We start from the raw sequence: 144179 nt of genomic DNA, 5'->3' as shown, positions 1-144179 counted from the left end.
CAACAAAGTGCTCCTCACTATCACTGCTATGATCTAACAATTATCTACTCCCCTTTCCCGCTACTTTGGGGATAATACTATTTCAGTCCCCAATCCTGGCTGGGTATGGACAGCCCAAAAGGCTTATACCAAAAGTAGGATAATTTCTATACCTTCCCACGTTAAGAGGGAGAGAACAAGAGCCTAGGATATGCTGTAGGGAAAATGAACTAGGGAAAACCTGGCACAATAACATAATAATCCTCTAATCTACATTTATACAGGGCTAACTAGATAAAGTCCTCTTCCACCAAACCGAGAATGGCTTTTGCTGGACACAAACGACTTACTACAAATAGGCGAATAAGCTCTTAGCTCAAATATTATAGAACAGACAGAAAATTAATCATGTTCATGTTATTCAGAATAGGCCTGGTCAGTCCACTTCTTGCCCTTCCCATATATCTTGCCTTTCATGACTTCTATAAAAGCCTCTGCACTAAAGCCCCTTCACTCTCACTCCAACACATATAAAATTTTCACCAGAAGCCAAAAGTGGACACTGAGGAAGTTGAGGCTGATGTTAAAGACTTTAAATTAGCATTACTCCTTCATGTATCCAGCACACCATCAGTGCCGGATTGCTTTCTCTACCAATCACTGAGGTGTCATTTAAAAAAAAATCATTTTTTTATGTAACTCGAGCTTAAAATCATGTGTACATTTTACAAGCAATATAGATATATAATGTGGTTAACATAATGAATTAAAAGAAAATAAATTAGGTCATTGTGCCTTAGTAAAACAGATTGTATAACTGAGGCTAATGAGACTAAATGGTGACATAATGAACTTGAAGATAGTTCACACCGCCTCCGTGTAGATAGTGCCACACACTCCCCCTTGTAGAAACTGCCACATACACCACCCTCAGTAGATATGATTCCTGCAGTACGTCCCACTTACTGGCAGCTGTGACTGCAGGACTGTATCTACTTTTCGCCATCTCCCTCACAGACGTCGACACACACTGCTGTAGTGCTCTCCTGTGTCCTGTAGGGTTCGCGGCACGCTCATTCCCGGCCTTAAAAGCCCAGCGCACGCACTTGTCTAAAGTTTCCCAATCAATCCAGTAACACCCTGGACTTTAAAAAGAGCTCTGCCCTTCCTCTCTTTGCCTGAGCGTTGTTTGTATTCCTGTGTTCGTCTATGCAAATGGTCCCTTAGTTGTATCTTGCTCCTGGTGTTCCCGTATCCTGTTGCTGTGTTTGAGCCTAAGCCTATTGTGGGAGTCGTGTGTGCCTCATCTGCCACGACTGTTGGCATCTGCCAAGTCTGGTGTCATCTGCCACATCCAGTGTCATCTGCTACGCCAAGCATCATCTGTGCCTGCTGGGCTACGTGTCTGCTACTCCGTGTACCTGCCTGATCTTCTACCCAGGTACCCGTATCCGAGAGACTTTTATTGACTGTTGTTTGGCCAGCTGCTTCTCCGATACAGCGGAGCGGCCTAGTGGGTCCACATACCCCACAGCCGTGACCGTAAGCTCAGCCCAAGACTACGTCGGCTTTTCAAGCGATGCAGGCAGACATGCGTGACCTCCAGGCATGGCAGGATCAGCTCCTACAGGCAGTGAACTCCATCGTGCATCGTTTGGATCCTACTGCAATCACCACGGTTGCTCCTCCTGTCACTGCTGAGTCCACAACCTCTGTGCCGCTACCACCTCGCTACGACGGGGATGCGAAGACCTGCAGAGGTTTTATTAACCAATGCCAAATCCACAGGCTGCACGCAAGGTTGTTCCCTCCGATGAGACCAATTTCCCTTCTTACTGGTAAGGCACTGGCATGGGCTTATCCTATCTGGGAACGTGAGGGTCCAGAGATTTCCAATTTGCAGATGTTCTTACAGACTTTCCATACAGTTTTCGAGGAACCTGGTTGGTCATCTTCTGCAGCTGCATCAATTCTGACCCTCCGTCAAGGTGAAACCACGGTTGGAGAATATGCTATCCAGTTCCGCACCCTGGCAGTGCAACTTGCCTGGAACAATGAGGTCTTAGTTGCTACCTTCTGGAAGGAACTGTCTCTACAAATTAAAGATGAGCTTGCCGCTCGTGACCTCCCATCCTCCCTGCATTCCCTCATTCTGTTGGCGACCCAGATCGACATGAGAATCCAGGAATGGGCCTAGGAGACTCGCCTTGACAGAAAGTACCCTAAACTGGCATCCACCCAAGTTCCAGCAACCTCTGCTGCCCTCTTTTGTTGTCCCGCCAGAGGAACCCATGCAAGTGGACCGACTCAAATTGTCCTTCCAGGAAAAACAGCGTAGATGCACTTCTGGACTGTGTTTGTATTGCGGCCTCAGAGGTCAGTTTGTGCGTTAATGTCCACAAAGCCGGGAAACTCCAGCGCCTAGGGTTGTTTGTTCGGCATCCTCCATGCGGAATAGATTGTCTTCTTCGTCCTGCCTAAAGCTTTCAATCCTACTTTTCTGTGCCTGCCTTCGCATCGTTTACATGCTCCAGATCACGACTAGAACTCCGGAGTGGTCCTACAATGGGGCCCCAAGTGTCTCCACCTCTGCCTACCACAGATTCGTCCAATCCAGTCTCCTTAGCCACAGTCGCTCCCTGGACTACCCACACACTATGCCGGCTTTGCGGACGTCTTCAGTAAAAAGGAACCAGAGGTCCTTCCTCCTCATCATCCCTACGATTGCCCTATAGAACTTCTCTCAGACACCTCACCTCCTCGTGGACAGGTATATCCTCCTTTCCAGAGACCCAGGCCATGTCGGAGAACCAGGGTTTTTCGTGATAAAAAAAGATACATCTCTTCGACCCTGTATTGATTACCGTGGTCTTAACCAAATCACGGTTAAGAACATGTATATGTTGCCGGTAATCTCAGAGCTCTTTGATCGCATTCGTGGAGCCAAGCTGGACTTATGTGGGGCTTACAACTCAATCCGAATCAATCAAGGTGACAAGTGGAAGACCACATTCAACACTCAAGACGGACACGAGTATCTTGTGATGCACTTTAGCCTGTTTAACACTCCAGCGGTGTTTCAGGAATTTGTGAATGACATCATCCAGGACCTCCTGTATGTCTGCGTGGTGGTGTATTTGGATGACATCCTGATTTACTCACCAACGCATCGGAAGCATGTTCGTCAAGTCTTGCGACTAAAGGAGAATCACCTGTATGCTAAACTAGAAAAGTGCATATTTGAGAAGAATTTTCTGCTTTTCCTGGGCTACATTGTCTCCGATCGTGGACTCAAGATGGATCCCGAGAAGGTGAAGTCCGTCTTAGAGTGGCTACTTCCTCAGGGCCTTCAGGCCATACAGCGATTTCTGGGATACGCAGATTTATACCGGCAGTTTATCCCAAACTTCTCGTCGCTGACTGCTCCCAATTTCTACCCTTACTAAGAAGGGGATGAACGACAAAGTGTGCACCCTGGAGGCAGAGTCTGCATTTATCAGCCTCAAGAGTGCCTTCACTCCAGCCTCGATTCTTCATCATGTCATATCTCGACAGTTCTCTTCAGAGATTGACGCTTCTTCTGTTGGTACATGTGAACTTCTATTTCAGAGAAACTCCAAGGTTAAGTCAGTGGTGTGTGGCTACTACTCGAGACTATTCTCTCCTGCAGAGCGCAATTACTCCATTGGGGATCGGGAGTTACTGGCCATCAAGTTGGCCTTAGAGGAATGGAGACATTTGCTGGGGGGCGCCATACATCCTATGGTCATCTTTACGGACCACAAGAATCTTACTTATCTCCAGTCTGCTCAACGATTAAATCCTCGTCAAGCCAGGTGGTCGCTGTTCTTCGTCCGATTACAGTTTGTGCTTTACTTGCGTCCCGCAGACAAGAATGTGAGTGCCAATGCCCTGTCTTGGTCGTTTGAGATGGAGGACTCTGAAGAGACTCCTCAATGCATTATAGATTCTTCCAGAGTTATTTCCATCAATCCTCTTTAAATTAGAGACATTCCCCCTGGGAAGACCTTTGTTCATCTTGCAGGTAGGAAAAATATTCTCCGCTGGGGACACAGTTCCAAACTGGCTGGGCACTCTGGCATCCGTAAAACCCGGGACCTAATTGTACGCCAATACTGATGGCCCACGCTGCCTAATGATGTTGCAGACTTTGTCTCCTCCTGTACTATCTATGCCTCTAATAAATCTGCTAATCCCAGACCTGCTGGTCTGCTCCAACCCCTGCCAGTGCCTGATGTCCCCTGGCAACATATTGCAATGAATTTTATTACTGACCTTCCTCCTTCAGCTGGATGCACTAATGTCTAAGTGGTGTTTTCTAAGATGGCACATTTCATCCCACTAACCGATCTTCACTCAGCTCCTCGTCTAGCTAGTCTCTTCATACAACATATCTACCGTCTGCTCCGATTGCCTCTCTATATCGTGTCTGATCGGGGGGTACAATTCACTTCGAAATTCTGGAGAGCCCTCTGTAAACTCCTTAATGTAAAATTGGACTTTTCCTCTGCCTATCATCCTCAGTCTAACGGACAAGTCTAGAGAATTAACCAAATATTGAAAAATTACCTTCGGCATTTAATTTCTGTTAGCATGACAACTGGCTTCAGCTCCTTCTTTGGGCCGAGTTCTCCTACAACAACCACACAAGTGAATCTACTGCCCTACTCCATTCTTCATTGTTTACAAACAACATCCACGTGTTCCTCTTCCAGTTCTTGCTACATCTCAAGTACCCGCAGCTAACTCTGCATTTGGAGACTTCTTTCTCATCTGGCAGCAGGCCAGGTCCTCTGTCCTACCGGCGGTCGACCGCATGAAGAGGAATTCTGATAGGAGAAGAAGAGAAGAAGAAGAGTTACCCCCTGGAACCAAAGTCTGGCTGTCTTCTAAAAACATCCGCTCAAAAATTTCTTCTTACAAATTTGCTCCCAGGTTCCTCAGACCTTTTGAAGTCTTGCAACAAATAAACCCTGTGTCCTATAAACTTCGGCTGCCTCCGACCCTCAGAATCCCCAACTCATTTCATGTGTCCCTCCTGAAACCTGTGGTTTACCGTTACAGTAAATCTCCTCATTCTGCAGTTTCTCCCAGTGGTTCTTCTGATATCTTTGAGGTGCGAGAGATTCTGGACTATAAGAGGGTAGCAAGAAAGACTTTCTATATAAAAAATTTGGAGCTAAAGCTACGTCTTATTGAAGAAAAATTATTTTTTATTTTTATTTTCACTGCCCTATTCTTTTTTTTTTTTTTTTTTTTTCTTTATCAACAATTTTTATGACAATATAAACCAGCAAATAAGACATCATACGAAACGGCAAAACTTTGCACGCAGTGCAATAAATTCAAGGTATACAAATTTACAAATACATAAAATCAAATCTCCCAAACATCAAAAAGAAAGAAAATACGAAAAGAGGATAATAACATCCAATGGCAAATAACAGCACAATATCCATATTCAAATGCAACAGTACTGCAATATGCAGGGAGACCAGTCCCAAAAAACAAGTAAGAATGACAATTTTTAAGTGTTAATTCCAACACAAAATGACACAAACACAAGACAACAGAAGGAAGCACAAACAAAAGCATAGAGAATTGGCAATAAGAACATTCAAAAGAGGCCATCCAGCCAGAGAGGTAAATCAGCACCACCCCGAAACACCGACCAGACTGACCAATTTTGAACAAAGATGTCAGATTTACCCCGATCAGCAGACATCAACTCCTCCATCTTCATAATCCCGTTCATTTCAGTAACCCATTCCTGCAAAGAAGGTACATGTATGGACTTCCAGTGACGTGGTATGATAGTGCGAGCTGCAGTCAAAAAATGCCGAAAGATACCTTTTTGGAGGTGTGGGAGTGAGCCAGGAACCATGGAAAGCAAGCCAATAGAATTAGATGTAGGAACTTCAGTGTCAAACAGCTTGTTTCCGAGGTCAACATTTTTTCCCCAAAAGGGACGGAACTTAGGGCAATGACACCAAATATGCAACATCGTTTCAGGAGCCTCCCCACACCTCCAACAATCAGCAGACACATCAGGAAATATCCTATTCAGGAAGGAAGGACAACGGTACCATCTGGTAAGGATTTTATAATTTTTTTCCTGAGCAAAACAAGAAGTTGTCAATTTGTGAGCTAAGAAAAAGGAAGTCCCCCAATCCTCAGAGTGTCGAACCCCCATTTCCTCATCCCATGCTGTAGTGAACACCAATTGAGAAAAAGAATAGCTAGGGCGGAGAATCCCATGCAGATAGGACAGCATGTGAGAAGGAGCAGAAGTCAAGGACAGATAAAGTTCTAAAGGAGTCTTATCCTGAAGCAACACCAAACAATCACCCATGAAAGAGAGATATGAACGCAGCTGGAAATAAGACCACCATATTGATCATCTCCCCGGGCAGGCCTCAGAGACAGCAGCAAGTGACTAAATAGCACCATCGGACGTAAGGGTCTGAGCTAGGTATCCGCCGTCCTGTCTCCCCCAACACAGGAATGTGTCCACACCCACCGCTGGAGGGAAGGAAAGGTTATCAAAAAGTGGAGTCAAAGGACCCGGACGGTGAGCAAGGTCCAGGGTACCAATGATCCGCTCCCAGACGACAAGAAACTGACGTATGAGGAAAGGCAGAGAAGATGTTAGTCGCTGGGAGACAGTCAACGAAGGCAGAGAAGACAATGCAAGAGAGGACATAACTTTCTCAATTTGCACCCATTGCTCACCTGCAGCCGAGCGGAAGCAATCCACCAACCTCATGAGGATCGCAGCTTGATGGTAACGTTTAAAGTCCGGTAAGCCCGCGCCCCCTCCACCTTGGGCCTACTGAGGACAGAAAATCTAATCCAAGGCTTAGAAGAGCCCCATACAAATTTGGTTATGGCCCCATGCAAGGTCTTGAAGAAGGACGCAGGAACCCCAATAGGGACAGTCTGAAATATATACAGAAATTTAGGCAAGATATCCATTTTAACAGTGTTAATACGCCCGAACCACAACATGCGCCCACCCCCATATGCCTCCAACTCTCGCAAGGTACGCTGTAAGATAGGTGTGTAGTTCATAGTAAACAATATGATGTTAAAAGAAGGGTCTTGTTAGTATTATCCCGGGCTTCTCTACCCCGCACAAACTTCACCTGATCATCCGTGACCAAGTCCGGCAATAACGGAGAGAGGCGAGAAGCAATCAATTTTGCAAAGATTTTCACATCTACATTAATCAATGAAATGAGCCTAAAATTTGCACACGTCGTAGGGTCCTTACCCGGTTTTGCCAGAAGGATAATATGAGCCTCAAGAGACTGAGGCGCAAAGGGACAAGAGGAAGACAGAGAGTTAAGGACTTTTGTCAAAAAGGGAGCGAGTTGATCCTTAAACGTCTTATAAAATCTATTGTTAAACCCATCAGGTCTGGACTTTTGCCCAAAGGAGAGTCCCCAATCGCCCGCAACACTTCCGAGTCCAAAATATCTTCCTCAAGTCCCAAGGCGTCCCCAGCCTCCAAAGACGGCAAGGCCGTGCCCTGTACATAATGATAAATTTTTTCACGCAACGCATCAGTATGCATATTATGAAAATTACCTTTGAGGTTATACAAAGTAGAGTAATAATGTCTGAAACATTCAGTGATACCGACAGGGTCATGAACCTCGTCGCCAGTGGGAGACGCAATTTTAGGAATATATGATGCTTGCGTTCGGGGATGTAAAATCCTTGCCAAGGACCTGCGACATTTATCTGCAAATTCGTATGAGTGTTTGCGCATCCGATTCCCGAAATCTAGCATGCGATTGGTCTAGCAGAGAACGCAAGGATTCTCGCGTTGTAGTAAGCTCAGAAAAAACCTGTGAAGAAGGAGCTTCGCTTATGACTGGACTCCAACTCCCGTATCCGCGCAAGGAGCCGTGCAATAGCTACCCCTTTTTCCCTTTTCAAGCGAGCCCCATGCTGAATTAGGACACCTCTAACCACGCACTTCAATGCCTCCCACTGTAATGGTGGCCTTGGTGAGGAAATCCAAGGCCACCACATAAAGTGGTACACATGTCAGATTTGAAAAATAAGGCTCTGCCAGGAAGGTCAAAAGTGGCTGCAGCGGGAAGCGGTTAATAAATAGTGGTGAACCATACAAAGTTAACAAAATATTTCCATACTAGTTGTTATAGTGATGTGATTATTATCCCAAAACAATTACCTGACACGAGTTACTCTCAACCAATTAAATTAAACATAATAATATTCCTAAAACATTCATTATATCTATACAAGATCAAATCATGGATTCAGGCTGCTGGATGGATCCTCCTTTAATCACACAATTTCATTCGGTTTCCCTAATGTATTATAAGTTATAAATGTGCATCCTGTTCCATACACTATTAGTATAGAAAAGTTTAATTAAAAAGTAGAATTCACGTAAATATATTCATAAGTAAGATGCAAAGCTTAGAGATTTGTTCAGACACTTTGGTGACATTGTATCTAATGTTACAATCCACTTTAATTCTCTCCGTGGGAGGTGTCTAAATATGTCACCTCCTCTTTTTCCCTTGTATAACTTATCAATACCTTTTACTTTCAAAAGTCTCCAATTGCTATTGTGGTAATCCCTAAATTGTCTCTCTAGAAACTTGCTACTTGTATCCTGTTGCTGTGTTTGTTCCTGAGCCTAAGCCTATTGTGGGAGTTGTGTGTGCCTCATCTGCCACGTCTGTTTCCATCTGCCACGTCTGGTGTTATCTACGACGTCCAGTGTCATCTCCTACGCCAAGCATCGTCTGTGCCTGCTTCACCACATGTCGGCTACTCCGAATACCTGCCTGATCTTCTACCCATGTACCCATATCCGAGAGACGGTTATTGACTGTTGTTTGGCCAGCTGCTTCTCCGGCTATGGCGAAATGACCTAGTGGATGCACATACCCCACAGCCGTGACAGTATATAGTTCCAAACACATAAACTGTAGACCCTTGGTAGCTGGCGGGCACAATATAATAACTAACAACTAAATGCCAACAGGCAAGATCGCCCTATTTTCCAACTACCAGTAAAGTTATAAATCTTTATTATGCTATATTTAGCAAACAGACAGGCCAAACAAATATGATTAAAATGATCAATGCTTGGAACTGGCCAGAGAACGTATGTGATTACGTCACAATGCACGTGTAGAGGACACCTATTAACCAAGGCGTCCAAGCTAAGCACAGAGACTGCTAGTTGTAGCAGCAACTTCATAGATAGACTACCAGTGTACCCAGTAACCAAGCATGTATTAAAATTAGAAGAGCCCCCCCCCCCCCGACATGTTTCGCTACAGATGTAGCGTCCTCAGGGGTTATCGGGGCTAATGACGGCGCGCCGGAAAATTCTCTGTTAAGGAAGTTTCCAATGACGTGCTGGGAGGTGTGTAACTATACTAGACCAATCGGATCAGGCTAGGCAGGACCAGCCCTCTTCCATTGAAATTGACAGAAAAGCCCACAAATGAGATGACAGCGAGGTCAGCCTATCAGAGGAGAAGGTACGTGCATGCGCATATGTACTTTTAAGAACATAGAAAGTAAATCCATGGTCTCATAAGAGCCGCCGGAATGGTAAGTAATGCGCATGCTCGGGCACTTAGTTTAAATAAGGACAACCATGTCAGAATTTTTACGTAAATACACTGGCTTATCAGAACTGCAAGGCATGGAAGTACTGCGCATGCTCGAGGACTTAATCAAACACAAGACCAACATGTGGGAGTATTTTAAACCGAGCAAAGAAAGAACCAAGGAGTCTTTGAGTCAAAAAATACATGTAGTCTTTTTATTCAACAATATTACACTATTTATACAAAATGAATTTTTAAAAATGAATCACAAATAAAAGCATGGCCACCACATGAGTTAAATGTAGGTCAGAATATAATCATGTGAATAGGTATATACCTCAAGACAAAGATGTAAAGTAACATGAGGTAAGATGTACAAGCTACAGGTAAATGGTTAAACTGCTTGCAGAGTGGGTGCAAGGGATGTAACTCACAATTATGCAAAGTACAATAGAGACAGGACTATTACACCAAATCATGTAATGTCCACAACGACTAATGCATGTATGAATACTGGGAGAATGCCCATGTGCGTATTAGAGCCCCGGACGAAGGCGGAAGCCGAAACACGTTGGGGCCGGCCGCCATTTGGAGTCTCAGCTACATGGGTTAGTACTCTGCTAGTACTTCGTTTTTTACTATTTGCTGCTGGTTGCTGTCTGGGCTCTAATACGCACATGGGCATTCTCCCAGTATTCATACATGCATTAGTCGTTGTGGACATTACATGATTTGGTGTAAGGGTATGTTCACACGCTGAGAGGCAGTTACGTGTGAAAAGACAGACTGTTAACAGCTGCCTCGTTTCACACGTAAAAGCTCCTCCTCGTAATTTACGAGGCGTCTGAGACGCTCGTAAACCTTGAGCCGTGCTTCATTGATTTCAATGAAGAACGGCTCAAATTACGTGGCAAAGAAGTGCCCTGCACTTCTTTGCCGAGGCAGTATATTTACGCGTCGTCGTTTGACAGCTGTCAAACGACGACGCGTAAATTACAGGTCGTCTGCACAGTACGTCGGCAAACCCATTCAAATGAATGGGCAGATGTTTGCCGACGTATTGCAGACCTATTTTCAGACGTAAAACGAGGCATTATACGCCTCGTATACGTCTGAAATTTGGCCGTGTGAACATACCCTAATAGTCCTGACTCTATTGTACTTTGCATAATTGTGAGTTACATCCCTTGCACCCACTCTGCAAGCAGTTTAACCATTTACCTGTAGCTTGTACATCTTACCTCATGTTACTTTACATCTTTGTCTTGAGGTATATACCTATTCACATGATTATATTCTGACCTACATTTGACTCATGTGGTGGCCATGCTTTTATTTGTGATTCATTTTTAAAAATTCATTTTGTATAAATAGTGTAATATTGTTGAATAAAAAGACTACATGTATTTTTTGACTCAAAGACTCCTTGGTTCTTTCTTTGCTCGGTTTAATATATTTTGGGAGTACAGTCGCAAGTTATAAGGGAGTATACATAATATTTGCCAGATGATGCAGCATGCATGCCCTGTATATAGGATTTATGTGGGAGTATTTGTTTGTGTGTGTCCGTAGTAACTTCCCTGGTCCACATAACAGTGGAACCGAAGGAACATTTGTTAAAAACCGAAAGAAGGGAGGCACCAGGCATATACACGGACTTGGTCTAGATTGTGACAAGGATGTCAAAGTTTGTAATGTAATGACCTACCCAGTTCATATAACAATGGAAGAAGGGATACATTGCGATATAACAAATAATCCCAAGGTTAACCCCTTAATGACCGGGCCTGAAAAGACGTTAATGACCAGCTAAATTTTTCTGTTTTTGCCTCTCTGCGTTTCAGCAGCCATAACTTTTTTATTTTTTCACTGACGTGGCTGTATGAGGCCTTGTTTTATGCGAGAGAAATAGTATTTTTTTTTTCCCCACAGTTTGGGGGTAAAAAAAAAATTTTTTACGGCGTGAATATAGGAAAAAGCGATTGTCGGAAAAGTTTTTTTTGTTTATTTTTTATCCCGTTCACGTTTCACGCTAAATATCCCATTAGATTAATTCTTCAGGTTATTACGGTCGTGTAGATACCTAATATGTGTAGGTATTTTGTTTTTATTTAGTGTAGGGGCAATAAAGTGTATTTAATGCAAAATAAAGACTCTTTTTGGGACTTTTTTTATTTATTTATTTGTTTTGTTACTTTTTTTTTTTAATCCCATCAAGGGATAACTTTATTTGTAACTTTATTTTTTACTTGTAATGTATTAGCATACTTCTGTATGCTAATACATTACACTGTGTCACTATGACACAGGCTGCTGAACAGACAGCCCTGGGGTCCTTTGTAGGTCCCCAGGTCTGACTGCAGAGGGATTTCCCAGTGTTTGATCACATCACTGGAATCCCGGTGATGCAATCAAAGAGGGGAATTCCCTTTGATCATGCCGCGGTCACGGACCGCGGTAATCAAAGGGTTAAACAGCTGGGGTCCGAATGTTTGCCGACTCCAGCTGTGTTCAGGAGGCTGCTCTAAGATCAAGAGCTGTTAGTTACAGCTCCTGCTTAGAGGATGAGCGCTCACACGAGCGCTCATCAGCTTCATCTGCAGTGACGCCAAAAGACGTCTCTGTAGATTAAGCACCTGCACCGCCTGACGTCAAAAGACAGTGGGCGGTCGGGAAGGTGTTAAACAGTACGCCTTAATAATAAACAAAAATAACAAAATAATAAATGTGAAATAAAATAAGCAAGAAAGAGAGAGAGAGAATGGGGCCATCACATATAAGTGATTGGCTTGTTCTGTAAGCCTTACTAGCCATAGTATTTCTAGTAATAGATACAAACTGTAAACGAAGTGCAAGTCATTGATCAATCCGAACAAACATAAAGGCTGTACAATACAGTAACAGTTTAGAGTAAAATATCTAAAGAAAAACTGCAAAAGTAAATCCCTCATTCAAACCCAAGGGGTTCAGAGAGCACAAGCGATGAATCCATCGTGCTTCTTCCTGCAGGAGTTTGCAGTCCAAATTTCCATCCCTAGGGCCCAATTTAACCTGGGCAACACCCCAAAACTGAAGTAAATTGGTGTTGCCTCCATGTAATTGATGCATATGTCTGGACAGACTTGTGTCTTCTTTATTATTAATCGTACTAAGGTGCTTGGAAATTCGCCTCGTTAATTCTTGAGTAGTCTTGCCCTCATAAAGTTTCGGACATGGGCATTTGGCTACATATATCACCCCACTGCTATGACAATTAATAAATTGCTTGATCACATAGGATTTACCGTCAGGTGGATTGGTAAAAATCTTGGTCATAGGCATAAGGGGGCAGAAGGAGCATCGACCACATGGGTGGGAACCTTTAACTGAGGATTTTAGCCAGGTCTGCTGTGAAGCACTTTGTGTGGAATAGTGGCTATGCACCAAAAATTTGCGCAGATTTTTCCCTATAAATTAGCATAAGTGGGTGCCCATGGCAGTGCCCTTTAATTTATGATAGTACTTCCTATCAAAAATGAAGAAATTATGTGTTAACAAAAAACGTAAAAGTGGCAAAACAAATTCATTGTGTAGTTGAAATTGAGTGGCTTTGGCACTCAGAAAATATTAGACCGCAGTGAGACCTAAATCGTGCTGAATATTAGTGTATAACGATTCCACGTCTATACTTGCCAGCATTGCAGTTTAAGTAACATTGATCTCTTGGATCCTGGCGACAGTGTCCCTAGTATCTTAGTATTAGAAAAGAGGGTAATGAGGAGACAAAAGTTGAAAGTATTTTGTCTACATATAGACTGATCCCCTGTGTGAGGTTATCGTTTCCCGATACAATGGGCCTGCCAGGGGGGGGGGGGCGAGAGGCCTTGTGAATCTTTGGTAAGGCATAAAACGTTGCTAAAGTGGGATTAGGGTTAAATAGACGTTTGAATTCGTCCATGGTGATTAAACTTTTTGTTTTAGCCTCTGTAAGGAGAAGATGTAATTCCATCAGCAAACGATGAGTGGGATTATTTTCTAATATGACATAAGTAGTAGTGTCGTCTAGTAGTCTATGGACTATGTGAGCATAATCAACTCGGTCTATAACCACTATATTACCTCCTTTATCAGAAGGTTTCAAAACCAATTCATCGTTTTTACATAAGTCATCCATTGCCAATCTCTCATTAGTACTAAGGTTACCAAAAACCTTTGACTTATTATTTCTTCATTTCCTCAGATCAGTACATACCATCTTAACAAAAATGTCAATATGACTATATTGGGAAAAAGGAGGAGTAAGCTTAGAATTGGGTCGTAGAGACAAAAAAGGACTGGTAGCAGTGGCAACTCCAAATTCGTTTTCATCAAGCAAAGTTTCAAGGTCCCTAAGGGTATTTGATTCCTCACGACTAAGATGGGTCCCATCATAAGTGATATTTTTGAAATGCTTATGTAAAGCCAATTTTCTGGCGAAAAGATTGATGTCCTTTGACCAGATGAAATCATCAAAGGCAGGCGCGGGAGTATACGACAGGCCCTTACGTAGTAAAGCTTCTTGATAGCGATTCAAATGATGTAAGGACAGATTGAAAATCTGCATCTCATCATCTCTAGGGTCTTGCAGCATAGATGGTGTTATTGTTTCGAGTTGGGTGGTCCTAAAAAAGGAAATGTGGTGAGAAGGGTCATTGATGTATTGATAATGCTTGATGAGCCCATATTGTTCCCTCCATTTGTTAGACCTATACCGGTAGGTGGTATACCCAAAAAGCCTGGTAGGGGTGAGGCAGCAGAAATAGAAGACATAGATTTGGAGCTGGAACTGGTAGGGAGACATGTCCCAGTACGATTAGGATAACCTGCTGTTGTTGGTTTAGACGATGTAGGGGTTCTCTTAGAGGAGTTAAATCTATTACTTCTGATTTTACGTTTAGTACCTAGCCTTAAATTCTCATTAGATGGTCTACAATCGTCCGTGCCAGAGGCATCAGATTCTGATAAATCAGTAAAGATGGTTGTATGTTTAGAAGTTGAATATGGACGTGTCCTATATGTATACGCTTGTCCCGTATCAAAGCCCTTCGATCACGAATATATTTACGATGTTTTCGCTCTTTTATTTCTCCCTTTAGTTTCTCAATATTTTTTGGTAATTTACTTTCAGATGTACTAAACTCAGGAAGAGAATTAAACGTTTGTATGTCTGCAATTTCTTTTTCTAATTGGACAGTAGTTATGTTATGATCCCGTTTTTCAAATTCCAAGAGGTTATTGAGCATACGTGTCCCCGCAGACCTGCTGTAACTTCTCCTTCTCCTGGCAGGCTGTCAGTAGAGGGAGAACAGTAATAGTAATAATAAAACAAGAAAGGAACAGGCCCTGCAATGCAACGGGCCGTTCTGTGTAGTAACTTACGCTGGAGCCCTGAGAGGAAGATGCTGCATGAGCAGGAAACAAGTGCCATGTGGAGGGAGCCGCCCACCAGACAGGTCCTTCTAACCAGGGGAGGGAGAACTGAGGAAGAAGAGCTGGGGAGGAGCAGTGACACACAGCTCTCCTCCCCTCCTGCCTGCAACTTTTAACAGGCAGCTGATGAATATTTTGCTCAGGGCAGGTAAGAAACTGTAACGTTATGTTTGGGGGAAGGGGGATTCTTTAGAAATAGTTTTTGTAGGCGACGGGGGACTTAGTTGTAAATGCTATATGTGGGGTAGGGGACTTGTGTAAAACGTTTTTGTGGGGGAGGGGAGACTTAGCTGTAAATACGATGTATGGGGGAAGGGATTTGTGTAAAAGTTTTTTGTGGTGGAGGGGGGACTTAGCTGTAAATTATATATGTGGGGGAGTGGATTTGCTTAAAGAGGCTCTGTCACCAGATTGTGCAACCCCTATCTACTATTGCAGCAGATAGGCGCTGCAATGTAGATTACAGTAACGTTTTTATTTTTTAAAAACGAGCATTTTTGGCCAAGTTATGACCATTTTCGTATTTATGCAAATGAGGCTTGCAAAAGTACAACTGGGCGTGTTGAAAAGTAAAAGTACAACTGGGCGTGTATTATGTGCATACATCGGGGCGTGTTTACTACTTTTACTAGCTGGGCGTTGTGTATAGAAGTGTCATCCACTTCTCTTCACAACGCCCAGCTTCTGGCAGTGCAGCACTGTGACGTCACTCACAGGTCCTGCATCGTGTCGGCACCAGAGGCTTCAGATGATTCTGCAGCAGCATCGGTGTTTGCAGGTAAGTCGATGTAGCTACTTACCTGCAAATGCTGATGCTGCTGCAGAATCAAGTGTAGCCTCTGGTGCCGACACGATGCAGGACCTGTGAGTGACGTCACAGTGCTGCTCTGCCAGAAGCTGGGCGTTCTGAAGAGAAGTGGATGACACTTCTAAACACAACGCCCAGCTAGTAATAGTAGTAAACACGCCCCGATGTACGCACATAATACACGCCCAGTTGTACTTTTACTTTTCAACACGCCCAGTTGTACTTTTGCAAGCCTCATTTGCATAAATACGAAAATGGTCATAACTTGGCCAAAAATGCTCGTTTTTTAAAAATAAAAACGTTACTGTAATCTACATTGCAGCGCCTATCTGCTGCAATAGCAGATAGGGGCTGCAAAATCTGGTGACAGAGCCTCTTTAAACCATTTTTGTGGGGGAGGGTGGGACTTGGCTGTGAATTCTATGTGTGGGGCAAGAGATTCATTATACATTTTTTTGGGGAGAGAGGGAACTCAACTGTTAGGCTGAGTTCACACGGGGATGATATGCTTCGTAAAATCACTCAGCATATCCGCCCTGTGCTCCGCATGGAATTCCGGGCGAAAATCCACACCAAAGTGTGGTGCAGTTTTTCGCCCGGAATGTCCGCTGTGGAAACTGCAGCATTCAGCCGGCCTGCCAGCAGGCCGACCTCCTGGGATGACGTTTCATCCCAGGAGACCGCCTGCATCCTGCTATTGGCTGCAGTGGCCGTCACATGAGTTGAAGCATCATCACAGGAGGTCAGCCTGCAGGAAGAAACACACAGTTCTGGGTGAGTATAAGATTATTTTTTTTTGAGTTGCAGTTTTTACAGCAGAATTACTGCAAACCCGCCTCAAAAAGAGCAACAACTGCTATGTGTTGCGAGTTTTACCTCCTCATTGAATTCAATGGGGAAAACCGGCAACAAATAAGCAGCAATTGCGCAAATACAATTTACATGCTGCGGTATAAAACTCTGCACCGCAGGTCTATTTCTGAGCGTTTGTCCGCTCAGTGTTTACGCAGCGTGTGAATGAGATTTGTTTTATCTCATCCACTTTGCTGGTACTGTATTGCCTGCAGATTTTTTGCAACGAATTCCATTGCGTAAAATCCGCAGTATTTACGCAACATGTGAACTGACCCTAAATGCTATGTGTGGGGTGAGGAGATTCTGTTTAAAGGCTATGTACACCTTTGAAAATCTTTTTTCTTTTTATTTTTAAATAAAAATGTCTCTCAGTGCGTTTGGTGCAACTTTGAAAATTACATTTTTTCAAAATCTGTTTTTACTTTTTTTTAATACAGTTGCTTTGTATCCTGTATACAGAGAAGCTGTAGCGTGCATTGAGACCTGAATCCGTCAGATCAGTGGGACTAACAGGTTCAGTGACAGCGGTCGGATCAAGATGTTATCGATCACATCTTTGTACACAACTTAGATGTGATTGGTAAGGCCGGGAACCCACATAGTGTAAACGCTGCGGAATTTCCGTAATGGAATTCTGTGCGGAAATTCCGCAGCATTTACAGTAGCAGCATGTGGATGAGATTTTGTAAATCTCATGCCGACGCTGCGGAAAAAAAAACGCAGCGCAAATTTTAATGACTTGACCTGTGGTGCAGAATTTAATTCCGCAGCATGCTGCGTTTTGTTGATTTTCTGTTGCGGTTTTCCCCATTGAATTCAATGGTGATGGGAAACCCGCATTTGAAAGCCCAGTGTTGCAACGTTTGTGGCGTAATCTCAGCATTTACGCCGCAAAAATTACAACTCCGAAAAAAAAAAAAGATCATACTTACCCAGAATTATCTAGAACTCTCCCCTTCTTCCGGCCTCCTGGGATGATGTTGCATCCCATGTGACCGCTGCAGCCTGTGATTGTCACATGAAAACCTACAATAGTATTCCAAAAAAAGAACGATAGCACACCTGAGTAATAGTACAAATATAACTTTAATAGAAAAATAGTCAAAGAACATAAAATCACCAATACAGTTAAAAGATGGGAGAGCAAAATACAAGACACATAAATAGGTGCCTATACAATATCCAGTACAAAATAGATATGTGCCTGAGCCACAATGTACAAGGGCAATGGATAATACTGTCACGAGGGGTTCGTGGACCCACTGGGCCGTACCGCCTTGGCGGTATGGCAGCTGGCCAACAGGACGCAGGTCAGAGTCTATAGTTCGTATAGGGTACCTGTGGCAGCTCGGACAGTAGCAAGGCAGGCTAGGCAGGAACTTGGCAGCAGGTGGACGTCAGGTGTGGAGTAGCAGGTCAGGCGTAGAATACAGCACAGCACAGCTACAGCAAGCACGGCACTAGATCAGGATACAGGAACAGGAAACACTGGGAGCAGGAAACACTAGGGGGCCATTTGCAAGACAGACTAGGAATACAACAACAAAGCTTAGGCATAGAACTAGGGGGCTGGACCCCTCTTATAGTCCAGACTACTCACGGGTCAAATTTCAGGAACGAGGTCCGGTGCGCATGCTGCACCTTTAAGAGCGGGCACGAGCGTGCGTGCGCACCCTACGGGATCCGGCATTGGTGAGTAGACGCGTGCGCTGGCTTCTCCTGAGGAGGAGGCTGGGGCCAGCGCTTGCCGACTCGTGGCTGCGGCTCTCAAGGGAAAAACGGAGCTGACAGCCCGCAGCCACGGACATGACAAATACCAGTTATAACATAGCCATACCCAAGTTTGAGCATATATCAAAAAGTGGAACATAGCACTATTGCATACCAACAAATGACAGAGAGCATATAACTAGGTATAGCTGAAGGGGAAATAAGCCCACTATATGATAGATAGAGATACCCTAGATGAAAAAATCTAATCAAAGATAATACAGTCTGAGACACAAAAGGTAAGGTATATAACTAGGTATAGCACGTGGGGAGATAGCCCCACTATATGTAGGATGGTGTCTAATCAGAGATAATACAGTCTGAAATGTCAAAGACTCAGACATAGATGATATACAAGACATGTGAATGACTGAACAATGAAAACATACTCTTAGTCATGATGGATGCAAAGAAATGCGAGATAAGGCTGTACAGGATAGGAACACCCCAGGAGATGCCTCGACGCGTGTTTCGCATACGGCTTTGTCTTTACGGCTTATTCTGTTCTTACATGTGAGGGGCCTTTCTTGCTTGTGATTGGTTTGCACGTGCATCGCCCCATTGTAAACGATTGGCTGACCTCAAGCATACTGCTTTTTTGAAAGATATTATTGTAGTTGAATTTTTATCAATAAAGCAGAGAAGCATATTTTTGGGTATACAAAGCATTGTCCCTTTGTGCCTTACTTCTCTTCGATATATCGATATAACATATGGATTTGGATCTGGATAAGTGTACTGGAGGATGTCATTTGATACACCCATCTAATACCTGCAGTCTAATATATTTTGGCCAGGTTTGCGTCAACATCTTATTATACAAATTTCTTTATCTAGTATGTAAAGAAAGAGCCTTTATATTACAGAATACAGACTTCATATTTCCCTTTTCTTTTAGGATGATTACAACCATTTCCTGGCTGTTGCGGTTACACCAAAGCAGGGATCATGAACGCCACTGGGACACAGATAATTCAATATCACATTTTCCTCTATGATATTCTCAATATGTCAGTGTCAAGAACTGTGGGGATGTGGACCCACTAGGCCGCACCGCCGTAGCGGGGTAGCAGCTGGACAAACAACAGTGTACCAAGTCAATATAAAGTCCGAGCACCAGGGTACCTGTAATAGTCCAGAAAGTAGCAACGGCTTAGGCACAAATGGGACCTTGGTGGCAGGTGATGCAAAACGTGGCAGATGACCATTTGCAAGACTAACAGAGGAAAGCAAACAACGCTCAGGCAAGGAGTAAAAGGGCAGAGCCCTTCTTATAGTCCAGGGTGATCATGGGCTAATTACTGATGATTTACATGTGCATGGACTGGCCCTTTAAGGCCGGGCGCGAGTGTGCACGCTGACCCTACAGGACACAGAAGAGCGAAGCGGAAGTGAGCAAGTCCATAGCTGCAGCCGTCGAGGGGTGAGTAATTCCGATGGTCCGCGGCCGTGGATGTCACAGTCAGCAACTGTAAGTGTGTAAATGTGTGAGTGCTTATCTCAATTCCTTCCAGTAGATTTAAATTCCTTCTTATAAATATACACTACCGATCAAAAGTTTAGGGTCACTTAGAAATTTCCTTATTTTTGAAAGAAAAGCACAGTTTTTTAAGATAACATTAAATTAATCAGAAATACACTCTATACATTGCTAATGTGCTAAATGACTATTGTAGCTGCAAACGTCTGGTTTTTAATGCAATATCTACATAGGTGTATAGAGGCCCATTTCCAGCAACCATCACTCCAGTGTTCTAATGGTACATTGTGTTTGCTGACTGTGTTAGAAGGCTAATGGATGATTAGAAAACACTTGAAAACACTTCTGCAATTACGTTAGCACCGCTCTAAACAGTTTTGCTGTTTAGAGGAGCTATAAAGCTGAGATAGTTGAGAATCTGGAGCATTACATCTGTGGGTTCGATTAAACTCTCCAAATGGCTAGAAAAAGAGAGCTTTCATGTGAAACTCGACAGTCTATTCTTGTTCTTAGAAATGAAGGCTATTCCATGCGAGAAATTGCCAAGAAACTGAAGATTTCCTACAACGGTGTGTACTACTCCCTTCAGAGGACAGCACAAACAGGCTCTAACCAGAGTAGAAAGAGAAGTGGGAGGCCCCGCTGCACAACTGAGCAACAAGACAAGTACATTAGAGTCTCTAGTTTGAGAAATAGACGCCTCACAGATCCTCAACTGGCAGCTTCATTAAATAGTACCCGCAAAACGCCAGTGTCAACGTCTACAGTGAAGAGGCGACTCCAGGATGCTGGCCTTCAGGGCAGAATGGCAAAGAAAAAGCCATATCTGAGACTGGCTAATAAAAGGAAAAGATTAATATGGGCAAAAGCACACAGACATTGGACAGAGGAAGATTGGAAAAAAGTGTTATGGACAGACGAATCGAAGTTTGAGGTGTTTGGATCACACAGAAGAACATTTGTGAGACGCAGAACAACTGAAAAGATGCTGGAAGAGTGCCTGACGCCATCTGTCAAGCATGGTGGAGGTAATGTGATGGTCTGGGGTTACTTTGGTGCTGGTGAAGTGGGAGATTTGTACAAGGTAAAAGGGATTTTGAATAAGGAAGGCTATCACTCCATTTTACCACGCCGTGCCATACCATGTGGACAGCGCTTGATTGGAGCCAATTTCATCCTACAACAGGACAATGACCCAAAGCACACCTCCAAATAATGCAAGAACTATTTAGGGAAGAAGCAGGCAGCTGGTATTCTATCTGTAATGGAGTGGCCAGCCCAGTCACCAGATCTCAACCCCATAGAGCTATTGAGAGAGCAGCTTGACCGTATGGTATGCAAGAAGTGCCCATCAAGCCAATCCAACTTGTGGGAGGGCCTTCTGGAAGCATGGGGTGAAATTTCTCCCGATTACCTCAGCAAATTAACAGCTAGAATGCCAAAAGTCTGCAATGCTGTAATTGCTGCAAATGGAGCATTCTTTGACGAAAGCACTTTTTTCACCCAAACTATTGGAGTTGCTGCTGATTTTTTGATTTCTGTGTATCTGGGACTTGGTCTGTCCTTCAGAGCTTGCACCCACACGCTGCCGGTGTTGCTAGAGATTGTATGTATGTATATATATATATATATATATATATATATATATATATATATATATATATATATATATATACTGTAGATATATATGTATATATGTATATAGTCCAAAAACAGATGAACACAGCACTCCAACGTACCTATATATTATGCTCGCTATCGGGGGATGAATCAGTTCCTCAGCTTGTATATATACCATAGAACAAAATAACAGCCCCAGGACTTCAGAGTAGATGAAATAGGGTGGATTTATTCACCTCAAGTGAGCGACGTTTCGGTTCGTCACAGAACCTTGAGAAAGGATCTGTGACGAAACCGAAACGTCGCTCACTTGAGATTAATAAATCCACCCTATTTCATCTACTCTGAAGTCCTGGTGCCGTTATTTTGTTCTATGGTATATACACATATATACAGGGTGATTAAAAAAGGGTGGTGCAAAATTATAGCCTCTGTATTCATAACCACGAGAACATGACACAAATGATTTCCACTGGTGACACGGCAGATGTCTAGGCAGTAGTCCAGTTCTGTCCAGACGTGTGCCAGCATATCTTCGGATATATGGACTGTTTCAGTGATGCGTTGTCTCAGCTCGTTTAGATCCTGTGGCTGGGTGGGGGGCAGATACATTGAGTCCTTGATGTAGCCCCAGAGAAAGAAGTCATAGGGTGTTAGGTCTGGTGATCGTGGAGACAAGCGCAACATTGGTGAATCGTTTCCGGCGCGGCCGATCCAAAGTTCCGGTAGAGTTTTATTAAGGTAAATGTATATGTGGAGGTGCACCATCCTGCTGATAAACTAGGTTTGGCAGATCTTCCTCTATCTGTGGCATAAGCCATTCTTTTAACATGTACAGGTAGGAGTGGCCAGTGACAGTAAAAAAGGAAGGGACAGTAGACTTTGCGCCTGCTGATTGCACAGAACACTTTTACTTTAGGTGAGTATAAGGGCACATGGTTTTTCAGAGCTCCAAATTCTAATATTGTGGCGATTGACCTTCCCACTGAGGTAAAAGGCAGCCTCATCGCTGAAGACCAGCCTGTCAGCGAATTCGTCCTCTTATAATTGGCCCTGCAAGTCAATCCAAAAGTCACGGCGTTTCGGTTTATCGTCTGGTTTCATCTCCGTACACGGCTCGAATCCTGTTCACAGTCTTTGGGTGGCCTGGACTTTTCCCTTGACATAAACACCCAGTGGTTTTGAATTGTTTCACCCAACATGAAATGCAGTTTCTATGCGGAGCACACTTACCAGATTCAAATTTGGCTCTTGAAAATAAAAGCTATGCTGTGATTGGTTGCTATGGGCAACTAAGCCAGTTTTGCTTTGATTTTCAGTCACTGGCCATTTACCACTGATGTTACTTTAAGGTATACCTGTAAAGATGTAAAACATTTTTATATGTGTGTGTTCCGTGTAAGTGGACTGTGTAAGTGGAAATTGCCAATTCTGGCAGAAGACATTCTGTGGTAGCCATATGGGGTGTCTTGTTATTTGTGCATAAAACCCACACCATTCTCTAGAATCTAAAGACGAGTCTCATTGTTTACATTCCCTCCATATTAGTGTTATTTGCTGCTCTAAGATTCCTGATACAGTTCCATCTGATATAATTTTGGTGGAATAAAGATCAAAAGTTATTATTTTTTCATTGCTTTCTGCTTGAAAGGTGCTGATCAAATACCTCAGCCCCACTAATTTTAAATATTATATATATACATATATACTAGTCCTCCTCAATGAATTAGAATATCATCAAAACATTTATTTCAGTAATTCAATTCATTAAATGAAACATATTCTATAGATTCATTACACACAGTGTGATCTATTTCCAGCATTTTTTTTTATTTTAATGTTAATGGTTATGACTAACAGTTAATGAAAACCCAAAGTTTAGCGTCTCAGAAAATTAGACTATTATATAAACCCAATTTCAAAAATGATTTATAATACCCAAATGTTGGCCTACTGAAAAGTATGTACAATATACGCACTCAATACTTGGTAGGGCCTCCTTTTACATGAATTACTGCACCAATGCGGCGTGGCATAGAGGCGATCAGCCTGTGGCACTGCTGAGGTGTTATGGATGCCCAGGTTGCACTGATAGTGGCCTTCAGATCGTCTGCATTGTTGGGTCTGGTGTCTCATCTTCCTCTTGACAATACCTCATAGATTCTCTATGGGGTTTAGGTCAGGCGAGTTTGCTGGCCAATCAAGCACAGTACTGTGATACAGGCTCGACAACGATAATCTTTATTAAACGATACGACCAGCAGATGATTGAGCGTTTGCTCGTTCATCTGCTGATCGTTCCCCTGTTTACACAGGGAAATTATCGGCAACGAGCATTATATTAACGCTCATCTGCCCGTTAATCGTCCTGTGTAAAACCCCCTTTAGGGACAACTCTGTGAATGTCCTTAAAGGTAATGTGTTGCCAGAAAAACATGTTTGTTTTTTTAAATTAAACATTTAGTGTGTGGGTGATTAAACATTGTTCAAATTTTTTTTTTTTTTTTCACGAGTCAGGAAACATTATAAATTAATTCTAATTTATAATATTACCCATTTTTGGTCACTAGATGGAGCTATTCCCAAAATTGCAGCATTGCAAAATTGGGTAAAAAGCCCTCGCTCTAGTGAGCTCTCAGCATCCTCCCCTCCTTTATCCTGGCTAGTGCCGGGATAAACGAGGGGTTTGAACGGTGTAACCTCCTACACTGTGTCGCCATTTTTTGAGCTAACACACAGTGTAGTAGGTTTACATACAGTAGTAAACACACACAAACACGAACATACATTGAAATCTCTTACCTGCTCCTGCCGCCGCGGCTCCCTCCGGCCCGTCCGCTCCGTCTGCTGCCGCTGGTCCAAGTGCACAAATCCAGAAGCCGCGACCGGAAGTAGTAATATTACTGTCCGGCCGCGACTTCCGGTCCACAGGAAAATGGCGCCGGACGGCGCCAATTTCGAATTGGACTGTGTGGGAGCGGCGCATGCGCAGTTCCCACACAGACGCCGTACACTGAAGTCAATGGGACGGGAGCCGTTCGCAGTCCCTATGGGACTGTGGCTGCCGTATTCCATGTCTGTATGTGTCGTTAATCGACACATACAGAAATGGAACAAAAAATGGCAGCCCCCATAGGGAAGAAAAAGTGTAAAAATAAGAAAAAGTAAAACACAAACACACAAATAAATATAAACGTTTTTAATAAAGCACTAACATCTTTAACATATAAAAAAATAATTTGTGATGACACTGTTCCTTTAAGTGCCCCAGCCAGAGCCCTGACTTGAACCCAATCGAACATCTCTGGAGAGACCTGAAAATGTCTGTCCACCAACGGTCCCCATCCAACATGACGGAGCTTGAGAGGATCTGGAGAGAAGAATGGCAGAAAATCCCCAAATACAGGAGTGCAAACCTTGTGGCATCATACCCAAGAAGACTGGAGGCTGTTATCACTGCCAAAGGTGTTTCAACTAAGTACTGAGTAAAGGGTCTGAATACTTATGTCAATTTTAGTTTTTCCTATAAATTAGCAAAGATTACTAACATTCTGTTTTCACTTTGTTATTATGGGGTATTGAGTGCAGAACGATGGGGAAAAACGTGATTTATTTTTTATTTTAGCACAAAGCCTCAACATAACATAATCTAAAAAAATTTGAGGGTGAAGGCGATTTGTTCAAATCTGACATGTGTTACTTTATGTAGTAATAACTTGGGAATGCTTTTACCTATCCAAGTGATTCTGGGATTGTTTTCTCATGACATATTGTACTTTATGTTAGTAAAAAAATTTGAACGATAAATTTTATATTTATGTGTGAAAAACACCAACATTTTCAAAAATTTCCATTTTTCTAAAATTAAATGTATCTGCTTGTAAGACAGACAGTAATACCACACAAAATAGTTACTATTTCATATATCCCATGTGTGTACTTTATGTTTGCATCATTTTTTGAACATTCTTTTATTTTTCCAGGACGTTATAAGGCTTAGAACTTTAGCAGCAATTTCTCATATTTTAAAGAAAATTTCAAAAGCCCATTTTTTCAGGGACCAGTTCAGTTCTGAAGTGGCTTTGAGGGCCTTACATATTAGAAAGTCCCCATAAATCAACATTTTGACAACTGCACCCCTCAAAGTATCCAAAACAGCATTCAGAAAGTGTTTTAACCCCATAGGCGTTTCTCAGGAATTAAAGCAAAGTAGAGGTGAAATTTACAAAATTCATTTTTTTTTTGCAAACAAATCATTTGTAATACAGTTTTTTTCTGTAACACAAAAGGTTTTACACGAGAAATGAAACGTAATATATATTGCCAAGATTGTGCAGTTTTTAGAAATATCCCACATGTGGCCCTAGTGTGTTAATAGACTGAAACACAGGCCTCAGAAGCAAAGGAGCACCTAGTGGATTTTGGTGTCTCCTTTTTTTAAAATATATTTTAGGCACCATGTCAGGTTTAAAGAGGTCTTGTGGTGCCAAAACGGTAAAAAAGAAAAAAAAAGTGACCCCATTTTGGAATCTACACCCCTCAATGAATTTATCTAGGGGTTTAGTTAGCATTTTGACCCCACTGTTTTTTTGCTAAATGTATTTGAATTAGTCTGTGAAGATGAAAATCTACTTTTATTCTGAACAAACATTTTTAATTTTTACAAGGAATAAAGGAGAAATAACACCCCAGCATTTGTAAAGTAATTTCTCCCGATTACGGCAATACCCCATATGTGGTAATAAACTGCTGTTTGGACCCACAGCAGGGCTCAGAAGAGCAGCGTCATATGGATTTTGGATCCCATATGGATTTTGGATCCCAATGTGTTGCGAGTTTTTTTCTTTTTTTTTTAATTGAACAGTTAGTGTAAAAATGATTAAAGGAACAGTGTCATCAGAAATAATTTTTTTATATGTTAAAGATGTTAGTGCTTTATTAAAAACTTTTATATTTATTTGTGTGTTTGTGTTTTACTTTTTCTTATTTTTACACTTTTTCTTCCCTATGGGGGCTGCCATTTTTTGTTCCATTTCTGTGTGTGTCGATTAACGACACATACAGACATGGAATACGGCAGCCACAGTCCCATAGGGACTGCGAACGGCTCCCGTCCCATTGACTGCAGTGTACGGCGTCTGTGTGGGAACTGCGCATGCGCCGCTCCCACACAGTCCTATTCGAAATTGGCGCCGTCCGGCGCCATTTTCCTGTGGACCGGAAGTCGCGGCCGGACAGTAATATTACTACTTCCGGTCGCGGCTTCCGGATTTCTGCACTTGCACCAGCGGCAGCAAACGGAGCGGACGGGCCGGAGGGAGCCGCGGCGGCAGGAGCAGGTAAGAGATTTCAATGTATGTTCGTGTTTGTGTGTGTTTACTACTGTATGTAAACCTACTACACTGTGGGTTACCTTAAAAAATGGCGACACACAGTGTAGGAGGTTACACCGTTCAAACCACTCGTTTATCCCGGCACTAGCCAGGATAAAGGAGGGGGGGATGCTGAGAGCTCACTAGAGCGAGGGCTTTTAACCCAATGTTGCAATGCTGCAATTTTGGGAACAGCTCCATCTAGTGACCAAAAATGGGTAGTATTATAAATTAGAAATAATTTATAATATTTCCTGGACTCGTGCAAAAAAAAAAAAAAAATTTGAACAATGTTTAACCACCCACACACTAAATGTTTAATTTTTTTTAAAAAAACATGTTTTTCTGGCAACACATTCCCTTTAAACATTGTTCTAATTTTTTACTTTTTTTCACTAGTCAGGAAACATTATAAATTAGATTCTAATTTATAACACTTCCCAGTGCTGGTCACTAGATGGAACAATTCCCAAAATTGCAGCATTGCATTGCTTTATGCTGCAAATTTTGGGAAAACTCACTCGCTCTAGTGAGCTCTCAGAATCCCCCCCTCCTTTATCCTGGCTAGTGCCGGGAGAAACGAGGGGATTGAACGGTCAAACCTCCTACACTGTGTGTCGCCATTTTTTGAGCTAACACACAGTGTAGTAGGTTAACATACACTAGTAAACACACAGTAAAACACGAACATACATAGAAATAACTTACCTGCTCCAGTCGCCGCCGCTCCCTCCGGTCCGTCCGCTCCGTCTGCTACCGCCGCTCCAAGTGCACAAGTACGGAAGCCGCGACCGGAAGTAGTAATCTTACTGTCCGGCCGCGACTTCCGGTCTACAGGAAAATGGCGCCGGACGGCGCACAGTTCAACTTGGACTGTGTGGGAGCGGCGCATGCGCCGTTCCCACACAGACGGCGTACAGCATAGTGAATGGAACGGGCCCCGTTCGCATTCACTATGGGACTGTAGCTGCCATATTCCATGTCTGTATGTGTCGTTAATCGACACATACAGAAATGGAAAAAAAATGGCAGCCCCCATAGGGAAGAAAAAGTTCAAAAATAAAAAAAAGTAAAACACAAACACACAAATAAATATAAAAGTTTTTAATAAAACACAAAAATCTAACTGATGTAAAAAAATTTTTTTTCGTGACACTGTTCCTTTAAAGAGGCTCTGTCACCACATTATAAGTGGCCAATCTTGTACATAATATGATCGGCGCTGTAATGTAGTTTACAGCAGTGTTTTTTATGTAGAAAAACGATCATTTTTGACGGAGTTATGACGGATTTTAGCTTTATGCTAATGAGTTTCTTAATGGACAACTGGGCGTGTTTTACTTTTTGACCAAGTGGGCGTTGTGGAGAGAAGTGTATGACGCTGACCAATCAGTGACCAATCATACACTTCTCTCCATTCATTTACACAGCACATAGCGATATAGCTATATCCCTATTTGCGGCCACATAAACACACTATAACGTTACTGAAGTGTCCTGACAATGAATATACATTACCTCCAGCCAGGACGTGATGTGTATTCAGAATTCTGATATTTCTGTAGCGTCTGTGTGATATTTACAGCAAGGCAAGCGTAATCTCGTTTTAAATGGCGAGATTACGCTTGACTTGCTGTAAATATCACACAGACGCTACAGAAGTGTCAGGATTGTGAATAGACATCATGTCCTGGCTGGAGGTAATGTATATTCACTGTCAGGACACTGGAGTAACGTTATAGTGTGTTTATGTGGCTGCACATAGCGATATAGCTATATCGCTATGTGCTGTGTAAATGAATGGGGAGAAGTGTATGACGCTGATTAGTCAGCGTCATACACTTCTCTCCACAACGCCCACTTGGTCAAAAAGTAAAACACGCCCAGTTGTCCATTAAGAAACTCATTAGCATAAATCTAATATAGGTCATAACTCAAAAATGATCGTTTTTCTAAATAAAAAACACTGCTCTAATCTACATTACAGCGCCGATCACATCATGTACAATATAGGGAATTTATAATCTGGGGACAGAGCCTCTTTAACGGGGTATAGTGAGCATTTTTAATTTTCACAAAGAATAAAGGAGGAAAAAGCACCCCAACATTTGTAAAGCAATTTCTCCCGAGTACGGCTATACCCCACTTGTGGTCATAAATGTTTTTTATTAGAAATTAATTAACCCTCTCTGGACTGATCCATTTTTTGCTTTTTTATTTTTATTTTACACTCCCCTTCTTCCAAGAGCCATAACTTGTTTACTTTTCCGCCAATAGAGTCGTGTGAGGGTTTATTTCTTGCGGGAGGAGTTGTATTTTCTATTGACAAAATTTAAAGTACCATTTAATGTACTGGGAAACTGAAATAAAAGTCTTTGCAGGCTGAAACTGGAAAAAACTGCGATTCCTCCATTGTTTTTTGAGTTTCGTTTTTACGGCTTTCACCGTGCGGTAAAAACGACAACTTAATTTTTTCTGAGACTTAATACGATTAAGGTGATATGAAATTTATACGTTTTTTAAAATATTTTACTACTTTTACATAGTAAAAACTATTTGTTTAAAAAAAACAAACGTTTTGTTTTACCATATTCAGAGAGGCATAACCTTTTTTTATTTTTTGGTCGATCAAGAGGTGTGAGGGCTTATTTTTTGCGGGATAAGCTGTAGTTTTTATTGGTACCATTTTTTGGTACATACAACTTTTTGAGCAATTTTTAGTAAGATTTTTTTTAGAGCTAAGGTGACAAAAAAACAGCGATTTTGGCATTTTAAATTCTTTATTATCTACGGTGTTCACCGTGCGAGTTAAATAATGGTATATTGTAATAGATCGGACTTTTATGGACGCAGTGATACCACTTTTGTGTATTTTTTTTATATTTTACAAAGTGAAAAAATGGGAAAAGGGTTTTCTTTTAGACTTTATATATTTATTGAATTTTTTCACTAATAACTTTATTTAATTATTTTTTTTTACACATTTTATTAGTCCCCCTAGGGGACTTGAACCAGCGGTCATTAGATCGCTTGTACAATACACTGCAATACTAATGTATTGCAGTATATTGTCATTTTTACAGGCTCCTGTAACAGTGCGGTCGCTGTTCCTGTCCGTTAATACACAGCTGACACCCGCAACGTATGGCACGCGCTCAGCGCGTGAGCTCGCCCCATACATCCCCCCACACACCACGACATGCTAATAAGTCATGGTGCACGAAGGGGTTAATGCGCAACAGGTGGTGCGGAGTGAAAATTAAAATTTTTCACTCATGCCATTTTAGTGCACAATATGTTGTGCCCAGTTTGTGCCACTGAAGACAAATACCTCATAAAATATTAATCGGGTTCTCCCGGGTATGGCGATGCCAGATCTGTGGATGTAAACGGCTGTTTGAGCACACTGTAGGGCTCATAAGAGAGGGAGCGCCATTTGGCTTTTGGAGCGCAGATTTTGCTTGGTAGTAGTTCTGTTTGGGGTTTTGCTGGTATTTTAGTTTATAATGGGCCATATGTAATCTGTGCGGAGTACATTAGGGCATAATAAGATGGTATAATAATGGGGTTAATAAATAATAATCCGCAGATATGTGGCCAGTGACGCACTGATAAATGGTCCCTAATCTTATCTGCTTTTGAAACACTGCACATTTTAACAAACCGAACAATACCCCAATATATACTAGTGGTCCTAGTGACTAGATAACAAGCCCAGAAAAAGAAACAAGTCACGACCAGATAATTGGAAAAATACAAACAGTCTTTATTGAAGTTGATTTAGACACAGAGACAACATATAAACAATTAAATATATTAAAATACCATAAACCCTCGAACAGGAATGGAATCCGGACAAAAAAGCAGAGCGACCCCCAGATAGTAAAATATGGTCGCAATCTGTTACAGGAGAATATTGTTCCCATCCAGACACTCTGTCTTATGACCACATAAAATATACCTGGTAAATAGATATAGTATATACTGATATTATTCAGTGGTGTTCACCCTTTGAGGTGGCAGTATGCTCAGAAGCCATTTGGTCATAGATTCTTATCTACTGCCTTATTAGCATTACAATGGACCTCAGTACAGGAAGGAGCCATTGTAAACTGGATGTAGAGACAGCTGAGCATACTGGGAATAGATTTACCTATACTGTACAGATGCACATTGGAAGGTGTATGGGTGGTCATAAGGCGGAGTCAATGGAATGGGTGGGTTCAACCCAGGGATAGGAACATATAGGTCATGGGAAGCTGTTGGTGCTGGCTCTTTCCTGCCAGCCCTGGACGCTCAGCACTTAACATCAGGAGCAAGCTAAGTTATATTATATGTGTGCTTTCTGTGTATGTATATAAGTATAATTATGTTACAGCAGACTTTATATGTGTACATAGAGATATTCTAGGAATCTTATGTGGATTATAGATGAGTAGATATATATATGCTGTTTATGCATGAGTCTCTATATGTACATGTACTAATGGTCAGGCGCTGTATGTGGCTTTGGTTATAGTTGTAGTACCAGGAGACCGTATAAGGTTGGTACCTGGATTTATATTATATATACATACACATTACTAGTCACATGTGCAAAGTGTCCAGGGAAGGTAGGAACAGAGGCAGTTGTGTGTGGTTGTGTTGTCTATGTAATGTATTGTATCTTGATGTAGTGTATATTGGTTTGTCACGTCTATGTTATGAGTAAAGTATTTTTATATATTTAAATATCTGCGAGGGTTGTATGTTACTCCTGTGGTGTGTGAAGGACTGGAGTGTGTGCACATTGTGAACAATACAAAGTAAGCGGACTATATAGGAAACAGAGGTAACGGACTAGGAACGGAGAAAAGGGAGATAATACAGATAGTCATTAGCCCCCTTTAACACAATCAACTCCTATATACAGCTAAAGTGCATAAGTATGAACTGTTTAAGCAAGTGCTAGGCATAATACATTTGCACAGATGGACACGTATGCATAGTGTAAATAGTAAAAAATCTAGAATGCAGTCCTAAGTACATATAGCACACTGAGCAATATACCTACACCTACATAGTAAAAGATGAATAGGAGATCCGGACCAGGAAGGGGGACCTCTGCTTGACGCGACGCGCGTTTCGCTAGTGCTCAGGGGTTGAAGCACCAGCGAAACGCGCGTCGGGTCAAGCAGAGGTCCCCCTTCCTGGTCCGGATCTCCTATTCATCTTTTACTATGTAGGTGTAGGTATATTGCTCAGTGTGCTATATGTACTTAGGACTGCATTCTAGATTTTTTACTATTTACACTATGCATACGTGTCCATCTGTGCAAATGTATTTTTTTGTCCGGATTCCATTCCTGTTCGAGGGTTTATGGTATTTTAATATATTTAATTGTTTATATGTTGTCTCTGTGTCTAAATCAACTTCAATAAAGACTGTTTGTATTTTTCCAATTATCTGGTCGTGACTTGTTTCTTTTTCTGTGCTTGTTACACTGCACATTTTGCATCGCCATATTTTGAGAGCCAGAATTTTTTTATTTTTTCACCACCAGAGCTGTATGAGGGCTTATTTGTTGTGGGACAATCTGTTGTTTTTATTGGTAACATTTTGGGGTACATGCGGGTTTTTTTTATCACTTTTTATTTAATTTTCTGGCAAGCAAGGTGACCAAAAACCAGCAATTCTGACAATGGTTTTTATTCTTTTTTTTTACAGCGTTCATCCTGTGCTATAAATGACAATTTTAGTTTATGCTGCAGGTCGAAACGATTACGGCAATACCATATGTATATAGTTTTTTTTACGTTTTGCAGCGTTTGCGCAATAAAATCACTTTTTTATAAAATAATTTATCACCATATTCTGAGAGCCATAACTTTTTTCTTTTTCAGTCAAAAAAGCTGTGTAAGGGCTTGTTTTTTGCTGGACGCGTTGTAGTTTTTATTGGTACTATTTTGATGTACATGCGACTTTTTGATCACTTTTTATTGTATATTTTGGGAGGGATGGTGACCAAAAAATAGCAATTCTGGCATTGTTTTTTACTTATTTTTTTTTGCGATGTTCACCGTGCAGTAAAAATAATATAGTTTCATAGTTGGGGTCGTTACGAACGCGGTGATACCAAAGATGTGTACTTTTTTAACGTGTTAATTTTTTTTCCTATAAGAAAAGGCTTATTATAGGAAAAAAGCAGTTCTTGTTTATGTCACTTATAAATTTTATTTTTAACCCCTTCCCCCTGCTTGCATTCTGGGCCCTAATGTCCAAGCCATTTTTTACATTTTTCCATTGTCACATTCGAAGAGCTGTAACTTTTTTATTTTTGCCTCGGCATAGCTGTATAAGGTCTTGTTTTTTTGCGGGACGACTTGCAGTTTTTATTGGTACCATTTGAGAGTAGATGCGACTTTTTGATCACTTTTTATCACATTTTTTTTAAGTCAGGATTAACAGAAAACAGCAATTTTTCCATTGTTTTTTATTTTATTTTTTACGGCGTTCACAGTGCGGGTTAAATAATGTAACAGCTTTATAGTCGGGGTCGTTACGGACGCGGCGATACCAAATATGTGTAACTTTTTTGCTTTATTGTAGTTTTTTTTAATAGTAAAGCATTTTGTAAGGGGAAAAAGTGGGTTTTTCATTTTTTTTGTTTAACTTTTTTTTTTTTATTAACTTTATTAAACTTTTTTACTAGTCCCACTAGGGGACTTCACTATCCTCTGATCGCTATTATAATACACTGCAATACTTTTGTATTGCAGTGTATTACTGCCTGTCCGTTTAAAACGGACAGGCATCTGCTAGGTCATGCCTGCGGCATGATCTAGCAGGCATTCGCTCCAGGCAGACCTGGGGGTCTTTATTAGAACCCCGGCTGCCATAGAAGACACAGACACTCGGCGATTTTATCGCCGGGTGTCAGTGAGATGAGAGGGAGCTCCCTCCCTCTCTCCAAAACCATTCAGATGCGGTGCTCGCTATTGTGCACCGCATCTGAAGGGTTAAACGGGTGAGATCGATACTAATATCGATCTCACCCGGCAGAGCAGGGACGCCCCCAGCCCTCAGCTGCCTCTGGCAGCTGAGAGCAGGGAGATTTCACGGCTCCCTGCTCTGTTTACTTTATTCTACAGCAGCGACGTAGAATAGCGGCGCTCTAGAATAAAGCCCACTAATGACCGCCGTAAAAAGGCGTATCGGCGGTCATTAAGGGGTTAAACTTTTATAAAATATTTTGATTATGTTTTTTTTACATTTTTTTCTACTTGTCCCACTAGGGAACATTTAGATTTGCAGCTCTGATCGCTGCTAGAATACATTACATTACTTACGTAATGTAATGTGTTCTAACGGTCATTGTGACGTGACAGTCACTCTGACAGAAAGCCTAACGTGACAGTCCGGAAGCCATTGTCTGGCGACCGGTTGCCATGGGTACCATCGCCAGCCCCCGTGATTTCATGTGGGGGCTGGCGATCTGCGCTAAACTTCTTCGAACGCCGCAATCAAACGCCGCATCTGAGGGTTTAACGGCCGATGCCCTGCACAGGTTAACTGTCAAAGTACAGACGTAACTGCACTTCAAGATGCGCGAAGTTACTGCTCACCTTGACGTGCAGTTACGTCAAGGTGTAGGAAGGGGTTAAGTCCCTTAATAGGACTAATGAAAAAAGTTGAAAACAGGTAAATAAAGTATTTTTATTTTTTTTAACATTCTTTATTTGTTTCTTTTCCCATCAGAAAAAGTGTTTTACATCAAAACAGAAAATATACGCATCCATCATACATATTCGCCAAGTGAAAACAAAAAGAAAACAAAAGCGAAATAAAAATGAAATAAAAATATTATGCATATAACACTTCCAAGCACAATGCACCACAATCTTCTGTTCCAGCAGAAGAGAAGGTAATATGGTGGACAGAATACATGGATATCAGGAATACATAGCAATACACCTTAAGTAATACTGACAGTGCATCCAGGACAGTGGGCACCACGACAAACGGCATCAGAACCACTTACACCTCATAAAGAGTTGATTCCACACTTTGCATCGGAGAGAGGGTAAAAGGACTAGGCAGAACCAGAGAACCCGCACACCAGCTACCAGGACAGACCAAGCCAATTCCCCCCTATCCTACATACCCCATGGGACCTATGCATAAAGTAAATAATCATCCAACTCACAGACCTCCCTCCATCCCTGCCAGACCAATCCCCCCGACCCTGTATTCCCGTGATGGGCCTGTGTTGCCTCCTCCATTCTCTGCAGATGCAGCATCTCCTGGAACCATTCAGTAATGGTTGGCACGCTACTGGTCTTCCATAACCGTGGAATAACCGTGCATGCTGCGATCAACAGGAAACGAATCAGGGTTTTCGTGTATCTTTTAAATCACAAAATTTTTATTTTGAAGAATTGCATAATCAGAACAGTATTCACATAACCAATAAGCGAGTATAACACAGAAAACAGAAGTGCCAGTGACATAACACGTGCTGATATTTGCCATCATACAGATCATCATCATCAATACATTGACATTGACATATTGGCTGCAAATTGTGCAGGTTGGAGCACTTGTATATCTTGACCGGGAGTAGTCCAAACCAATCAAAGACGCCCACCTAGCCTAAAACAAGTACTACCAGTCTTCCCCCTCTTCTCGCAATTGAAGGAGAGGGTACCACCCAAGCAAATACCTCCTACTCCCTATAATGCGAACTCTGGACCCAGTAGGACCAAGAATTCTTAATTTTGGCAGATTGGAGATGCTGAGCCGCGATCAGTCTTTCATACATACAGATCGAGTTGACCAAATTAATAATTTCTTGAACATGAGGTTGAGCATTAGACTTCCAATGTCTCATTATTATTAGTTTGGTAGCCATAAAGATATGTGCAATGATCGTCCGAGCGGTGCCCGGGAAATCCCCTATGCCTACTAACAATAATGCCAATTCCGGTGTAAGGGGAAAACTCAGTTTTGTAACCGATTGGGCTACATGATGGGCCGCTAGCCATAGTGGTTTAATTGTTGGACACGTCCACAAGATGTGCATGAGAGTTCCTGGATCTCCACAACTCCTCCAGCAGAAAACAGAGGTTGCTGGGAACATTAAATGAAGTCTGGAGGGAGTGAAGTGGTTTACGTGTATCTTTTGACCGCTCCGGGGAGCATGGAAAGTAGCAACACCTCCGGGGTATTGGGAAGCACCTGACCTGTGATTTTCTGTATCAGGTCCACTACGGTAGACCAGAATGTGTTGATTAACGGGCACCCCCACCAGATGTGTAACATAGTTCCACCAGCCCTGCTACAACGCAAACATTCATCAGGTACCATCGGATAAAAGGAGAGAAGCAATGCTGGAACCCTATACCACAGCGACAATATCTTATAATTAGTTTCCAGGGCCTTACACGAGATCGAGAATCTATGGCACAGGGCAAAGGCTTTCGACCATTCAGCCGGCGACGGAGGCGAAGTAAGCTCCCTCTACCACCCCTTCACAAAGGAAGGCGGAACATCATTACTTAAGTCCTGTAAAAAATTATAAATGAGGGAGATAGTTCTCACTGGAGGAGAAGAAGTGACACATAACTGCTACAGCGGTGTCAGATCCCTATGCAAAGACAGCCCCGTCTTATTAGCAGTGTAGAAATGTTGCATCCGCCCAACCGGTGATCTATCCAGCTCCGGGACAAGCGCCTCAAAAGGCTTCAAACCCCGACTCGTCAGTACATGGTGAAAAGTCAGAGGCGAAGGTCTGGATGTACAGGCCAAGAAGGTGGGCTGTATCCCAGGGGGAAAATTCACATTATGGGATATCGCCACCATCGGACCATCGGTAGGTATCACTATCGCCAGAGCTTGGAAACGTTTATATGTGAGTACCACTTGTCCCGCAACCAAAGGGAGCAGAGCGTTCTCCCACCCCTTAAAGTACCGCAACCGGAGCCACGGAAGTGCAGTAAGAGGAACCGGCGCCAAAAAGTCCTCCAATCTCACCCATAACTTAGAGATCGCATGGTGGAACCAGTCCAATACTCGAACACTCACCGCCGCAAAGTAATAGGCCAGACAGTCAGGCAATCCCAGTCCCCCACTACACTTTCTCTTGAAAAGGGTAGCCTTCGCGATCCTCGGCGGTCTACCTCACAAAATAAACCTGGCCAGTGCTTTATTTAACTGAAGAAAAAAAACCCTGGGCAGTACACACGGAACCATCTGAAAGAGATATATCAAACGAGGCAGGATATTCATGTTTACCGCACTTATTCTGCCCAGCCAAGAAAAATCCTTGGCTTCCCACTTAGCCAAGTCAGCTCTAAGAGTTTGGAGAATAGGCAGGAAATTAAGAGAGTAGGAATCTGCAAGAGCCACAGGTATCCGCACCACTAAATATTTTGGCGAGCCCGACTTCCATGAGAAAGAATAATTACTACGCACCTGATGAGCTTCCGACACCGGCAAGGAAATATTCATGGCCTCGCTCTTAGATATATTCATCTTATAATTACTAAAATAGCTATACGTCCGGATAGATTTCATCAGAGGCGGCAATGATAGGTGTGGTTGTGTAATATAGAATAATAAGTCATCAGCGAATACAGATACCTTAAAATGCATATCACCAACCTGAACACCCCTTATGTCATTATTATTCCTCACCGCTACCAAAAGATGTTCCATCATCACCACTGCAAATAGCAGGGGTGAAAGTGGGCAGCCCTTTCTAGTACCATTCCCGATCCTAAATGGAGCAGAAAGAGAACCATTAACCCTAATTCTCGCCTGGGGATGATTATAAAGGGACAATATACGCGTCAACATTAACCGACCCACTCCCATCTGACTTAGAGCCGCCTCCAGAAACCCCCAATCCACCCGATCAAAGGCCTTCTCAGCATCCAGCAACAAAAGCATACATGGAATGCTACTCTTCGTCACGTGATGAATCAGGGAGAAGGTCTTAAGCGTATTATCTCTGGCTTGGCGCCTTGGGACAAACCCCACTTGATCCGGGTGAATCAGGGACCCCAGGAACCGGCCAGTCTATTCGCTATCAACTTCGCATACATCTTAGCGTCCATGTGGATGAGAGAGATTCGCCTATAGCTCGCACACTGTTGCGGATCCTTACCCTCTTTTGGTATGACCGTCATATGCAGTAGCGGATCCCCATATGGGCGTTTCGGGCGGTCGCCCGGGGCCCAAGGCTTGCAGGGGGCCCATAGCTTCCCACACCGCACACAAGTGAACCAAAACTCTCCAGGGCTGCTGCCGGCCGCATTCTAGTGATCATCGGTCCCACGTGCTGATGAAGAGGCGGGGGGAATGTGCAGGGGGAGTCAATTGCGGCCAGGGAACAGGGGCACAGCACATCAGCTGTAGAGAGCAGACTGTCAGAGATTGTGATGGGCAGGTGCTGGAGTCTCCCTGGCAGTCTGCTCCTCTGTGCTGCTGTGCTGTGCACTCTCCCTCCTGTCTAAACCTCCAGCAGCTGCCTGATAACGGCAAAACTGAAACTAGAGGGTGAAGGACCTGTGGTGACGTCACAGTCACATGATTAAGGTCCTGGAGGCTGCCAGAGACAAGCACCGCAGAGGAAGAGGCTGGTAAGTAAGTAAGTGTGTGTGTGTGTGTGTGTGTGTGTGTGTGTGTGTGTGTGTTAGTTAATGTAAGTCTATATAGTGTGTGCTGTGTATATAGTGTCTATAATGTAAGTCTATGTAGTGTGTGTGTGTGTGTCATAATGTAAGTCTATATAGTGTGTGCTGTGTATATAGTGTCTATAATGTAAGTCTATGTAGTGTGTGTGTGTGTGTATGTGTCATAATGTAAGTCTATATAGTGTGTGCTGTGTATATAGTGTCTATAATGTAAGTCTATGTAGTGTGTGTGTGTGTGTGTGTGTTAGTTAATGTAAGTCTATATAGTGTGTGCTGTGTATATAGTGTCTATAATGTAAGTCTATGTAGTGTGTGTGTGTGTGTGTGTGTGTGTCATAATGTAAGTCTATATAGTGTGTGCTGTGTTTATAGTGTCTATAATGTAAGTCTATGTAGTGTGTGTGTGTTTATAGTGTCTATAATGTAAGTCTATGTAGTGTGTGTGTGTTTATGTGTGTATGTCATAATGTAAGTCTATATAGTGTGTGCTGTGTATATAGTGTGTGCTGTGTATATAGTGTGTGCTGTGTTTATAGTGTCTATAATGTAAGTCTATATAGTGTGTGTGGTTTGAATATATAGTGTGCGGTGTTAGTGTGAATTGTATATGGGGTGTTTAATGTCACATTTTTTGTGTGCAAAATAATTTCCCACCCATAGAGCCCTCTGCAGTAAGTCAGATGCTCAGAACCCCCCCCCCCCCCCCTGCAGTATAATCTCCCCCATGGAGCCCTCAGTAGTTATAGTTATTATACTGCAGGGGGGGGGGGGGGGTCAGAGCGTTTGATTGACTGTTCAGGGTTCTATAGGGGAATAACTCCTTCCCCCCCCCCAAGAGCCATAAGGGCGGATTTACACGAACGTGTAATACGTCCGTGCAACGCGCGTGCTTTTCACGCGCGTCGCACGGACCTATACAAGTCTATGGGGCAGTGCAGACTGTCAGTGATTTTTGCGCAGCATGTGTCCGCTGTGTAAAACTGACGACATGTCCTATATTTCTGCGTTTTTTGCGCATCACGCACCCATTGAAGTTAATGGGTGCGTGAAAATCACGCATGCCACACGGAGGCACCTCCGTGGGACGTGCGTGATTTGCTCAACAGCAGTATAACTATGATTGCAAACAGAAAAGCACCACGTGCTACAAACATACAAACAGAGTGTCATAATGATAGCGGCTGCGCGAAAGGCACGCAGCCGCGCATCATATGGTGATGACACATGGAGCTGTTAAGTGCCTTTTGCGCGCGCAAAACGCCGCATTTTTTTGCGTGTGCAAAGCGCACACGCTTGTGTAAATCCGCCCTAAGTGTCAGACACTTAGACCCTCCCATAGGGCACTCAGCAGTCAGTCAGATGCACTGGGGAGGGGTGTCTGACTGCTTAAAGGGTAACTAACGAAAAATTTTACAAAAATTACATGTCATAGTGACATGTCAAATGTTCTAATCGGTGGGGGTCCGGGCACTGAGACCCCACCAATCGCTGAAACAAAGTTGCAGAAGCGCTCAGGTGAGTGCTTTGCCACTTTGTTTCTGATCGTCTTTCCTCTGATAGCCGAGCATGCGGTGTATGGGCACAACAGAAAGTCTATGAGTCCGTACACCGCGCAGAGAAAAGACAGTCAGAAATGAAGTGGAACAGCGCTCACCCGGGCACTCCTGCTGCTTTGTTTTAGTGATCGGTGGTGGTCTCAATGCTGGGACCCCCATCAATCAAAACTTCTGACATATCACTCTCACTATGACACGCCAAATGTTTTTTAAAAGTTTAGTTACCTCTTGGGGACTGAATTTATTGGTTTGAGTTAATGTATGGGCCTGGGTCTTAATTTGCTTAGGGGTCTGGGGTATAAGACAATTTATGGTGTTTATTTCTGAATTTTGATGTTGCTATAGATGCTGAAAATGGCTACAGAATCGAGGGGAAAAGATGTCTCATCAGGAAACTCTGCAGTCATCAGGAGAAGTCGCCATAACGGTCTGTGTCAGATGGAGAAGAAAAGAGAACGACCCATCAGTGAAGACATCACCTGTGAGTCATTGCATTTATAGATCTGTCACCTCTCCTGACATCTCTGTTATCGGAAATCCTTGTATTCCACATAAAGTCTTTGTGTACCCAGGACTAATAGACAAATGCGTGTTACCATTCCCCTTGTCAGGAGGATGTGTCCCTACACAGTGTGATACTGTCAGCGATGGTTGGAGACTGTCAGTGTGTAGGGACACAGCCCTTTGACAAGGGGAATCGTAGCACTCATTTGTCAATGCTCACACAGAAAGGTGGTGTTTAATATAGACATGACGTGGCAGGGCGGTGGTGGAGAAGGGGGCCCAAGCTTGTGGAACAGCCCAGGGCCCATGGTTTACTTAATCCGCCACTGGTCATATGTGCCTACAAAAATGAATCAGGAAACCTCACCTGGTCCGATATGGAATTAAACGACTCCAGCAACGACGGTACCAACTCCTCTGCTAGTGACTTGTAAAAACCCGCCGTGTACCCATCTGGCCCCGAGCTCTTCCCGGCTGGTAAAGTTTTAATAACCTGCATTAACTCCTCTCTAGTGAATGGTAAATCCAGGCCCAGAGCCTCATCTTGAGACAACCGAGGCAACGCCGTGTCCCTAATATATAGAGGGAAGTGTTTAGTGAGGAACATTACCCAGAGTAGGAGAAGGCAGGTTATAAAGCGTGGAATAGTACTCACAGAAGGCCGAAATCCTCCGTCTTAAACGCCAACTCCCCCGCCACAGTTCGTACAGAGGGTATAAAGGAAGTCGCCCCCCGCTCCTGCATTGCCCTCGCCAATGCCCTCCCCGCCTTATTACCCCACTCATAATAATAGCGGGAACAAACTTGACGGAGCCGAGCACTATTCCTATCCAGCAGAAGTTGAATATCATTGCGTGTCCTAGTCAGTTCCCAAAGTGTACGTTCTTGCAACGTCTGCTTATGCTGGGTGCTTGATGAGGACCCCTCTAAGCACACATTTGAGAGCCTCCCACTTCACCGCTGGAGCAGTTTCATCCCTAGCGTGATCCTCCCGAAAATTCTCCACTGTTTTTTTCAGCTCTATCAAACACAATGAATCCTTCAGCAAAGACTCGTTCAGTCGCCAGGTAAATTCTCTGCGACGCTGCGGTGAAAAGCACAGTACACAAGACACCGGAGCATGGTCAGAGAGAAGCATACTGCCTATGGAAGCCTCCTCCACAAAAGATAATAGACTTTGGTGAACCATGATGTAGTCTATCCTGCTGTAGGAAGTATTGGCAAATGAATAGAAGGTGAAATCTCTATCGTCCGGATGAGTCAACTGCCACGCATCACAAAGTTGCAGATATCTGAGCCTCTTCCTCAATTTATTCAACTTATTGTACGCCAGGGAAGTCCGCCCAGAGGACGTATCAATCAAAGGATTAATGGCCAAATTAAAATCCCCACATAGTATAGGCGCGCCCGACGAAAAAGAGCCCAACTCGTCTAACATTTTCAGGTAAAAAGGAACTTGCTTAGTGTTAGGAGCATAAATATTGGCTACCGTGACTGTGCAATCCCCTACCTCACATTTCGGAAAAATAAACTGTGCCTCAGAGTCCAGATATGTATCTACCACCCTACCGTGAAAAGATTTATGCAGGAATATAGACACCCCTCTAGTCTTACCATGCGGGTTACTGCAATGATAGCCTACCGGATAATATTTATTTTGAATTATCGGAACCTGATCCGCCCGGAAATGGGTTTCCTGAACACAAAGTACCTGGATCCTCTGTTTGTGCGAAGCATACAAGATCTGAGACCTCTTCTCCGGAACATTAAATCCCTTCACATTCAGGGATGAGATGGTAAAATCAGCCATTATCCATGAACTCAAAGAGATCCATGATGCCACTAATCACAAAATGCTTTTGTTCCTTAGCCGATGCCGCCGTGCCCACCATCCCTTCAATTACATTGAGTACATTCCAAACACTCCATGTGTACATTGCATGTCTATAAAATAGCATAAAGAGCATAAAAGGAAAAATGAAAAAAAATGAAAAAGTAAACAGATGACAAGTAAAACATCCTGTCAAGACAAATACACTATGTTGTGCCTCTAAGCACCTGTATCACTGGAAAGAACCAGTCTAGTCTCAGCGATAGTCCTATGTGGGGATCACAGAAGACTACCTTCAAACAATACACCGCTACCTATAACAGAAAGTACACTACCGTTCAAAAGTTTAGGGTCACTTAGAAATGTCCTTATTTTTGAAAGAGAAACACAGTTTTTTTCAATGAAGATAACATTAAATTAATCAGAAATACACTCTATACATTGTTAATGTGCTAAATGACTATTCTAGCTGCAAACGTCTGGTTTTTAATGCAATATCTACATAGGTGTATAGAGGCCCATTTCCAGCAACCATCACTCCAGTGTTCTAATGGTACATTGTGTTTGCTAACTGTGTTAGAAGGCTAATGGATGATTAGAAAACACTTGAAAACCCTTGTGCAATTATGTTAGCACCGCTGTAAACAGTTTTGCTGTTTAGAGGAGCTATAAAACTGACCTTCCTTTGAGCTAGTTGAGAATCTGGAGCATTACATTTGTGGGTTCGATTAAACTCTCAAAATGGTTAGAAAAAGAGAGCTTTCATGTGAAACTCGACAGTCTATTCTTGTTCTTAGAAATGAAGGCTATTCCATGCGAGAAATTGCCAAGAAACTGAAGATTTCCAACACGGTGTGTACTACTCCCGTCAGAGGACAGCACAAACAGGCTCTAACCAGAGTAGAAAGAGAAGTGGGAGGCCCCGCTGCACAACTGAGCAACAAGACAAGTACATTAGAGTCTCTAGTTTGAGAAATAGACGCCTCACAGGTCCTCAACTGGCAGCTTCATTAAATAGTACCCGCAAAACGCCAGTGTCAATGTCTACAGTGAAGAGGCGACTCTGGGATGCTGGCCTTCAGGGCAGAGTGGCAAAGAAAAAGCCATATCTGAGACTGGCTAATAAAAGGAAAAGATTAATATGGGCAAAAGCACACAGACATTGGACAGAGGAAGATTGGAAAAAAGTGTTATGGACAGATGAATCGAAGTTTGAGGTGTTTGGATCACACAGAAGAACATTTGTGAGATGCAGAACAACTGAAAAGATGCTGGAAGAGTGCCTGACACCATCTGTCAAGCATGGTGGAGGTAATGTGATGGTCTGGGGTTGCTTTGGTGCTGGTAAAGTGGGAAATTTGTACAAGGTAAAAGAGATTTTGAATAAGGAAGGCTATCACTCCATTTTGCAATACCATGCCATACCCTGTGGACAGCGCTTGATTGGAGCCAATTTCATCCTACAACAGGACAATGACCCAAAGCACACCTCCAAATTATGCAAGAACTATTTAGGGAAGAAGCAGGCAGCTGGTATTCTATCTGTAATGGAGTGGCCAGCACAGTCACCAGATCTCAACCCCATAGAGCTGTTGTGGGAGCAGCTTGACCGTATGGTACGCAAGAAGTGCCCATCAAGCCAATCCAACTTGTGGGAGGGGCTTCTGGAAGCATGGGGTGAAATTTCTCCCGATTACCTCAGCAAATTAACAGCTAGAATGCCAAAGGTCTGCAATGCTGTAATTGCTGTAAATGGAGCATTCTTTGATGAAAGCAAAGTTTGAAGGAGAAAATTATTATTTCAAATAGAAATCATTATTTCTAACCTTGTCAATGTCTTGACTATATTTTCTAGTCATTTTGCAACTCATTTGATAAATATAAGTGTGAGTTTTCATAGAAAACACAAAATTGTCTGGGTGACCCCAAACTTTTGAACGGTAGTGTATGTGTGTCGGACTAAACTCCTCAGCCTCTATTATCACCTTCTTCTGAACCAGCTACTTTAACCCCTTCCCTCTTTGGCCACTTTTGACCTTCCTGACAGAGCCTCATTTTTCAAATCTGACATGTTTCACTTTATGTGGTAATAACTCCGGAATGCTTTTACCTATCCAAGTGATTCTGAGATTGTTTTCTCGTGACACATTGGACTTTATGTTACTGGCAAAATTTGCCCGATACATTCAGTATTTAATTGTGAAAAACACAAAAATTTAGCGAAAAATTGCAAAAATTTGCATTTTTCTCAGTTTAAATGTATCTGTTTGTAAGACAGGCAGTAATACCACAAAAAAATGTTGCTAATTAACATCCCACCATAGGTCTACTTTAGATTGGCATCGTTTTTTGAACATCATTTTATTTTTCTAGGACGTTACAAGGCTTAGAACTTTAGGAGCAATTTCTCACATTTTCAAGAAAATTTCAAAATGCTATTTTTACAGGGGCCAGTTCAGTTGTGAAGTGGCTTTGAGGTCCTTAGATATTAGAAACCCCCAATAAGTCACCCCATTTTAAAAACTGCACCCCTCAAAGTATTCAAAACAGCATTTAGAAAGTTTCTTAACCCTTTAGACATTGCGCAGGAATTAAGGCAAAGTAGAGGTGAAATTTACAAAGTTCATTATTTTTTTCCAGAAATTCATTTTGAATCCATTTTTTTTGTACCACATAATGTTTAACCCAAGAAATGCAACTCAATATTTATTGCCCAGGTTCTGCAGTTTTAGGAAATATCCTACATGTGGCTCTAGTGTGCTACTGGACTGAAGCACCGGCCTCAGAAGCAAAGGAGCACCTGGTGGATTTTGGGTCTCCTTTTTATTAGAATATATTTTAGGCACCATGTCAGCTTTGAACAGGTCTTGTGGAACTAAAACAATGGAAACCCCCCAAAAGTGACCCCATTTGGGAAACTACACCCCTCGAGAAATTTATCTAGGGGTGTAGCAAGCATTTTGACCGGCCAGTTTTTTTGCAAAAATTTTTGGAACTAGGCCATGAAAATGAAAATCTACATTTTTTTCAAATAAAATGTAGGTTTAGCTAATTTTTTTTCATTTCCAAAAGAACTAAAGTAGAAAAAGCACCACAACATTTGTAGAGCAATTTCTCCCGAGTAAAACAATACCCCACATGTGGTAATAAACGGTTATTTGGACACACAGCAGGGCTTAGAATGGAAAGAGCGCCATTTGGCTCTTGGAGCTCAAATTTAGCAGGAATGGTTTGCGGAGGCCATGTCGCATTTGCAAAGCCCCCTAGGGGACAAAACAGTGGAAACTCCCAACAAGTGACCCCATTTTGGAAACTATACCCCTCGAGGAATTTATCTAGGGGTGTAGCAAGCATTTTGACCGGCCATTTTTTTTGCAAAAATTTTTGGAACTAGGCCATGAAAATGAAAATCTACATTTTTTCAAATAAAATGTAGGTTTAGCTAATTTTTTTTCATTTCCACAAGGACTAAAGGAGAAAAAGCACCATAAAATTTGTAAAGAAATTTCTCCCGAGTAAAACAATACCCCACATGTGGTAATAAACGGTTGTTTAGAGACACGGCGTGGCTTAGAAGGGAAAGAGCGCCATTTGGCTCTTGGAGCTCAAATTTAGCAGGAATGGTTTGCGGAGGCCATGTCACATTTGCAAAGCCCCTAAGGTGACAAAACAGTGGAAACCCCAAACAAGTGACCCCATTTTGGAAATTATACCCCTTGAGGAAATTATCTAGGGGTATAGTGAGCATTTTGACCCCACAGGTTTTTTTGCAGAAATTTTTGGACGTAGGCTGTGAAAATGAAAATCTACATTTTTTTAAATAAAATGTAGGTTTAGCTAATATTTTTTCATTTCCACAAGGACGAAAGGAGAAAAAGCACCATAAAATTTGTAAAGAAATTTCTCCCGAGTAAAACAATACCCCACATGTGGTAATAAACGGCTGTTTGGACACACGGCGAGGCTGAGAAGGGAAAGAGCGCCATTTGGCTCTTGGAACTCAAATTTAGCAGGAATGGTTTGCGGAGGCCACGTCGCATTTGCAAAGCTCCTGAGGGGACAAAACAGTGGAAACCCCCAACAAGTGACCCCATTTTGGAAACTACACCCCATGAGGAAATTATCTAGGAGTACAGTGAGCAGTTTGACCCCACAGGTGTTTTACAGAACTTATTGAAGTAGGTCGTAAAAATGAAAATCTACATTTTTTCAAATAAAATGTAGGTTTAGGTATTTTTTTTTCATTTCCACAAGGACTGAAGGAGAAAAAGCACCATAAAATTAGTAAAGCAACTTCTCCCGAGTAAAACAATACCCCACATGTGGTCATAAACGGCTGTTTGAACACACGGTAGGGCTCAGAATGGAACTAGCACCATTTGTATTTTGGATAGTGTCTGGGCGCCATGTCACATTTGCTGAGCCCCTGTAGTACTAGTACAGTGGAAACACCCCAAAATTGACTCCATTTGGGAAACTGCACCCCCTGAGGAATCATCTAGGGGTATAGTGAAAATTTTGATCCCAAAGGTTTTTTACTGAATTAATTAGAATTAAGCTATGAAAATGAAAAAAAAATTTTTTTTCCAACAAGATGTCGTTTTAGATCAATATTTTTCATTTTTACAAGGAATAGAGAAGAAAAAGCACCCCAACATTTGTAAAGTAATTTCTCCCGAGTACGGTAACACCCCATATGTGGTTATAATAGGCTGTTTACGTATATGGGAGAATTCAGAAGAAAAGGAGCGGTATTTATCTTTTGGAGCGTAGATTTTTCTGGAATGGTTTGCGGACGCCATGTTGCATTTGCAAAACCCCTGATGTACCAAACAAAAGTGACCCTGTTTTAGAAACTACACCCCTAAAGGCATTTATCAAGGGGTGTAGTGAGAATTTAGACATCACAGGTGTTTTTCAGAAATGAATACGCCGTGGATGGTGCAAAGTGAAAATTGCAATTTCTCCACTGATCTGCCTATTTACCGCACAATATGTTGTGCCCCTAGAGAATCTTACCCCATAAATTGTTAAGCGGGTTCTCCCAGGTATGGTAATGCCTTACTTGTGGCCATAAATTGCTGTTTGGGCACGCTGTAGGGCTAAGAAGGAATAGACCGCCATTTTGAGCATGGATTTTGCTTGGTAGTAGTTCTGTTTGGGGTTTTGCTGGGGGGTTTTGCTGTTTATAATGTGGTGGCATATAGAATCTGTGCGGAGTACATCAGGGTATATGTAATCTGTGCGGAGTACATCAGGGCATAATAAGAGGGTATAATAATGGGGTAAATAATACAATTATCCATAGGTGTGTGTTACGATGTGAAGCGATCCGTTATGCGCAGGCCGGTGTCACACTGATAAACGGTTTTCTTTCTTATCCCCCTTTTGTAACGCTCTGCACCTTTTGGGGACTTTTTCTCCTTCGTAGTTTGGGAAATATTGCTGGGAAAGTTTTGCGCTGGTATAATACGGGCACCCTCGCTTCCAGCGGATGTGCTGTGTCCATTCCCTTTCCTAGTTCCTAAATACTAGGGCCCTGAAACTGAAGGAATGCTCCCCTCCGGCCTGCGCATTGAGATGTTTTTCATCACCGCATTACTAGTGCCATAATTTTTTTATTTTTCAGTAGATTGAGCGGTGTGCGGCTTGTTTTTTGCGAGACGGGCTGTAGATTTTATTGGTACCATTTTGGAACACATACGACTTTTTGATCACTTTTTATTTCATTTTTTGGTAAAGGAAATTACCAAAAACAAGCAATTCTGGAATCGTTTTTTATGGTTTTTTTTTATCGGCATCCACAGTGCGCCCTAAATTACATGTTAGCTTTATTCTGCGGGTCGATACGATTACGGCGATACCAAATTTATATATTTTTTTTTATGTATTGCAGCTTTTGCACAATAAAATCACTATTTTTATAAAATCATTTGTTTTCTGTGTCGCCATATTCTAAAACCCATAACTTTTTTATTTTTATTTTTACGTGCACAAAGCGGTGTCAGGGATTATTTTTTGCGGGACGGATTGCCGTTTTTATTAGTACTATTTTGGAGTAAATGTGACTTTTTGATCACTTTTTATAGCATTTTTTGGAAGGAGATGTGACCTAAAAACAAATATTCTGGCGTTGTTTTTCATGTTTTTTTTTTACCGCGTTCACCGTGCGGGATAAATGACATAATAGTTTTGTAGTTTGGGTCGTTACGGACGCGGCGATACCAATTATGTATCGTTTTTTTAATTTTTACGGTTTTTCCCATAATAAAAGACTTACTATGGGAAAAAAGTCAGTTTAGCTTTATTTTTATTTGAAATGTGTGTGTTTTTATTGTTTTACGACATTTTTATTAACTTTTTTTTACTTTTCTGACTTGTCCCACTAGGGGACATGAGGGCCTGATGCCCCGATCGCTACTCTAATACACTGCACTACATACGAAGTGCAGTGTATTAGCGCTGTCAGTTATTCACTGAAAGCAAGCCTATGATGACACGCCGCAGGCGGGTCCTCATCGGCTCCCGTACAAGGCAGACTCGGACGCCATTTTCTGGTGTCCGATTGCCACAGCAACCCAGCGATTGCATCACTGGGTTGCCGATCGGGTGAAAACCTAATCTATTGAGCGCAGCATCTGAGGGGTTAATCTGCCGGATCGGAGAGTAGCTCCGGTCCTGGCAGTTACAGGAGGGTGCCAGCTGTATAATACAGCTGTCACCCCGCGGTGATGGTGCCGGCTCTGCTTCTGAGCCCGCACAATCACTGCGCCGTACATGTACAGCGCTTTGCGGGAAGCACCTCCCAACAGCGCCGTACATGTACGGCGCATGTCGGGAAGGGGTTAAGGGAAAACAGGCTGTCATTTCAGCCGTAAAAGCCAGCTAGCGTGTGAACATACCCTTACAGTACGGGACAGTTGTCCTGCAGTGAGGCAGGGACTCCTAGCGTCGTACATAACTATGATGCTAGGAGCCCGGCTCCCTGCAGTGTGTTCGGTCCGGGACTTGCGGCCGAAATACGTTCCGTCCTTTACGGACCAAACATGCTCGTGTGAATCCAGCCTAAGGCATCATTTACACGTGCGTGATATACGTGCGTGCGACGCGCGTGCTTTTCACGCGTGTCGTACGCACCTATATTAGTCTATGGGGGCATGCAGACAGTCCGTGAGTTTTGCTCAGCGTGAGTGCGCTGAAAAAAACTCACGACATGTCCTATCTTTGTGCGCTGTTCGCGCATCACGCACCCATTGAAGTCAATGGGTGCCTGAAAACCACACGCACCACACGGAAGCACTTCCGTGCGAACTGCGTGAATCGCGCAACAGCTGTCAAAAGGATGAATGTAAACAGAAAAGCACCAAGTGCTTTTCTGTTTACAAACATCCAAACGGAGTGTCATAATGATGGTGGCTGCGCGAAAATCACGCAGCCGCGCATCATACACTGATGACACACGCAGCTGTTAAGTGCCTTTTGCGCACGCCAAACGCCGCGTTTTTTGCGTGCGCAAAACGCCGCGTTTTTTGCGTGCGCAAAACGCACACGCTCGTGTAAATGAGGCCTAAGTGTGCATGTTTATTTGGGATTGGGCATGTTGAACACGCCTGGTCCTTCTTTCTACACTGACATCTACCAAAATCAGCGGGTATGGCCAGGTTTAGTCTATGAGCCTATCTTCAGCCTAATCAGAAGAACCGACCACAGCCTCGTTCTGGCTCCCATAGGAATGCATTGAGAGTTGCCTGAGTTCCGGTTTAATCAAAAGCACAGCGGTACCAGAAAGGTCGGAGGGAAGATCACGTGAGCGGCGCTGGTTCCGAAAACGACTAGATGCACGGATCGGTGAGTATTTCTACACACAGCACCCCACTGAAACAACAATGTACAAATGGAGGGGGAAATAAAATAAAAAAAAGTGGAGTGATCTTTTAAGCTACGCAAACCTCACATTTGAACATACTGTTGGTGGCCAATCCTACAAAACGACACCCCCTTTACCCATGTCAACCTGCCTGATATCTTTTTTTTAAAAGAGTCAACCCTAACTGGTGATGTCATGGATGTCATAGTTACTACGTACAACACTTCACTTCAGCAGTCTGTGATCAGTCCCTGTGGTCCGGTTACACGTCTTCATTATGGACAGTAAGGGTATGTTCACACGGCAGCATCCGTTACGGCTGAAATTACGGAGCTCTTTTCAGGAGAAAACAGCTCCGGAATTTCAGCCGTCATGGCATGTTGAGGCGCTTTTCGCTGCGTCCAATACGGACGTAATTGGAGCTGTTTTTCCATGGAGTCCATGGAAAACGGCTCCATTTACGTCTGAAGAAGTGACAGGCACATCTTTGACGCGGGCGTCTTTTTTACGTGCCGCCTTTTGACAGCGGCGCGTAAAACAAATGAATGGGCAGACGTTTGCCAACGCTTATGAGCCGCATTTTCGGACGTAATTCGGAGCTAAAACGCCCGAATTACGTCCGTAAATAGTGTGTGTGAACCCAGCCTGAGGGCAGATACAGACGGACGTTGCGTTTTTGCGCGCGCAAACAACGCCGCGTTTTGCGCGCGCAAAAACCATTTGACAGCTGCGTGTGTCATCCGTGTATGATGCGCGGCTGCGTGATTTTCGCGCAGCCGCCATCATAGAGATGAGGCTAGTCGACGCCCGTCACTGTCCAAGGTGCTGAAAGAGCTAACTCTTTCAGCACCCTCGACAGTGAATGCCGAACACAATATCGAAAAACCTGTTGAAAAAAAAGAAAAAGTTCGTACTTACCGAGAACTTCCCGGCCGTTGCCTTGGTGACGCGTCCTTGGTGACGCGCCTCTCGACATCGGGCCCCACCTCCTTGGATGACGCGCCAGTCCATGTGACCGCTGCAGCCTGTTCTTGGCCTGTGATTGGCTGGAGCTGTCACTTGGACTGAATTGTCATCCCGGGAGGTCAGACTGGAGGAAGAAGCCGGGAGTTATCGGTAAGTCAGAACTTCGTTTTTTTTTACAGGTTCATGTATATTGGGATCGGAAGTCACTGTCCATGGTGCTGAAACAGTTTAACTCTTTCAGCACCATGGACAGTGACTATCTCCCGACGTCGCGTACCGATAATTTTTTTGCCGGGTTCGGCCAAAACGAGTTCGGCCGAACCCGGTGAAGTTCGGTTCGCTTGTCCGGCTTCGCTCATCGCAAAGACACTCCGTTTGGATGTTCGGAAACAGAAAAGCACGTGGTGCTTTTCTGTTTACATTCATCCTTTTGACAGCTGGTGCGCTGTTTCAGTCGGTTCGCACGGAAGTGCTTCCGTCCAACCTGCGTGGTTTTCACGCACCCATTGACTTCAATGGGTGCATGATGCGCGAAATACGCGGAGTTATTGAACCTGTCGCGCTTTTTGCGCAGCAGACAAACGCTGCGCAAAAAGCACGGACTGTCTGTATTGCCCCATAGACTTGTATTGGTCCATGCGTGTCGCGTGAAAACCACGCGGCCCGCACGGACCGAATACACGCTCGTGTGAATCCCCCATGAGGCTATGTTCACACAGGGTGGATACGGTGTATAAAAGAACACAGCGTATCTGCCCTGTGTGCTGCAGGGAATTCCGGCGGAAAAACTGCACCAAATTGTGGTGCAGTTTTTTGGCTAGAATGTCCGCTGCGAAAAACTATACAGGAAAAAATATATATACTTACCATGGCGACGCGTCCCTCCGACGTCCTGATTTTCTGCAGCCCTAGAATGACGTTTCATGTTTCTGTGATTGGCTGCAGCGGTCACATGGGATGAAACGTCATCCCAGGAGGCCGGCCTGGACGAAGAAACACAGAATTCTGTGTAAGTATGATTATTATTTTTTTCCGAGTTGGGTTTTTTGCGGCGGAATCTCTGGTTTTCTGCTGCGAAAGTCGCAACATTTGCTATTCGTTGTGGGTTTTACCTCTTTATTGATTTCAATGGGGAAAGCACACAACAAATAAGCAGCGATTATGCAAATATAATTGACATGCTGCGGATTAAAAAACACTGAACCGCTGGTCAATTTATGAGCGTTTGTTGCTGCTACTGTATTAGGTCTCATCCACACGTTGCCGAATTGCTGCATATTTTCCTCCTCGAATTGCAGAACACAGTAGCAGCAAAGTGGGTGAGATTTAACAAATCTCATCCACACGCTGCGTAAAAATTCCGAGCAGAAATTCCCCTGCGGTGCGTATTTTTCGTGCCGCCACATGTTCATTCGTGCTGCGGAAAGTGGACTGAATTGCTGCGTTATTCAGAGGAGATATCAACGTCTCACAGCATTGAAAAAACGAAACACCATTTTCTGCAGTAAAATCCGCAGGAGATGGTGCCGTTTTTCGGCAGCAGAATGTCTGCTAGTTTTAACGGAAACGCTGCAGAAATGGTCTATGCTGGTACTGTATTACACTGCGGTCTTGTCGCACGCAAATACGTGCAGGAAAAACCGCACATAATACGCATGGTGTGCATTGTGTCATCCTGTACAGCAGTAAACAAATGGTGGCAGTAGCAGAATCCCTACAGTAAATATATTGGAAGTTATTTCCTTTCTCCTTTTGGGGCCATAGACCTTTATTTCTATTTCGAGGAAAGAGATTGCACTGTCCACAGAACTAAAGGACAGCAACAGATGCGGAGAAGTCTGTGAGGAATATGTGCCGGCGGGAGCGAGCACCGGGACGTCACCGTACACCCATAGGCTGATTTACAAGCCGAGGACTTCGGAATGGTTGCCCTGGAAATAAGAGCCGGGTAGGCGGGACACTAGTAAGGGCCGCCCCTTGACGCCATCTTATGGTGGAAGAGGCGGCTCTGGGACAGGAGTGGTGAGAAGTGATGCCCTGCAAAGTGAAAGGGGAGTTTGGCTTTGTAGTCAGAAAATACGAGAAGAATATTATATGGGCGCAGGCGGCAGTATAAGTTTTACTCAGCGCAAATGACTTGTTTTTAATAGGAAAGCTGAGCAGGCGAGCTTCGCTGTGACAGCGGCAGACATTCCATGCGTGTAGTGAGTGATGTTCCGCCTGTGCGCGCGATACGGAATGACTTACGTACCTGGTCTATCACTGTCTATGAAAATGGCAATAGAGCAATTTATGGACGAGCAATATTTCACTATTGGAACTCCGTTTGCTACATCTTCTCACCTGAGGGAGTTTGCGCACTCTAGTGGGCAGTAGCGGTTATTGCAGGCTCTGAGTTATTTACCTTGGGCAGTTATATAAAGCGTACATGGGCTGGAGTCATTCAAGCATTGGCAACCCGAGAGTTTATCTTCTGTATGTTTGTAGCTCTGCATTTATCTGTCTGGGAAATCACGTGTTTTGTATTGTCTGTAAGCAGCATTTGCTGGCTGGGGAGAGACCGACTAGTAGTGAAAGTTCGCTTTCCCGTTCCCTCCCAAAATGTAAAGATTGCCATTTAACAGTAAATCGTAAGCGGACAGAATGTGGTAAATCTGGTTGTTTTACTTGCATAGCTAGTTGCATTTTTCTTTTTTGCTGCGGTGGTTATTTTCGCACAACAGAAAGTGCAGCCATATTGGTTGTGACTTTTGCTTTTCCGTAATTATTTATCAACTGCCGTTTTGTATATGTAAATAAATATATACATACATACAGGGCCACCATCAGACATTTCTTGGCCCCAATGGTGGGAGTGGGGCCAGGGCGGATACACACCCTGACAGGGGCTTTGTGGCTGGGATACGGGTAAGGTGGGCAGGGGCTCTGCGGTAGACAGTAGGCATAAAAAAATGAAATCCTTGCACTGCAGTTGCTGCTTTTACACAGATGCAATTCTGGCCGCTGCTTCTGTCTCCTGCAGACGCTACAATCTTCCAGTGGCGTTTCGGGAAGAAGTCTCCGCCTCCTCCTCACACCTGTCGCCTGCGTAGACACCAGATACCAAATTAATCCATACCCCCAACCAGACCCTCAAATTAATTTAGACTCTCAGCCAGATTGCTAAACTAATTCAGACCCCCAAATTAATTTAATCTCCCGACCAACACTTTGAATAATTTCGACCTTTCTACCAGATCCCCTAAATTAATTTACACCCCAAATTAATTTGGTCTCTCAATCAGACCTCTAAATTAATTCAGACCCCAGACCACATACCACACCCCTAAATTAATATACATCTTCGATCAGACCGCAAAATTAATTCAGACTCCCGACCGGACGCCTAAATAATTTTGCCATTCTGACAGACTCCTAAATTTATTTACACCCCCAAATTAATTTAGTCTCTTGAACAGACCCCTAAATTAATTCAGACTTCCGACTGGACAACTAAATTAATTCAGACCCCTGGTCCCTGATGAGACCCTAAACTAATTCAGACCCCAGACCCCTAAATTTATTTAGACCCCTACATGAATTCAGAATTGTAACCTGACTCCTAAATTCAGACCCCTAATTTAATTTACACCCCAATCAGACCCCTAAATACATTTGCACTCCATACCCCCCAAAAAAAGTTCAGACACCTATGCACTTATCGCTCTTTGGTTTATATATATATATATATATATATATATATATTAGTCTCCGTTTATTAGGATTAAGTAAGAAGGGACAGCTGCCAGAGGGGGAAGGCGACTGATTTAGCTCAGGACCCCTCCCCCAGCAACACCATGCAGGATCTAATACAAGAAAAAGATGATGAAAATAATAAAATAAGTATAACTTTACAACGCCTATTGACAGAATTTCAGGACTTTTTGCGTTAAAATGTTTCATGGGATAACCCCATAAAAAGACAGTTTGGTAATTTCCTTGGTGTAAGGCTGTGTTCACATCAGCGTTGCCCTTCCGTTGAGGGGTTCCGTCTGAGGTTTCCGTCGGGTTAACCCCCAACGGAAAGGCAAACGGAAACCTTAGCTTCCGTTTGCATCACCATTGTTCTCAATGGTGACGGAAGCTAAGGTTTCAGTTTGCCTTTCCGTTGGGGGGTTAACCCGACGGAAACCTCAGACGGAACCCCTCAACGGAGAGGCAACGCTGATGTGAACAGGCCCTAAGGGTGCGTTCACATATATCAGTTGCATCAGCATCAGTTTTTTTGTCCCAAGTGATAATAACTGATGCAAAAACTCATGTAAAAATGTATCATTTGCCATCAGGCTTTTTCACAATTTTTACTACAAAACCATTAGTTGTCACCAGTTTTTACCATCCGTTTTTAACATCGGTTTTTACCACAGTGGTCCACCAAAAAGGAAGTCTATGGTCTTAAAATGACCCAATTTTATCAGTGGTGCATAGTTTGTGATAGATTGGATACATGATAGCTAAGACACATGTTGTGTACCATGTCGGGGCTCTTCTCTGCTCCGGCTGTCATATTCAGCGCAGCGCCAAGGCTGGTGCCGAGAAGGAGAGCCCAGAAGGCAGCTGCTGTCCACTCACCTCAGATCAGATCTTCTAAGCAGCCTTGTGAACCTGCAAAGGTGCCAAACACTACCCCTAACTTCAGGGAGTAGAGAGTTTTTGGCGCCTACATAGCTTTATGCCATTAGGGGCTCCTCCTGGAGGGAGTCCCCGGCCACAGCGTCGGCAATGTTCTAGCCGGGGATTCCACTGCTAGAGGGAACTACAGTGGCGCTATATACAGGGGGGGGGGTGGTGCCATCTACATGGGCGCATGGGTGGCACTAAATTCCACTCCTCCCCGGCCATAGCATCAGCAATGCCCTGGCCGGGGATTCCCATGCCGGGTGCTGCCGGATGGTGGATGCGGCAGCACTCAGCATTTATCCGGCTACAATGTATTAAGATAGGATATGGTGCTGGACATCCTTGGGAGTTGGTCCCCAAAACACTGCAGGTAACGTTTTTGGATCCGGCTCCTGCACAGGTTCGGCGCCATACTGTGCCACAACTTATGCCCCATGTGCCAGAACAGATCCCATAGAAAGCTATGTGGTCCGTTCTAGCATCTGTTTCCCTCCGGCTTTTCTGCAACATGCCAGAGGGAAACTGAAAGGGACAACGGACATGTGAACGGCCCCTTACAGAGATATTTGCATTTTTCTGTTTTGTTTTATAACGGACATTTTTGCAACAGTGGAAACAGGAAGTGCAGCCATATTGGCTTTCACTTTTGTGTTCGCTTCTCAGAAACTAGTGCTAAAGCTTTCACTTTGTTAATGATTGAATGTTGACCAAATGACATATGGTCCCCAGTTTATGAGAAGCTAGTTTATAAGGGACAAGCAATATGGAAGAACTCCCTGTTGTCCCTGGCAATAACACTAATATGTTATCCTGCAGCTGACCTCATAGAGATCACTGGTGTTTGTGTACCAGGGGGTTAGCAACATGCTATAGTGATATAGTTGTATAACGGATATGTCTTTCTTCAGGTGGTAAAGGGAGATGTCTCAGGGATCTGCTTCCGACTTTGACCTGATGAATGCTCTGGACTGGAGCAACGGCATTGCAACCCTTCCTGGAAGTCAAATAAAGGTCCGAAACCAATTATATCTTCTTTGGTCAATGAACCATCTATCTAATATCCCTTTCCTCAGCCTCTTGTATTTCTAACACATCTGATAAATTGTTGTGTTTCTCATCTTCTAGTTTCGGCTTAGTGAGTTTGGTACTCTGGAGATTATTACTGATTCTAACAAGACTTTGGACCCTTCCTTTATCATCCAAGATACAGCGAAATCTGTTAAGCGAGCCAACTGTGTTATCCCTAAACAAGGTATAGGATGGTCATGTTCATTTGTGAATGTAGCTTCATAGACGATTTATAATGAACCATTGACTCTTTTCTTTGATTTCCCCAGAGATTAAAAAAAGTGAAGAAATATCTGACAACATGGAGAAAAAGGAAATCCTAGATGATGAGTAAGTGTGTGGAGGCAGCTCTCTCACTACATGACCTTTATCATTCTCTAGGTTGCATGATTTTCTGCAACATTCATGTTCACATTCAGAGGCTACACACCCGTACATACCTAGTTCTGATCGCAGCTGAGAAGTGGATACGATTGTATCCAATCTAGGCAATGATCTGTGAGCTAAACAGCTTAACCGGTTAAAGAGGCTCTGTCACCACATTATAAGTGCCCTAACCCTACATAAGGAGATGGGCGCTATAATGCAGGTGACAGTAATGCTTTTTATTAATTTAGTGCTTTATATTATTTTCACCACTTTATTAGCGATTTTAGATTTATGCTAATGAGTTGCTCAATGGACAACTGGGCGTATTTTTACTTTAGACCAAGTGGGCGTTGTACAGAGGAGTGTATGATGCTGACCAATCAGTGACCAATCAGCGTCATGCACTCCTCTCCATTCATTTACACAGCACATAGGGATCCTTTTAGATCAGTATGTGCTGTCTTAGGCCTCGTTTACACGAGCGTGTTGTTCGTCCGTGCGACGCGCGTGATTTTCGCGGGTGTCGTACAGACCTATAATAGTCTATGGGGCCGTGCAGACAGTCCGCGAATTTTTAGCAACGTGAGTCCGTTGCAAAAAACTCACGACCTGTTCTATATTTGTGCGCTGTTCGCGCATCACGCACCCATTGAAGTCAATGGGTGCGTGAAAACCACGCATGTCACACGGAAGCACTTCCGTGCGAACAGCGTGATTCGCGCAACAGCAGTGAAAAGTATGAATGAAAACAGAAAAGCACCACGTGCTTTTCTGTTTACAAACATCCAAATGGAGTGTCATAATGATGGCGGCTGTGTGAAAATCACGCAGCCGCGCATCATACGGGGCTGACACACGGAGCTGTTAAGTGCCTTTTGCGCACGCAAAACGCCGTGTTTTTTGCGTGCGCAAAACGCACACGCTCGTGTAAACGAGGCCTTCTACTAACACATTAACGATACTGAAGTGTTTAGACAGTGAAGAGACATTACACGGGATGTCTATTCACAATCCCTGCACTTCGCTACTGTTTCTGTGGTAGTTACAGTAGAGCAAGCGTTATGTCGTTGTAACCTGTCATATACAGCATGATCTCGCGAGATTACGCTTGCTCTGCTGTAACTACCACAGAAACGTTAGCGAAGTGCAGGGATTGTGAACAGACATCCCGTGGAATGTCTATTCACTGTCTAAACACTTCAGTATTGTTAATGTGTTAGTATAAGACAGCACATAAGGATCTAAAAGGATCCCAATGTGCTGAGGAAATGAATGGAGAGAAGTGCATGAGGCTGATTGGTCAGCGTCATACACTCCTCTGTACAACGCCCACTTGGTCTAAAGTAAAACACACCCACTTGGGCATTAAGCAGCTCATTAGCATAAATCTAAAATCACTAATAAAGTGGTGAAAATAGATCGTTTTTTAAAAAATAAAAAGCACTGCTGTCACCTACATTATAGCGCCGATCTCCTTATTAAGGACTAGGCTGTTTTACATCTAAATGACCAGAGCAAATTTCACAATTTTGCTATGCGCTTTAGATGACTATAACGCTGGGTTCACACGACCTATTTTCAGACGTATACGAGGCGTATTATGCCTCGTTTTATGTCTGAAAATAAGGCTACAATACGTCGGCAAACATCTGCCCATTCATTTGAATGGGTTTGCCGATGTACTGTGCCGACGACCTGTAATTTAGGCGTCGTCGTTTGACAGCTGTCAAACGACGACGCGTAAAAATACAGCTTCGGCAAAAGAAGAGCAGGGCACTCCTTTGGACGTTTTTGGAGCCGTTTTCTCATAGACTCCAATGAAAACAGCTCCAAAAACGGACGTAGAAAACGGCGCGAAAAACGTGAGTTGCTCAAAAAACGTCTGAAAATCAGGGGCTGTTTTCCCTTGAAAACAGCTCCTTTTTTTCAGACGTTTTTGGTCACTACGTGTGCACATACCCTAACTCTGCAGGTAAATAAAGTTCATCTTTGAATTTTACACTCTTTTTAAAGGACAGATAGGGCTTTGTTTTAGTGGCATTTGTCAGTATATATCATTTTTATTTTTTCTCTAAAGTGGGCAAACTTGGAAAAAAATTCAAGAATTTAGCAATTGCGTCAGTTTATGCTAGCATTTTTCACACACGGTATGGACCACGGCCAAAATTCATCTCCTTTCACTTTCTTCCACTTCTCCCGTGCATGGGGATACCAAATATGTGTGCCTTATTCACTGTGCGGGCATGTGCCAGGGCTTGGCATAAAAGGAGGCTTTTTGGCCTTTTCGGTCCAGGAATTCTGCACTTGACTTTATAGCCGCATACGGTTTTCTGGGGGGCCTAATGCTGCTGAAACATTAGAAACACCCCATAAATGACTTCATTCACACAAGTAGACCCCACAAGGTTTCCTTCAAGGGGTTTATCATATTTTTAGCAAGTCCAGTTTTCTTCTGAAAGTTTCTTGAATAAGATGGAACAAAATAAAATTAGCATTTTTTAGCAAATGCGTAAGTTTATGCTAGTATTTTTCACACACAGTATAGACCACGGACAAAATTAATCTCCTTTCACATTCTGCCACTTCTCCTGTGCATGGGGATACCAAATATGTGGGCCTTATTGTCACATAGAGATGTAGGAGGAATTACCGCCCAATATCCTTGTTGAACGTGAATCTTAAGCTCTTCGCGAAGATTCTGTCCCAACGACTGTCTCCGTTACTACATAATGTAATTCATAAGGACCAGGTGGGTTTCATGCCCTCACGGGAGGCGCGGGACAATACCACAAGAGCAATTAATTTGATGTATCGAGCGACCACCTCTGGGCTTCCCACTTGCTTTCTGTCGACGGATGCGGAAAAGGCCTTCGACAGAGTCAACTGGGAATTTATGCGGGCAACTTTGCGCCATATAGGGCTGGGGGCACATATGCTGAACTGGATCTCGGGTCTATACTCCTCCCCATCAGCACAGGTAAAGGTCAATGGCCACCTCTCCACTACATTCGCAATATCTAATGGTACGCGGCAGGGCTGCCCCTTATCCCCACTGATTTTTGTTTTATGCCTGGAGCCCTTTTTGTGCCACATCCGCTCCAATCCAGATATTGCGGGGGTAGAATTGGGAGGCAGGTCCCACAAGGTAGCCGCTTATGCGGATGACCTTCTTTTCTTTATCACAGCCCCCAGGATTTCCTTGCCTAACCTGATGCCGGAGTTGGGTGAATACTCGACACTGTCCAGTTTTAAAATCAATTATTCAAAGTCGGAGGCGCTTAACATATCATTGACACAAACTCTGGTGGCCGACCTGGCGGAGTCGTTCTCCTTCAAGTGGGCTAGAGATTCGCTCAAGTATCTGGGAGTCAGGCTCCCGAGTGTGCTGTCTCGCCTCTATGAGGTGAACTTCCCACCCCTCCTTCAAAGGGTAAAGAGGGACTTGGACTCGTGGACATCGGGTACTTTTACCTGGTTCGGGAGATGTGCTATATTTAAAATGAACATTTTACCGCGGATCCTGTACGTCTTACAGGCTCTGCCGATACACATCCCGCGCCCCTTCTTTCAGTCCCTGCTGTCTATGCTTCATAAGTTCATTTGGGCGGGGAAACCTGCTCGTATTGCCAGATCCATGCTCTTTCGTGCGAAGTGTGAGGGCGGTGTGGGCCTTCCGGATTTCGTGTCCTATCATCAGGCCTCCCACTTGGTACGAATTCTGGACTGGTTCAGACATGCGGAGACTAAAGGGTGGGTGTCCATGGAACAGGTCTTTATGGAAGTTCCGTTACAGGCCCTGCCGTGGTTAGGCACACATGTCCCTCGGACAGCACGGACGCACCCGACAATAGGGCCCACTCTGGCGGTTGCGGCGCAGATTTTTACTCGTAAGGAAGTCTCCCCCTCTCCATCCCCGATGTTTCCGGTTTTGGGTAATCCTGCATTTCCCCCGGGGCAGGAGGGAGGCCCTTTTCAGCACTGGTTGAAGGCAGGGAGAGGACGTGCGGCCCATTTTTTGCAGGATGAGGTGTGGATGAGTGGTACCCAGCTGTCGTCCTTGTCGGATCCGATCCCTTTTTCTGTATGGCAGGTCGCCCAATTGAGACACTTCCTCGTGTCCTTAGCGGAGCCAGCGGCATACGCGCGAGATCACTCCCCCTTTGAGGTATTATGTACGGGCACAATCCGACACGCGTTATCTAGGCTCTATGCTCTCCTGATCTCTCCTTCCGATCTACCCACGCCTCCATACTTGCTTAGTTGGGAGAGGGACTTAGGCCTCACATTCACCCCTGAGCATAAGGAACACATGTTCCACACGACACATAAGTCCTCTATGGCTAGTAGATTTCAAGAAGCAGGGTATAAGATTCTGTCTCGATGGTATAGGGTGCCTTCCAGATTGCATGCGATGTTCCCGGCGGTTTCGCCGTTGTGTTGGAGATGTGGTGACCATGTGGGTACTCTCTTACATATTTTTTGGGATTGCTCCAAGCTGACGGACTTTTGGTCGGAGGTGTGGCGCATTTCCTCAAAATTTACAGATTTCCTACTACCAAGAATACCCGGTCTCTTCCTGCTTCATCTGCGTGAGATGCCTCTATCGGTCTATCGACGGTCAGTGGTGCGCCATCTGGTGAATGCGGCCAGAGCGTGTATCCCTGCGTTATGGAGACAATCGTGCCCCCCGACGGTGGGCATGTGGCTTGGTAAAATTCAGGAGATTATGAGAATGGAGGATCTCACGGCATCAATGAGAGGATCCCATGCCGCCTTTCTCAAGACGTGGCGTGAATGGATTCGCTTTCAGTCCTCAGAGGAATACAAGACCGTCATGGTGTCTTGAGTCAATTCAATGGGTCCTAGTGGTCAGGTTGGTTCCCTCCCCCCCCTTCTTTCCTTTCCTTTTTCTGCCCTCTTTTCTCTTTAGTTGCACTGCAACGTTGCTCTACTCCACCTATAGGAATATATGCATGGCTGCGGGTCCAGGATGCATACCAGAGCGCCTTATTTTTCATGTTGTTAGCGGTTGGAGCTATACTTATCTGTGAATAGAGTGCCTATATACTGTTATATGTTGGCCTGCGAGCCGATATAGGTGCAGCCCTGCGCTGAGCCATGCTGTACTGCTCTTTTGAAAACGAAAATAAAAGAATTAAAAAAAAAAGAGATGTAGGAGGGCGGACGATAGAAGAAGCTTATTTCACAAATCGCCTTTTTTCAAAGCTGGTTTTACAAAACTCAATAGAGTTTCTATAACACTTCCAAAATATCTGCCCTTGAAGCCGAGATCCCAAAATATTCATCTAGGGGTATAATGGGAATTTATTTTTTCGGTTTCCTAAAATAATAAATTGCAGGTTTATGCGCATGGAGCTCTCCAGCAGATGAACTTTAGAGAATATGCAAACATGACATCCACCCCCCACCCACCCATTCCCTCCCTCACCCTTGGAGTAAAATCAGGGGAAAAATAAAAAAGTAATGTAGGGAAAATATATTTTCAACTTATTAACTAAAATCTAATAATTCAGAACAGTTGTATCTTTTTAAAACATGGCTCAATGCACAGGCCTGGTTGTGAGGGACATGAGGGACAGAAATATCGGGAATCTTTGCGGTGCCCGTCTTTTCTACAGACGCTGCACTTTTTCTGGGGGTTGCTTCTGGTTGGTGTTGGGGGTATCCGACTGATGAAGTGTCTTTCAGTCAGTCGCTTGACATCCTCAGACTGCGGCCATTCTCTGGTGTCCTGAACGTCAAAAATGAGGCCTTCAATAACTTTCTCCTGGAAATCCAGGTATGTGTCTCTGCCTCGGTTTTTTTTATAGAGCACAAATGAATTGTGGATTGCCACCTGTAACAGATAAATGGACGCTTTTTTGTACCAGGTTTTTGTTTTGCGTTTTACTAAATACGGCTGTAAAACCTGGTCGCTTAAATCCACCCCCCCATGTACTTGTTATATTCGGACACACTCACTGGTTTGTGCTTGTCCGATGTTGCCCCCCTTTCCCTCACTGCCACTGTTCCTGCGGTATGAATCGTGCTTAGCACATACACGTCTTTGCGATCCCTGAACTTGACCGCCAGCAATTCCTCGGATGCATAAGCACAGGAGTCCCCCTTTACCATGCGCTTCCCCACTAATTGCTGCGGAAAACCAATTCGGTTTTTGCGCATTGTACCACATGCCCCAGTCCTTGCAGCATGCAAATGCCTAAACAGGGGCACACTCGAATAAAAATTATCACAGTACAGGTGGTACCCCTTCTGAAGCAGAGGCTGCATTATCTCCCACACGATCTTACTGCTGGTGGAAAGATCAGGGGGCATCCAGGAACATTTATTGAGCGGTCCCGCCCTTCATAAATCCTGAAGGCGGTGGTATATCCTGACCCGCTTTCACACAATTTGTGGAAGGTAGATATTGGCGAAGGTAGATATTGGCGAAAGCTAAGTCTTCCATGGAAGTTGAGGAGGGATTCGTCCACACTTACATTATGCTCAGGGGTGTAGATTTGCAGAAATAAATTATTTAGGGAATTTATTAACGGTCTTATTTTGAACAACCGATCACGGTTTGCATCGGTACTTGGGGGGGCCTGTGCGTTGTCATTGAAGTGGAGGAACCTCATTATTGTCTCATAACGAGACCTGGGCATTACTGCAGAATACACTGGGGTGGCTTGGGCGGGTCTTGTTGACCAGTAAGACCTAATGGAGGGCTTTTTGAAAATACCCATATTTAGGGTGAGCCCCAAATTTTTTTTTAATTTCTGCAAATTGGTGGGCGTCCAATCTCTGGCATAGGTGGGAGAAGGTTTCTGCCTTATATACTGAGCGGCATATAAATTAGTTTCGTGGACAATGATATTTAGGAGGTCGTCAGTAATAAATAAATAGAAGTAATCCATTTGGATAAAATTTGTATTGTCTACAGTAATGCCAGGAGTGGCAGTAAATCCGTGGGTTCTAGGCCCAAAAGATGAAGCAAGTGCCCATACAAGAGCCTGAACTGGAGGGACCAGGCTGTCCCATGCTACAGCGCTACTAGGCCCTGCGCTTTCATTGTCTGCAGTTTCAACTGCTTCAGGGACAACGTCCCCTGAACGTGAACCTGAAGTGGCGCTATCATCGTCACTGCCCACTGCCCAAAACAGGTTCTATCTATGACACCATCTCTGATGCGGTCTCAGACTCTGACCACAGCATGGTGTATGCCTCCTCGGCGCTAAAAAAACTTCATAATGTGCCATAATGTCACTAACACTAACTAAACAAACAATTGTTTTAATTTATTTTTTTATAAACAAACACAAACTTAGTTAGTAATATATATATATATCTACACTACCGCTAACAAAAAAATAAACCTCTATTGCTATATATATTATATATATATATATATATTCCCTACCTGCCTATTCTAATATTATAAAAGATAGAAAGGTAGATAGAAAAAAAGAAAGATGGATAGATTGTATAGATAGATAGAAATCTATCTTTACAGAGAATATTTTACAACACTTTTTTTTCACAGTATTCTTCTGGCAGCAATTCTCTCGAGTCTCTTCTTCTCCTCACACTGAAACAATGTATGAGGAGAAGAAAAGAGGCAGGAGATCTGCTGCCAGAAATGTCAAAATAAAACAAATGTGATCGCTGTGGTTTTCACAGCGATCACATGTTCAGGGACCTTCAGATTGGTCCCTGATACTCTGCCCAGTGCCCAGAGCTGTTAGTAACAGTGTGGGCACAGGGCACACTATATTTTGCATTGAAATGCATGTGATCGCTGTGATTGGTTGTCACAGCGATCACATGTTCAGCGACCAAAAGATTGGCCCCTGACACTCTGCCCAGTGCCCATGGCTGTTCGCAACAACCAGGGCACAGGGCTGTGCACGCACTCTCTGAAGTGCCGCCGTAATTAGTCTATACGGCGGACTTCAGAGACCCTGACCACTGGCCGTAAAAACACAGGCAGCGGTCAGGAACCTGTTAAATCCAGACTGATGCATTGTAGCAAACTATCAATGAGATTTGTGTAGCTAATATTCCTCTTTTTTTTTCTCAAGAAACACATGAGCTGAGGGACTGCACCATTAGCCGTTAATTTATGTGTGTCTAAAAGGGGTTCATAACCATCAATCCACTGCAGCTTTGCGCTGATTTTTTTTTATTGTTCATTTGCCTCCTAAATGCGAAATTAACTTTTTATATGGTATTCATTAAAAATGTCCTACCATTTTGCTGCTGTCGTATGTATCTAACTCCTCTACATAGCTGGCTGTTCTACTGATTATTTCATAGACTTGACAGCACACTGCTTTTAGCTGTATCGGCTCTCTGCTCTCCCCTTCCTTCCCTGTGTTAGATAGCAGCAGGGAGGGGAGGAGGTTGTACTGCATGCAGATCATAGTGTCGCATCCAGCATGTATTACTGGGAGGGACACGGCCACATGAGAAAAGTCTAAAACTAGGAGCAGGTTTTAAACTAAATATTAGGGGGTCTGAAAATTAATTAATAAAGAATTGAAGATTGCAGCCTGAACGGAGACAAATGGAAACCATTAGCAACAGAAGCATTACCATTGAAATCAATAGTAATGCAAACGGAAGCTATGGTTTCCATTTGCCTCCGACGGAAATCTCAGACGGAACCCATCAACGGAAAGCGAACGCTGATGTGAACACAAACACACCCTTAGTTATATTCACTGGGCACAAAAAGTTTGAGACCACTAGTGAAAAACCTTCTATTTTTCATTATTTCAAATTTAATCCATAATTTTATTATTTCCTCTTAAATGACCGCATGCACTGAGCTGACATGGACTTCACATGTTTGTGCAAAACCTGATGATCCAGTCATGCTGCAATTGCGGTAGTGGTTTTAGAAAGCCACAATTGTAGTAAAACTCGCTTTTATATACATGCTGTTTACTTGCAGAGCAGTCAGGCTCTCTATCATTCCCTGTTTGAATATAATATTTATTTATATAGCGCCAACATATTTCACAGTTCTTTACAATTGGGAAGTACTTGACAAGTAAAATGACAAATAATCAAAACAAATCAACAAACACGGAGACAAAGTAAGACCGGACCCTGCCCATAAGCTTACACAATCGAAACACTTTTAGACTTTTACAACCTTCGACCTAAGAAAATCTGATCCTTTTTGTTCAAAGACATTAACATGGTCAATGTCTCAAATTTGCATAAATTTGAATTCTGATCTTCTGTATAACTTTATTGTACTAAAAAAAATAAATTTCTCTTCACTTCCAGAATCTCACTGTGGTCTGAGACTTTTAGAGCCCACTGCATACTTCTAGAAACGATAAGTGACAGTCAATACCGTCACCATTACAGGTCCCATGGGGTTGTTACTCAACTTCCCAAGGGGTTGTCTAGCTCAGAGAGCTCATTTTCATATACCCTATTAAGGAATTCTAAGGTAATAGAGTGATTTCAGTCTAGAGCTGATCGCTGGGGCTCCCTGGAGGGGGACACTTTGTTAATCACCTTATTGTGAAGGAACACTCCTAACAATTAGGGATTATCCAAAGCGGAGAACCCTTTAAAGTTGTGATTTATCCCCTCATTCCATATCGCTGCATAACTAAACAGACTTGTGTGTTAGGGCTCAAATAAAACTAGGTGATAATCCCAATGAGAGATGTAATGGCGGCCATGTTGATTGTCACCAATTTTTCCCATACAGATTTAACTAAGAAATTACCATATAGAACATCTCTTTACAGGACAATTCAAAAACCTAGATCTACTGGTGATATTTTTAAATGTTTTTTCTTGAGGGGCAAATGATCTGTAAAAATATTTTCCCCCATCATACACATTTGTCATATAGGTTTTGCCATAAATGTCAGATCCTGAGAACTGAGGTGCCTAGTTACTATTCCTGTTAGATAAGTGACAACGCTTGGCCAGTCACTCCATTAACATCTGTGGGAGATACAGAAACGGCCGAGTTAGCAGAAGTCCACATCGATAGGCCATAAGAGTGTATCATGGAAAAACTCTGGAAAGGATACATTTTCTAGTTTATGATCTCTTATTTTCTTTAGTGAAAAAAAAGTGGGCTCCTTTGTAGAAGCACAATCCGTTACACCTACTCCACCTGCTGGGGCTGCAGCGCCTGTACCCAGCACAGAAAACGAGCGTCCTCAGAGGTTGCGAAAGAAGAGAAAACTTTTAATGGATTCCGGAGATGAAGAAGATGCAATTGAGGAGGATGAGGTAAAGAACAAAATGCTTTCGGACTATATCTGCACACAACGTCTTTATTCCTATATAAAGGGAATGTGCCATATATTTAACTTTAGTTTTATTAATTAGATTTAAGTATATAATTAATAAATAATGTTTTGGTTCATTTTTTGAACCCCATAAGGACACAGCCTATTTTTGGCCTTATGGTCCAAGCCAATTTCTTCAAATCTAACATGTCAATTTATGTGGTAAGAACTTTGGAATGCTTTTATTTTTTCAGTTAATTCTGAGATTGTTTTCTCGTGACACGTTGTACTTTGTTAGTGGTAAAATTTGGTCAATGCATTCAGTGTTTATTTGTGAAAAACACCAGAGACGATTAGAAAATGTGCAAAAATTAGCATTTTTGTAAATTTATTTGCTTATAAGACAGATAGTAATCCCACACAAAATAGTTACTAGTTGACATTTCCCATATGTCTACTTTATGTTGGCATCCTTTTATTTTTCTAGGACGTTGCCAGGCTTATAACTTTAGCAGCAATTTCTCCCATTTTAAAAACATTTCCAAAACCACTTTTTTTAGGTGCCAGTTCAGTTCTGAAGTGGCTTTGAGGGCCCTATATATTAGAAACCCCCCATAAATTGCCCCATTTTAAAAACTGCACCCTCAAAGTATTCACAATAGCATTTAGAAAGTTTCTTAACCCTTTAGGCGTTTCACAGGAATTAAAGCACAGTGGAGGTGAAATTTACAAATATAATTTGTTTTGCCGAAATGTAATTTTAAACCATTATTTTTTTTTGTAACACAGAAGGTTTTACTAGAGACTCAATATTTATTGCCCAGATTCTGTCATTTTTAGAAATATCCCACAGGTGGCCCTAGTGTTCTAATGTACTCAAACACAGGCCTCAGAAGCAAAGGAGCACCTAGTGGATTTTGGGGCCTCCTTTTTATTAGAAGATATTTTAGGCACCATGTCAGGTTTGAAGAGGTCTTGAGGTGCCAAAACAGTGGAAATGCCCACAAAAAGACATCAAACTACACCCCTCAAGGAATTTATCAAGGGGTATAGTGAACATTTTGATGCCACAGGTTTTTTTTGCTGAATTTAGTGTAATTAGGTAGTGAAAATGAAAATCTACATTTTTTTGCCAAATAAAACGTAAACATTTTACATTTTTACAAGAAATAATGGAGAAAAAGCACCCCAATATTTCTGAAGCAATTTCTCCCGATTATGGCAATACCCCATATGTGGTAATAAACTGCTGATTGGACACACGGCAGAGCTCAGAAGGGGGGGAGCGTCATTTGGCTTTTGGAGTTCAAGTTTTGCTGGATTGGTTCCTGGGAGCCATGTCACATTTGCAAAGCCCTTGAGGGACAAAAACATTGGAAACCCCCCAAAAGTGACTCAATTTGGGAAACTACACCCCTCAAGAAATCTAGGGGTATATTGAGCATTTTGAAGCCACAGTTTTTTTGCAGAATTTTTTGGAATTAGGCCGTGAAAATGAAAATCTACATTTTTTTCTAATAAAATGTAGCTTTAGCTCAGATTTTTCCATCTTCACAATAGACCAAAAAGAAAAAGCACCCCAACATTTGTAAAGCAAACTCTTCTGAGCACGGCAATACCCATATGTGGTAATATACTGCTATTTGGACACATGTCAGGGTGTAGAAAGAAAGGAGCACCATTTGACTTTTGGAGCTCGAACTGTGCTGAAATGGATTGCAGCGCCATGTCGCATTTGCAAAGCCCCTGAGGGATCAAAATAGTAAAAACCCCACAAAAGTGACCTCATGTGGCAAACTACACCCCTCAAGGAATTTATCGAGGGGTATAGTGAGCACTTTGACCCCACAGGTTTTTTGCTGAATTTAGTGGAATTAAGCCGTGAAATTAAAAATCTAACATTTTTCCGATAAAACGTAGAAATTTTCAATTTTTACAAGGAAAAAAGTAAAAAAAAGCATCCAACACTTGTAAAGTAATTTGTCCCAAGTACGGCAATAGCCCATATGTGGTCATAAACTTCTGTTTGGACAGATGGTAGGGCTCAGAAGGACAGAAGCGCTATTTGGCACGCAGACATAGCTTGATTGTTTTTTGGGCGCAATGTAGCATTTGCAGAGCCCTGAGGTACCAGTACAGGGGAAACGCTTTAAAAGTCACTCCATTTTGGAAACTACACTTCTCAGGGCATTCATCTAGGTGTGTCGTGAGCATTTTGACTCCACAGGTGTTTCATAGGTTTTATTGGAATTAGTCAGTGAAAATGAAAAAATTAATTTCTTCCAAAAATATGTAGGTTTATCTCCCAATTTTTTATTTTCACTAGGTGTAATAGGAGAAAAAAACACCATACAATTTGTTACTTAATTTCTCCTGACTATGGCAATACCCCATATGTGGCTCTAAACTGCTGTTTGGGCACATGGCAGAGCTGAAATTGGAATGGGAGTCATTTGGCTTTTGGATCGCAGATTTTGCTGGATTGATGTTTGGGCACCATTTCGCATTTGCAGGGCTCCCTTAGCTACTAGAGTACAGTGGAAAACCCAGAGAAGTGACCCCATTTTGGAAACTACACCCCTCAAGTCACTTATCATTTGCCTGGACTTATGGCAGGGTTTTGGAGTGAAAGGGCACAATGCGCCGCATTTGAGGCCTATTTTGGTGATTTTCGCAGAATTGGCCCACAATTGTAGGGCTCTGAGGTCAAATAGTAAAACAAACCCCAAAATAGTGACCCCCATTTTGGAAACTGCACCCTCAAGGCATTTTTAATGGGTGTAATGAGCATTTTCACCCCACAGGGTTTTTTTTATTAGAAATGGATGCGCAGCGGTTGGTGCAAAGTGAAAATTGCATTTTTCCACTGATATGACATTTTAGTGCACAATATGTTGTGACCCTGCAGACAAAAATACCTCATAAACTGTTAAGCGGGTTCTCCCGGGTATAGGAATGCCATATATGTGGAAGTAAACCGCTGTTTGGACGCACTGTAGGGCTCAGAAGGAAGGGAGCGCCATTTGACTTTTGGAGCGTGGATTTTGCTTGGTAGGAGTTCGGTTTTGAGATTTTATTGGTATTTCAGTTCATAATGTGGGGGCATATGTAGGTTGGGCAAAGTACATCAGGGCATAATAAGGTGGTATAATAATGGAGTAAATAATCCAGAGATGTGTGGCTAGTGTTGCACTGATAAATGGTGCCCAATCTTATCCCGCTTTTGGAAGACACTGCACAATTTGTGTCGTCATATTCTGGGGGCCAGAACATTTTTATGTTTTCATCAACGGAGCTGTGTGAGGGCTTAAAGGGAATGTGTTGCCAGAAAAACATGTTTTTTTTTAAAAAATTAAACATTTAGTGTGTGGGTGATTAAACATTGTTCAAATTTTTTTTATTTTTTTGCACGAGTCCATGTAATATTATAAATTATTTCTAATTTATAATACTACCCATTTTTGGTCACTAGATGGAGCTGTTCCCAAAATTGCAGCATTGCAACATTGGGTTAAAAGCCCTCGCTCTAGTGAGCTCTCAGCATCCCCCCCTCCTTTATCCTGGCTAGTGCCGGGATAAACGAGGGGTTTGAAAGGTTTAACCTCCTACACTGTGTGTCGCCATTTTTTGAGGTAGCCCACAGTGTAGTAGGTTTACATACAGTAGTAAACACACACAAACACTAACATACATTGAAATCTCTTACCTGCTCCTGCCGCCGCGGCTCCCTCCGGCCCGTCCGCTCCCTTTGCTGCCGCTGTTCCATGTGCACAAGTCCGGAAGCCGCGACCGGAAGTAGTAATATTACTGTCCGGCCGCGACTTCCGGTCCACAGGAAAATGGCGCCGGACGGCGCCAATTTCGAATAGGACTGTGTGGGAGCGGCGCATGCGCAGTTCCCACACAGACGCCGTACACGGCAGTCAATGGGACGGGAGCCGTTCGCAGTCCCTATGGGACTGTGGCTGCCGTGTTCCATGTCTGTGTGTGTCGTTAATCGACACACACAGAAATGGAACAAAAAATGGCAGCCCCCATAGGGAAGAAAAAGTGTAAAAAATAAGAAACAGTAAAACACAAACACACAAATGAAAATAAACGTTTTTATTAAAGCACTAACATCTTTAACATATAAAAAAATTATTTGTGATGACACTGTTCCTTTAATCTGAGACAATCTGTAGTTTTCATTGGTATAATTTTGGGGTACATGCAACTTTTTTTTAATAACTTTTTATTATTTCTTTTGACATTCAAGGTGACCAAATGTATATTGTTTTTTTTATGTTTTACAGTGTTTGCACAATAAAATATATATATTTAACCCCTTCCCTCTTTAGCCACTTTTGACCTTCCTGACAGAGCCTCATTTTTCAAATCTGACATGTTTCACTTTATGTGGTAAAAACGTTGAAATGCTTTCACCTATCCGGGCGATTCTGAGATTGTTTTCTCGTGACACATTGGACTTTAAGATAGTGGTAAAATTTGGTCGATACATTCAGTATTTAATTGTGAAAAACACGAAAATATAGTGAAAAATTGCAAAAATTAGCATTTTTCTCAATTTAAATGTATCTGCTTGTAAGACAGGCAGTTATACCACACAAAATTGTTGCTAATTAACATCCCCCATATGTCTACTTTAGATTGGCATCGTTTTTTGAACATCCTTTTATTTTTCTATGACCTCACAAGGCTTAGAACTTTAGCAGCAATTTCTCACATTTTCAAGAAAATTTCAAAAGGCTATTTTTACAGGGGCCAGTTCAGTTGTGAAGTGGTTTTGAGGGCCTTATATATTAGAAACCCCTAAAAAGTCACCCCATTTTAAAAACTTCACCCCTCAAAGTATTCAAAACAGCATTTAGAAAATGTCTTAACCCTTTACACATTTCACAGGAATTAAAGCAAAGTAGAGGTGAAATTTACAAATTTCATATTTTTTTTGCAGAAATAAATTTTTAATACAATTTTTTTTATAACACAGAAGGTTTTACCAGAGAAATGCAACTCAATATTTGTTGCCCAGTTTCTGCAGTTTTAGGAAATATCCCACATGTGGCCGTAGCGTGCTACTGGACTGAAGCACCGGCCTCAGAAGCAAAGGAGCACCCAGTGGATTTTGGGGCCTTATTTTTGTTAGAATATATTTTAGGCACCATGTCAGGTTTGAAGGGCTCTTGCGGTGCCAAAACAGTGAAAATCCCCCAAAAGTGACCCCATCTGGGAAACTAGACACCTCAAGGAAATTATCTAGGGGTGTAGTGAGCATTTTGACCGCACAGGTTTTTTACAGAAATTATTGGAAGTAGGCCGTGAAAATTAAAATCAACATTTCTTCAAAGAAAATGTAGGTTTAGCGATTTTTTTTCTCATTTCCACAAGGACTAAAGGAGAAAAAGCACCGCAAAATTTGTAAAGCAATTTCTCCCGAGTAAAACACTACCCCACATGTGGTAATAAATGGATATTTGGACACACGGCAGGGCTTAGAAGGGAAAGAGCGCCGTTTGGCTTTTGGAGCTCAAATTTAGCAGGAATGGTTTGAGAGGCGATGTCACATTTACAAAGCCCCTGAGGGGACAAAACAGTGGAAACCCCCCACAAGTGACCCAATTTCGGAAACTACACCCATTGAGGAAATTATCTAGGGGTATAGTGAGCGTTTTGACCCCACAGTTTTTTTGCATAAATTATTGGAAGTAGGCTGTGAAAATGATAATCTAAATTTTTTCAAAGAAAATGTAGGTTTAGCTAATTTATTCTCATTTCCACAAGGACTGAAGGAGAAAAAGCACCGTAAAATTTGTAAAGCAATTTCTCCCGAGTAAAACAATACCCCACATGTGGTAATAAACGGTTGTTTGGACACACGGCAGGGCTTAGAAGGGAAAGAGCGCCATTTGGCTTTTGGAGTCCACATTTAGCAGGAATGGTTTGCGGAGGCCATGTCACATTTACGAAGCCCCTGAGAGGACAAAACAGTTGAAACCCCCCACAAGTGACCCCATTTTGGAGACTACACCCATTGAGGAAATTATCTAGGGGTATAGTGAGCGATTTGACCCCACAGTTTTTTTGCAGAAAATATTGGAAGTAGGCACTGAAAATAATAATCTACATTTTTTTTTAAAAAATCTAGGTTTAGCTAATTTTTTCTCATTTCCAGAAGGACTGAAGGAGAAAAAGCACCACAAAATTTGTAAAGCAATTTCTGCCGAGTAAAACAATACCCCACATGTGGTAATAAACGGCTGTTTGGACACACGGCAGGGCTTAGAAGGGAAACAGCACTATTTGGCTTTTTGAGATCACATTTAGCAGGAATGGTTTGCGGAGGCCATGTCACATTTACAGAGCCCCTGAGGGGACAAAACAATGAAAACGCCCAAAAAGGGACTCCATTTAGGAAACTACACCTCTTGAGGAATTCATCTAGGGGTGTAGTAAGCATTTTGACCCCACAGACGTTTCATAGAATTTATTAGAATTAGGCAGTGAAAATAAAAACAGTCCTTTTTCTTCAATAAGACGTAGCTTTAGCGCAAATTTTTTCATTTTCTCAACAAATAAAGGAAAAAAAGAACCCAAAATTTGTAAAGCAATTTCTCCCGAGTACGGCAATACCCCATATGTGGTCATAAACTGCTGTTTGGGCAAACGGCAGGGCTCAGAAGGAAAGGACCGCCATTTGGAGTGCAGATGTTGCTGGATTGGTTTCTGGGCGCCTGTGGGCCCAAAACAGTGGAAACCCCCCAGAAGTGACCCCATTTTGGAAACGACACCCCTCAATGCATTTACCAAGGGGTGTAGTAAGCATTTTAACCCTGCAGGTGTTTTGTAGAAATTAGTGTTCACTCGATGTTGCAGAGTGAAAATGGGATTTTCTTCCATAGATATGCCAATATGTGGTGCCCGGCTTGTGCCACCATAACGAGACAGCTCTCTAATTATTATGCGGTGTTTCCCTCTTTTAGAAACACCCTACATGTGGCCCTAATCTTTTGTCTGGACATATGACAGGGCTCAGAAGTGAAGAGTACCATGCGGAGTGGAGGCCTAATTTGGCGATTTACAAAGTATTGGTTCACAACTGCAGAGGCTCAGATGTGAAATAATAAAAAGAAACCCCTGATAAGTGACCCCCACTATGGAAACTGCACCCCTCAAGGCATTTATTAAGGGGTGTAGTGAGGATTTTCACCCCACAGGTCTTTTCCATAAATGAATGCACTGCGGATGGTGCAAATTAAAAATTTATATTTTTCCCTAGATATGCCATTCAGTGGCAAATATGTCATGCCAAGCTTATGACACTGGAGACACACACCCCAAAAATTGTTAAAAGGGTTCTCCCGGGTATGACGATGCCATATATGTTGAAGGAAACTGCTGTTTGGGCACGCTGTAGGGTTCAGAGCCGAGGGAGCACCATTTGGCTTTTGGAGAGCGGATTTTGCTTGGTACTATATTTGTTTGAGTATTGCTGGTGTTTTATAATGTGGGGGTACATGTAAGCGGGGCGGAGTATATAAGGGGCATAGTCAGGTGGTATGAAAAAAAATTAATAATACATAGAAATCCATAGATGTGTGTTACGCTGTGAAGCAATCCTTTCCGCACAGGCCAGTGTCGCACTGATAAATGGTGTAATTTCTTATCCCCCTTTTGGTCCACACTCTGCACCTTTGTAGTTTGAGGAATTTTGCTGGGAAGTGTTGTCCTGGTATAATACGGGCACCGTCGCTTCCAGCGGATATGTTTGGGCCCTCCCCTTCCTGGTTTCCTAATTTTAGGTCCTTGATAAATCGCCTCTTCAAACAGAAGAAATGTTCCCCTCGGGCACAACTGCATATTTTTTTATTTCCTGACTTATTGGAGCCATAACTAATTTTATTTTTCATAGACGTAGCTGTATGAGGGCTGGTTTGTTGCGGGATGAGCTGTAGTTATTATTGGTACCATTTTGGGGTACATGTGACTTTTTGATCACCTTTTCTCCTATTTTTTGGGATGCCAGGTAAACAAAAAAATGCAATTCTGGCACAGCTTTTTTCGTTTTTTTTATACAGCGTTCACCATGCGTTATAAACTACATGTTAACTTTATTCTGTGGGTCAGTACGATTCTGGCGATACCTAATTTATAGCATTTTTTTATGTTTTACAACTTTTTTCACAATAAAATTACTTTTGTAAAAAGAATGTATTTTTTTTCTGTCGCAAAGTTGTGAGAACCATAACGTTTTAATTTTTTTGTCGACGGAGGTGTATGAGGGCTTGTTTTTTGCGGGACGAGCTATAGTTTTATAGGTACCATTTTTGGATACGTGCGACTTTTTGATCACTTTTTATTCTAATATTTGTAGGGCAAAGTGACTAAAAAACAGAAACTCTGGTAACGTTTTTTACGGTTTTTTTTACGCTGTTCACCGCATGCAATAAATAATACAATATTTTGATACCTCAGGTCGTTACGGTCGTGGCGATACCAAATACATATGGTTTATTATTATTTTTCAATAATAAAGGACTTGATAAGAGTAAAAGGGGGATTGTGTTTTATTTGATTACTTGAAACTTTTATTGTTTTCAAACTTTTATTTTTTGCACTTTTTTTTACACTTTTTTATACTTTTTTTACACTTTTCTTCAAGTCCCACTAGGGGACTTGAAGGTCCAACGGTCAGATTTTTTTTTTTCTAACACATTGCACTACCTATGTAGTGCAATGTATTAGATCTGTCAGTCATTCACTGACAGCAAGCCGATTAGGCTTCGCCTCCCGGCGGGGCCTAATAGGCTTCCGTAATGGCAGAGCAGGAGACCATTGTGTCTCCTGTTGCCATAACAGCAGTCGCCAGTCCCGATTGCCTGTCAGGGCTGGCGATCTGCTAGTAACCGCTACGATGCAGCAATCGCTTTCGATTGCTGCATCGAAGGGGTTAATGGCAGGGATCGGAGCTAGCTCCGGTTCCTGCCGTTACGGGTGGATGTCAGCTGTACAGTACAGCTGACTTCCACCGCTGATGACGCCGGATCAGCTCCTGACCCGGCGCCATCTTGCCGGCAGCTACGGAAGCCGATCAGGCTCCGCCGCCGGGCGGATCTTGACCGGCTTCGGTGCTAGGCAGACCGGGAGGCCAGTATTAGGCCTCCGGTTGCCATTGCAGCCGCCGGAACCCCGGCAATTTCATTACTGGGGTTCCGATGAGCTGCAAACACCTTAAGTGCAGCGATCGCGTTTGAGCGCTGCACTTAAGGGGTTAATGGCGGTAATCGAAGCTAATTTCGGTCCCCGCCGTTACAGTCGGATGTCAGCTGTAAGATACAGCTGAGATCCGGTGATGATGGCACCGACTCAGTTTCTGAGCCGGTGCCAAACATTTGACGTACATGTACGGCATTTTGCGGGAAGTCAATGCTTTCCATGACGTACATGTACGTCAAATGTCGGGAAGGGGTTAAAAAAAAAAACATTTATTTTTTGCGTCGCCATTTTCTGAGAGTTATAACTTTTTTTCGTTAAAAAAAAGCTGCGTGAGGGCATGCTTTTTGCACGCACGACGAGCTGTGTTTTTTTATTGGTACAATTTTGGGGTACATGCAACTTTTCGATCACTTTTTATTCTATGTTTTGGGACCAAAAAACTGTGATATTGGAATTGTTTGTTTTTATTTTTTTACAGTATTTACCCTGCAGGAAAAATAATGTTGTTTTTATAGCTTGGGTTATCGACACAGCGATGCCAAATCTTTTTTTTTTAATGTTTGAAGTTTTATCGTATAAAAAGACCTATTATGGGAAGAAAGGGTTTTTTTTTTTTTTTTTTTTATAATTTGAAGCTTTTATTTTGATACTTTTGTACAACATTTTTATTAACTTTTTTTAACTTATTTTTGTTGTCCCACTAGGGGACTTGAAGTTTGAAGCCCTGAAAGCTATTCTAATATACTACACTACCTACATAGTGCAGTGTATTAGAGCTGCCAGTTATACACTGACAGCTAGCCTATTCGGCTCTGCATCCTGGCAGAGCCTAATAGGCTTCCATACTTGGCAGACCAGGAGGCCATTGTTAGGCCCCGGTTGCCATAGCAACCATCTGCACCCCCGCAATCGCGTTGTGGGGGTGCCGATCGGCCAGTAGCCACCTAGATGCAATGGTCGCTTTTGACCGCTGCATCTAAGGGGTTAAACAGCTCCAGTCCTGGATGTTACAGCAAGGTGTCAGCTGTAACATACAACGGACACCCGCGGCTGATGGCGCAGGCTCCAGTTCTGAGCCTTCGCCATCTTCTTGACCAAGACAGCAAGCCCTTTGGGCCCCGCCTAATAGGCTTCTGTACTTGGCAGACCAGGAGGCCATTGTTAGGCCTCTGGTTGCCATAGCAACCATTGGCACCCCAATTTGCTAGAAACCACCTAGATGCAGCAGTCGCTTTTGACCGCTGCATCTAAGGGGTTAATCGGCTGGATTACATGGAGACACAGTGATGCAAAATGACCATGAAAAACAGACAGTTAATCAGATTTTATTGGCCTTTTTTTTCACTGTCGTGTGAATAGGCTACATTCACACGAACAGAGAAAAATGGCCCTGTGATGGTCGTTTTTTTAACGCCCATCACATGGCTGTTTTTCAGAACAACGTAGTTCTATGGCTGTATTCACAAGGCCGTTTTTTTAACTGCCCCTGAATACTGCCCGTGACAAGAATAGGACATGTCCTATTTTTGGCCATTTTCACGGCAAAACTCAATGCATCAGGTTTTAACACCCGTTTTTCAGGAATGAATCCTTGTGACGGCCATTAAAGACCGATCCTGGCCCTCACGAGGATTTCCCGGGCACAGCGCTAATTTATACGCTGAGCCCAGGGAAGCCCTTGACGTCACTGTCCATATACGGACAGTGATGTCAAGGCTTTTAACTATAGAGTCCCGGCCAGAGCATCGCAAGCTCTCTGGCCGGGGAATCCTGTCTTGGGAAAGCCCTTGACGTCACTGTCTATATATGGACATGTTCAAGTAGTGGTCGGCACTCAGGCGAAGGTGTGGTGCTTGAGGAAGGGAGATGATCCCAGATTATAATATGAACAAAATCCCGGCACTCACTGGATCAGTTTTATGCTTTTTTCTTTTATTCAACAAGACACGGTTCGACTTTTAGTAGCCTTTCTCAATTGTACATTCATTGAAAAGAGCATGTCACTTCCGGTAATGTGTCTAAATTAACATATCCACAAGCTGGAGTCTCATTCACAATCAAATCAAAGAACATAGTAAATTTACAAATGCATGTCTATCATTCTGAACAAATTCATTCAGAAAAAAGAAGAAAACATCAATACAGAATGATCAACGGAGAATTCCTTCATAAAAAGAGGGTTCATTCATGAAAACCAATTGACAGAATGTAATTAATTGAAAAAGATACAGCTTATTGAGATAGTAGGAGGCCGTAGCCAATTGTGAAATGAAAGAAAGCATTACTTCCATAATTTATATGAAATATCCAATGCAGTATATCCAATAATATTATTATTTATTTTTAATAAACCGAAGACGGTAGGGTATGATCATTCTCCCGATTGTCCTTTTCATACTCAATGTTATTCTTAGCTATAACATGAAGCATTATTATTTGCCGAACCTCATGGTCTAAAGGGAAGAGAGAGAATATGTTTTTTATCAATTAAGAATAATTTTTTATGTATTTCTTATATAGAAAATTCTATGATTACTTATAAACAAATTACCTAAAGAGGTTATAAATATGGAATTATCAGTTACTGAATAGCGACATTGATTGTTAATAAGCCTAGAGAAGTATATACCAAATAATTATTGGATGTTTGAGATCTCGTCATCTCGATTTAACCCGTTTGGATGTAACGTTTGTAAAGTGTGTATCCAATGCGCCTATCTGCGTAATGATATCTTTTTGATTATGACCTCCTCATCTTGGTTGCTGTACCTTTTCTGTCACTTGGAACCTTAATTGGGAAATCTTATTCTTTTTTTCAAAAAAATTATGTGGTATCAGTAGTATCAAGTTTTCTTGTCTGATCGTAGATTTGTGTTTACATATACGATCTTTGATTCTCTGCGTCGTCTCGCCTACATATAAAAGGCCACAAGGGCATTTTATCAAATAAATCACTTTAGAAGAATCACATGTATAATGCCTTTGGAAGTTATAGTGACATCCCCTGTGTGGGTGAAAAAATTGCGGTCCTTAAATTACATTGGAACACTGATGACAATTGAGACAAGGAAAGTTACCTACACGTATTGAGCTCAAAAAAGTTTGTTGAATAGATCCCTTTTCACTACCTTAATGGGCTCTCACTAATTTGTCCCGAAGAGTCCAAGATTTTTTGTTGCAACAAGTGGTAAGTGGTGAAATGCTGCAACTTGAGGATATACTTTTCTCAAAATATGCCAGTGTTTTTTGATCACAGCATAGATTTTAAAATGAAAAGAATGATACTTATGAACGGGTATATCTATGTGGTGTCACGTCTGATGTAACCCTGTCGAGGATACCAGAAGCGTATCCACTTTGTATGAAATGGTTTCTCCCTTCATTTAATCCCACTGTTTTTTAGTCAGAATTGAACACAATTCGTCTAATCCGCGTGAATTACGACTTGGTGATCACTACTTTTAGGCCCTGTTCACACAGAGTTTTTTGCAGAAAATTCTGCCTGTAAAAATAAGCTCCATTTTTTTTTAAAGTGGTTTTGCAACACAGGCGTTTTTTTGCTGTTTTTTTTTACACCTCTCCAAAAGGCAAAGGAAAAGACCGCAAGCGTTTTTTTGCCATAAAACGCATGAAAAAACACAGAGGGAGTTTGCTGCGTTTTTCCCGTCTCCCATTGATTTCAATGTTTTTTTGAGGCGGAAAACGCCTTAAGATGGGGCATGTCGCTTCTTTTTCCCGCAAGCGTTTTTTTCCTCTTGTACAAAAAAATGCCTCCACCTCCCAGTGAAATCCATGAGCGGCAATTTCGGGCGTTTTTTGCCGCGGTTTACTTTGCTGTGGATGGTGCAAAGTAAAAATGTAAATTTTTCCCTTTCAGTGGCAAATATGTTGTGCCCAGCATGTGCCACTGGAGACACACACCCCAAAAATTGTTAAAAGGGTTCTCCTGGGTACGGTGACGCCATATATGTGGAAGTAAACGGCTGTTTAGGTACGCTGTAGGGCTCATAAGGGAGGGAGCGCCGTTTTGGAGCGTGGATTTTGCTTGCTAGTAGTTTTGTTTGGAGTTTTACTGGTATTTCAGTTTATAATGTGGGGGCAAATGTATGCTGTGCAGAGTACTTCAGGGGCATAGTCAGGTGGTATAATAATGGGGTAAAATAATCCATAGATGTGTGTTACGCTGCGAAGCAATCCTTTATGCACAGGCCAGTGTCGCACTGATAAATGGTGTCCTTTCTTGTCCCCCTTTTGGTCCACTCTCCGCACCTTTGCAGTTTGGGGAATTTTGCTGCGAAGTGTTGCCCTGGTATAATATGGGCGCCCTCGCTTCCAGCAGATATGTTTGGGTCCTACCCTTCCTGGTTCACTAATTTTAGGGCCTTGATAAATCGCCAGAAGAAAAGTTCCCCTCGGGCCTGCATAACTGCATATTTTTTATTTCCTGACTTATTGGAGCCTTAACTAATTAATTTTTTCATAGACGTAGTGGCATGAGGGCTGTTTTTTTGGGGCACGCGCTGTAGTTATTATTGCTACCATTTGGGGTACATGCGACTTTTTGATCTCTTTTTATTCCAATTTTTGTAGGGCAAAGTGAACAAAAAAATAAATTATGGCATTGTTTTTCAATATTTTTTTTTTTATACCGTTTACCGCGTGGAATAAATAACAATATTTTTATAGTTCAGGCCATTACGGACGCGGCGATACCAAATATGTATGGTTTTTTTTCAATAATAAAGGACTTGATAAGGCAAAAAGGGCAATTGTGTTTTATTTTATTTTATTTTATTACTTGAAGCTTTTATTATACTTTGTAAAACGTTTTTTTTTTTTTCACCTTTTTTTTTTTTTCACCTTTTTTTTTTTTTTTCACCTTTTTTTTTTTTACACTTTTCTTTAGTCCCACTAGGTCCAACTGTCAGATTCTTTTTCTAATACAAATACATTGCACTACCTATATAGTGCAATGTATTAGATCTGTCAGTCAATCACTGACCGCAAGCCGATAAGGCTTTGCCTCTGGGGCGGGGTCTATTCGCCTTCCATAATGGTAGAGCATTGTTAGGTCTCTTGTTGCCGTAGCAGCAGTCGGCAGCCTTGCTGTAGCATGGCATGGCTGCCGATCTGCTACCAACCACGAAGATGCAGCGATCGTTTTCGATTGCTGCATCTAAGGGGTTAATGGCAGGAATTGGAGCTAGCTCTGGCTCCTGTCGTTACAGGTGCATGTCAGCTGTAACATACATCTGACATCCACCTCTGATGACGCTAGCTCTTGTCGGTGCCTGAAAGTCTTCCGTACTAGGCATACCGGGGGGCCAGTGTTATGCCTCCGGTTGCCTTTGCAGCCACCAGCATCCCGGCAATTTAATTGCTGGGGTGCCGATGAGCTGCAAATACCTTAAATGCAGCATCGCTTTTGACCGCTGCATTTAAGGGGTTAATGGCCGGGATCGGAGCAAACTTCAGTCCTCGCCATTACCAAAGGGTGTCAGCTATAACATGCAGCCAACACCCGGGAATGGTGGAACCGACTCTGAGCCGGTGTCCACCATTTGTCGTATGGATACTGCAAAATGCGGGAAGCACTGGCTTTCCATGACGTATCCATACGACAAATGTCGAGAAGGGGTTAAACCAAGATTAGTCAAACTAAGAGTCTCTTGCGTTTCCGTAACAGTGGGAATGGTATCCAACATAGGTGCAATCGAACTTTCTATAGCTGCAAAATGTGCCTTCAATCTTATATTGCGAAAGTCTGTTCAGATCACGGTTTAGCTGGAAGGAATCGAATTTTGACAATGGACAAAATGAAAGTCCTCTTTGTAAAAGTTAAATTTCAGTAGGAAGTAAAAGTTTTGAAGAAATATTAATTACCAATGACTATTCCATACCTGTGACCTTGTCTGCACATTTATTGCTAGACCTTCGGTGATGTCGGACGGTAGGGGCTATGAGATGCCGGAATCCCCAGCCAGATCATCGGCAACGCTCTGGCCAGGGATCTTGATCGTAGAGAGAGCCCCTCACATCACTGATGTCAGAGGCTCCTCCAGGAGCAGAATCACCGGCCAGAGCGTCGGCAACGCTCTGGCCAGGAATTCCGCACCAGGAGGAGCCCCTGGCATTTCTATTAATATACAGCCAAAGCGTTGCCGGCGCTCGGGCCGGTGATTTCGCTCCTGGAGGAGCCTCTGGCGTCACTGTCCGTATATGGACAGTGACGGCAAGTGCTCCACCTAAAAAGCCACTGGCATTTCTATCAATATACGGCCAGAGCGTTGCCCACGCTCTGGCCGGGGATTCCGCTGCTGGAGGAGCTCCTGGCCTCACTGTCCATATATGGACAGTGATTTCAGGGGCTCCCTCTGGATCGGAATCCCCGGGAAGAGCATTGCCGACCCTCTGGGGATTCCTCTCTTGGAGGAGTCCCCGGCGTCACTATCCAAATATCGACAGTGATGTCAGGGGTTCTTTCGGGCCGTTTTTCCCTGTCATGTGAATGTAGCCTTATAGTTTTCTAGAACATTTTCTAAAAGCTATTTATTTTGGATCCCATAGGACATATTCTGCACTGTATTTTCTTCGCTAGTAAAGCAGAGAGACAGAATATTATTACAACACTTGTATCTGCGCTGAATAGACAAGCAAATCTTTCAGAGCCAGGATGAGCTTTATTTTGGCTACCACTGTGTACACTAAATAATAATAATATTTTATAAGTCATGTAAGAAATATGTAAAATCCCATGTGTTCTTTGACAAACAATTTGACCTTCTCACTATAGTCTATTCTTCATTACACTAGAACAGGGGTCTCAAACTCGGCCGGGTAAGTGGGCCGCATATAGAAAAAATGGGAAGTTGACGGGCCGCATTACTTTCAAATTTGATACAATACAAAATTATTGTTAATCAATTAGTTATTTGAACTACAATAACACTATTACTATAATAATAATAATACTACATTACTATAATAATAGAGCTAGGTTTAAAATTTTAGATATTTCTCCACGTGCTTATTTCAACAATCCAGCTTTCCAGTTTAAGTGTCGCTAAAAGCAGTCCGGCGGCTCAGTTAGCACACATGTCAAGATTGGGCAGCCCCTTTTTAGATAGTGCCGCAGTGCCCTCGGTGGATGCTGCCGCAGTGCCCTCGGTGGATGCTGCCGCAGTGCCCTCGGTGGATGCTGCCGCAGTGCCCTCTGTGGATGCTGCCGCAGTGCCCTCTGTGGATGCTGCCGCAGTGCCCTCTGTGGATGCTGCCGCAGTGCCCTCTGTGCATGCTGCCGCAGTGCCCTCTTAAGATAATGCAACACACCCCTAGATAAGGCCAGTGTCCTCTTCAGATACTGCCACACACCCACTTGTAGATAATGCCACAGTGCCCTCTGTAGAGGCTGCCACAGTGCCCTCTGTAGAGGCTGCCACAGTGCCCTCTGTAGAGGCTGCCACAGTGCCCTCTGTAGAGGCTGCCACAGTGCCCTCTGTAGTTGCTGCCACAGTGCCCTCTGTACATTCTGCCACAGTGCCCTCTGTAGATGCTGCCACAGTGCCCTCTGCAGATGCTGCCACAGTGATGTCAGGGGCTTGCCCAGAGCTGGAGTCCCGGAGCAGAGCCGCTTCTGGCACTCTGCCTGGGATTGCAGCTCTGCTCCTGACATCACTGTCCATATATGGACAGAGATGTCAGGGGCAACCCCAGAGCTGGAGTCCCAGGCAGAGCGCTAGTAGGCTCTTCCTGAGACTCCAGCTGTGCTCCTGACATCGCTGGGACTCCTGCTCTGGGGAAGCCCCTGACATCATTGTCGATGTATGGACAGCGATGTCAGAGGCATCCCCAGAGTCCCGGAGTAGAGCCGATAATAGCGCTCTGCCCGGGACTCCGCTCTGGGGAAGACCCTGACACACTGTCCATATATGGGCAGCGATGTCAGGGAATTCCACAGAGTCCCGGAGCAGAGCCGATACTAGCGCTCTGCCCGGGACTCCGCTTTGGGGACGACCCTGACACACGGTCCACATATGGGCAGCGATGTCAGGGAATTCCACAGAGTCCCGGAGCAGAGCCGACACCAGCGCTCTGCTCTGGACTCCGGCTCTGGGGAAGCCCCAGACATCGCTGTTCATATGTGGACAGCGATGTCAGGGAATTCCACAGAGTCCAGGAGCAGAGCCGACACCAGCGCTCTGCTCCGCTCTGGGCAAGACCCTGACACACTGTTCCTATGTGGACAGCGATGTCAGGGAATTCCAGAGTCTCGGAGCAGAGCCGATACTAGCGGCTCTGTGTCCCGCGGGCCGCAGATGACAGCCCCAGGGGCCGCATGCGGACCGCGGGCCGCGTGCTTGAGACCCCTGCACTAGAAGCTGATTACCGCTCCATATTGTCATCAGACTTTTATGTGCATACAGTGAAGCATAAATAATTTTGTGTGTAATCATAACACACTAGGTTAAAATATCTGCACCACCACATTACTATTCTGTGACTGGATGCAGAGCAATTAACTTGTGAACCTGGTGTATACTAGTTTATTGCTATATGGCTGGAGATTCTTTAAATGGACACTAACTTTTCAAACAACTTATGCTAATCTAATAGTATACCTGTTATATACCAACTTTGTAACTTATTTACTGTTATAATGTAGGTGTTTTATCCATGCAAGTTCTGTGAAGTACTACCAATAGGTGTCTCCCTTCCTGTAATCTGCTGTCCACTCCCTGTTGTCAAGCATTATCAGTCCCTGGTTACAGAGGCTAGGAGATGGACTGCAGAAGGTGGGGCTGTGTTTCGTCACACAGACGTGATGGGAATATTCCTATGTCACCACAGTGCTGGATTCTCAGCTACACTGTACTGCTGTATTTGCTGCTGCATCTTCTGTATATGTGATAGATAGAGATAGGAGAGCAGCACTCTCCTTTTCTTTGTGTACTTTGTATAGAAGACATGATAGCAGTTAGACTCCACCCACTAGCTTTGAGACAACTGAGAATTAGAGAGAGAGCCTGCAGAGCGGAGAACTGCTAAATAATGCAGAATACAAGTTCTGTAATGACCAGAAATAGTGTTACACACATATGACAGATTACTCTGAAAATCTCCTGAAAAGTTAAGTACGCTTTAAACTAAACCTTGTCACTTTATACTAATTTTACTCTTCTTGACAGTATAGTGTTAACAATGGCTTAAAGTGGACCAGTGAAAAATTAAAAACTTCACTGTTCTCTTAATTCCCCATTGTGCAGTACCTTTGTGGAGCCTTTTTCTTTAAAGCTCAGCAATATGTGCTGCAGAGCTCTACTTCTTCCTAATTCACTAACAGGAAGTTTTTAATCATTGTTTACTATGTTAGGGTTACAGTGCAACTGCAGCCTGGTCACTAGTCACCATCACTACAAGCCTGCAAGCTCACATTACACTTGACACTCCTCACCTCTCACACTGCAATGACTTCTGCTTGAAACCGTGCTGATGCTGCTGGAATCACAAGACATTGCCTCTGCAGGCACACAGCTTGTAATTCCCTGTTTGGGTATGATTTTTTTTTCTCACTAGCGCTCCCTCCCTCTCAGGGCTGCAATAACTAAAATCTGCTCCTACTCTGCCCTATACTGAAATTAATGGATTGTGCAGCCTTCAAGTGAATGAAGTTAAGAAACAGCAGAGCACTCGCTGTTTTTTAAATTCTACATTAGACACTTGAATTTACATTTCTCATTGGTGTCATTGGGGGACACAGAGATGACTGTCGGTATAGCTGCTGCCACTAGGAGGCTGACACTAAGTTAAAAGCTCCTCCTAGCAGCCCTCCTGTACGCACTGAGCAAAACCAGCTTTTAGTCGCAGTATTTTTACCATGGCAGGATTGCGGAAGTAAAACGAACGTTGCGTTGCTCCATGGCAGGCCCCATTAACAAGCAATCCCCTTTGCGGCAATCATAGTTAAAATAGTACAAAACGTAAATATATGCATGTTTGCAAATGCCTTCTTTTTTCTTTTGCAATGCTAGTGAGAAATTCATTCTTGTCCACCTCATATCCCCATCTTCGTATTCCCTGTGTCTCATATGGTTGTGGCCACCACTGCGGTCCAGCAGCGATGGTCACGTTTCTGCGGATGCGCCTGTATATATTTCCAAGCCCGGCAACATCTGTTGTTTCAATAGAAGTGAATAGGACAGCTCCCGGACATGCGCAGTAGCCCTGGAGCTGTACTGTTCTGAACATTGGAAACGCACTGTGCCATCAATTCTCTTTATTTAGCTGCTGACCCTGCTGCTGGTCTTATGTATTCAGCAAAGTCAGAAAGTCAAAAAGGGCATAACACCTTCGTCAATATATCCTTTCTGGAAGGAAATGTTCGCCTAGTGGTGGACCTAAAATGCCCCAACAGGCATGTCAAACTTCAACGCTTCCGGATGTAATCCCTGAGGTCGGTCATTACATCAATGGAACAAGGGGAGTCCCTGTCCTCAGGGGTCATCAAGAATGCATACCTACATGACCGTTTTTGTGCATCCCACCAACCGTTGCTTTGCTTTGCCATCCTGGAGGACCACTAGAAATTTGTTGCACTCCCTTTTGGGTTGGCAACAGCGCCACAGGTGTTCACAAATGTTCTCTCAGCAGTGATGGCCCTTTTTTACTCTAAGGGGGGGGGGGGTTGTAGCCATACCCTACCTTGATGACATGATGATGGAGGCTCTATCCATGATGGCCAATCAGGAAGGTATTCAGATCAGTCTGATACAAACAAATTTTTACAGCACCAGAAAAAGCTAAGCCCAGCAGGACTAGATTCAGCCGTCCGACACAATAGCAGCAAAAAGAAGATACAGCTCAAGAGAGCCTTTCTCAAGGCTTGAGAAAAGCCTTTGCTTGAGAAAGGCTCTGTTGAGCTGAAATGTTGCATGGGTGAATAATATTAAAATAAAAGTTCCTTGCTTTTTTGGATGTGTTGCCTGTATCTACTTTTTTCAAATCAGTCTGGACACATTATTCAGCTTTGGCTGGATAATAAAGAACTCCAACTCATCTGTATCCCCCTCATACAGGACCTCATGGCCTCCAGACTCTATCATAAACTGCCCACGTTTGTAGCCCGGGCTCAGGATCCACTGGAACTGGCAATTATAGAGGCTCTGGTCATCACGTGGAACCAGTTCAAGTTCCCATACATCTTTCATCCGCTTCTTCCCTGAATCATCAAGAAGGTCAAAGTGGAAGGTGTACCAGTAATTCTCCTCACTCCTGATTGGCCCCACAGGGCCTGGTACTGCGACATGGTCGACGCACCTTGGCGTCTTCCCCTCCGAGACGACCTGCTCTTCCAAGGTTCACCTTTCTACCTGAAGATCGCCACGCTTCGTTTAACGACATGGCTGTTGAAGCCACTGTACTAGGAGCTCGTTCTTTGTTTGAGCGTATCATCCAGACATTGCTGAAGACTAGGAATCCTTCATCATCCCGGATTTACCACAACACTAACTTTTTTCTGCTGGTGTGAAAATAAGATTTTGCCACCAATGCAGTTACATGGTTAGTACGGTTGAAAAAAGACGTCTATCAAGTTCAACCAAGGGATGGTAGCTACTGTGACCAGCTCCTGAGGTAGACTATTCCATAGATTTACAGTTCTCACAGTAAAGAAGGCTTGTCGACTCTGCAGATTGAACCTTTTTTTCTCCAGACGGAGGGAGTGCCCCCTTGTTTTTTGAGGGGGTTTTACATGGAACAGGATTTCACCATATTTTTTGTATGTGCAATTAATATATTTATATAAGTTAATCATGTCCCCCCTTAGTCGTCTCTTTTCAAGGCAAAATAGGCTTCATTCTTTTAATCTTTCCTCATAACTTAGATTCTCCATTCCCCTTTATTAGCTTCGTTGCTCTTCTTTGTATTTTCTCCAACTCCAGAGCATCCTTTCTATGAACTGGAGCCCAGAACTGAACTGCATATTCTAGATGAGGCCTCACTAATGCTTTGTAAAGTGGTAATATTATATCCTTGTCCCGCGAGTCCATGCCTCTTTTGATACACGACAATACCTTGCTGGCCTTTGAAGCTTCTGATTGACATTGCATGCTGTTATTTAGTTTATGATCTACAAGTACACCCAGATCCTTCTCAACAAGTGACTCCCCCAGTATATATAGCTCCCCCTAGGACATATGATGCATGCAGATTGTAGGTTCCCAGATGCATAACTTTACATTTGTCTACATTAACCTGTTAGTGACCGGCCCATCGTGTTTCTACGTCGGTCACTAACGGGCCTTATTCCGATGCCATAGACTTTTTACGTCGCGGCATCGGAATAAGTTTACAGAGCAGGGAGCTGTCAAATCTCCCTGCTCTCAGCTGCTAGAGGCAGCTGAGGGCTGGGAGCGTCCCTGCTCTGCCGGGTGAGATCGATATTAGTATCGATCTCACCCGTTTAACCCCTCAGATGCGGTGCACAATAGCGAGCACCGCATCTGAGTGGTTTTGGAGAGAGGAAGGGAGCTGCCTCCCCCACCGACACCCGGCGATACGATCGCCGAGTGTCTGTGTCTCCAATGGCAGCCGGGGGTCTAATAAAGGCCCCCAGATCTGCCTGGAGTGAATGCCTGCTAGATCATGCCGCAGGCATGACCTAGCAGATGCCTGTCCGTGTTAAACGGACAGGCAGTAATACACTGCAATACAAAAGTATTGCAGTGTATTATAAATGCGATCGCAGAATCGCATATTATAGTCCCCTAATGAGACTAGTAAAAAAGTGAAAAAAAAGTTTAATAAAGTTAATTTTAAAAAAATTGTGAAAAAAAATGAAAAACCCAGCTTTTCCCCTCACAAAATGCTTTACTATTAAAAAAACAAAATAAAGTTAAAAAGTTACACATATTTGGTATCGCCGCGTCCGTAACGACCCCGACTATAAATCTATTACATTATTTAACCCGCACGGTGAACGCCGTAAAAAATTTAATAAAAAAACTATGGAAAAATTGCTGTTTTCTGTGAATACTGACTTTAAAAAAATGTGATAAAAAGTGATCAAAAAGTCGCATCTACTCCAAAATAGTAGCAATAAAAATTACAAGTCTTCCCGCAAAAAAAAAGCCCTCATACAACCGCATCGGCGAAAAAATAAAAACGTTACGGCTCTTCAAATATGGAGACACAAAAACAAATAATTTTGAAAAAAAAGCGTTTTTACTGTGTAAAAGTAGTAAAACATACAAAAACTATACAAATTTGGTATCGTTGCAATCGTAACAACCCGCTGAATAAAGTTATTGTGTTATTTATATCACGCGGTAAACGGCGTAGATTTAAGACGAGAAAAAGAGTGGCGAAATTTCAGGTTTTTTTCTATTTCCCCCCAAAATAAAAGTTAATAAAAGTTAATCAATAAATAATATGTCCCCCAAAATGGTGGTATTGAAAAGTACAACTTGTCCCGCAAAAAACAAGACCTTATACCGCTATGTCGATGCAAAAATAAAAACTTTATAGCTCTTGGAATGCGACGATGGAAAAACTTAAAAAATGGCCTGGTCATTAAGGGGTTAAACTTTATTTGCCAAGTGGATGCCCAAACACTTAGTATGTTCAATTCAGCTTGCAATTTACGAACATCTTCCATAGACTGAACATTACTACATAGCTTGGTGTCATCTGCAAAAATAGAAATAGTGCTATTAAGCCCATCCTCTATATCATTAATAAATAAGTTGAAAAATAGTGGTCCCAGCACGGAACCCTGGGGTACACCACTTAAAACCCAGTTCTCCCTCCCTTTCTCGCTTACACGCCTTCCTCCAGGAGTGTCTGGATATTGGTTTGGCCCGCAGTTCCCTCAAGAGTCAAGTCTCCTCCCCATCAGTCCTTTGGTGGTAAAATCATCCGTGTGCTCTTTTTTGCAGAGCGTAGCACATGTGGGGCCTCTCTACCTCCAACCGACAGCCCCCTTAGAACCTTAATCTGGTCCTTGAGGCTCTGCAGTCCACCCCTTTTGAGTCTCAACAGCATTTCCGTCTGTTACCTGTATTGGAAAGTGGCCTTTCTAGTAGCCATCACCTAAATTCGGCATGTCTCCGAGTTAGTGGCATGATCTTGCTAGTCTCCATTCCTACTTATACACAAATGCAAGGAGGTGCTCCGCCAAGTTCACTCCCTTCTACTGAAAGTGGTTTCAGCTTTTCACCTCATCGAAGACAGTCCTGCCCTCTTTTTGTCCCTCTCCTTAGCATCCTAGGGAAAGGACTCTCCACAAGTTAGACTTGGTTTGCACATTTATCTGGCACAGACCTCTTCATTCCAGCGTCTGACTCCCTTTTTGTGATCCAGAGGGCCACAGGCAGAGCCTGGTGGCCTCCAAGACCCCCATATCTAGTGGATTGGGTCTGCTATTGGTGGGGTATATTGGTCTAAGGGGCAAATAGCTGCCTTTCCAGATAACATCTCATTCCACTAGAGCGGTATGTGCTTTGTGGGCAGTACTGAACAGAGCACATTTTTTAAGTTCTACAGGGTGCATACTTTCGAATCCTGTGACGCCTCTCTTGGTTGCAGGGTCCTGCAGGCGGCAAGAAGTTGACCGCACTCATCTATTATTTTTCCGAACCCTGGGGACTGTTTCTGAGCATCCCACGATAATCTCTGTGTCCCCCAATGACACAGACAAGAAGCTTGGATTTTTATTACTCACCGAAAAATCCTTTTTTGTCACATTTATTTGGGGACACAGCACACACCCAGGTTTGTTCTCTTTGTGTACTAGGGCCGCTTTCTCCTCACAGGCGGTCTTTTCCCTCAGGTTCTCAGATGGTTATTATTGTTCTTACTATTTTGATTGTTGCATTGTTTCAGTATTTGCATTCTCTGCTTCTCCAACTGCTTCTGTTCAAAAGTGGTTTGTCTCATTGCCTGCAGGAGGGATTCAGCTGGTAGGAGGAGATAATTCTATTTATTTTGTGTCCCTACTAGTGGCAGCAGCTACACCCACAGTCATCTCTGTGTCACCCAATGAACATGATGAAAAAAGAATTTTATGTTGAATAATAAAAAATTTATTATTGATGTGTATAACCTTAGAGTGTTTTAAGTGGATCACCGGAGTTACGCTTTAACCCCTCCAATCTTCTACATAATATTCTCAATTCATAAAGCAGAAGTTTCTGGGCTTCAGTTGGAGTTTTGTTTCCATATAATTTTTCTCTTTGCCAATTTTTTTTTAATAGGATAAAATCAGACACCATAAGAGAGGAAAAGCTGCCAGGCAAATCAAAGCAGGTAGATGTTTTTTTCCTTTGTTTCCCAATAATGTCATATATTACCATATTTTTAATAGTTTTAATTTTTGTTTTTCTTCTTGCTATCCAAGCATCTACACAGAAGAAGAAGCTATGGAACTGGGTTTCATACCTGGAAGAGGAGAAGATGCCAGCTGCACCACTTAAGCTGTTCAAAGAGGTATTTTTTTGTAAAAACTGTACTATTTATTTCAAACTGCTACTTCATCCAGTAAAATCACATCTTTATTTGTGACAAGACACTCGTGGAAATGTATAGAACAATTTTTGTCGATTTTTCTTTTTTTTTTTTTTTACACCACTCAACACTTTTTTTAAAACATTTTTTACGAGGTTTAGCGTGAGGGGGTGTAGCCACCCAGGGCCAACAAATTTACACCAGAAATTAGCTTAAATTATTTCTCAAATTTACGCCGGCTCATAGCTGACATAAATATGACTTTCTGGCCATAGATGCCATTTATTAAAAGGCTTGTTCCTCTTACTAAATTAGGTGCATCTTACTCCAGAGCACTTTAGATTAAAACTGGTTTATGAGCCGTTCCAAGTAAAGATTGAGTACTGGAGGTTTTCTTCTTTAATTAGGCATCTTTTGTACTTGCCTTAGCTTTTATGTTGGTTTTGACTTTTCCCATGATTTCAAATATTACTCAGATTCTCATAATAAAATGATTCTCTGAATCAAAATGAAAGAGTACACTAGAAGACTACAGGAATATCTGTTATTGTTGCATTTAGATATTTTTTTTTTCCTCCTTTTTTTTTATCCATTTTGTTTTCTTTATTGTATTGAGCTGGATGAGCCATCTTTCAATTTGTATTTTTTCCTTTTCTCTGTGTAGCAAAGTTTCCTAAATTACTGCCGAGCACAAGGTTTTCTTTTAAATAATAACACTTTTTAAAACTAGTTTTCTTTGTTTCAGCATCAGTCTTTTCCCCAGTCACGGAATAGCTTTAAAGTGGGATTAAAGTTAGAAGGAATAGATCCAGAACATCCATCCTTGTATTGCGTCCTGACTGTTGTAGAGGTAAGAGCCACTAAGTTTGACTGCCAACATGTTGTCTTTTATACCCTATTCGCGGAGAGCCGGTCTGGCGAACATGGAACGTCATTGCATTATATTGGAATACATTAATTTGAAGGGCCGCCATGTAATGTTCCATGTATGTCTCGATGCGTATTCTCGCAGTGATTACAGCTGATTGGCAGGGTTGAGAGAAGCTAAACCCACAGCGATCAGCTGATTAAGGCATATGAGAGCCGCTTTAAACATTAATGATTGATAGGGTGGGTCTGATTCAAGGACTAAGCTGTATTACCAGGCACAGCCACCCATACACTATGCCTGTGTTACCAATGAAGGAGAAGCGTCCCTTTTTATTCTGCTGATTGGTGGGGCTCCCGGAGGTCGGATCTCAACCGCTCAAACATTGATAACCTATCCTAAGCTATATCCTAAGGATAGGTCATCAATGTTAATGCTCTGGAAAACTCATTTATATGGTATAACCTTTTAAAAGGGGTCGACTGGTTTAGACAGCCTTTATTTATATAACTTCCCTCTATTAGCTATAAAGCCTTTACGAAGAGTGGCTATTCCGCAAGAGAGCTGGCTCATCTGTGTCACACAGGTTGCCCATTGATTCCAAGCACTCAATGGCCACTCCCCCCAGTGATAACCGCTTATTGGGCAGTATGACCCTCTGTAATCAGCTCATCGCTGAGGAGCTGTTATTTTGTAAGAGGTTTTCCAAGTCGCTCAACCTCATTTTTAAAGGCTATGGAAACCTTTTGACTTGGAAAAAAAGATTTTTAGTGGTTACCTGGAGTGAAAGAAATTGCTCTAAATTTTAAGCTGCAATCTTCATTAATTTCTTCATTAATTCTCAGACTCCCTTATATTCTGTTTACAAGCTGCTCTAATTTCAGACTTTTCTTCTGTGGCCATGTCCCTCCCAGTAATACATGCTGGATGTGAGGTCTGTGTGTCCGGCATACTGCTGCTTTCATTATCTCCCATGCATCAGATTAGCTTTCGCTCTACACTAGCCTGTGGGATTCCTCCTGTGCTCTCCTCCCTATATACACTCTGATACTGACAGCATGTGTGATCTACCCTCCCTGATCACTTGGAAGCTTTCCCAACCTCCTTATTCTGACCTGCCTGTACAACTTCTCTCCCTCCCTGCTGATATCTCTAAGGCTGGATTCACACGAGGTCATTACGTCCGTAATTGACGGACGTATTTTGGCCGCAAGTCCCGGACCGAACACAGTGCAGGGAGCCGGGCTCCTAGCATCATATTTATGTACGATGCTAGGAGTCCCTGCCTCGCTGCCGGACAACTGTCCCGTACTGAAAACATGATTACAGTACGGGACAGTTGTCCGGCAGCGAGGCAGGGACTCCTAGCATCGTACATAACTATGATGCTAGGAGCCCGGCTCCCTGCACTGTGTCCGGTCCGGGACTTGCGGCCGAAATACGTCCGTCAATTACGGACGTAATGACCTCGTGTGAATCCAGCCTAACACTGAGAAAAGCTGGGGGGGAAGCAGATTACATCAGCATGTCAGGATTTGAGTTAGAAGCAGCAGCTAGCCAGTTATCTAAAGCAGCTACACAGACTCTACAGCAGCCAAATGGTAGGACATTTTTAATGAAAACTATTTGGAAAGTTGATTAACTTTTTGCATTTAGGAAGAAAATCAACAATAAAAAAAAAAACAATCCGTGCAAATGTGTCCATAGCCTTTAACACATTAGTGACCGCCCATAGATGTTTTTACGGCGGCCACTAATGGGCTTAAAGAGGCTCTGTCACCACATTATAAGTGCCCTGTCTCCTACATAAGGAGATCTGCGCTATAATGTAGGTGACAGCGGTGCTTTTTATTTATAAAAGCGATCTATTTTCACCACTTTATTGGCGTTTTTACATTTATGCTAATGAGTTGCTTAATGCCCAAGTGGGCATATTTTTACTTTAGACCAAGTGGGCGTTGTACAGAGGAGTGTATGACGCTGACCAATCAGCATCATGCACTCCTCTCCATTCATTTAGGCAGCGCATAGGGATCCTTTTAGATCCTTATGTGCTGTCATATACTAACACATTAACAATACTGAAGTGTTTAGACAGTGAACAGACATTCCACGGGATGTCTATTCACAATCCCTGCACTTCGTTACTCTGTCTGTGGTAGTTACAGCAGAGGAAGCGTGATCCCGCGAGATTACGCAGTAAATGACAGGTTACAACGAGTTCACCACAGACAGAGTAACGAAGTGCAGGGATTGTGAATAGACATCCTGTGGAATGTCTATTCGCTGTCTAAACACTTCAGTATTGTTAATGTGTTAGTATGAGACAGCACATAAGGATCTAAAAGGATCCCTATGCGCTGCCTAAATGAATGGAGAGGAGTGCATGATGCTGATTGGTCAGCGTCATACACTCCCCTGTACAACGCCCACTTGGTCTGAAGTAAAAATACGCCCACTTAGGCATTAAGCAACTCATTAGCATAAATCTAAAAACGCTAATAAAGCGTTGAAAATAGATTTTTTTAAAAAATAAAAAGCACTACTGTCACCTACATTATTGCGCCGATCTCCTTATGTAGGAGATAGGGCACTTATAATCTGGTGACAGAGCCTCTTTAAAGAGGCTCTGTCACCAGATTATAAGTGCCCTATCTCCTACATAATCTGACCGGCGCTGTAATGTAGATAACAACAGTGGTTTTTATTTTTAAAAGCGATCATTTTTGAGCAAGTTATGAGCAATTTTAGATTTATGCTAATTAGTTTCTTAATGACAAACTGGGCGTGTTTTTACAACTGGACGTTGTACATGGGATTGTATGACGCTGACCAATCAGCGTCATACACTTCTCATTGTTCCAGCCCATTGTTACAGTGTGATTGTGCAGTGAAAGAAGCTGGGCTGGAACAATGAGAAGTGTATGACACTGATTGGTCAGCGTCATACACTCCTCTGTACAACGCCCATTTCGTAAATAGTAAAAACATGCCCAGTTTGTCATTAAGAAACTAATTAGCATAAATCTAAAATTGCTCATAACTTGCTAAAAAATTATCGTTTTTCAAAATAAAAACCACTGTTGTTATCTACATTACAGCGCCGATCAGATTATGTAGGAGATAGGGCACTTATAATCTGGTGACAGAGCCTCTTTAAAGAGGCTCTGTCACCAGATTATAAGTGCCCTATCTCCTACATAAGGAGATCGGCGCAATAATGTAGGTGACAGTAGTGCTTTTTATTTTTTTTTAAAACGATCTATTTTCAACGCTTTATTAGTGTTTTTAGATTTATGCTAATGAGTTGCTTAATGCCCAAGTGGGCGTATTTTTACTTCAGATCAAGTGGGCGTTGTACAGGGGAGTGTATGACGCTGACCAATCAGCATCATGCACTCCTCTCCATTAATTTAGGCAGCGCATAGGGATCCTTTTAGATCCTTATGTGCTGTCTTTTACTAACACATTAACAATACTGAAGTGTTTAGACAGCGAATAGACATTCCACGGGATGTCTGTTCACAATCCCTGCACTTCGTTACTCTGTCTGTGGTGATCTCGTTGTAACCTGTCATTTACTGCGTAATCTCGCGGGATCACGCTTCCTCTGCTGTAACTACCACAGACAGAGTAACGAAGTGCAGGGATTGTGAATAGACATCCCGTGGTATGTCTATTCACTGTCTAAACATAAATCTGTCTAAGCATAAATCTAAAATTGCTCATAACTTGCTGAAAAATGATCGTTTTTCAAAATAAAAACCACTGTTGTTATCTACATTACAGCGCCGATCAGATTATGTAGGAGATAGGGCACTTATAATTTTGTGACAGAGCCTCTTTAATTGTGATTCAATTGCCTTTCTACGGCGCTGCATCGGAATAAAGAAACGCAGCGGGGAGCAGGTAAATTTCCGTTCTCTCAGCAACTGTTGCTGAGGGCTGAGAGCAGGGAGATTTCTCCACTGAGAGGTTGCTAAGGGCTGAGAGAAGACCTACTCGAACGGGCTAGATCTAGATAAGTATCGATCTCGCCCGTTTAACCCCTCAGATTCGGCGCTCAATAGCGAGCGCCGCATCTGATTGGTTTTGGAGGGAGGGAGCTTCCTCTCTATCCTCACCGGTACCCTGCGATAAGATCGCAGGGTACCAGTGCCTTCTATGGCAGCGGGGGTCTAATAAAGGCCCCCAGGTCTGCCACTAGTTAATGCCTGCTAGGCCATGACTGAGGCATGGCTCAACAGATGCCTGCCGGTTTTAATAATAAATAAATAAAAATTCAAAGTGAAAAAAATTGAAAAAACCCACTTTTTTCCCTTACAAAATGTTTTATTATTAAAAAAAAAAAAAAAAGTTTGACTTATTTGGTATCGCCGACTATAAAGCTATTACATTTAACCCGATCAGTGAACGCCATAAAAAGTAAAATAAAAAACAATGCAAGAATTGCTGTTTTCTGTGCATCTTGCCTTAAAAAACATGTGATAAAAAAATGATCAAAAAGTCGCATGTACTCCAAAATGGTACCAATAAAAACTACAAGTCGTCCCGCAAAAAAAACAAAACCCTTTTACACCTGCATCGGCGGAAAAATAAACAAGTCATGGCTCTTCAAATATGGACACCCAAAAACAAATAATTTTGAAAAAAAGTGTTTTCACTGTGTAAAAGTAGTTAACATAAGAAAACTATATAAATTTGATATCGTTGCAATCGTAACAACCCGCTGAATAAAGTTATTGTGTTATTTACACCACACGGTAAATGGCGTAATTTTGGGACGCAAAAAAGAGTGCCGAAATTGCTGTCTTTTTTTTCTATTCCCCCCCGCCAAAAAAAAGTTAATAAAAGTTAATCAATAAATTGTATGTGCCCCAAAATGGTGCTATTAAAAAGACAACTTGCCAAGCAAAAAACAAGACCCTATACAGTTATGTCGACGCAAACATAAAAAAGTTATAGCTCTTTGAATGAGACGATGAAAAACGAAAAAAATAGCTTAGTCATTAAGGCCAAAAATAGGCTGGTCACTAAGGGGTTAAAGGCATTATCCAGAATTTTACATTTATGGCCTATTCCTAGGCTAGACTGTCAGTATTATATCGGCGAGGGTCCCCCCGCCAATCGGCTGTTTGAATTGGCCGCGTCACTCGTACGAGCGCTGCAGCCTCTTCATTGTTCACATTGATTTTATTTCTGTTTGTACTTGCACAAGCCGTTACTTTCATAGTGGCTGTGATTGTATTTCAGCATTGTCCCATTCAAATGAGTTGGACATTCCTGCAATACCTTGCACAGCTGCAACGAATGTAACGGCGTGTAAAGTGTGAAAAAGAAAAAAAATCGATGTTAACATAAGGATGGGCCATCAAATTTTTAAATCCAGACTAACCCCTTTATATGCCACTTTAGTTCTTTTATCTATGCAGCTGTAAGAGTAGTGAATTCAACATTATTTGTATTATGTATTTTTCCCCACAATTTGTACAGCTTCATTGTCGTATAAGCTCAGATTTTCAACTTCTTCTAGGTTCAAGGCTATCGAATCCGAATTCATTTTGATGGATATCCTGACTGCTATGATTTTTGGGTTAATGCTGATTCTCTGGATATACATCCTGTGGCATGGTGTGAAAAAACTGGACATAAACTTATGCCCCCAAAAGGTGACTGATCAGTAGGGTAAACTGCAATATTTAGTTTTTTACTGAAAGGGTTTTCTAACTTGAAGGAGAACCTGTCATCTATTTAAAATACGCATTGGGAGTAAGGGTATGTTCACACGAGGTCATTACGTCCGTAATTGACGGACGTATTTCGGCCGCAAGTACCGGACCGAACACAGTGCAGGGAGCCGGGCTCCTAGCATCACACTTATGTACGACGCTAGGAGTCCCTGCCTCGCTGCAGGACAACTGTCCCGTACTGAAAACATGATTACAGTACGGGACAGTAGTTCCACGGAGAGGCAGGGACTCCTAGCGTCGTACATAACTATGATGCTAGGAGCCCGGCTCCCTGCACTGAGTTCGGTCCGGTACTTGCGGCCGAAATACGTCCGTCAATTACGGACGTAATGACCTCGTGTGAACGTACCCTAAGTGTTCTATAAACCTCTTTTCATTCTCTGTATTTCTCATATCAGAGCCCTTGTTTTGTTTCCTGCTACCAATACAAGTTCTGCTTGCATGTGTCACAGGAAAAGAGTAGTCTATCTACTGATCATGTGATTGGCTAAAAAGCTGCACTAAAGTCGGGTTGCTAAAAAAGCTGAGATGGACTCCTGCTGGTATAATATTCTTTGGCAGCAGGACAGATTTCAAGGCTTGATCTAGTCTTTAAAGCAGTTATAATACCTAGCATTGTCTAGAAGACCCCTACGCTTCCTTATATTTATTTTATATGGGAGAAGTGGTGACCATTTCTTTGTAATTTACTTCAAGTATATATGTTTTTGGGCTTACTTGTATTTATTTGTTTTTGTTATTTTTGCTATAACATTCATTCTTCTTTACATTGTGCTTCCAGGTTACAAAGATGGAGAGTTTAGCTGGCCCACGTATCTGAAACAATGTAAAGCTCAGGCTGCTCCAAAAACATTCTTTAAAAGTTACAACACGGTGAGAAGACAAAGTTAATGTAGACTGGTCCCTTTAATGTTTTTTTTCTTCAACATCATCCATATGTTCATTTATACTTTCTTAGTGTCTGCCAGTATCTTTCTGTTTGCTTTTCCATGCAGCCTGTTACTCCATCTGGCTTCCGGGTTGGTATGAAACTGGAAGCGGTGGATCGGAAGAATCCTTCCTTGCTGTGTGTGGCTACAATTTCCGATATTGTGGAGAACAGATTGCTTATTCACTTTGACAACTGGGATCACAGCTATGATTACTGGTATTAAGTGTGTTTATATTAATTTAATATTAATGTCCTCCCACCTATATTTCTAATAACGTCATGTAATGAGGCCTTCATTACTTCTCAGTCCAATGAGCTTGGACATTGCTGGAGCTTTTATTACATGGCAAGTAGAACTGATATCACTGTTCAGTGAACACACATTTCATAATGATTTTTAAAGATGAGCACACAAGAGGTTGGCCACTTAACATTCTTTTTTTGTGTTTTAGCTTCTGCAGCCTCTAGGTGAACAGGAAAAAAATATATCAATTTTTCCCCATTCACTTCAATGGAGTAAAACTACGGCATAGAAAAATTGTGTGGACTTCAATCACTGTACCATTGAAGTTCCCAGATGTGGACTCAAAAGGAATGGGAAATATGAAGGAAGGACTTCTTTCTGCTTGGTTCCCTTCTGGCTTTGGCTCTAAAAACTGCATTAAAAAATAAGCAGTGACTTTTTAAAAACAAACAAAAGAAAAAACAGTGTATGTGAAGCCAAGGATCACACACACCGTTTTGATTCAGTTTTTATGGCAGTTTTTAGCTCAGTTTTTGAGCCAAACACAGAAGTTGACACAAAATAAAGGAGATGCATCAGTCTTTTCTTTTATATCTTTCCTTTCTTTTGGATCTACTTCTTGCTTTGGCTCAAAAAAACGAGCCAAAAACAGCATCAAAACTGTGTGTCTATGATTCTGGCCTTATAGGAACATTTACCTTGAAGTACTAATAAACCTGCAAAATTTATTTAAAGCGTAGCTAAACTTTCGCAAAAAAAATATATTTAAACTGCGATTATGTCCCTCTATGTGAATACATTACTCCTAGCAATTTTTTTTCACTTCAAAGTACCTTTTTTGCTGCTCTTTTTCTTGTGAAACATCCACATCTATTTTCTCACACTTCCTGATTCTGGCCAGTTGCTAGGGGCGTGTATTACTGTGTGTGGTTTTACGATTTGTCTGTATCTTTCATGGGCAGTGAACTCTGAGGTGATAACTACAATACTGTGAGCGTGCCCTCAGCTATGCACAGCACAACACATATATAGAGATGTGAATATCTCTGCACACTCCAGAAGAAAGGAATCAGAGTTTTTCTTTTTCACTTTCCCTGGCAAGTGCAGGGAAGGTAAGACAGGAGGGCAGGGTGATTGCGCGGGGCGGGGGGGGCGGATCAGTCTTAGTCTTATCTGATGCTAATTAGCAGCTCAGAATACAGTGTCCTGAGACTCTTTGCCGGAGGGAAGAGGGAGAATCATCCAGGCACAGAGAGCAGTGCGCACAGTCTCTTCCATGCGCTCTAAAGAGAACGGTGTAGTGTATAGAGGCAGAGAGACCTTCCTGACGTCACGATGGGGGCGTGCACATCTGACGTCAGGATGGGGCCACCACCCACCCGCACTCATAGGCAGCAGAATCCGTACACTGATACATTCAAACGGTGTATGGATTTCTGCTAGCAACAGGAGAAATGCAAGAAATGAAATGTGGTAGAAAAGTGTCAGAGTGGCCATTTAAAACACATATTACATAAAAAGGAGCCCAAATTCATTAATAAAGTATATTACAAAATATATTTATATTATACATTCTGCTAGAAAATAAAAAGTTGATCGAACGTTCAGTTACGCTTTAAACTTGCCTTTGCCGCATTTCCTGTGCGTTTACCCAATCCGTTGTACAGCGTAACATTAGTTAAAGCTGTTTTTAACTCACCATTTAGATGAGGGCTGTTTTTTTATTTATTTAACTAAAATCGTTTATTTATTGTATGAAATTCACTGTTTTATTCTTTTATATATATAATTTATTTATTTATTTTTTGAGGTTGAATAGCCTTTCTTGATTGTTTTTTTCCCAGGTGTGATGCTAGCAGTCCATACATCAGACCAGTTGGGCATTGTCAAGAAGCTGGTATTTCACTGACTCCGCCACCAGGTAATGCCTTTTTTATTTGAATATTTTGTACACATGTAGACTATTAAAAGGCGCATCCATTTTTTAATAAATCAGGTGCATTTTGAAAATGTATTTTTACTCATGTTTAAAGGGAACCTGTCATCAGTTTTGAGGCCTCAAAACTGCCGATAGGATGAAATAGGGGAGGGCATTTTAAATTTCCCTTTTTTTCTCGGTCATGACCTAGAAACTAACGGTTTACTCGGTGCAGCGGTCGCAAGTGCCACTCTCTACCCTGAGTGAGGGTTCAATCAGGAGGCCGCCAGAGCCGTCACTCAGAGTAGAGTGGCGGAGCTTGCAGTGGAGGGGCACTTGCACATCAACTTTAGCCTTAGTGAAACTTGCGCTGGGGGAATTAAACATAATTTTACAAATGCCCTCCCCTCTATCACTGTGTCAGGTTCCCTTTAAGCAGCTGTACATTTGCTCCTTTAATTTTCACAGGTTTTTTTTTTAAAACCTATGCTTTTGCTAAATGATTCTCGAGCTGGAATCACACATTCAGTTTTTGGTGCGGATTTGATGCAGTTTTATAAGCCAAAGCCAGGATTGCATACAAAAGAGAGGAGAGTATTTCTACTTTTCCTTCCTTTGGATCCACTCATGTGTTTGGCTAAAACAACTGTATCGAAAACTGCACCCAAAACTTTGTGTGATTCCAGCCTAAACGTACACTTAACAGCCTGACCACACCCACTTTTCTCAACAACTTTTCTTTTTGCAGTGAGAAATGTTGCAAATTTTATCTCACATTTGGCTCAATTTTAGATGCAACTTTTTAACCAGTTAAATTTTCTCCAAAATCTGGCACAATAAATTTTGAGAAAATGTGTGTTGTAATGAAGGACCACTAGGGGGAGTTTTCTGCATATAGATCTGTATTTGTATAAATAAGGTTGTTCTAATAAGTAAAACGGAGGTCTGACCCTCTACTAAGATATTTTATGAAACTTAACCGCACAGAATTTTGGACCTTTTTTTTTTTTTTTTTTTTTTATGTTCAGGTACCTACCATAATCATGTTACTGAATTTACTGATCTCTTACATGCAATGGTTTACAATAGCTAATAAAAGAAAAAAAATGGGTATTTGACATCACAAAACATGAGTTTTCCCTTATGTACAGTGTGTTTAATATTACAGTGTACCGTAAACAGAAATTGCAATGTTCTGACTAAACATCTGTTCCTCCATTTTTTAGAATATAAAGATCCTAAAAGTTTCTCCTGGGAGGTGTATCAGGAGAAGACTGGCACACAGGCAGCCCCAGCAAGGGCATTCAAAGTGGTAAATATCTGTAAATATGTATTCCATAAACTAAAGAAATTAAAGGGGTTTGTCCATCAGGTGCATTTATGGCATATCTACAGGATATGCCATAAATGTCAGATAGATGCGGGTCCCACCTCTGGGACCCGCACCGATCTCTAGAACGGGGCCCCCTAAAGACGTTCTACCTTTCTCGGTTCCCACTGCCTCCTGGGCCACTTCCTGATTACATGGTTGGAAATTACAAAAACAGCATAGCTTGCTGAGCTACACTGTTTCCGTAACTCCCATAGAAGTGAATGTGAGTTACAGAAGCAACGTAGCTGCCCATTCCAGTACCAGCATCTATCTGACATTTATGGCATATCCTGTGGATATGCCATAAATGTCCCTGATGTGCAAACCCCTTTAATTCTCGCTCGTATCATTAGGGGACAAACCGGACCGTTGGTATAGGTTGCTGCCAGTAGGAGGCGACACAAAGAGCAAATAAATTTTAGGAGGCAGACCTACCTGCTTTCATTATTTTACTTTTATTTCTAAATTCTCAGCTGCAGTAATTGCGTTCTAGCAAGACACCGTACCTGACATGGCTACACACCTATTACACACTTATTGCAATCTCTAGGCACCCACATTGCCCTTTGATTTAGACCGAGTAATTGTGCTACCACTGGAACCTGTGTCAGACAGGTCTAGCAGTAACTGCATGTACCGAAAAGCCTCTTTAGCCCCCTATATAGGGTAGACGCTGTATCTGACATGCCTACGCAGTTATTGCCAGCACCAGGCAGCAACATTAGGCCCTTCTTAGGTGGAGTAATGGCAACCCCCTGTAGCTGACATAGGTACGCACAGACTGAGTCATTGTGCTAAAGCATTGTGCTGAAGCTAGAAGCTGTTTCTATCATTCCTACACCGTTTTTGCACCTTCTTTTCATAGGTGGGATAATCAAGATGTTGCTGGACTCTGTTACTGATTTGGCAATGCAGTTGTTGCAAACATGAGAAAGACGCATTATACCCTCAGACAGGCTCATTTTGTAGCAGTTTACCCTCTTTTTTTTTCTTTTCTTGACGGTGTACTAGACTTCTGCTGGAATGGTCAGAGCTTAGCAACGAAACGTTACACACTTTTCGGAAGGCTCTGTCTAGCACAGCAGTCAAGGCTGCAAACCAATACAGAGGAGTTTAGAGTTCCAATTCTTGACAACATGCTTCTAAGAGCTTGGTGAGGTTCTTTTGTTGTTTACCTGGGTGCAACATCCAGGCCTGGTTCCTCAGGGCTGTACTGGGCACTATGCGTGTCTTTGGACCCACCTTCTTAAGTCTCTAACAGTCAAGGTCATCCCGGGCCGACTACCTAACCGACCCCTTCCTAGGAAGCCGATCACTGCATTAAGGTCCCCCTTGCGGTAGTTCATGTCAAAAGGAATCTGGCTCTGTGAGACATAATTGTAACTACATTAGTAGTCTGGGAAATGCTCTAGATGAAGGTCCCAGCCCCTTCCAATTCTCTTTGGTCACGAGGGTGCCCCTCGGAGAACTGTAGCTCTCCTAGGGATTTTTTCTAACCCACTCAGTCACAAGTGTCTCAACGTATCCCAGACAGTCGCTTCTCCCACTCTAAAGTCTGTATCTGAACACCTCCTGACCAAGCAGCTGGCTTAGTCTATAGTAGCCCTGTCCGTTCCTCCTCTGGTTTAGACTATCATTAACACTTGTCTAAAACCTCCCAGGTGACGTTGCACCATACTATTTTTCTCTGCAGGAAAATTACACAGCGAGGATCCTCTGAATATAAAATAACTCTTGTCATTCTTTGACTTTAAGTTAGGAAAGCTGACCCAGCTTTAAAACGCTCTTACTGTTCTTCGCTTTTCCGATTCCTGCCTCTTAGTCCAGCAGTAGACTAATTGAGGTCTCTGAGGTAACTGGGGATAGAAGCTCTCACTTGCCCTAGAATGACTGCGATGCTAAGAGGACCCATCTCTGCATGATGATGAGGGCGGTTCAGGTAGTGGACAGGGTCCTTCTCTTTGAATTCTTAGGGGAGCTCTCCTTCCAGAAACATGGCTCTACGAAGTAGGCCCTTTTGTTCCATAATCCATTTTTCATTTAAGAACTTAAAGGGGTTATCCCACCACAACAACTTATCACCTGTCCACAGGATACGTGATAAGTGTTTGATCGTTGCCAGTCCCACAAATCCATACATTCTCTATGGGACTGCCGGAGATAGCCGAGCACAGTACTTGGCTATCTCCGCAGTCCTACAGAGAATAAATGGAGTGGCAGCTCACATGCACGACCGCCGTTGCATTTATTCAGGGGTGTTCTCTTGATCGGTGGGGGTCCCAGTTGCGGGAACCCCAGCGATCAAACACTTATCACCTATTCTGTGGATATGTAATGAGGAGTTGTGGAGGGATAACGCCCTTTAACCCCTTGACGCATTATCATGTACGTGATAAGTGTCATAGGGAAGTATGGAGGGCGCTCACGGGCTGAGCGCCCTCCATACCATGCGGGTGTCAGCTGTTTTTTACAGCTGACAGCCCAGACTAACGGCCGAGAACAGCGATCGTGCTGTTCCTGGCAGTTTAACTCCTCAAATGCTGTGGACAATCATGACTGCATCATCTGAAGCGTTGAAAAGAGGGGGGCGGCCCTCTCCGCCAGCTCATCGACGCCCCGACACCGCGATCGATCGGGGGGTGCAGGTGGTTGCCATGGCCTCCCAGGGGCCTAACGAAAGCCCCCAGGTCTACCTCTGTTAAGCCGTGTCTAAGTTATGGCTCTAAGGACATGGTGACACTAAAACATTATTTTATTTAGAAAAAAGTGTTTTTATTGTGTTTAAAATAGTAAAACATATAAAAACTATATCAATTTGGTATTGCCATAATCGTACCGAACCGCAGAATAAAGTAAACCTGTTGTTTATACTGCACAGAGAACGCCGGTAAAAATGTATTTAAAAAAAACAGAGAGAATTTCTGTTTTTTGGTCTCCTCACCTCCCAAATTTTTTTATAAAAACTGATCAAATTATCACATGTACCCCAAAATGATACTAATAAAAACTACAGCTAGTCCCATGAAAATCAAGAACTCACACAGCTCGTCAACGGAAAAAATAAAAAGTTATGACCCTTGGAACGCAATAATGCAAAACGACGGCCCAGACCAATTTATATGTGCAGCAGTTCTTCATCTAAAACCCCACTTCATCATTTGCTAGCCCCCACTGGTAGACCCTGTAAATGCAGCGGAAACGATGACATTTTGGGGTCTGTGCTACATATGGGGCTAGTGAAGAAGTCAAAGATTAGACAATATCAATACCTATACCAGACTGTGAAGACTACTAGTATATCCAGAAAATGAAACACATATAGCACAAGTCATGTACCATGACAATATAAAATAAACTTTATTGAAATATACATAACATATTGGCCATCAAAATATAAAAACAATATAGCACACAGTTAAAAAGGAGAGTCTGGAGGAGCTGCATGAATAATCCAATATATATGCTACCATACTATAAACATCCTGTGATGTGGTAACAAATGCAGATATCTATAGAAAAGATGATCATATAGATCAAGTATTTGGACAACAGAAGCACATAAATATATTTAGCACCTGACAGAAGAGCACACAATTGTGCATGCATATAAAAGTATACAGCTAGAGCTCCAAGTTGCACCCAAAACAAAGACCATGCTTTATAAATAAAGGATATTGCACAAACCCATGGACTGCATGATAGGAAGCACGCAGGAACACTCCACACTGACCGCCCCCGACGCACGTTTCGCCGTCAAGCTTTCTCAATACTACGGACACCCTTTAGAAGTGCGACTCCTGCACCCAATAATCTGGCCTGTGCATAAAGGATTGGTTCAAAGCGTACGTTACTATCCATGGATAATTCATTTTATTATTCATTTACCCCATTATTACATCATCCTATTATGACCTGATGCACTCCGCCCAGCTTACATATACCCTGATGTACTCCACACAGATTACATATATCCTGATGTACTCCACCCAGCTTACATATACCCTGATGTACTCCGCACAGCTTACATATACCCTGATACACTCCGCCCAGCTTACATATACCCTGATGTACTCCGCACAGATTACATATACCCTGATGTACTCCGCCTAGCTTACATATACCCTGATGCACTCCACCCAGCTTACATATACCCTGATGTACTCCGCACAGCTTACATATACCCTGATGTACTCCGCACAGCTTACATGTACCCTGATGTACTCCGCACAGCTTACATGTACCCTGATGTACTCCGCACAGCTTACATATACCCTGATGTACTCCGCACAGATTACATATACCCTGATGTACTCCTCACATATTACATATACCCTGATGTACTCCGCACAGCTTACATATACCCTGATGTACTCCGCCCAGCTTACATGTGCCCCCACGTTATAAACTGAAACACCAGTAAAACACTAAATAAAACTACTTCCAAGCAAAATCTGTGCTCCAAAAGCCAAATGGCGCTCCTTCTGGGCCTGGCAGTGTGCCAAAGCGGCAGTTTATGATCACATATATGGTATTACTGTACTCTGGAGAACCACTTAACAATTTATGGGGTGTGTGTCTCCAGTGGTACAAGCTGGGCACAACACATTGGGCACTGAAATAGCATATCTGTGTAAAATAGCAATTTTCAATCTGCAACATCCACTTTGCACTAATTTCTGCAAAACCTTTCGGGTCAAAATGTTCACTACACTTCTAGATGAATTCCTTGAGGGGTGTAGTTTCCTAAATGGTGGCACTTCTTGGGGGTTTTCACTGTACTGGTACCTCAGCGCAATGCAACATGGCGCCAAAAACAAATTTTATAAAATCTCCACTCCAAAAACGAAATTGCGCTTTTTCCCTTTAGACCCTTGCCCTTTGTCCAAATAACAGTTTACAACCACATATGGGGTATTTTCCTACTCAGGAGAAATTGTGTAACACATTTTGGGGTGCCTTTTCTCCTGTATTCCTTGTGGAAATTAAAAATTATGAGCTAAATGTACAGGTTATTGGGAAAAAATATTTTTTCATTTTCACGGCCCAATTCTAATAAAATCTATAAAACACCTGAGGGATCAAAATGCTCTCTACACCTCTAATTTAATTCTTTGAGGGGTATAGTCTCCAAAATGGGATTACACCTGGGGAATTTCTACTGTACTGGTACTTCAGGGGCTCTGCAAATGCGACATGGCCCCCAGAAACCAATTCAGCAAAAAAACCTGTGGGGTCAAAGTGCTAACTATACCACTAGAAAAATTTCTTGAGGGTCATAGTATCCAAAATAGGGTCACTTTTGGGGGGTTTCCACTGTTTAGGTCCCTTCAGGGCATTGCAAACGCAACACGCAAAAAATGGGCCTGGTCCTCAAGGCCAAAATGAGCTTGGTCCTGAAGGGGTTAATAAAGTTATTAGTAAAAAAAAAAAAAAAAGATTCAAAGTTTTAAAAAAAACAAAACCTTTTTACCATTTTTCCTCTAAAGTAATGTAAAAAATAAACAAAATTGGTATCGCTGCGTCCGTAAAAGTCTGAACTATTACAATATACCATTATTTAACACAGTGAACATAAAAAACAAAAAATGTAAACCGAAAAAAATCGCAATTTTTTTGGTCATCTAAGCTCGCAATAAAAGGTGATCAAAAAGTTGTACGTACCAAAAAATGGTACGAATAAAAACTACACCTCATACCACAAAAAATAAGCCCTCCCAGCACTCAATCCAAGGAAAAATAAAGAAGTTGTGGTTCCCAGAATGTGGTGAAACAAAACAATTTTTTTTTTTTTTAACAAAAAGGTTTTTTAAAAGTAATAATATATATATAAAAAAAACCTATATAAATTTGGTATCACCGTAATCGTATTGAGCCGCAGAATAAAGTTAAGTTGTAGTTTTTACCGCATGGTGGAAGGCGTAAAAACAAAAAACAATGTAGGAATTTCAGTTTTTTCCAATTTCAGCCCAGAAAGATTTTTTTTTTTTGTACTTTAAATGCCATTAAAAACTACAACTCCTCCCGCAAACAGTAAGCCCTCACACCGCTCCATTGACGGAAAAATAAAAAAGTTATGGCTCTTGGAACGCAGGGAGTAAAAAATAAATAAATTAGAAATATTAACCCCTTCCCGACATTTGATGTATGCATACGTCATAGCCAGGTAGCGGAAGTATGGAACAGGCCCACGGAGTGAACCCGCTTCATACGATGCGGGTGTCGACTGTATGTTACTATGTTACAATCGACACTTCAGAGTAACGAGCAGGATCGCGTTCGAGCGTGATCCTGTTCGTTTAACCCGTTAAATGCTGTGGTTAATAGCGACCGCGGCATTTATATCATTAGAAAGAGGGGGGCGACCCCCTCTAGCAGCTCATCGCGCCCCCCACAACGCAATCGCGGGGGGCGATGGTTGCTATGGCTGCCTGGGGACCTAATGAAGGCCACCAGGTCTGCCATCTTTGTGTTCTTATAAATCCCTGCCTCTGGCAGGGCTTAATAGAAGCCTGTCAGAAAGACAATATACTGCAATACATTAGTATTGCAGTATATAGTGCAAGCGATCCAACGATCGCTGGTTGAAGTCCCCTAGGGGGACTAATTTAAAAAAAAAAGTAAAAATGTGTAAAATAAAGTTGTTGTTTTTTTTATGTAAAAAAAAAAATGTAAAGTTCAAAAACCCACCTTTTCCCATTTTCCCCCTAGAAGATTATAAAAAAAATTAAACATAATTGGTATCGCTGCATCTGTAAAAGTCTGAACTATTACAATATATCATTATTTAACCCGCACGGTGTACGCCGTAATAAAAAAAATTTAGACGCCAGAATCGCAATTTTTTGGTCACCTCATCTCCCACAAAAAATTGAATAAAAAGTGATCAAAACGTCACATGTACTCCAAATTGGTATAGTTAAATACGACAGCTTATCCCGCAAAACATAAGCCCTCATACCACTTAATCGACGGAGAAATAAAAAAGTTATGGCTCTCGGAATTTGGCGACACAAAATAAATTACATTTTTTACACTTAGTTGTTCCCTTGTAAAAGTAGTAAAATATAGAAAAAACTATATATATTTGTTATCGCCGTAATCGTATTGACCCGCAGAATAAAGTTAACATGTTGTTTTAATTGCCCAGTGAATTCCGTAAAAACAAAGCGCAAAAAACTATGGAGGAATCCCTGTTTTTTTCCTTTTATACCCCACAAATAATTTTTTCCCGTTTTCTAGTAAATTATATGGCACAATAAATGACGCTACGAAAAACGACATCTCGTCCCGCAAAAATCAAGCCCTCATAGGACTATATCGACGGAAAAATGAAAAAGTTATGACTTTTGGAAGGTGGGGAGGAAAAAACGAAAATGAAAATCTGAAAGTTGTTTATGACTGGAAGGAGTTAAGGGGTTAAAGATGAGTCTGGCCGACCCATCTTGGCTCTAGTGTGCCTCCTAAAGTTTTACTCCTATAGTTTTTCGGGTGCAGTCATTGAGGACAGTGACCGAGTTTTTCTGCTTCAGTGCACACTTTTTCAATTTCCGGCCCTCCAGCAATGCCACCAGATTTTCCTTCAGCCTTGCGTCTTCTCCTTGTGTTCTCTGTTTCAGGAGTTTTTTTGGTCATGCCATACCTGGAAGATATCTTGGTATAGGACCCTCCTGTTCCGCCAACAAGGACTGCCTTCAATCATCCTAGTCATTCTTTCTCCTTTCTCTCTCCATCCACACATATTTTCTACACTGTCTTCCTGGGGAAGCCCTCTCTCAGTGTTACACTCGTCCTTATCTTCAGACGATTTTGTCTCGATGGGATAGATATCCAACTTAGCTGGATCATCCTTTTGTTCTCTCCCTGGTATTGTTGTGCACCCCAGCAGGCTTCACCTCTTAAACTATTTCCAGGGACCCTCCTTTCCTGGTCTTTCTTCTCTGGACTTACTTAGAGGCGTCCATTCCCATCATGTATGAAAAAGCTTCTGTAATCGCCCACTTGGACCATTGAGATGATTGCACCTTCGCAGTATCTCATTGTAGGCAGAGAGCCATGTCTGTCCCTCTCTGTCGCCTACTTAACATTAGGGTACACTGGATAGCGTCTGGCCTCAGTCAAGTGGTTCCTTCATTCTTTGTCGTGTGGTGGATGCTTTGGTCTTTTCCTGGGATCTGTCTTCCTAAGATTAATCTTCCTTCTCCTGCCTCTTCTCTCCTGGTTTGTTCAGGTTGATCGAGGCAGAACACATTCCATCTCTTCAGGTGACACAGGGCTCTCTCGTCAGCGTTGGCACGCCCATATTATCTCTTTTCTAGCCAAACTTCACAAGTTTCTGCGTCTCAGAAGATGCCCTACTCGCTGTCTACTTTTCCACCCTGTTTGACGACTTGTCTAACCACTGTCCGAAGATCTTGTGGTTGCTCAAAAGTCCATTTTCACGAACATGCAGAGGGTCAGCAGTTTCTCCCTCGCCTCATATTATCCACAAGACTTGCTTTAGTCAGTGGGGGAGCAAATATTTTTTCCTACTTTCTTTTTTCCTTCTCCAGGTTAACTCCTCCTAGTTGCTCCTGCTGCTTATTAGTGTCTGCAGGAGGGGTATAGCCTGTGTAGTAGGAGCTAACCGTTTTTTATTGATTAGTGACGCCTCCTAGTGGCGGCAGCCTATACCCATTTTATTTAGTCGCATAGTTATGTTCATGTTTTATACAAGACCTGGAATTCTGAGATGGCACTGTAATTGACAGGAATTTTTATAGTAAAATAGTAACTTCTGGTGTACTTACCCTTACACATATTCATGTTTTTACTTCTCAGTATAGCTAGATCTTGCTATATTTTCTCTACAGATTGAACCTATTTATATATTGTTTGGAAAATGGTAATCAAGAATTGCATATGAGTAACAGATATTATGTTTCTACCAATAGATATGTTTTTTTTTAATATGATTCTGTTAGTAGTAGAAACTTTACCATATAGGCTGTTTACTTGCATACTTTTCTTCACATCATTTAGAGCATCACATCATGTTACACTGAAATAAATCTCTTCTGATCCCGTCTTTTTAATAATTTTATTCATGTCTCTTTCTTGTTATCAGCGCCCACCACATGGGTTCCAGCCACAGATGAAATTAGAAGCTGTTGACAAGAGGAATCCCATGTTAATCCGAGTCTGCACTATCGTTGAAAGAGAAGAAAACCGCATCAAGGTGACTCAAATACAAACGACCTGTTTCGAAAATCTAGGAAAATAGATCTAGATTTGTTGGCCTCAGAAGAAAGTTTTCTAAAGTTTGGCAACCACAATAGCACAGGCTACATACATGGCTTTTGAGAATTGTGCAGATCTGTTTCAGAAAATACAAGGGCTTTGATATTGATTATATACAGACGGACACAAATTGACGATAGTTATTTTATCCTTATTTTAGCTACATTTTGATTTCTGGAGCTCACTTTACGATTATTGGGTGGATGCTGACAGTCCAGACATTCACCCAGTAGGTTGGTGTGCAAAGACTGGACACCCTCTACAATTGCCTCCTGGTAAGAGAAGATGTTATGTTTCAATCGTTTTTATAGACAAATTTTGTTTACTTTACAAGGGCTTCCTTCCTTCAGCAAATAAAGCTTATTTATTGCATAGTGAAAAGTTGAACATTTTCTAATATACTTTGTGTATCAATTCTTTATTGCTTTCAAGACCACTGACTGTAGTCATTGAATGGGAACTTTCATTGTTTACTTCCAGAGGATAAAAATCTGTGATGGACAAACAGGAGGAAGACTTGTTACATGAGAAATCTCTGATAACTGTAACAAGCCGTGCACCTATGTGAACATCCCATGACCAGGACAAATTTGTATCCCCTGGGAGTAAACAATGAATGTTCCTAATGAATGACTGCAAGAAGAGGTATTGAAAACCATGATAACTTGGTACACAGCATATATTATCAATTTATCATGGTTTTTAAGACTCTTCCTGCAGTCATTCAATAGGAGCTTTCATTGTTTACTCCTGGGGATAAAAAAAAAAACAGTCCTGATCATGTGATGGACAAACAGGTGCATGGCTTGTTACAGTTATCAGAGCTTTCCCTTGTAACGAGTCTTGCTATTGTGGGTTTATCAAAGTTTTCATCCTATGGAAGAAAACAATGACGTTTCCTATTCAATGATGACAAGCAGAGATCTTGAAAGCCATGAGAAATTGATTCACAAAGTATATTAGAAAATTGCATAATTTGCTGAAACTGGAAAACGCCTTCAAAATGTCTCTCCTCCCAAATAACAAGTTCACGTGGGCTTGCAAATGTTCCTTTTTCTTAGTCTGCATAATGTTTCACTTGTTAAAGTAGAAATGTCTTTGCTCCATAGCTGCAAGTAATACATTCCACAGTCTTTTTTATCCTAATATTATAAACTCTTCTTGTGCCTGCCTAAATGAAGTAGTGCCTACCTGACAGCCATATGCTTTGTGGGAGCTAGCAGTGCAATCTCTTAAGGCTAATTCCAATAGAAGTAGCTATCAGGCAGAAAACCACTATTTTAATATGGTGAGACAAACAAAAAGAAAGTATTTTAATAGCGGACCCTGAAGAAATAGCTCAAATTATATTTTAAAAGAATCAGATTATAATACGATTAACCAAATTAGTTTGTTTATTTAGTATTCTATGGGAACCATTTTTCTTCCAGGTGTTGCAGACACATGCCCAGTTCCTGGACAAGGCTGTCCCATTGCTGGATGTAAAGGAATTGGACATGTGCGAGGACCAAAATATGGCACCCATTACACGTATGTAAACATTTGCATTCGCATAGGCTGAGAGGATAATGTACTGAAACATTTTCTGTATTTTAATATTGTATTGCTTTTTGCCATTTTCTGTTTATAGTGCTGTTGGCTGTCCCTACTCAGAAGTAAACCTCAACAGAGAGATTTTCTTGCAGGATCGTCTTAGTGGCGAACGACCACTACCATCCTACAACACATTAAAGTCTCGGAGACCTGGAACACCCAACCCCATTCCTGATCATCCACCTGATTCTCCACAGTCCAGGTAATTTTAACAGGCTTCATATCAATGGCTTCTCTATATTTAATTGGTCCTTTAACTCAAGGTTCTACTTTTAACTCCTTCAGAAAGTCTCCAACTCTTACAGATGAGCAGTGGGGGCGAGGCAACATGTGGGAGATGGCAGAATGGCTAGAAGATGAAGCAGACACAAAGCCACCAATTAAAAAGTAAGCGTTTTGTTGCAGAATTTTTTGGTTTTGTTTTTAACCTGATAATATTTTAGGGACAAAACACTACAACCTCTGATATGTTATGGAATGATAGATCCAAAAAACAACCTACAAACCCCAGTCAAGTTAGTTAATAAAAATATATGTAGACCAAAATTCTTGCTGGGGCAGAAAAAGTTAGGTTTTTAAAAGAATTTTAAAAGCTTTGTCCTGAATAAATATCCCAAACTGTCAAACTGGACAAGATCTCTCTTTTCAGCGCTCAGACTGAGCTCACAGGTACACAATGTGCAATTAGAAGAGCAAAGCTTTCCTTAATCAAGGCCGTAATGAATGGGCCCTGCCAGTTTAAATTTAGGTCACTGATTTGAATGGCTTTTGACACTGCCCAGAGAGCTGCAGACACCTGGATCAGGGGATAGAGGGACCATCAATATAAAACTTAATCTTTAATTAACACAAAATGTACTAAAATACAGCTTTTGTAGCTGGGTCACATTGAGTCAACACCTGATGATAAATTTCTACCAAGCAGGTAGGGTATAATGCAGTTGATGGACGATCATAGGGCAGATAGAAATATCTCACCTTCTATACACCCTAAACTATAGCGGAACTGTTGCCCTGACAAGTGCGGTCCCTATCAGTGGGAATACATAGACAGTCAGTCCATTTCAAAAAGACACATTGCCCTATGACCAAATCATAGTTCATCAGGGGACAAACCAAATAAAGTTCAAAAATCAGCTGCCATAATACAAGTCTTGCAGGTGCAAGCCACCTGGCAAAATGTAAGCAGTCCAAAAGACCAGGTATAAGGGACCTCATTAGATAGTAGTGAGGTACTTTATGGGTAAGATTCACCCCAAAGGATGATGGATACAGCATTCTGTCATGTTCTGGCTGCAAACGAGGAGTATATGGGCAAAATAAAAAAAAATACACCTGGATCAGCACAGTTCTAGGATAGTGAAAGGGAATGGACTGTAGTTCAAAGTGTTAATCTTCGTTCATGCAACGTATTTAAAGTATAGGTACAGATTTGCCACGTGCCGTTTTCAGGATTCTGAAATTTTAAATTGCAAGTGGCTAACTTATGCTTTAAATTTCTGAACTACATTTATATTTGGATGATTGTTACTTTATAAATACCAGATTTTAATTTGATAACTTTTTCTTTTTTTTTAGGGGTGCACACACATATATCCGTCTGCAGCTGATTAAACAAGAAACAGATGGTACAGGTATCTATTTTGGGCTAGGACTCTAAGGCAACAGTCATGTTTTACAGCCCATCATTTTTGTTGCATTGGATTTACTGTGTATTAGTATAACAAATTAAATATGATATTTTCCAGTATGTTGTATTTGTCTTTAAAAGGAATGTCTCATATATTTAACTTTAGTTTCATTAATTAGATGTATTAAAGCAGTTGTCCAGGTTGGGGACTGTTTTTTTATACTGATGACCTATCTACAGCATAGGTCATCAGTATATGTTTGGTGGGGGTCCGAAACCCGGACCCTGCACCGATCAGCTGTTCCGGCTGCCGGAAACTGTGCAGTTGTCGGTGCCGGAAGCTGGTGGCTTCCGGTCACTGTATAGTGGCCATGGTGGGTTACTGCAGCTCTGCTCCTATTCACTTGAATAGGAACAAATCTGTGGCACGGGTGCTATACAGTGGTCGGAGCCATCTGATTCCGGTGCTGATCCCTGCCCTCACAGGATAATAATCGGGAACAAGCGTTCCTAAAGGCGCTCGTTCTCCCGAACATTGGCTCTTGTAAATAGACCTTTTAGAGTATGATCATACATAGAGATTTTTTGCAGACATTTCTGCGACTATTCCATTCATCTAAATAGAGTTTGTGGAAACAACACCCCTTCAGGTGTATGACATGAATTTTCAGTTGCAGGATTTACTGCAGCAAATCTGCCACGTGTGAACACACCCTAACTCGCCCACACTCAAATACTAATGAGATGACTGCTCATTCTGTCCCTGCCTATACAGTAAAGCTGACAAGTGAGCTACAAAAAAAGCGGAAGTGTTAGCTTATTGTGTCTGCTCTAGAGGCCTGTGTGAAAACCTGGAATATTTTAAGTTGTTTTTTTTTTCTTGTCTTTAGTTGGATAGTAACAAAAAACATACCAAAAATGTCAAACAAAAAAATATGCTGTGGCTTATAGTTTATTCTGTAGTTTTTAAAAACTCTTCATGTAAAGATATTGAGTGCTAAGTTTAATTGGAATGGCATGGTTTTCCCCAGATTGTGAACTGAGTTTAGAGCAAGCCCTTCATCAATCAGTATTCATGACATCCTTGTCCTCTGACCCTGGTCATCGCATTCATCTGTGCTGGGAAAAACAATGTCACCTGCTTCCTGAAGTGTCCGCATATACTGCCAAGACTGTCAGCAAGTGGAATGCTGAAGAAGTAAGATGGTATATTATGTTAAAATGGGTTGTAGGAGGTTTTCCCCTCTTGCATCTCTGTGCACTTTCATTTGCAAGAAGTATTACATTGGTCCATAGAATGGCTGGAAAATCTAGGATTGAACAGTGCAAAGCTGGTTGCTTTTGACTGTGCCTATTGCCATTTAGAAGGAAGTGCCAGCAATTGCTTAAAGGGAATATCTCCTATTTCTTATTAGTTTCATTAATAAGATGTAAGCATGCAGAAGAGCAATAATGTTTGCAGTGTTAATGTTGTAACTTTTCATTTTTAAAGACTTCCCTGGGGTCATATTGGAAACACACGCTTCCTTCCTGCAGTGTCTGTATAGACAGTACAGTATCGTATTTATGCTGTATAGCAGCTGTAATTAATGGACGTTAATTGTCCGCCTCTACCACTCTACACCGCAAAGATGACAAGTGAGCTGCAGAAAACCAGAAACATCAGCTAATTTTGTCTGCTGTACTGGCTATTGTGAAAACTAATAAGATAATAATCTGATCAGCGCTGTAATGTAGATAACAACAGTGCTTTTTATTTTGAAAAACGATCATTTTTGAGCAAGTTCTGAGCAATTTTCGGTTTATGCTAATTAGTTTCTTAATGCCTAACTGGGCATTTTTTTTAACTTTTGACAAAGTGGGTGTTGGAAAGAGGAGTGTATGACGCTGAATTTATTATAGCTCCACTGGGAGACTTGAACATGCAATTCTCTTATCGCTAACAGAATACATTGCAATACTTTATTACGCTTAGGGCTTATTCAGACGAACGGGATATACGTCCGTGCAACGCGTGTGATTTTCACGTGCGTCGCACGGACCTATATTAGTCTATGGGGACGTGCAGACAGTTGCGTGATATTTCCGCAGCGTGAGTCCGCTGCGAAAAAGTCACGACATGTCCGTTCTTTGGGCGTATTTCGCGCATCACGCACCCATTGAAGTCAATGGGTGCGTGAAAATCACGCGCACCACACGGAAGCACTTCCGTGGGATGAGCGTGTTTCGCGCAACAGCTGTGAAAAGGATGAATGAAAACAGAAAAGCACCACGTGCTTTTCTGTTTACAAACATCCAAACGGAGTGTCATAATGATGGCGGCTGCGCGAAAAGCACTCAGCCACGCATCATACGGGGCTGACGCACGTAGCTGTCAAGTGCCTTTTGCGCTCGCAAAACGCCGCTTTTTTTGCGCGGGCAAAATGCACACGCTCGTGTGAATCCGGCCTTATAGTCAGCCTATTTGGCTCACATAGATGGTAGACCTGGGGATCTTTGTTTGGAGGTGCCAATAGGCACAACGAGGGAGCATCCTCCCTCTGTAAAACCTCTTGGGTGCAGCGGTCGCTATTGGCTGTGGCATCTAAAGGGTTAAATGTCTGTGTATAAGTGAGAGATAAATGTATATGCCAGAGAACACAATAAAACAAACTGCAATGCCTTAAGAATGAAAAGGCCCTTAGATTTTATTTCTTTACTTTCTCTTCATGTTGCAGGTTGCTCTATTTGTTCAGCAGCTACCAGGTTGTATGGAACAAGCATCCGTCTTCAGAGAAGAGGTATCATATTTCACAATGAGTGAACACTGCTCCCTATTGCCTGCATCCCTTTATATAGTCTATATGTATACCTGTATTAGTTTGAATTTAGGTCTGTACAAGGATAGATGGATCCTGGCTGCAGCATTTTAGAGGAATGATTAGTCACTTTTATTAATTACAGAGGCTGGGCCACTTTTTGTATTTCCTTGATGTTAGCAACATTCTCTAACCCCATTTTCATACCTTTCCCACAGCAAATAGATGGTGAGGCCTTTCTCCTGCTTACTCAGACAGATTTGGTGAAGATCTTGGGACTCAAATTGGGACCTGCTCTAAAAATTTACAACTCTATTCTTATGTTCCACAATTTGGGTCAAAACTAATGTGACTATAACAAAAAGAAAAATGGAAAATTGGCAAAGGCTATGGGTGGTCAGTGAAGAACAAGGAAGTAATAAAGGAAGACTCATGTCAGTAACTAGAAACTCTTGAGCTTCGCCTCATGATGGGAAAGAGGGAAGTCTGGCATATGTGAATTAAGACTACCTTTGTTTAAAGGATCTAATTAACACCTAATAGAAGATGTCCTGAAGTGAAATCAACCAGGGTGTTTGGACAATGTGCTGTTTGTGCTCCATTGCTATGAAACCTGCTTCTTCAGTGTGCAGAGTAGGAGCTCTCTAGCACTTGAGAGCATGATAAACTTGCTGCTGTGGTGCCTTACTGCTTTTATTCCTAGTGCTTTGTCCACTAGCAGTAAATGGTAGAAGTTTTCTCATCAAACAAGTAAAATATTGTTACCACCTCTGTGTCCTTAATTTTTTAGTTTACAGTAGATATACAGAACTCTAAGGTAAAGGGTTTGTATGGCTTAAAAATCCGTTATCAAATACTCGATTAGGGAATTCGGTGTTATTAGAGCGGATCGCTTACAAAGTTCAGCTATCGCTCTGGGGGACCTATTACGTCCATGCGTTACATGACAGTCCATGGCTATCATTGAGAACTGTGTAATGCATAATTACCATTGTTGTGGCGCTGCAGGGTGCCTTACCAGTGAAGGCCCTGTGCACATCACGTTTTAGGTTTAGTTTGTATGTCAGGAGAGCTCCCAACATACAAGCTAAACATGTTAATAGGGCTGCATTGTCAGACGAAGACCAGAAAAGTGTACTTTTGGCCTCTGTTTGGCCAGTATAGTGTACGTTCGTATACCGCAAATATTTTTTTTTATTGAATAGCGTAGTAAACAATACTACTCCATTCCGCGGAGTCCAGTAAAAAAACATATACTTTTAATGTATAGGATTTTTAACATGGTAGCCTATGAGTGACGGATGCCACTATATGGCAGGCATCCGTTAAATGGATAGGTCATGGGCTTTTCATGAACTATCCATTAAACAGATACCATATTAGTCTATGGGTAAAAGATGCCTAACAGTAGCATCAGTCACCCATAATCTATAACGGCATCCGTTTACCGGATACGTCATGACGTAGCCGTTTAACACATACGTCGGAAGCTTTTCCCGGTATATACTTCAAGCATAGGCCAAAAAAACATGATGTGAACAGCCGTTACTGCAGTTTGTTTTGAACCCTAGCAGAGGGACACCCTCTGCTTAACTTTTCGATCAGGGACCCTTCTAACAAAAAGGGATTGGCTAGAGTAGATAATCCCTCTAAGCCAACCTTTGTTATAGTTTCAAGCAAACTGAAAAGATCATGTTTCAAAACCGAAGCAAAGTCAATGTTCAAGGTCCCAAACATAATGCTTCAATGTGCAGATTAATACTTTTTCTGTAAAAGTTCATGAATTTTAACCCAGTAGTTTCATACGTAACTACTAGGATATATACACTCCTCAACATTTAAATTGCAACACCAAGAAGGAAACGTTTTGGAATTGTGGAAATCACAGGATCAATAGACATGTTAATGATATGCGAATTATAAAAAAAATTGAAACTAAATATTCCAAACATCTTGATTTATTCAGTATGAGCGCTGCACGCAGAAATACTCGCGCTTACACGCCTTGGCATGCTATCAATGAGGTTATTAATGGTTGTCTGAGGAATGTTATGCTGCGCTGAATGCACTTGGGCACGCAAAACATCAAGATTGGCTGCTCGCCGCTCCCTTTGCAATTGCCGACCAATGACGTCCCAGATGGGCTCGATGGGAGACCAGTCCAGAAACTCTGCAGGCCGTGGTAGCACGTTTAGGCCATGCAGGCTGCTCACAGTAGAATGAGCAACATCTGGCCTGACTTTTCCCTGTTAAAAAACAGTTTCTGGGACATATTGGAGAAATGGCCGTACCACTAGTTCCACGACCAAATCAATGCCATGCCGAGCTGTTAGTGTACCTGAAAAGAAGACTAGAGCGGTCCGGCTACCGTACATCATGCCACTCCACACCATAATCCCGGGAGTAGGACCGTTGAGACATTCCCTTTTGAAGACGTCTTCATGGCGTTGCCCACGTGGTCTCCAGACCAATCTCTGGCTATCATTGGTTCCGAGACAAAAGCGAGACTCATTGCTGAAGAGGATAGACCTCCATTCCAGCTTCCATTACCCTCTTGCTATGCACCATGAAATCCTTTGAGAGCGGTGGCTTGTAGTCAATGGAACACCAGTAGCTGGAAGTCTGGCTCGTAGCCCAATGTGATGCAAACACCTTCTGATGGTTTGTGTCGATACTGGTTGCCGCCCTAGGCTTGGGATGTGACGTTCAATTTCAGTTGCAGCACAGAATGGATCGCTACGCACCATTCTTCCAATCAGACGATTCGTCTGTGCAGAGGTTAGTCTCCGCGCATCTCCTTCTGTCATTCCCGGTCGTTGTTCTCCCAACCTCTGGGACAAGCAATGTTGAACAGTGCTGACATCTCGGCCTAGGTGCGTAATGACCTGCCGGAGTGATAAACCAAGGTCTCTCAGTTCAAGGATTCTGTCCCTCTCAGTTTGCGACAAGGGGCGATAACTGGTACGTTGCCTAACAGGAGGCATCGCACAAACAACCCACAGCACTTGATCCGATTTTTAAGGTTTCATGTGGCTAAAAACGTTGCTTTCAATCTGGCTTTAATACTCCTTGAAAATTTATTCACCTGCAGATCTTAGCGACACCTTCTTCCTCTATTTTTACAACCTTACAGCTTGCCTTTCTTGGAGTGGAAATTTCACTGCTGAGGAGTGTATATATAAAAGAGAAAAAGACACACTATATGGACTAAAGTATTGGGGCACCTACCCATTACACCTACAGGAGCTTTTATGACATCCTATTCTAAATCCATAGTCATTAATATGGAGTTGGGGGCTGTGTGGCACTACCTGGGAGGGGGGCTGTGTGGCACTTTACCTCCACCATGAGTTCCGCCGCAAAAAGGCCCACTAAGTCTGTGTCGCCCAAGGCCCCACATAAACCTGGAGCTGGCCCTGGTTGGCACAATTCAGTCAAGTGATGTTCTCCTATCTTTCGCCAAACCCAGACTCTTCCATCAGACTTACAGATAGTAAAGCGTGAATCTCCACAGATCACGTTTCCACTGCTCCAGAGTCCAGTGGTGGCGTGCTTTACACCACTCTACACGATGCTTGGTGATGAAAGGCTTGCATGTATCTGCACTGCCATGAAAACCCATGCCATGAAGCTCCCAGAGCAGTTTTTGTGCGGATGTTAATTCTGGAGGGGGTTTGGAACTCTGCAGTTCTTGAGTCAGCAGAGCGTTGGTGACTTTTATGCACTATGTGCTACAGCACTCGGCGGCCCCGCACCGTAACTTTACGTGGTCTGCGCTTTGTAGCGAAGTTGCTGTGGTTCCTAAATGCTTCCACTTTGCAATAATACCACTCTCAGCTGTCAAACGACGACGCGTAAATTACAGGTCGTCTGCACAGTACGTCGGCAAACCCATTCAAATGAATGGGCAGATGTTTGCCGACGTATTGTAGCCCTATTTTCAGACGTAAAACGAGGCATAATACGCCTCGTTTACGTCTGAAAATAGGTCGTGTGAACCCAGCCTTAGACACAATACCATCCATGAGTTTAATTGAAAAACGAATAATTCAATGTTTATGACACTTAAATCCAACGTGCATAATAATTTGGAACACGGTGTGTGTGTGTGTGTTTGTGTGTGTGTATATGTATATATATATCTACATCTACAGGGGTCACAGAATGTGGCGCTATCTACGCTGGCTTGTATGCTACAAGTAGTGGTCAACACATTCACTAGCAAAACCCTTTTTCTGTTAATGCTTGTAATACATAGGTAATAAATACCTATACAAATATAGACCTTAGACATACGTCAAAAATTAAGCGTCCGCACATATCACAAGACAAAAATGAATATTTATAAAGATGCGTGAGGACATGTAATGTATCCAAAACTGAATAAATAACACAAAGTACATACTATGTACCATGAAGATATAAAAAAACTTTATTACAATAAACATGACAACATATTGACCATCAAAAGTTAAAAACCATTATACAGACACATTAAAAAATGGTGTGGAGATACGAAGAGGACTACACGAATAACATGCTAGTACCATATAAACATCATGTGATGTGGTAAAGTACAGAGAACTAAATCCAAACGAAATATATGTGCACTGAAAACCGTATCATAGGGCAAAAGGCCACGGATAAACTGCACAACTGGCCATTAATACAAGAAAATGTGCAAAGGTATATAAATGTAAGGAGAAAGAGGCTCCAAGGTTCAAAAAATAGAAAGTTTATTCACCGATCAGTGAAAAAGGTGCAACGTTTCAGCTGCTTAATGCAGCCTTTGTCAAGTAATATAAAACAGACAGTTCAGTGCTTTTATACAACCCACAATTGGAGGAGTTACAAAACGGATTTAAACATTCAAGTACAAAATGTAAAGTTTATAAGTGTATATCAAATCGACCATATAAGGTCCATCATTATAATGTAATGACATTTATAAGATTGTGTTTAGTGAACATCCAAGAAGGTGTTTTATTCAAATAAAGTGACATAGTGGCAGATCGCACAAGATTTCCTGATTAGAGTCAAAGTATTCTGCAGCTGCGCAGACTCAGGTGGAAGAAATCAATGCACGTGTGCTTTTTTTATGAATGAACATACAAACATTGGCACTCACCCAAACGAAGGTACATAACATGGGACGTGTAGTGCGCCAAGTTCAAAAATCTACGCCGTTCATGCAGTCCAACTGCGCATGTTCAGCACTAAATCACGTGATAAAAATATCACGTGAGCGGCTGTCAAAACAGCCCCATGTTAGCGTCTTAGCAACCACGCATGCGTACAAGAATGCCGGAGAGAAAACAAAGTACAGGCATCAAGTGTATAGATCCCAGACCCCAGCGTAAGTCTATTGAAATCAAAGAGTCCTATTTGACCCGACCAATATCACCAATATAGGTGGCATGGTCCGAAATCATGACAAATATGATTGTGGATAAAACCACGTCATAGTGTCTAGATACGAAAGGGTTCTAAGGATCTCAAAGAAAATAGAGCAATTCAGGTGATATATATCAATGGGGGTCATGTGTAGTAATAGAGTACAATAATATTATACAGTATCTACATCCACAAAGAAAAAAGCACTCTAAACGTCCATGTGTCCCCCGGCTTGGGTCAGCATCCAGAGAAGAGATTGTTATTTATAAATCAGTCTTGAAAAATAAAAAAATAATAATTAATTATCCAAACTTACAAAAAACTCTAAATCCCAGAAAAAATATGTGCGATCTAAACATGAAATAAATATAAAATGTATATATATATATATATATATATATATATATATATATATATATATAGATACCCCTCATAAAAATAGAAAATAAAATAATTAAATTGACTCTTACTACATAAGGGGGCAATATCATCCAGTAGCAGTATGGGAAAATATCACAATCCACAGTATCCTAAGCCAAAATAAATCTATGAAAATGCTTTTAAATTATACTCAAAGTTGAGTCCCTTAGGTTGCAGCGTATCAAGTCTACTAATCCACTCCACATCTTTCCTTTTTAATACTTTCTCCCTTTCACCACCCCTTCTAAGAGGGGGAACATGATCTATGATAAGAAAGCGAAGCTGGTTAACCCTATGTTGGGCTTCACAGAAATGTCTGGGGATAGGTAATTCAGTCTTATTTGTATTGATCGTAGATTTGTGTGTATTGAGTCTAATCCTACACTCCGTAGTAGTCTCACCTACATATAACAGTTTGCATGGACATATAAGAACATAGATTACAAAGCTCGATCTACAGGTTAAAAAATTTCTTATTTTATAAGTCTTGCCGGTCTTTGGGTGTGTAAAGGAATCTCCCTTAATCATTAGACCACAATTCACACAATTTAAGCATGGATAACAACCACAATAGTGAGATACGATCTTGGCTAGCCAAACTCCCACTGTCTCTAGGACCTATATCAGTTTTTACTAGTCTATCTTTCAAGTTAGACGATCTCCTGTAAGAAAATAGAGGGGGGGATTTAAATTCTGGAATATCGTAAAAATTCCCCAATATAGGCCAATGTCTCCTAACCACCTGCATAATTTTGGGACTGTTTGTGTCATAAGTGGTGACACAAGGGATACGTTTTTTATTCTTAGAACCTCTAATATCTTTAGAGTGATCCCTTTGACTCTCGTTAGTTCTAATTCGGGCAATATGGGACCCGACAAGTCTATCCGGGTAACCCCTAGATCAAAATTTCTCTCCCATCTCGTCGAATCAACTATGATTGGTCGATTAATCATCCACTATCCTCCTAATCCTCAGCATCTGACTAAATGGAAGTGATTTGACCATCTTTCTAGGATGCTGACTCTCATACCTTTAAAAGGTTATTTCGGGGGGCGTGGCCAGCTATGGGAGAGTGAAGACGTGCTCTCTCCAGCTCCTCAACTAGCGCTACTAAATTGGCTTACATCCACTCCCAGATATGGGGAAAAATTCTAAAAAAGCAAGGGCAGCAGCCCCTACATGTCCCTCATCGCCCCAGCGCGATATCGGGGATTATTTTGGGCGACAGCCCCAGATGCAGCTGCGGGCTGCGGCGCGGGCCGAGGCTGGAGGTCAAAATGGCCGCCCGACCTCTCCATCTCCAACGGACCAGGGCCCGGAGATGACGGCAGGACATATCCACTCACCCTCTGAGGTGCAGACCCTGGAGTTCACCGATCCTCTGTCTCCTTCCCGGGCTGCGATGGATCGTGCGGCCCGTGCGACAACGCCTCCAGCTTCCCAAGATGGCCGCCGGGACCACGAGGCTGGCGGATGCAGGCCTGCTCTGGAGAGCACGGCCCTCCCTTCAGCTGCTCCGATAGAGAGCGTGCCAGCACAGGACCCAGAGGCATTGGATCCCCGGTCTTGCTGGGAGACTTCGGAGACCACTGTAGCGGCGGATGCCGTTCCCCGGTCACAAGAACATGTGGCCTCTCAAGATGGCTGCCATCCTCCATCGTCTCTGCTTTCATGGCCTGCGGGCCCTCTTCTTCCGGGATCCGACTGCGGCCTACTACCAGCCCCTGGAGTGAGAGACACCGCATCTGCCCTGCCTGCAGTTCTGCAGTTGGAGGAGTTAGCGAGGAGGCACAGTGAGTACCGAGGCCCTGAGCCTCCCATCATCCAGGTCACCTCACACCCCATGGGACGGATAGCCCCAACTCTCCCCCTTCCATCCAGGGATCCGGGGCTGGTGGGAACCTCTCCCTCTCGGCCCTCCAGCTCCGCACGGCACGGATACCCCAATGCCCCAATGATATTAACCTCGACCCTGCTTATGGGATCTACCCAGCACCCCGGGACTATGCCTGCACTACCTGCAAGTGGCCAAGGTCCTCAATTGCATCCACTCCCGTCTCCTGAAGTGGACACGCCAGCCAGTAGTGGATTAAGTTTTACCGACCCGTTGTCTGGATCTATGTGTGAAAATCGGCCGGCGACTCTCTCAGATATCCGCCAGCTTGTTCAATTGTTGCCTACTAGGGCTGATATGACTTCCTTTGCCAGACAGATCGTGGAAGAATGCAAGCTGGAGTTTACACAGTTTCGTGCGGAACTTTCCTCACTTTCTACGAGGGTGGACACTCTTACGCAGGATCGGGTTGCTGAAAGTGCCACTATTGCAGATATCCAATCCACTATCCAGCAGCACTCAGCTCAGTTGTTCACCTTGCAGCAGCATCTTGATGATATTGAAAACCGTAATAGGAGGAACAACCTACGTGTTCGAGGATTGCCCGAATCTGTTCCTGCGTCTGATCTGTTTTCGACTCTATCCACCATCTTCAATACTTTACTAGGCCGTCCGCCGAATACCCATATAGAGATCGACCGGGCACATAGAGCTCTCCGCCCTGTAAGTATTGACGATCCTCGGCCGAGGGATGTCATTTGCCGAATACATTTCTACGCAATCAAGGACTCTATCCTCCAAAAAATCAGACGGCAACCCATCATTCTCCATCAAGGCACGCAGTTACGTATTTTACCGGATTTATCTCGACATACGCTGGCGCAAAGAGCTGCTCTCAAACCCCTGCTGGAGGTACTCAGAAGCCGGGACATCATCTACAGGTGGGGCTTCCCGTTTGCCCTGATGGTCCGACAGGAGGGCCGTACCTACACTGTGCGATCCCCGACCGACCTGCCTGGTTTCTTGCGGGACTTGAATCTTCCTCATGTTGCATTACCGGAGTGGCCCTCGTTGTTATCCTCTGCTGGCGGGGGATCACGGGGGAGACGCCCAATCTCTGGGCCCCTAGCGGTGGTGGAGGGACGCCCTCCGCGTGGACCCCGGAGACGATCTAGACGCCGACAAGAACATGACCCTATTCCACCCATGGAGACCGCCCGTTCGGCGTGATGACCCGGACGGCCGTTCTTGGAATTCCTCCTTTTATTTACTTGCTGCTGTCTGTTTTCAAGATTGCTTGTTGCTTTTTTACCGTTACCTTCAGATGCCTTCCAATGTCTTCCTCTCTTATTATTTAAAGTGTGCAAATGATGTTAAAGCTGTTAATACCTATATTATTGTACGCTAGGGAGTGCGGATAACTCTTATGCGTAGTTGTCACCTTCCCCCTGTAGGTTTTGGACCGAATTTTCGGTCTTCCGCAATAGTGCGATTAGCTTGTGCGGCAGTTGTTTTTCTACTGCCTTTTCTGTTTGATTTTATGTCTGTGTTTTTTTCTAATGCTCTGTTCTTTACTCCTAGCTTGTTTCCCTCCTCTACTTCCCTCCTGGCGATCCTGGACTCCGATCCTTCGTGCGTTAGCCGGAATTCCTCAGCGAGTCGTTTAGTATGCATCCATGGCTGACCTTAATATTGCCTCCTTCAACGTGAAGGGGCTGAATGTTCCTGAAAAGCGGGCGCAAATTTTACACCATCTACACAAGCGTAAGGTACACATCGCATGCTTCCAGGAAACACACTTTAAGGAGGGACATACCCCTACTATCAGGCACAAACACTACACTACGTGGCATTTCAGTAATAATCCCCTTTCCAGATCGTGTGGAGTTGCCATAGCCCTCCACAAGTCTCTCCCCCATCAGGTTGTCAATCTTGTTGCGGATCCCGATGCGAGATACCTCATCTTAGTGCTTAATATTGGTGGGAGGGAATTTACGGTGATTAACGCTTATGCCCCTAACCAGGGTCAGGTGCCCTTCATTCTTCAACTAATAGAAACCGCCCTTCCAGTGGTCCGAGGGACTGTGGTGCTGTGCGGAGACCTTAACCTTACTCTAGATCCGACGGTGGATAATTCTACTGGTCGCTCTAGTGTTGCATACGGTGCTATTAGGCGGGTGAGGCGTGCTCTCCTACAGCTTCAACTGTGTGATGCATGGCGCATTCAACACCCCACGGATAAGGATTATAGTTTTTACTCCCATCCGCATGGCACCTACAGTCGCCTGGATTACATTTTCCTTCAGCAACATGCTCTCCCCTGGGTGGCATCTACGTCCATTGGCAGTATCCTGTGGTCTGACCATGCCCCGGTATATTGTACCTTACATCTCCCCTTCATCACTAAAGGCCCCTGGACTTGGAGACTGAATGAGTCCCTGCTCCTGGATGGGGTGTGCCATGCTGATTTGCTTCAAACGGTGGAAAATTTCACTATTGATCATGCCCAGGACGACACATCCCCCTTGGTTCGTTGGGAAGCTCTTAAATGTGTTCTCAGGGGGGTCCTCATAAAACACGGGGCGCGCCTTAAGAGGGAAAGGGCCCACTCCCTTAAAATTGCTCTCCAAAAAATTAGTGCTCTTGAACTGGCTCACAAACGTGCGCTGTCTCTCCCGATTTTACGTGAGTTACAGATTGCCCGACAGGACGCCAGACGGCTGTTGGACTCTGCCCAGCAGCGCGCTCTTCAAGTCTGTCGCAGTAAATTCTACGAGTTTGGCAATAAGAGCGGACGTATGTTGGCCAGAGCTTTAAAAACCAGAATTGCCCAGTCACACATCCCAAATACTAAGGCCCCTTCTGGCCAAGTTGTTCACACGACCCCAGAGATAGCGGAGTGCTTCCATAGCTTTTTCTCTGAGCTTTACAACCTTAACCCTCCCACCCCCGCCCCCTCCCATCCGCCGGGACGGGACTCTTTCTCATCTCCCTTCACACCGTTGTCTGGGGAGATGGCTGAGGAACTTGATACGGACTTCACTCCCGCGGAGCTCCTCATGGTTATATCTGATCTTCCTGGGGGAAAGAGTCCTGGCCCGGATGGTTACACTGTCAAGTTTTATAAGGTGTTGGCGGACCGGTTGCTACCGCTTCTGTTGTCAGCTTTCAACTCTATTTCCCCGGAGGTCCTGTTTCCCCCTAGCTCCACCTTGGCTCATGTCGCGGTTATCCCTAAGCCGGGTAAAGACCCTCAACTCTGCTCCAGTTATCGTCCCATCTCCCTGCTCAATGTAGACTTAAAAATTTACGCCAAATTGCTCGCCAATAGACTGAATAAATACCTGCCAGATCTAATTCACCCGGATCAGGTGGGGTTTGTGCCTGGTCGGGAGGCCCGTGACAACACCCTTAAAACTTTTGATATCATTCACCACGCCCAGGCTAACCGAATCCCGCTCATGATCCTGTCCCTGGATGCTGAAAAGGCGTTCGACAGAATATCGTGGTCTGCCCTTTACCAAACCCTTCGACATGTGGGAATAGGACCATCTTTCTTGGCAAAAATTATGGCATTGTATCGTACACCCTCGGCCCAAATAAAAATAAATGGCTCCCTTTCGGCACCTTTCCCTATTTACAATGGCACACGACAGGGCTGTCCCCTATCCCCCCTGTTGTATGTCCTGGTTATGGAGCATCTCATGGCCTCCATTCGGAACAACTCAGATATTAAGGGTATTAACATTGGAGGGAAGGAATACAAGTGCTCGGCATTCGCTGATGACCTATTGGTCTATCTCACAGACCCTCATGTCTCTCTCCCTTCACTGATGTCCGAGCTGTCTCGTTTTGGAACATGGTCTAATTTCAAAATCAATTTCTCTAAGTCTGAGGCGCTAAATGTTTCTCTCCCGGGCCCATTAGTGTCGCTTCTCCAAAGTAATTTCCCCTTTTCATGGCCCTCTAGAGGTATTACATATTTGGGTGCCCGTATAAGTGGGGACCTTACACAATTGTTTACAAATAATTTTATCCCCCTACTGGCCAAGTTTCGTACTGACCTTAATTCCTGGCATAAGACTGAGTTTTCCTGGTTTGGCCGTATCAATATTATTAAGATGTCCCTCCTCCCCCGCTTGCTTTATCTCCTGCAGACGATCCCCATCTCTATCCCATCTTCCTATTGGTTGCGGCTTCAGCGATGTTTCGGCTCCTTCATTTGGCCGACTGGTCGCCCACGTCTGAGCCGGGCTCTTCTGACTCGTTCCAGGGGTACGGGTGGGGTTGGTCTGCCGGATTGTCGGCTCTACTATTTGGCATCAAATCACGCACGGGTTTTAGATTTCTTTCATAACCGTGAATCAAAACTATGGGTTCGTTTAGCTCAACAACTATGTCCCAGTACCCTATCATCCCTGCCGTGGATCCTGCCCGGGAATAGACCGACTCAAGCCTCCTTTGTTGTTTACCATACTCTCATGGCGTTGAGGTCCTTAGGGCCTGGAAGTACGCTTGTAGACCCCCTGGGTCCTTTAACTCCTATCACAGATAATCCAGCCTTTCCTGCTGGTAAGGCTGGTCGCTCCTTCCTAGGCAGGCAGTCCACCAACCCCATGTATTTTGCCCAGGTCCTCTCCGCTTCCTCTCTTCTCCCTCTAACCTCCATCTGCCCCGATGCCGTGCCCCTCACTCGCCATATATATGAGTATGCCCAGTTAAAACATTTTTATGGAGTGGTAAACCGACGCGCACATCTTCACAGGTCGTTGACGGACTTTGAGCGCCTATGTGTCTCCTCCCAGCCCCCTACACATACCATATCCACAATATATAAATTACTCCTTTCGCTGCGTTCCCAACAACTCCCCTCCTTCTGCGGGGCCTGGGAGAGAGAATTACATACTACATTTACTGATACACAATGGAAGCGGTGTTTCTCCCTCTCACAAAAAGCCTCTATAGCCGTTAGGGCCCAGGAAACTAGTTATAAAATTGTCTCTAGATGGTATCGGGTCCCGGCTGCGCTTCATAAATGGTATCCGTCTGTGCCTGATAATTGTTGGCGCTGTGGTGCTGTGGGAGGTTCCATGTCTCATGTTTGGTGGAGTTGCCCCTTGTTGAGGAGTTTTTGGGATGCGGTACTTAAATTGATATTGGAGGTTACTGGAGTCTCTGTCCCCAACTCTCCGGAGGCAGCTCTCTTATTCATGTTCCCGATGCCATTACACATTTATAAAAGCTCCCTAACTAGACATCTGCTTCAGGCGGCAAAGTCAGTGATCCCGCGCAGGTGGAAAACGGCAATGCCCCCAACATTAGATGAGTGGTTTCGGGAAGTTGCCTTGATACAGCGAATGGAACACTTGGTGGCTCACTCCCCGGCAGCTGTGGTAAAATACACGTCTACATGGTCTCCTTGGATAGTGTTTCTTTCTTCGCCTTCCTACCTCACGGTTGTAGCCTGAGTCGGCCTATGCCCCTGTGAAACATACTACGGCTCTTGCTCGCTGCTGATTTTTTACTCATAATACGCTGGAACTGGAGTCCAGGATCCCTCCTGTCCTCTCCCCTCCCCCCTATCCTTCCCTCTCGTGGGGCCTTTTTCTGTACTTTCTTTCCCCCTGACTAGGGCTAAGTGCCTCTCCTTCTCTGTTTGAGTTAAGTGATCTCATTGTACCTTTTGATGATTATGCCTTTATGATTATTCATGCTACTGTTGTACACTGATAATTCTGTTTCATGTCAAGATGTGATGCACATTATTGATTTTTCCCTTTTTTTTTCTGTATGTTTTTGCTTTGGTCCACTGACCTTGTTTGTTCTTTTAGTTATGGGTGGAGGCCTTCTCTCCCATATGTTTTGTAATTTTGTGTTCTAAAACTCAATAAAAATTTTTGAATAAGAAAAAAGGTTATTTCGGTCTGTACTCTTTATAAAGAGGTCTGTCACTAGATGGTCATCTCTAATAAGAACAGTAGTGTCAAGAAACTGTATTGATTCGGTTGAGCTAACCATGGTAAACTTAATATCATGGTCCATCCCGTTGAGATCCACAAAAAACTCTTGAAGAGAGTCCTGTGTGTCAGTCCAAATGAGGAATATGTCGTCTATGTATCTCCACCTTCCAAAACCTTGGAAAAATGGTGGGACACATAGACGACAGATTCCTCAAGGTCCGCCATAAAAATGTTGGCATAAGTGGGAGCCATATTAGACCCCATGGCGGTACCTTTTAATTGAACAAAAAAATCGTCACCAAATAAAAAATAATTGCATGTCAGAATAATTTCCAATAGGCCAAGAGCAAATTCCTTACATTCAGGAGAAAGATTTGTAGTATCCAAAGCTTTTTTCACACTAGACAACCCCTTTTCATGATTGATAGAAGTGTACAGTGAAATTACATCAAATGATGCCAAAATGGCCCCTCTAGGTATATGTAAATCACGGATCTTAGATAGAAAATCATATGTATCTCTGACATAAGACCTAGCTGAAATTGCTGAATACCTTAATAATTTATCCAGAAAAATTGCTGAAGGGCTAAATAAAGAGTTTCTACCCAAAACGATCGGGCGCCCTGGTGGATTATCCAAATCCTTATGAATTTTTGGAAGACAGTATATCAGGGGAGTAACCGGATGTTTAGGAAGTAGAAACTCATGCAATTCTTTGTCTACCAAATCAAGTGCATATGGATTGTCGACCAAATATTTCAATCTCCTCATGAATGTAAATTTAGGATCTCCATTAACCTTTCTCTGATCATATCAACTCTGATCATATAGTTGTCTTTCCAATTCATTGACATAAAGTTGTCTGTCCATAACGACGATCTCCCCGCCCTTGTCCGCAGGTTTGATCACGAGATCGTCGTTATGGACCAACTCCTTCAGTGCCAAATCTGTTCACGTGTGAGGTTAGGGTTAATCAAAGGTTCACCCCGACATAACACATTAGTTTTCAATGCACAAACATCTCTTTTCACAGAAGAAATAAAAGCATCCAATACATCAGAATTAATCACAGGTGAAAAATCGCTCTTATTAAAGAGCCCAAATTTTTAAGGCAAAGTTCAGGTGTAGGTACAGATTCTGAGATAGAGGGTAGTGGTTTATCAGAGAACCACAATTTAAATTTTAGTGACCTGAAAAAGGACTGTAGGTCAATATCCAGCTGGCACCAGTCCGTAGTAGAGGTTGGACAAAAAGAAAGTCCCTTGCTCAATAAGGACATTTGTGTAGGAGATAATATACTCGAAGATATATTTATCACCTAGGATTGTTGTGTGGCATTTAATTTTTCTGAGCCCCCACAAATTTAGTGGATCTTCCGCTCCTTGTTTTCTGATTTTCGATGGTGACGTCTACCACCCCTTCTGGTGCGGCGTTTCTCTCCAACGTAACCGATCTGGTTACATCTAAAAAATCAGTTGTCATAAACTGTGGAACTTTTCTGTTCCTAGTGGATTTCTTGCCATCATTATTTGTTTTCACATTTGTATTACCATTAGCTTGCCAACCATACACATGCCCAGTACTGTAATCCTCATAATCACGGTGCCACTTGTGTCTCTTAGCCTCCTCCTGTTCAGATTGGAATTTATCCATCTGTTGTGTAACCCGATCCTTGTAACTGAGCAGCTGAAACGTTGCACCTTTTTCACTGATGGGTGAATAAACTTTCTATTTTTTGAACCTTGGAGTGCTGCCTCTTTCTCCTTACATTTGTATACCATTGGGGATTTACAAGTCGGATCCCTGGAGGCTTGCACCCTTATGCCCTGGAGGTTTTTGTTCTACTGTCCTGCCCATACACCTTCTCTTGCAAAGGTATATAGATATAAATCCAAAATGAGATTATATAGATCACAAAAAGAATTGGCCAAACCAGAGGATCAAAGCGCTGTACCAACCCGTAGATTGCAGGGTGAGTCACAAACAAAATATCTCCACACTCAACGCCCCGACGTGCGTTTCGCCGTCCGCTTTCTCAAGGGGTACTGACTGATGGGATAACAGTCACTTTAAATATAGGACGTAATGGGAGGAGATTCAGATAATGTCCAATAGATATACAGCATGTAGACATCACAATCACGAACATAACACGCATACCATGACTATGAGCTCCAAATGGCGTACATGACTGGCAAAACCCTCACTCGTATTCGCGGGCGCCATGATGGTACGTGCTGCGCACCAGCACCACCAGGAGCGCCGGAAGTGGAGCACAGTACGACCCGCACATCAGGTAAGAAAGAGAGTTTGGCCATCTTGGAAACTGGAATATATGCCAGAAGTCCAAAATTTTAAAGAGGCAGTATAAGCAAGAGGGACATGCTATAAAGCGCTGAGTCAGACAAGCCACCCCAGATCGGCCCAAAGACATGGGGGGAGAGGAGTAGAGGATGTGCCTCAGCGCTCGTATGCATTATAAACAGACCCAATCAAGAATGTTAATATACAATGGTACAATACGTTCATCAGCATGTCATAAAGACGTTTACACAATTTAAAGCGTAAATATTACATATTGTTTACAAGTATATATGCATCTATATGTATATGTGCACAGACACCGATTTATCAAAAAAATATGTATATACAAACATATATATATATATATATATATATATATATATATATATATGAGAAAACCATATAAACATGAGAAATTATATATGATGAAAATCAAAAATAAAAATGAGTGTAAAAATGAGATAAAGTAAGTGAGCTGAGTGAACACACGTGCACGTGATAGTGATTGTAAAGAATGAAATAAACGTGAAAAAAAGTGATTAACCCCTTCCCTCTTTAGCCACTTTTGACCTTCCTGACAGAGCCTCATTTTTCAAATCTGACATGTGTCACTTTATGTGGTAATAACTCCGGAATGCTTTCACCTATCCAAGCGATTCTGAGATTGTTTTCTCGTGACACATTGGACTTTATGTTACTGGCAAAATTTGCTCGATATGTTCAGTATTTAATTGTGAAAAACACCAAAAATTAGCGAAAAATTGCAAAAATTAGCATTTTTCTCAATTTAAATGTATCTGCTTGTAAGACAGGCAGTTATACCACACAAAATTGTTGCTAATTAACATCACCCATATGTCTACTTTAGATTGGCATTGTTTTTTGAACATCCTTTTGTTTTTCTATGACCTCACAAGGCTTAGAACTTTAGCAGGAATTTCTCACATTTTCAAGAAAATTTCAAAAGGCTATTTTTACAGGGGCCAGTTCAGTTGTGAAGTGGTTTTGAGGGCCTTATATATTAGAAACCCCCAAAAAGTCACCCCATTTTAAAAACTTCACCCCTCAAAGTATTTAAAACAGCATTTAGAAAATGTCTTAACCCTTTACACATTTCACAGGAATTAAAGCAAAGTAGAGGTGAAATGTACAAATTTCATATTTTTCTGCAGAAATAAATTTTGAATACAATTTTTTTTATAACACAGAAGGTTTTACCAGAGAAATGCAACTCAATATTTGTTGCCCAGTTTCTGCAGTTTTAGGAAATATCCCACATGTGGCCGTAGCGTGCTACTGGAATGAAGCACCGGCCTCAGAAGCAAAGGAGCACCTAGTGGATTTTGGGGCCTTATTTTTGTTAGAATATATTTTAGGCACCATGTCAGGTTTAAAGGGCTCTTGCAGTGACAAAACAGTAAAAATCCCCCAAAAGTGACCCCATCTGGGAAACTAGACACCTCAAGGAAATTATCTAGGGGTGTAGTGAGCATTTTGACCGCACAGGTTTTTTACAGAAATTATTGGAAGTAGGCCGTGAAAATTAAAATCAACATTTCTTCAAAGAAAATGTAGGTTTAGCGATTTTTTTCTCATTTCCACAAGGACTAAAGGAGCGCAAAATTTGTAAAGCAATTTCTCCCGAGTAAAACAATACCTCACATGTGGTAATAAACGGTTGTTTGGAGACACGGCGTGGCTGAGAAGGGAAAGAGCGATATTTGGCTTTTGGAGTTCACATTTAGCAGGAATGGTTTGCGGAGGCCATGTAACATTTACAAAGCCCCTGAGGTGACAAAACAGTGGAAACCCCCAAGTGACCCCATTTTGGAAACTATACCCCTTGAGGAAATTATCTAGGGGTATAGTGAGCGTTTTGACGCAACAGGTTTTTTGCATAAATTATTGGAAGTAGACCCTGAAAATGACAATCTAAATTTTTTCAAAGAAAGTGTAGGTTTAGCTAATTTTTAATAATTTCCACAAGGACTGAAGGAGAAAAAGCACCACAAAATTTGTAAAGCAATTTCTCCCGAGTAAAACAATACCCCACATGTGGTAATAAACGGTTGTTTGGAGACACGGCGTGGCTGAGAAGGAAAAGAGCGCTATTTGGCTTTTGGAGTTCACATTTAGCAGGAATGGTTTGCGGAGGCCATGTCACATTTACAAAGCCCCTGAGGGGACAAAACAGTGGAAACCCCCCACAAGTGACCCCATTTTGGAGACTACACCCATTGAGGAAATTATCTAGGGGTATAGTGAGCGATTTGACCCCACAGTTTTTTTGCAGAAATTATTGGAAGTAGGCCCTGAAAATAATAATCTACATTTTTTCAAAAAAAATCTAGGTTTAGCTAATTTTTTCTCATTTCCAGAAGGACTGAAGGAGAAAAAGCACCACAAAATTTGTAAAGCAATTTCTCCCGAGTAAAACAATACCCCACATGTGGTAATAAACGGCTGTTTGGACACACGGCAGGGCTTAGAAGGGAAAGAGCACTATTTGGCTTTTTGAGATCACATTTAGCAGGAATGATTTGCGGAGGCCAGGTCACATTTGCAAAGCCCCTGAGGGTACAAAACAATGAAAACGCCCAAAAAGGGACTCCATTTAGGAAACTACACCTCTTGAGGAATTCATCTAGGGGTGTAGTGAGCATTTTGACCCCACAGATGTTTCATAGAATTTATTAGAATTAGGCAGTGAAAATAAAAACAGTCCTTTTTCTTCAATAAGACGTAGCTTTAGCGCACATTTTTTCATTTTCTCAACAAATAAAGGAAAAAAAGAACCCAACATTTGTAAAGCAATTTCTCCCGAGTACGGCAATACCCCATATGTGGTCATAAACTGCTGTTTGGGCAAACGGCAGGGCTCAGAAGAGAAGGACCGCCATTTGGAGTGCAGATGTTGCTGGATTGGTTTCTGGGCGCCTGTGGGCCCAAAACAGTGGAAACCCCCCAGAAGTGACCCCATTTTGGAAACTACACCCCTCAATGCATTTACCAAGGGGTGTAGTAAGCATTTTAACCCTGAAGGTGTTTTGTAGAAATTAGTGTTCACTCGATGTTGCAGAGTGAAAATGGGATTTTTTTCCATAGATATGCCAATATGTGGTGCCCGGCTTGTGCCACCATAACAAGTCAGCTCTCTAATTATTATGCGGTATTTCCCGGTTTTAGAAACACCCTACATGTGGCCCTAATCTTTTGTCTGGACATATGACAGGGCTCAGAAGTGAAGAGTACCATGCGGAGTGGAGGCCTAATTTGGCGATTTACAAAGTATTGGTTCACAACTGCAGAGGCTCAGATGTGAAATAATAAAAAGAAACCCCTGATAAGTGACCCCCACTATGGAAACTGCACCCCTCAAGGCATTTATTAAGGGGTGTAGTGAGCATTTTCACCCCACAGGTCTTTTCCATAAATGAATGAGCTGCGGATGGTGCAAATTAAAAATTTATATTTTTACCTAGATATGCCATTCAATGGCAAATATGTCATGCCCAGCTTATGACGCTGGAGACACACACCCCAAAAATTGTTAAAAGGGTTCTCCCGGGTATGACGATGCCATAAATGTTGAAGGAAACTGCTGTTTGGGCACGCTGTAGTGTTCAGAGCCGAAGGAGCACCATTTGGCTTTTGGAGAGCGGATTTTGCTTGGTACTATATTTGTTTGAGTATTGCTGGTGTTTTATAATGTGGGGGTACATGTAAGCGGGGCGGAGTATATAAGGGGCATAGTCAGGTGGTATAAAAAAATAAAATAATCCATAGATGTGTGTTACGCTGTGAAGCAATCCTTTCCGCACAGGCCAATGTCGCACTGATAAATGGTGTCATTTCTTATCCCCCTTTTGGTCCACACTCCGCACCTTTTGTAGTTTGCGGAATTTTGCTGGGAAAGTGTTGTCCTGGTATAATACGGGCACCATCGCTTCCAGCGGATATGTTTGGGCTCTCCCCTTCCTGGTTCCCTAATTTTAGGTCCTTGAAAAATCGCCTCTTCAAACAGAAGAAATGTTCCCCTCGGGCACAACTGCATATTTTTTTATTTCCTGACTTATTGGAGCCATAACTAATTTTATTTTTCATAGACGTAGCGGTATGAGGGCTGGTTTGTTGCGGGACGAGCTGTAGTTATTATTGGTACCATTTTGGGGTACATGTGACTTTTTGATCACCCTTTATCCTATTTTTTCGGAGGCCAGGTAAACAAAAAAACGCAATTCTGGCACTGCTTTTTTCGTTTTTTTTTATACAGCGTTCACCATGCGTTATAAATTACATGTTAACTTTATTCTGTGGGTCAGTACGATTCTGGCGATACCTAATTTATAGCACTTTTTTATGTTTTACAACTTTTTGCACAATAAAATTACTTTTGTAAAAAGAATGTATTTTTTCTGTCGCCAAGTTGTGAGAACCATAACTTTTTAATTTTTTTGTCGACGGAGGTGTATGAGGGCTTGTTTTTTGCGGGACGAGCTATAGTTTTTATAGGTACCATTTTTGGATACGTGCGACTTTTTGATCACTTTTTATTCTAATATTTGTAGGGCAAAGTGACCAAAAAACAGAAACTCTGGTAAAGTTTTTTACTTTTTTTTTTATGCTGTTCACCGTGTGCAATAAATAATATAATATTTTGATACCTCAGGTCGTTACGGTCGTGGCGATACCAAATACATATGGTTTATTATTATTTTTCAATAATAAAGGACTTGATAAGAGTAAAAGGGGGATTGTGTTTTATTTGATTACTTGAAACTTTTATTGTTTTCAAACTTTTATTTTTTGCACTTTTTTTTACACTTTTTTATACTTTTTTTTACACTTTTCTTCAAGTCCCACTAGGGGACTTGAAGGTCCAACGGTCAGATATTTTTTTTTCTAATACATTGCACTACCTATGTAGTGCAATGTATTAGATCTGTCAGTCATTCACTGACAGCAAGCCGATTAGGCTTCGCCTCCCGGCGGGGCCTAAATCGGCTTCCGTAATGGCAGAGCAGGAGACCATTGTGTCTCCTGTTGCCATAACAGCAGTCGCCAGTCCCGATTGCCTCTCAGGGCTGGCGATCTGCTAGTAACCGCTACGATGCAGCAATCGCTTTCGATTGCTGCATCGAAGGGGTTAATGGCAGGGATCGGAGCTAGCTCCGGTTCCTGCCGTTACAGGTGGATGTCAGCTGTACAGTACAGCTGACTTCCACCGCTGATGACGCCGGATCAGCTCCTGACCCGGCGCCATCTTGCCGGCAGCTACGGAAGCCGATCAGGCTCCGCCGCCGGGCGGAACTTGACCGGCTTTGGTGCTAGGCAGACCGGGAGGCCAGTATTAGGCCTCCGGTTGCCATTGCAGCCACCGGAACCCCGGCAATTTCATTGCAGCGATCGCGTTTGAGCGCTGCACTTAAGGGGTTAATGGCGGGGATCGAAGCTAATTTCGGTCCCCGCCGTTACAGTCGGAGGTCAGCTGTAAGATACAGCTGAGATCCGACGATGATGGCACCGACTCAGCTTCTGAGCCGGTGCCAAACATTTGACGTAAATGTACGGCATTTTGCTTTCCATGACGTACATTTACGTCAAATGTCGGGAAGGGGTTAAGACTGCACCTGAAAAAATATAAACACTATTAATCAAACAACAGCAATTAGCAATATTATTAAGCAGATTAATGCTACAAAGTCAATAAAACGATAAATGTGTGTTATAAAGGTCTATATAATGATTGATCAAAAAAAAAATATATAAGTGAAAATATATGTGAATTTGAACATATTTGATAATAAATATATAATGGACAATAATAAATATATGTGAATATATATAATAATAAATATATAATGGACCATAGAACATATAAAAATTAGTAGTGCTATGTATATACAATAACTGTAATAATGTATATAGATGTAAATATAATATGTGAATATAAAAAAGCAATTAAAAATAAATGCATATAATAGAGCCACAATGGGTAAACAAAAAGATTACCAATACATACTCCTTGAGAAAGCTGAAGGACATATAGTAAAACCAATGCAAGTAAAAGAATATACATAAAGTGACCCTCGTAAATATACAAAGCCCACACATGACCATGACACCTGTGAAGAGAATAAGAGTATGTATCAAAAAAATATCGAACCTCAATATCTAGGTCCCGCCAATGAGAAATACGTCCCAAACGCAGACACGGTATTAACAGTATACCACAAGTGATCCCATCAGACACATATACATAAACAAAGTAAAATTAATGATGCTGTAGGACCCTGATAATAGATTAGAGAAAAGACGCGAAGGACATTTTTTCATTTAAGCCATGTGGTGAGCTGGTATTCAATTTCGTTATCCACTTACATTCGATGCGCTCAAGTTTTCGGAAGGTATCCCCACCGCGCGATCCGATAATGATTTTATCAATGCCATGTACTTTCAAATCTTGCCATCTGTTATTATGATGGTCACGAAAATGTCTGGGGATAGATTTAAGTTTGTTAATTGTATCCCAATCATTACCCTCAATTCTTCCAGCCTTTTTGATGTCTATTACATGTTCCTGGAGATTTTCAATTCTCTCATGGTCATGACTATATAGGAGAGGCCACATGGACATGTTGCCCTGTAAACAACCCCAGAAGTACTGCAATTAATAAAATTTACAATATAGTCAAAAAATACATCCGTCTTGACTATCAAATTGCAGATAGAGCAGTGACCACAGGGGAATGATCCCCACTTCGGTCCCTTGGAACCATAAAGATAAATATTAGAATTTGGAGCATTATAATGACTCCGAACTAGATGGTCACTCAGAGTTTTGCTCCTTTTGGCTGTTAATTGAGGTTTTGGAGGTAAATACCTCTTTAAATCCGGATCAGTCAACAGGATAGGCCAGAAGCGGGTCACAATTTTTTGAATCTCAGTCCATTGTGTATTGTATGTAGTAATAAGCCTTACCGTGTCCTCATTATTTTTATTTTTCCGTTGTTGAATGTGACGACTATTGCGGTCGGTATGATATGCTCTCTGGTATCCTTTTTCAATGTCATTTTTACGATATCCACGTTGTGAGAAACGAGCTTCAGGCACTGAATTCATTTTCAAAATTGGATTGAGAATCACATACACGTCTTGCCCTCAGAAATTGGCCTGTTGGGATGGCACGTATGATGTGTGAGGGATGGAACGACGATGCATGTAAGAGGGCATTTACAGCTGTTTTTTAACGAAAGATAGTAGTACTAAGCTTACCCGTTATTTGGACTGTGATTTTGATGTCCAAGAATTCCATAAAATCTTGACTGATCACATTTGTTAGTTTAATATTACATGCATTAGTGTTCAGGATGACTAAGAACCGGTCCAGTTCAGCTCGTGTGCCCTGCCAAATGAATAGGATATCGTCAATGAAGCGCATCCAACTGACAACACAACCAGAGACCATATCCATGGCTACTCTAACAATCTCTTGTTCCCAGAAACCTAAAAATAGTTTTGCATAAGATGGGGCACAAGTGGCACCCATCGCCGTCCCGCGCAATTGCAAGTAGTACTTGTCCCTGAACAAAAAATAATTATGCTCTAGGACAAAGCGCAACAAAAGGATAAGAAAGTGAACCAATTCCCGGTCATGATCACCTGACCACAGAAAATATGAAATTGCAGATAAACCCAATTCATGGTCAATACAGTTATAGAGGGATTCGACATCGCAGGATACCAAATACATATCCTGCTCCATTGTTACTCCATCAAGACGTTTCAAAACATCGGTGGAGTCTTTGATGTACGATTGGAGACCCTCCACACAAGGGCGGAGGTAATAGTCCAAAAAGCGACAAATGGATTCACATAAGCTGCCACAGCCTGATACAATTGGTCGACCAGGGGGTTTCTTTTGGTCTTTATGTACCTTTGGCAGCAAGTATAGTGTGGGAGTGATAGGGAATTTGACAGTAAGTCCTTCCATGATTTTTTTGGTGATGATGTTATCATCAAGTGCGTCAGCAAGCATACCATCTAACTGTCCCTTAAAAGCCTCAGTTGGATTAGACACCAAACGCCTATAGCATTTAGCATCATGCAATTGCCTGTATGCCTCAAGTTCGTACATCTCCACAGGCCATACCACCACATTTCCACCCTTGTCTGCGTGTTTGAAAACGACACCCTTCATCTCTTTCAATTCATATAGAGCCTTACGTTTGGCCCATGATAAATTATCATAACCACATTCCTGTGGTAATTTGCGAAGTTCGTCAGTAACCATTCTGACAAACATGTCAACTGATGGATTCAGAGACAGGGGTGGATACGTGGTGGAGAGAGGACGAATAGTTGTTAGAAACTTGCCAATACTCACCTCCTGTTCCTGAGGTAGAGATTCTAACGCCCGGACCGCTTCCAATTCCTCCTGTGCTGTAAATAAGTTGTGAGGATCATTTTTAGAAAAATATTTTTTATATATTAATTTGCGTGCAAATAAAAAAAAATCCTTGATGGCTGTAAAGTCATCAAAGCCTGATACAGGACAGAATGTCAGACCCAAAGAGAGCACAGAGTTTTGACTCGGAGTAAGTGTTATATCAGAAAGGTTAAGGCTAGGCTGGTAGATACGTGCACACCAGAACTCGTAGGGCAAAAATCAGAGGGCAACGGGAGTGTGGCGAAAATAACTAGATTTAAAATGTATTCATTTGGAAACCCCCCTTTTAAAAATGCTGTGTTTGCCCCTGGGAGGAGGCTCGTCAATGGCAGCAGGCCAAACCTTTATCCAGGAGCTGGGACGCAGAGGGTGTCAGTGTTCTACACAGCTCAATGACATCACTGCAGCACGCCGCCTGCGCCTGGTAGTGCAGAGCAAGAGGAGGACCCTGGCGCTTGTCATGGAAACGGTGTTAAGGTTAGTTTCAGGGGGGGTTTATTTCTTTAGAGCAAATGGGGCATTATTACTGTGTGGGGTCAGTAAGTGAGGCATTATTACTGTATGGGGCAATATTAATATGGGACCACTAACTGAGGCATTATTACTGTATGGGACACTGAAAGTGATATTAATACTGTATGGGGGCACTAAAGGAGGCATTGTTAATATATGGGGCACAAAGGGGGCACAGATACTGAGGAGGTGCTTTTATTGTAGGGAGCACCAAGGGATCATTTTTATTATCTGGGGCACTTAAAATGGAGAGTTTCTTTAGAGGGTGGGGTATAGGATGGGAGGATGCTGGAAAAGCGAGGAACCAACCTGTCTGTGTGTCAAATTCTGCAGACTTGAGTCCGGTTGGAAGAAGCTGTCACAGTGGTCTGGGCCAGATGGAGAAGAAAAGGGAATGTAAACAACTCTAATCAGAAAATATGTCATCTGTGAGTCACTGTAACTGTATTGTAATCACATATGGTCTGCAGAGCACTTGTGTATGAATGGTA

At 42.6% G+C, this 144179-nt stretch overlaps 1 protein-coding gene across 3 annotated transcripts; it reads left to right on the top strand.

Moving 5' to 3' along the window:
• Window positions 1-53312: 53312 nt before the first annotated feature.
• On the top strand, window positions 53313-119580 carry LOC142743000 (lethal(3)malignant brain tumor-like protein 4). 3 transcript variants are annotated; one of them, XM_075853324.1, is made up of 22 exons: window positions 53313-53410; window positions 56927-57028; window positions 57143-57269; window positions 57355-57415; window positions 67552-67723; window positions 92184-92235; window positions 92327-92415; window positions 93179-93283; window positions 98835-98970; window positions 99833-99924; window positions 100047-100198; window positions 102071-102147; window positions 103371-103456; window positions 112620-112730; window positions 112953-113067; window positions 114223-114322; window positions 114423-114587; window positions 114671-114772; window positions 115964-116019; window positions 117047-117213; window positions 118733-118795; window positions 119032-119580. In XM_075853324.1, the coding sequence occupies exons 2-22, from the start codon at window positions 56939-56941 to the stop codon at window positions 119158-119160; spliced, it is 2247 nt and encodes a 748-aa protein (XP_075709439.1). In that variant the 5' UTR covers window positions 53313-53410; window positions 56927-56938; the 3' UTR covers window positions 119161-119580. The 3 variants fall into 3 exon arrangements, with proteins under 3 accessions (XP_075709439.1, XP_075709441.1, XP_075709440.1); XM_075853326.1 differs by having other exon boundaries at window positions 53361-53380; window positions 56926-57028; XM_075853325.1 differs by lacking the exon at window positions 53313-53410 and adding an exon at window positions 53806-53833 and having other exon boundaries at window positions 56926-57028.
• Window positions 119581-144179: the final 24599 nt, after the last annotated feature.

Source organism: Rhinoderma darwinii, chromosome 2, assembly GCF_050947455.1.
Source record: "Rhinoderma darwinii isolate aRhiDar2 chromosome 2, aRhiDar2.hap1, whole genome shotgun sequence".
Lineage (NCBI taxonomy): Eukaryota > Metazoa > Chordata > Amphibia > Anura > Rhinodermatidae > Rhinoderma > Rhinoderma darwinii.
The sequence above is the reverse complement of the archived record's forward strand: the minus strand, read 5'-3'. Positions and strand labels throughout refer to the sequence as shown.

Bases quoted from the DNA above. Each gene is read 5' to 3' on its own strand.
- LOC142743000 (XM_075853324.1), top strand. From the start codon at position 56,939: ATGTCTCAGGGATCTGCTTCCGACTTTGACCTGATGAATGCTCTGGAC. The intron at 98,971-99,832 runs GTGACTGATCAG...TTGTGCTTCCAG, and splicing joins TAAACTTATGCCCCCAAAAG to GTTACAAAGATGGAGAGTTT. The intron at 116,020-117,046 runs GTATCTATTTTG...GGTTTTCCCCAG, and splicing joins ACAAGAAACAGATGGTACAG to ATTGTGAACTGAGTTTAGAG.